Below are 137,334 nucleotides of genomic sequence, written 5' to 3'. Positions count from 1 at the left end.
CAGATCTGCACGAGCATAGATCGCACGAGCAAGCGCGACACGAGCACGTTGGCCACCACTGAGCTGAGAGATCATTTGCCTTTGGCTGATATGTTACTATCCCGAAGTACTTACAGTAATGCCTATAGAACGGACCCCATGAACATTGATTGGCTCGCCAAAGAGATGGTCAGAAACATACCCTTTTCGCCAACCTCCGTCAGATCACCCTGTGGGAGAAGCTCTAAGTCGGTCTTCAAAGCACAAGCTGTAGATAAAGGTCAGTCCAATCTCATACAATTAGTCATGTACATACCTTCAATAACAAGGTTATAGAACACCTCATCGTACTCGTGTGAAAAAAGGATGTTATCTCTAACCGACGCAGAAAGAATCCTATTCGCTTGTGAGTGAACATGCTAGAAAATGCCGCATATGCGACGCACCAAGGATTCTGAGCGGCATAAGCTACATTGCCGAACAAAGCCACATCACCCTCTGTCTTTCGCATGTCCCCGATAATCGCTGACAACAAGCTACTCTTCCCGCTGCCCACACGACCAAGTACACCCACTAGTTCCCCCTTATGTACCGTCAAGTTTATATCTTCCAGAGCAGCTGAAATATCTTGTTTGTTCCACTGGAACTCGCCACCTTTGATTGAAAGCACCTGTTACAAATGTGAAAACGATCATAAGCAGTTAGAGAGTTGCCGACCTCGTCACCAAGGCTCAGACTGCTTTTCTGCACCTTCACGAGGGCATTTTGTTGCAACTCCTCAGCGTGCAGGAAACCTGACAGACGTTTGACGGAAACTAGTGCCTCGATGATGTTCGACGTGACTTGACTAAACTGCGACACAGTCGAACGATTGTTGAAGTTGCAATGCAACTATCACTCACCATAGCAAGTGGGAACTGGAGAAGCATAAACAGTGAGATCGCAGGGAAGATGACGTCGGCCGTGAGTGGTCGCGACGAGAACACAGATGCGGTGGCAAAAGAACTAAACGCCACGATTACTGAGAGATTTGTTTGTTAGTTGTGAGCAACGAGTCAAAGGCAGGGGACACACAAGGAATGCCTCCCCAAAGCGTCGCATTGAGAGCCTGATAGTTGCGCAAGGATGAATACGGGCTACTCTGTCTTGAAATCAATGCGTACCGTTACGATACCAATTTTCTTCAACATCTTCAGTTCCAAATCATTGCGCACATGCAGAACGCGGCGGATGAATGCATATTCCCATGCATAAAGCTTGATGCTGCACGAATAACGATCGTTAATGAAATTCTCTGCGTACACGAGGCTGACGTACCTTTTAATATTGGCCAGAAGCTCACTCATTAGCCTCGTCCGGCGATCACGGTTCTTCATTTGTTGCTCCTGCATCTTCTTTAGCATCCGTGCAATTGCCGTATTGAGCGGAATAGAGATGATCATGATCGCAACTCCGACAAAAGCCGACCATCCGAGAAGGTTGTACAATGATACGAAAGCCAGTGTAATCTGACGATAGTGTGAGCCTGATTATTATAGAGAGTAATCCTGCCTTACCTGGAATGGTCCAGAGATCGCAATCAGACCATAGGTGCATAGGTCCTGCAGTCTACTCGCATCGACGGACATCAAGTTGACAATATCTCCAGATGCCCGACTCCCTCGCTCATCGCTAGAAAGCACGAGAGACTTTTTGTAGATGGCAGTCACCAAGCCAGCGCGGACACGCATACCTGTCTCGAAACAGATTTGGAAGTACTGTTTGTATTGTGGTCAGTGTCGTGAACACGATCACATTGGCCGGGTTACCTGGTGGAGAACAACGCTCTGCGCCATAGATGCCACAAACATGATGATAGCAACGACATATCCCTCGAATGGGCTCGGACCAACAAGGAGGTTAGACGCGCCTTTGGTGCTCTGATAGTTCGAGATGTATGCCAGGAGCCATCGGAGAAGTTGAGGTTGCAGGAATGCAAGAATATCCTGCAAGATTTTCAAGGCTGCAGCACCCGCATACGGGCCACCATAAGATAGGAACAATGCGAGCCATACGGACGAGCTACAACTTGGTCGGACAAAGAAAATCTTCTTTTATCAAAATTGTACTCACTGTTTTTCCAGAGCACTCTCTAGATCATTTCCGAGATTCTCTGACTCGTCACGGGGAAGCAAAGCAGGCAAGTCATTTTCCGTGATGAACTCTTTCGAACCTCTCTGCATCAATGGCGTCAACCACGCAAATGACCAGATGCTATATACATTTGCCGTGACTATTGGGCTCTCTGTATTATCCTGGACCGAATCATCAGGGGAGACGCACTCCAGCACGTATGCCGGGAGAGAGAAAAGTTCGACAGCCCATTTTGAAAGAACCACGAAAAGTCCCTTGGAAACTTCGCCCTGCACGAAAGATCTAGTCCATATTGCGAGGCTGACGGTGTAACAAGGCCAAAATAGTAGGAGGATGGTTGATGATGACCGTGTCCGGCGATGGTTCAGTCGGGTGAGTACCCAAGACGCAAGCAGCGCGAGTGGTTCGAGGATGTAAGGCCACACGACCGATACTGTTCTCTTGAATGACAAGACGATGAAGAGGTTGAAGCAGGATGCAACAATGGCCAGTCCCAACAAAATCTGCCCACCAAGTTGGTTCGAGGTAGACACATATGTAAAGCTATTGGAACGCACCAGTTTCGCCCATAATATCCATCGACTCTTCCGCGAGATATCACGAGACGGAAGATATCTCAAGGCCCAAATTCTGCATGTTGCCGACAGTAGCAGTAAAGCCAAAAGAGATGTTAAAATGACGCCTTCCTCAAAGCAAAGAGTGAAATCGAGTTCACGAAGGTTTGATACGATGCACCATCCTTCAACGTCCCGACAAGACGCCATAAGGTGCGACAAGGACTATCGATGGCGGAGCTGACTGGTATAAATAATGGGCTATATACGGACCCGGAGGTAAGTCACATCAAAATTGTTGACACGATCGCTGTCCGATTACAAATTTACATAAAACGTACGTATACTATGATTTTGTACATTCCTCCGAGTCAAAAACCACAAGTACTTTGTCTGGAATGCCCTACCAGCTTGGATGAATGCCGACTGACAAGAAATCAATGAGATAGTTTCAAGGCCGCGACAAAAGCTTCGCATGCTCACACCACAAAGTTTGAAGCTTTGAAGCCGGAGATTAGGGGTTTGTAGCGGACTGGGAAATCGGCTGATGCGGTACGAACTGGTCGTCCTCGTGATTTGGCTGATGTGAGCATAGATGGCCAAATATAAAATTCAATTCAATTCAGTGCTGGCTTACTGAGCTTATGTGAACGTAGTGTAAGCTCGCTCCCATAATCAGCATAAACAATACTGTCCGCGATAATTAAAGCACATCACTGCCTTTTGGCCTAGTAACGGTCGAGGGACGACAGTCTCGACTACTTACTACACGTAGACGGTCAAATAAAAATTCATTCATTCATTCAACTTGCAGGTTCATTCGCAGATAAGCTCACATGCATGGCATATAATATTTACACAGAGACTACGGCGTGACAGGAACCTGGAACAGCATCTTCCGAGTCCGGGCCGAGGTTCACGAACAGTGTGAACGAGGTGGGTGCTGCCTCATGAAGACTGTGACGACTCGACTTCTGGTTTCGATAACGTGTCTTCGGCTGTAGAGAACGGGTCCGGGATGGCGAACGGTCGGGCAGAGGAGATGCAGGCGCCTTTCTCGCAATAGCAGCGGAAGCAAGGTTCTTGATCGATAGATTCTCTCCAAGGGCCAAACGCATGCGACGCTCCAAACGGATTTCCTTCGGAGTGTGGGGTGCTTCTTTGACCTTGATCACGAGTGACTCCCTCTTCAACGCGCTAGCTCCTAGTGTCTTCACAAGAGCTTTGCGGAGGTCGTGTGCTTTCTGGCTATTCAAACTTGGGACCGGATGATATGGCGGACTGATGCTACCGTGGCGTACTTGCGAGTCTTTCACTTTGCGCCTGATGATACTTTTTGCAAGGACCTCGACATACTCTCTTCTCCTTATGGTGTCTTTGCATGCGCTCGAAATATTCTCAAGATGGCAAGAGCTCCAGGGCAGCTGGGAAGCCAAGCGTGGAAACAAAGGTGCATATTTGATTAGCCTCATTCCGGGCACTCTTGGTGGATAACGCGGCTGCTCATAGATCGTGATAGTGCGCCAAGGAACATAATGACGTGAGCATACCAAGCCGAGAACACCAATAATTTTCCCAAAGAATCTCAGGCTCTTCGACACAGTATAGATCAACGCAATGAGATTCACTTGCCTAAAAGTAGATCTCAGAAACGTGCAGCGAAAGACAAAAGGTTCAGCGACATACCGGGAAGACTGTCAGAAACCCTGTATATCGCCCTTTTTGGTACACATGCCATTTCGATGAGTGGTAAAATACGATCCTCTCGTAAAATTCCCCTTGGCTGATGAGATTGCCGAACTGTTCGAGGAATGGTCAAAGTTTAATACAAGTGTAGTAGTTCATAAATATCACTGGCCTTGTACTGTGTTTCTTTACAAATCGTCAAGGACTTGACCCCGATAGCGTTCCCAGGGCTGACGTCCCGCCTCCACTGGCGCTCGACGGCGTGACTGAGGATTTTGGATGTCATAAACACAATAAGACTGATCACTGTGAGGATAAGACGGTGGGCAACGTCCGTTATAGACATGACACTAGATGATCGACTGGGGGATGGTGAAAGGAGGTAGACTACTCACCATTGAGAATTAAATACAGAACATGGATCCGTTTCAGACCAAGTCAGCCTCCGACGAAATTCAAGATTGAAGTCTCCGAACTCAATATTTGTAGCTGGGCAAGGGTGGTCAATCACTTATCGCTTTTAGCCCGAGTATAGTCCTGCGTGAGCTGACAAACATGTTGAAGATATTGTACATACTGGTGACTTGCAGTACGAAAGCATTTTCATACACCAGGCCATCGGTCCCCCCTTGCGCAGGGTACGGCGTGTTCGCTTCGCAGTCTATGTATGGACTGGAACTAAGTTTCGTTTGACTAAGGCTGTGCACCTAAAGCGCCCTGAGCCCTTGAATTGCAAATTTTGTGGCGCACGCCGCTGCCAAGACTCAATTGAGTCACGCCTGTTTTTATTACTCAGCCCAAAATACAACTCGAACATTCGTCTAGTGCGTAAGACGACATCCTTTCTCACTACATGGCCGCCGCGGCAGAACCCAGAATGCATTTCAATCACTGATGGGACAGACATCGTTCAAGGACTGTGGATGATAAATCTTCATTCACTAAGTATCAGGGAGTCATTCCAGTGTTCCCCGTGACATCCAAAAAATTGATATCACAGCCTGAGGGCGGTACAGCCATTTTCATATCGATGTAGCGAGGATGGAACGTTTGATCTCGCGGAAGCAATTCGCGTGACACTCCTGTTTGCGCTCCACCTGGACCAAACCTGGACTCCCAATCGGCCAAGCGCTGTGCGCTCGACGATAAGTTCCACTTGTGATCGCTCATTTTTCTCTTAACCTGTCCTTTCAACGCTAGCCCTAGCCTCGAAGACCTACTTCATGCATGCTTGCGAACCTCTGTGGAACAAGCGCAATGTATCTCTAAATTGTGCAACACTGTATCACTCTAACTTGCTCTTCATCCATACAAGTGTGCGTGCGACAATCTCTTGCGGGTCTGAGCTCGCACATGGTCAGCTTTAAACGGCACCATCGAGAGTGCGATGTTGGCGAGCCATTCGAGCATTCACGGTTTGCAATAGATGATGAGGAAAAAACGACCGCGAACATAGTGTACTTATTGTAATTCACGAGACAATACGCCCCGCCCCCGAAGGTAAACGGAACATCAACAAGAAAGAAAGCAGAGAAATATCTACATCCATGGTCTAAAATACAACATATCCTGCCAAGGAAAATAATAACGAGGTAGTATCCAAATAATTTACTCTAGAATCCTCGGTCTCGGCCCCTCGAAGGGTTCTGGTAACCTCCTCCATTGTAGCCACCTCCATAGCCACCACGGCCTGTCCGCCATTCTGGTTTCCATAACCCATGTGACTGCCACTGTTGTCTTGTCCTCCTGAACCACCATAGCCATCTCAGCTTGTCTGGTCACCGTAGCCCTCGTAACCACTGTTCGCCCGTCCACCATACCCTCCACTGCTGCCACCATACCCACCAGAGTAGCCTCCACGGCCATACGGTTGATGAGCGGTTTAATCATAGGACGTAGAACCTCCATACCCGGAACTACCGTCACGAGGAGGGCCGTCACGAGGAGGGCCGTCACGGGGAGGACCACCGCGGTTTGATAACATTCCACGCGAGGGAGGGGCACCTCCTCGAGAGGGTGGACCACCACGCGACTGACCAGAATAATTATCACCATAGTTTTGAATTAGTGGCTGTCCATTGGAGCCATAGCCTCCGAATCCTTGCTGGGGCCCTTGAGCGTACGGTGTTCGAGACTGAGTGGTGGTGTACGAGGAGACATATGACGTCGGAGTTTGTGATTGGCCATGGGTGCTGCCATACCCATGTCCGTTGTTGTAAGAGCCGTTCTGATAGCCACCTCGTCCGCGACCGCCGCGATCCATACCGCCCCCTCGGCCATGTCCTCGGCCCCTCCGAGCTAGATCCTCACCAGTAAGCTGTCTCGCAGGTTTTATAACCCCTGGAAGAAACATCGATCGATGGGGAGAGAGTTGCTTTGGGAAGAAGTATAACGCGGAGAGACAACGATCATTTTTAATATCTTGCAGATTCATGGAACTCAAGGGGGCACAATACGTCGAGCCAGGTAAACAATCGGGGTTTGGTAGAACACTGCCGCTAATGCCCTTGGACAGGTTAGTAGGCATGGGTTGGGGCTGGGTAATTGTAGTCAGTAACAAAACCGGTTCTGGTCGAATTGATGGCATACCTCTTTCTCCTTGCGCTTACCATACAATCCCTCGAAGAATGGATATAGTGAATGTTCATCAGCGACAAATATGACAGTTTGACCCCAGCTATTTCTTCGGGCTTCATCCTCAGTGAGCTTAGGGTAGTGCTCGGCCATGGCATCTAATAACCTTTTCTCGTCTATGAAAGGTAAGAGAGCAACACCTTGCCACGACATTTTCTTCCCATTCATATCGATCTGGAAAGTCGATGGGTAGAAATCATGAATCGGAGATTCTTCGTTTGTCATGAGGTCGTGGAAGACTTCAGGTATGTGCTTGCGACTGACGATACTGGTGAGCTACGTATCAAAATTATTACATAATGTGGACGTACCTAGCAGGGGGGAAAACACCCATGAGTTGCTCGTACGGTTTGAATGGCTGTCCGAGAGTAAAGTCGAGTTGCATGTTTTCCAAACCTTCGAAGTCCGACGCGAAAGGTGCAAAATGATATGGATAATACCATTGCCATGAGGGGTTCTACTACCGAGTCAGCAAATAAAGGCAAATCGGTGGACGGAGCTCACCCCTTGATAGTAGTAATGCAGAACCCACGCAATACCTTCTACATAGTGTTTTGTTAGCCTTTGCACAGCAGAGTCAGCCAGGTTTGTGCAGAAATCGATAACAAAAGTGCCCACTTTCTACGAAAATCACTATCATTTTCTGATATGCCAAACTTTTGCTGATAGTATCGCTTCTTATACCCGGGTTCATACAATCTGAGGAAATGTTATTCACAGCATTGAATGATTTCATAGCTTTTTCATACCTCACGTTATCGGCCTGCTCAACTGAGCCATCGGCCCTGACTACCAGGGCGTAAGACGCATCTTCGTTATCTTCAGACGACTCCTCATCAATGCCAGCCACTTCATCGGTATCCTCTCCCTCGATATCTTCAAGCTTCCGCTTGACACCAGCGACAGGTGTTACAGGCTCATCAGCTGGAATATTTAGTACAGGATCATTGGGCTCGACATCCATGTCACCAGCCCCATCATCAACAAATTCAAGTACTGATGAAGCATTCCCAAAACCCGGAATATCTCCGTCATCCATAAGCTCAACGTCTGTTTTGGGTGGAGGAGTAGGAACAACCGGCTCAGGTTTAGGAGCAGAAGCACTTTGTTTCACAGGAATGAGTCCAGATAGCTCAGCCTTGAGCATCTCTGCAGCACTCATGTTCGCCATCCGTATAGCAGCTCGATTGGCAACTACATCGCGATTCGAACCAGCCAGTGCTTGCGCTGCAACTGGAACGACTTCAAGAGACTGAGCATCACGCGGCGCTCCGAGACCAATAGAGTCGGCCTTGGCAGCAAAAGCATTATCTGCACGTTGAGGAAGAGATGATAATGATGTAGTGGATGCAGTCAGACCAAGTTTCACAGACGGAACGGCGAACTGAATATCGCCTGTGGCGTTCTCTCCAGGCTCAGACTTTTCAATCTTATGACGTTTCGCCTCCTGGTCTTGGCGTTGCTCAGCTGAGATATGGTAAGTCTCCAAGGCGTTGACGGATCACATCATAGATACTCACTCTCTTGTCGCTTACGGAAGATCTCATCTTCTCGTCGTGCCAGTCCCTCTAATATGATCTGCGCACGACTAAGCACTAGTTGACCATGGTTCGTCAGATATCCACCCATTCTGGGCAACTCCATCTTCCAGATCCTCAAGAGAGTATCAATCGCTCCTTCGCGAATCTCAAGTGACGGCAAATGCGGTAAGAAATCGTTGCCGACAAAGAATATGAGTAACACCCAGTCATCAATAGCCTGTTCCAAATCGAAAGGGAAAGGCGTATTGTTCACATTCAACTCGGATTCCAGATATTCGCGCAGAATGGCGATATCGAGGAAAATGAACGGTTTTTTTCCCGGTGGAGGAGGCTTTTTAATTTCTGATTTCAGTGCTTTACATTGAGCGGCATAGTGACCTTCTTGTCCACACATTCGGCACCCAGAACCTTTGTTCTGCGCAAACACATCTTCCCGAAGTACTCGGAAATATGGTTCATGCGTCGCGAGGGCGAGCATGATGAAGTCAGCATCCTGAACATGCGGTCAATAACACAGAGCACGATAGCGGGAAATCAACCCACCAAACCGTAAATTACGTGTCGAGTATTAGGCTCATGACCGGGATTTGTGCGTTGTCTGCGTATGAAGTCCATGATCTTATGCTCTCCTTCTCCAGGCACACTTGCATCCGAGATAATAACTTGTAGCTATACCAGAAATGAATCAGAAGGATCCCTAGGAAACGTTCACTACGTACATCTTTCCACCCTGGATCAGTATTCATCTTCTTCACAACCCAGTACCGCAACGACGCTGTTAAAAGGTTCATAAACGGCGTACCGGGTGTGATAGCGTTAGAGTCCCAAGATTCCTTGTTTTTCTCGTCATCAGTAATAATTTTACCCATAGCTGCAATGATGAAATCGGTCAGAAATACAGCATAGATTGGCTCTGAGAACGACGTACCTTCCCACTCAGCGACAGCAAGTTTATGAGCTTCCGCCTTGTCTTTTGCTGCTTGAGCAGTCCTGAACCGCCTACCTCGCTGTTCATTCATCTTGGCACGAGGAGCAACGCCGTCTAATTGCACTCTGCAGTAAGTTCGTGGTATGAGACAAAATAAATGTAAAGCGCACCAATAGCCATAAAAAGAAGTTTGCGCGGTCGCACCATGTTAACCACTCTGTTAGTGTATTTGAAGATTTCAAGCATCATTTCCTCCTCCGTTTCGGGAGCCGGCTGCGGAAGACGAGTCAGGGAGTAAAGCAAATTTATAGAACGAAGTATGCGTACTTTGCCCTCGGGATGAGTACAAGGATGAACCTTTGTGCGTACGGATGGTCAGCACGAAAAATGTATTTACTACTATCACTCACGATACCGTTCATATCCAGGTATAAGTTGTCGAATTCCTCGCCATTGGGGTTAGGTTGTGTGATGTCAACGGGAAGTTTAATAGGATCTCCAGCTGCGTCGATAACTTCCTCCTCCTCAGCTTCAACGACAGATGATACTGGTAGCTGTTAGCCAAGTAGATAGTTAAGCACCGGTTGCTCACCAATTTTCGGATATTTCTTGCTCAACCAACGGAATAGTGCAGGAATGCCCTATAAACAAGGTCAATGAAAGCCCAATTCGTATGTTTTAGAGAACATACCATTGTACCGTAATTCCAATATAAACAAAGATTATAATGTGATCGTTCACGAGCAAGGACTCTAGCGCGCCGACTGCCACTGCGACGATGATGGTCGTGAGAATATAAGCTGATGTAATCAAAGTTTCCACGTTCCCCAGATTGATCAAGCAAAGTTGAATGTGGGGGTGGGTCTGTACTTTGGGTAGCCATACCCTTACCCACACCTGGCAGTGGGTTTGCTGGCCAACGCTGCAAACCAGTTCACACAGTGAATCAACAACTCGGCTCACCAGAATTACCAAACTACCGGCGCATCGGTAAATGCCGAGCCTGAGCACTACTACTAGTCGCGACACTCGAGGCGTACACAGTACTTCAGCCACTGCCAAAGTTCCGACTGCCGCTAGTTCATAACCCAATCCTACAAAGCTGCGCCTCGTTATTGGCGATGCGTCGCATGACGGTTTCTTGTCGCGAGTTCATGAATCGAGGTACAACCATTCCCTATTTGGAGTCATCACATGGTTTTCTATCCTTGAGGAAAGAATCCGCTTTGAATACCGCCCTCGCATTACCTTTTCCTTCAAACAACATAATTACCGTGATACTCTTGGTATACCGTGACTTGCAATAGTGTCCCATTCTGTGTGGCGGTCCGTGCAACACCTTCGGAAATTGTCGTCCCGGCCAATGTTGTCCTTAGGTCTGTGTGAAACAATGCACTGGTTTGTGTTGCGAGCTAATCTAGCCCATAAGTAGGCTACGTTGAATCTGGAAATGGCAATCTTGCCATATAGCCACACGATAAGTATCTCAGGTCTACAACAAGCTAACATGTATTTTAGCTTAGCAATCAGCACTCACCGATGGTTTTAACCGATATACTACACCAAGACGATCTGGGACACACGGCACGTTCTTGATCATTAATGGACGGGGATGAAACTACGAAACAGGCACAACATACTCTGTTCCTGGATCGCCTAGTCACTGCCTGATCAGCGCTTTGACGAGCTACTAGTACATCACTCGTTTTTCTTCTCACAGTGACAGTATGGGTTAGAAGCTAGCATAATATCCCCGCTATGTCACCCGTTCTGTCAAGGTGATCATTACAATTATACACGTTGCCTAACACAGATAACATCAATGGGGCCCATATACACTTTTGATCGGTTTTAAGACACTTGGACAGGTCAGCGCCTACAGCGTATGGCCGCCTGACTAGGGGTCACTAGCCATCGGCATTCCTATACTTGACGAGTTGTCTTGGTTGTAGCAACCTAGCACTCGCACTGCTATGGGATATCTGAGGTCAGTTGGCTGTTCTAACTGAGTTAGTTTATGTTGTGCCATCCGAGTCATGACTTCAGGGTACGCCACCATTCTTCAAGGCGTCGGCAGACAGTTTCTAACCCCACGGGCAGTACACTGTCGGTATTCAGATGTCCAAGGCGCTGAAGATCGCTGAGCAACCATTTCCGGGCATGGAGAATCGATCGAGGCAACAACAGCCTTGAATCGGGAAACACTCAAGTCTATCTACCTCCCTGCGAGATAAAAGCTGCGAGAAGTATGCATCACAATCTTATCCTGCATCCCACTACTCTCCCGGGTGAAGAGAGTGCCACTTATTGTAAATATTCACAATGCTTATTCTTATTTTACTCGTTTCTCTCATTTCATCAATCAACGCTGCATCGATAGTATCTCGTTCGCAGTCCTTCCCATTATCTCAGTCAGCGGTGCTTGGCCCCAAAACTAGAATAACCATAGGTAATAAGGTCATCGCTCCTGATGGCTTCGCACGCTCGTGAGTCTATTGCAATCGCACTCGAAGCTCACTGCTGATCTTAGATAGAGCAACTCTAGTTGACGGTATATTCCCTGGACCCTTGATTACGGCCCAGAAGGTGAACATCCATTGATCTCCTTTCGTGCACCAGTGCTGACCTCACATCAGGGAGATGACTTCGCCATCGAGGTGGTCAACGAGCTCAAAGACGAAACGATGTTCAAGAGTACCAGTGTCGTAAGTATCATTAAATCATCCGCATCGTCGATCGATTAACCTTGTTTACTGCAGCACTGGCACGGTATCTTCCAGAATGGGACGAATTATGCCGATGGGACATCCTTCGTCACACAATGCCCCATTGCGCAAAATCACTCTTTTTTACACTCTTTCTCCGCTCCGAATCAGGCAGGCACCTACTGGTATCATAGTCATTATTCTGTCCAATATGAAAGTATCACTCGAACTTTGCGCATGCAATAGAGGACTGACCTCTTTAACAGTGTGATGGTCTGAGGGGACCCCTGGTAATCTATGATCCTGATGACCCTTTGGCATATATGTACGATGTCGACGATGGTGAGCGAATAACTGTCTCATATCTACCCTCAGCTGACCATCTGTTGTTGCCAGCGAGTACTGTAATCACACTTTCTGACTGGTGAGTGTTATGCATATCGGTGATCTTCCTGCTCAGTATCGTGTCACTAGGTATCACGTTGTGGCTCCCGTCTTGCGCCACATCATAGGCACGACCGCCAACTCCTCGCTCATCAACGGACTCGGTCGATATGCTGGCGGACCCATGTCTGATCTCGCTGTGATCGATGTCGTGCCAGGAAAGCGATATCGCATGCGCCTGGTTTCAATGTCATGCGACCCCAGCTTTCATTTTTCCATCGATGGCCACAACTTGACCGTCATTGAAGCGGATGGACAGCTGACCGAACCCCTGGTAGTAGATGAGCTCCGAATTTTTGCGGGTCAGCGCTACTCTGTGGTTCTGGTAGCTGATAAGCCGGTGGACAACTACTGGATGCGCAGTCTTCCTAATTTGACAAAAGCCTCCTACGAGGGAGGAATGAATTCTGCAATCCTGCGCTATCAAGGCGCCCCAATTGCCGACCCGACCACGGTCTATACGGCATCCAAGAACCAATTGAATGAGACCGATTTGCATGCTCTGATCAATCCCGGCGCCCCGGGCATTCCAGGGTATGGGAAGGCAGACATCAACCTCAACCTCTCGGTCAAGAACTCCAACGGCTCATTCTATGTCAATAATGTCACTTTCCAATCCCCCACCATTCCTGTTCTACTCCAAATTCTCAGTGGAGCTCGAGAACCGTCTGAGCTGCTTCCAGAGGGAAATGTCATCGTTCTAGGGGCTAACAAAGTGGTAGAGTTGACATTGACAACAAGCGGTCCAGGTGGACCTGTACGTGGTTCTTCTTCCTTCAACTCTTATGTGCCTGACATACCTTGTACCAGCATCCCATACACCTTCATGGGGTAAGTTAGCTGTAACTTCGACGGCATGATTTCAGGCTGACTGATGATCATTAGCATTCCTTCGATGTCGTACAGAGCGCAGGGAGCAAAACCTTCAATTATGTGAACCCCGTTCGTCGCGATGTAGTCAGTGCTGGCAGCACCCCTGACCAACAAATGGTGATCCGATGGACGACGGACAATTCCGGCCCCTGGTTCTTGCATTGGTATGCCATCATTTTATCTAGTTGTCAAGAAGGATACTAACCCCGAACCAACAGTCACATTGACTGGCATCTCGATGCGTATGTTTGTCCACGCCCTCGTGAAAGAAAATAGCTAATCCTTAAACCCAGCGGTTTCGCGGTGGTAATGGCCGAAAGTCCCTCCGACACCCGCGCACATTTGAACCTCGTGCCAGGTACGAAATATGCGAGTAAAATGTACTTCCATGGCTGAACTGTTTCACAGATGATTGGCATCAGTTATGTCCGACCTTTGACTCTTTATCACCCTCACAGTTAGGGGGTGGAGGTCGGGAGTCCTATGAAGAAGCATCCAAAATCAGCCCACTTCTCTTCCCGCCATCACCCCTCCCTTAGATACAGTAGTAAACGTCCTAATCATTTTCATCTCTTAGGGGCTTAGGCCCTGGGCATACTGGGGATACCGATCGGACCACAATCTCTACTTAGCAAATTTTTCTCTATTATAGGAGTCACTATAATTACTTTCCGCGGTAATATCCGGTAATATTACTATACCAGGCCGAATTCATACTTAATTGACCTTACTTTGTCATGACAACGGTCAATACACTGCTCAGCGCTCATTTCGTGAAGTAGAAATTCGTATCATTTCTCTCTTGAACAATATCTAAGGACAGGAAAATGGACACCGAGTTGAACCTTACCACATTACTCCAGTGTGCTCTCGATGTTGGAGCATGTCAGGACCCAATTCGCCGACCTAACGCTTTATGAGACACTTTTTCGATCTGGCGGCAGAGGAACGCCAGTGCCACCGCATTGCGACGGTTCATTCCTCTAGGTCAGTTTTCACCTGATATAGTAAAAATAAAGCATATGGCATGGAGAACATAGAAAGGGCTACTGGGACCGGTCACCGCGCTGGTTAGTCGGCATCACATATCCACAAGGATCTAACCACTCTAGGGTTACTCCACGTAGACTCTGGGGCCAAAGTCCACCGTGAGTGCGGCGGTCCTGACTTCCATACTGTCGTGCACAGGTACAGACCTCAACCTTAAACCTATACGCTCCTATACATCCAGAATGCAATACCCAACCAAACCAACCAAAGTCGCCTTGACAAGCCTTCACTGCCAACAGGCCGGTACAGCCCCATCCATTACATCGCAGTTCCTGGTGTCTGATAGTTGTTACTCACAGGAGCTCGCTAGTAGTAGGTGACTACTACATATCGATGATGCGGCCCGCGTTGACTCAGTAAGAGACCAGTTCGAGAAACATGTTGAATAATTTGATCCTCATGCATTGGCGGAGATCAGCTATCCATGATAACAACAAAAAACGCTCTCCGGATTGCTCGCATCCTGGAATCGGATAGAACCCACTCAACGCATTGTGTTTGCCCACTCTGGACCCCCGCTGTGACGGGTTGATCAAACGAGCAAGATCAGTCAAATCACGCCCAAACGAGATGGATTGAAATTCCGCTGCATTTCATGCTGGCGTAAGGTCAGGCACGGAGCCGAGGACACTTGTCAGGGGGATGCTTTTCGGGATTCGTCGGACACGTGGTGCGCACGGTTAGCCTCGAGCGGCCAGGTAGAACAATTGAACTTCGTTTACAGTTTTCTACCGCTGATTTGAATTGATGCATATGAATCCCTACAGGCACCAGAACTGGCTAATCTAAGTCATCATTCAATCTGCCGAATGACGACCATAGATAAATTACGTGCTTCCAAGCCAGACCTTTCCAGCTGAAAGTGGACTCGGCGCCACTTGGCTGATCTTTCCGAACTTCCGTCTCGGCTATCATTACTCCCATATGAGTGCTATGGTCAAACTTGGCATGGCGGGCTATGGGCATGTGCGCCAGAATGCTATCAGTAACTAGTCGGGGCTTGGCATTTCACGACTGTGACCTTTTTACGGTGAAATTTGTCACTCACAGCCGAAGTTGGGATGAAGGCTTCTATAAGAGCAAACCACATTGAGGTGAGTTCTTATGATCGAGTGCTTTCCATCCCTTTGTACTCAATACAATGCTCTTCCTTAATGTCATTTTCATGCTATGGTTTCATCTAGTATCTGCTGCATCCACCGTCTCACGATCCAATCCCTATTCACTCAACTCTCGTTCATATACACTAGGCCCTAAGACCGACTTGGTAATTTCTAATAAAGTCATATCTCCAGACGGGTTCGCGCGCTCGTGAGTTTGTCTTTTGCTGTGTTCCTTGCATCTTAATCATTGATATAGTGCAACGCTCGCCGGAGGAACGTTTCCGGGTCCAATCATCACAGCCAGAAAGGTTTTTTTTTATGCCAATTCGATCGAGCCCTCAGACACTGACTACAGTTGAAGGGAGAACACTTCGATATAAATGTCGTGAACAGACTCACTGACAATGAAATGCTCTTGAGCACCAGTGTGGTGAGTAAACATATGTTTGGTACTCATGCATCAGGCTCATCCGACTCTGTTTAGCATTGGCACGGAATCAGGCAGAATGGGACTAACTATGCGGATGGAGTCTCGTTCGTTACTCAATGCCCTATTGCACAAAATGACTCCTTCCTGCACTCCTTCGAGGCTCGGAATCAGGCTGGCACCTTCTGGTATCATAGCCATTACTCGATCCAACAGTGGTGTGTTGATATGAAATGTTTAACTCCGCGATCAATGATCCGAACCCTTCTAGCGATGGACTCCGTGGAGGTTTTATTATCTATGATCCTGAAGATCCGTTATCCTATTTATACGACGTTGACGACGGTACAGTGACTACTATCTTAGTCATGAATTCGCCCACTTAGAACATTCACAGAGACCACCGTCATCACTCTTGCTGACTGGTACATCTCAGAACTATTCATGACTTGCATTGCGCTCACCAATTGATCATAGGTACCATACAGTTGCCCCTGTTTTAGGCCATATAATTGGCACTAATGCATTTTCCATACTCATTAACGGTCTCGGTAGATATCCAGGGGGACCCCTGAGTGACCTTGCAGTGGTCAGTATCGAGTACGGGAAAAGATATCGCCTACGCCTTATAGCAATGTCTTGCGATCCCACCTTTACGTTCTCCATTGACAACCATAACTTGACGGTAATCGAAGCGGACGGTGAACTGACGCAGCCCCTCCTCGTGGACTCGCTTCCGATACTTGCTGGACAGCGATACTCTGTTGTACTCGTCGCGAACCAACCGGTCGACAACTATTGGATACGGGCGCTCCCAAACACTCCGGGCTTGAACAACTTCAACAACAACCAGAACTCTGCTATCCTGCGATATAACGGTGCACCCGTCGCGGAGCCTACTACAAACCAGACCACCAGTACCAACCCGCTCTCCGAGAGCAACTTGCACGCATTCATCAATCCTGGTGCACCTGGGATTCCAGAGTACGGAAAGGCAGACATCAACTTGCAGTTAGTGGTCGGCCTCAATACCGGGGTATATTCGGTCAACGGCACCCCATACATCCCTCCCACAGTGCCCGTACTGCTTCAGATCCTCAGCGGCGCACGGCATGCAACCGATCTTCTTCCGGCAGGAAGTGTATATGTTCTAGGGGCTAACAAGGTCGTCGAATTGACGATGCCAGCTGTTAGTGCTGCTGGTCCTGTAAGTTTCTCGCACGTTCGCTACGTTACACACATCTCATAGCATCTCCCTAGCATCCGATTCACCTTCACGGTGTAAGTATTTCTGGTTACCAGTTGGCATTTGATTGCTCACTGTAGTAATAGCATAGCTTTGATGTCGTGCAGAGCGCCGGAAGCAGTTCTTTTAACTACGTTAATCCCGTACGCAGGGATGTAGTATCCAACGGGGTCCCAGGCGAACAGATGGTGATTAGATGGGTCACGGATAACTCCGGCCCGTGGTTCCTGCACTGGTAAGCGCACTGCGACATTGATGTATCTCGCACTAGCACTGATCTCATCATTTACCTAGTCACATTGATTGGCATCTTGACGCGTACGTGTCTCGAGCACTGACATTATTGACAGCTGTAATCTGACGTGTTGCCAGTGGTTTCGCTGTCGTCATGGCCGAAAGTCCTTGGGACACTCAGCGGCATCTAGGCCATATACCCCGTAACTATTCGATTGTCCATCTTATGCTCCGCTTTAACTGATAGTGTACACAGATGCATGGGATGAACTTTGCCCGAGATATGACTCGTTAACCCCAGCTCAAATTGGAGCGCAGAATTCGTATCAGGAAGCACAGAATATGAGCACAAGGCTATTTCCCCCTGTCATATAGTGTTCATTGTCGTAGAGTTCTCAGGAATAGCGCCATCGGGACTCTCATAATTGAGATATACACAGTGGCACTATCAATACAATTTATCGTGAGCCATCACATACACATGCTCTCTGCACTTGATGCGGGCTGCTTAGACTACGTTCTAATGAGCAAGCCACTGACATGAATCTATGCCGAATGGATGTTGGTGCCTACCCACTAACCGCAAACACTACTGGAAGCGTGTTAGGCTTCCCTAGGCAGACGTCCAAATATAGTTGTTGCTTTCTTGCCATGTGCTGTATGTCGACTGCTGGCAGAAGGTCGCCCGTACGGAATCTACGCGATTCCGATAACGACTGATATATGATAGGAGGAACCAGTGTGTCAGGCGGTGAGCCGTGTCACGGAGGACATGTAGGAAATGGCTAGTCTGTGCGAAGTCTGCACAGACTGCGTGCCAAAGTCTGGGGACATGTCTGCGTAACTTGGTCAAGACTGTCGCTTAATTATTACACCAAAACGTCTGTGTTTCAGTATAGCGGATAGTATTTATGTAGATGATGGAAACTGCAGTAAGCCAGTGCGCTTACAGTCTGCGGTCGGAAAGATCCGGGCGGTCAAAGGTGTCTGCATGATCGCAACCACCCTGCCGTCTACGTAGCCATCATCACGTATCCCGCCAGCTATGTCAACCGTCATGCTAATCTCGTTATCCTTGTCAGCTTGCTGTCACGGTTCTAGTCATCTTAAGGGAGGACATGGTAGCTACAGACTGAGAGCTGCAGACAACGGCGTGGTGTTGGCAGGCACACAGGAAATAGGCAAACGCAGTAGTAGACAGGACAGGGAAGCGTGAGAGACTCGCAGGGACAAGAAGAGATGACGGTAAAGATCCTGATGGCAGGCAGGCGGGATGATAGTGACGTCGTACGGCAGCCTTGACAGACTTCCCAGCACTTTCTGAATCCGTGCAATTCGCTGACAGCACACGAATATCCACTTTGCACGCAGACCGGCCAAATCCTGCACTCTCTGGTGTCGCGGGTGGACCACTACAGTGGACCAATTAGATCAAAAAAAGTGATGAGAATACGAGGGTCGTTAGGCTGAGTAATCATCTGCATCAAGAGTAACTTTGTTCACATTCTAAAACTGATGCCGCGCGGGGCCGCAACCTGCAGCTGGCATGATGATACGGCGGATCATGATTTGAGTCTAACACCTGACTTCTACTCCCGCCAAGGGACAGACCAATCCGAGTTGAGCCCAGTATTTCCCCGTAGTGAGTGGCTTTAAGATCGGCCAAGAGTAAGTGTGGGACTAGCCTGGGATGGCTTGGTGTGAAGTCGGTGCTCGATTATGGGATTTTGGGAGTCTGCCTAGGAAACAAGGGGGACGGTGGTGCGGCCTGGGAGAAGAATGCAGAACCACGGTCTCCGGGAATCGCATACTTGTTGATCCCGAAGTGAATGTACTTCCAAAACTTGAATGTCGTATGCTGGTTGTATCGAACGTTTTTCCAAGGATTATGCCCTAATTTAGTAAGTATGCACTGGACTGAGTATATGATGTGATATTAGTCACGTGACAAAATGATTTAGTAATGGGTGATATCGGACGAGGGAGAGGCTTATAATCAATCTCAAACTCGTTTCACTACTGCATCGGTAGCTTATAAGGTACCGTTTCGCTCCCATTTTAAAGGCTGTTCTGACGCTCTTTCCACCTTGTTCCGGATCTACCATTATCGCACTCTCTCATCGATCCATCATGGGTGTCCTCGATATCGTTCCCGTTAGTACAGTCAATCATCAGGCAAACTGATCCACTGACGCTCTCGTAGGCTGGTGTCCTAACTGGAGATAATGTTCGCAAGTTGTTCGACTACGCAAAGGAGAACAAGGTACGTCGCTCTCGACTAATTGTATCCTATTATCTTAGTGAGGCGCCTTGCGATTCAACTTCAATAGTTTGCCATTCCTGTGAGTGCCTTCCCTATCGGAGGTAAAGATCCTGCTGAAACGATGATATCTTCACCAGGCTATAGTGAGTGACGAAATCAATCAGAGTCTCCTGGCTTAACTCCGTCAAGAACGTCACTTCCTCATCCACCGCTAACGCGGTCTTGGAAGCCGCAAGGTCAGCAAAAGAGTCTTGGTCATTCACGAAATGCTCATATCCAGCTCCGCAGAGACATCAAGGCTCCAATCATCCTCCAGGTTTCTCAGGGTGGAAGTGCCTACTTCGCCGGGAAAGGTCTTTCAAATGACAACCAACAAGCTTCCATTCTGGGAGCTATCGCTGCTGCTCACCACATTCGCACAGTTGCGAAGGCCTACGGCGTGTGAGTCTTACCTTTGCCTGGGATTTATGTTATTTTGATCCATGATGGATATCAGGCCTGTCGTTCTTCACAGCGACCACTGTGCTCACAAGCTCCTTCAATGGTTTGATGGCATGCTCGCTGCCGATGAGGCTTATTTCAAGGAGCACCAAGAGCCCCTTTTCTCTTCACACATGCTTGACCTATCCGAGGAGCCAAAAGAAGAGAACATCGCAACTTGCGTCAAGTACTTCAAGCGCATGGCACCTATTGGTATTTGGCTAGAGATGGAAATCGGTATCACCGGAGGTGAAGAGGACGGCGTTGATAACACTGGTGTCGACAACGCATCCCTCTACACGCAACCCGAGGACATCTACGATGTCCACGCTGCTTTGAGTGCGATTAGCCCCAACTTCAGCATTGCTGCTGCGTTCGGTAACGTGCACGGCGTCTACAAGCCTGGAAACGTCAAGCTCCAGCCTGAGTTGCTGGGCAAGCACCAAGCTTATAGTAGCCAAAAACTCGGTGGCAAGTTCGAGAAGCCTCTCTACCTTGTGTTCCACGGTGGTTCTGGGTCAACCAAGGAGGAGATCAGGACTGCAGTTGACCATGGTGTCGTCAAAATGAACGTTGATACTGGTGAGTCTGTCAGCCTAGCAATGAATTCAGTCGTTGACGCGGAAACTGTCACTCAGATACCCAGTTTGCTTATCTCGCTGGTATCAGGGTACGATTGTCCATCAGTCCTGGAGATCGCGCGATAGCTGACCGTTATCTCTCAGGACTTTGTTTTCAAGAAAAAAGATTACCTGCTCACTCAAGTTGGTAATCCCGAGGGCGCAGACAAACCTAACAAGAAGGTTCGTTACTAGCTTATCTTTTCTGATATTTCTGTCATTCATGTTTGATTGCAGTTCTATGACCCCCGTGTCTGGGTTCGTGAGGGAGAGAAAACGCTCTCGGCGCGGGTCAAGGAGGCTTGCAGTGACCTCGGCAACGTTAGTGAGTGTCAAATCGAGCTTGATCGTCGATCGGTCATTGACGTGAACATCGCCCGTAGACCGCTTGTAAAGAAAGTGCCTGTGAATGCATGTATAACTTAGAAAAAGAATTTCAAGAGCTGTACTTCTGTAAATGCTCGGATAATCATGATGCCCGAAAGCAGCCTTGTTGCTATTAATTTAAATCGACATAAACATGTTCGAGATGTTCTGCAGAACTGAAAAGAGACCGTCGTGACTCGTGAACGTATGAAGAGCTCCAGGTACTATCTTGGACCTTGGTTGATGGAAGCGTCGGAATTTGACAACTGTGGGTGGCTTCCAATTGGCCGAACTTCTGTTGATTTTTGACAAATTCTTGAACTACTGTTGTAATCCACGAAGTGTACATCACAACTGCACCACTAACATCCATCCCAATCCTGAGGCCTAAGGCATCTTGCCTTGTCTATAGTCTGTAATTCAAAAGTTCCTGCTCGACCGGATCCAGTATTTGTTATTGTAACAACATGACTTCCGCTCTGAACGATTTTGGTACGTGATTGTTAATCTTTACTCCGCTCGACTGCGACTCACACTTACCACGCACAGTCTATGCTTCTTTCCTCCTTCCGATATTCTTCACCATCGAATGCACCAGATGCATTCTCTACGTCTCCGACAGAACGCCTGGCAGCGGTCCATTGCGCTTGGTCGTCTTACTACTCAACATCCTCGCGGTTGGCCCACTCCAAGTGATTTTTGGATGGGTGCTAATGGTCGTATGGTTCCCTGTGCGAGCTCTTCTGTGGTTCATGGGTATAGGAAGGGGTGCGCCGAAGAAGGGTACGTGTGTTTGGTCTCCTTTGCTCGCTGTGCCAGATGGCTGACGATCGATTCATGCGTCGTGTATGTAGGCTCGGCGGCTGCAACAGCACGATTTTATGAACTCAAGAAGAGACGAGCGCAGAACAGGCGAGGAGAAAGTTGATCAGGAGGACTTGAGGTATTATCATATGATTTTCTTGTACCTCTAGAAGTGTATTGTTTCTTGCACTAGTACTGTTGTTTTTTATGATTGCTGTCGTCGGTTTATTATATATTTATGCTCTCCTTCGAAGTGCAGCTCCCATTGCCAATGGTGTAACGCCCTCGCCAAGCTAAACTCCAGATTCAACACTTCACCGCACCAGTACAATCACGTGACCGCGTATTATGCCTCCAAGAAAATTTGAAGAAAATTCAAGAAATGCTTGAAGGAATCGTACGTATGATAGCGAAGAAGTTGGACTGACGCGAAATGCGCCGAACGGGCGGAATAATTCAATTGCACCATGATAATTATACTAACGGTGCACACTGCAAGCACCAGTTCCCGACTCCGATATTCAGCAAATCCCTTTTCGATTCGTTTGACTGACAATTCAATATTGATTTCGTTCATGTCTTGATACTCCCCACTTCCGCACAAGCACTCCCCTGTGACTCCAGGACTCTAACACAACATGCAAGCACCATCATAATTAGACTAACAGTTGTTGACTAAGCTCTCCAGCATGTTCCTCGCTGTATTCCTCAACTTCTTCACCGCAATGGTGACCGCCCCTTCTTCCTCTAGATCTTGCATATTCAGTTCCATCTCCGGCTCCATATTGTCGAGAACATCATCCACTTTTCCGATGAGATTCTGGAGATCAGATATCGAAGCGATCTGCATATACTTCTTTGTGCGTTCCACAAAGACAAGGAGCTCTAGATCGTGTGTCTGCGAATGGTATAGGGAAGATAATACCACGCGCATCTCATCACGTCCCACCACTGCTGCTCTGTGACAGAATCGAGCGATGTATCCGATGACTGTTCAGGTGCAATTTGGAGGAGAATACCAGCAATGTAAAAGGCATGCTGGCTGTAGTATTCGGAATTGCAGTACTTCGGAATCATGCTAATGCACCGATCGATATGGCGATCCTGAGATAAATGGGGGTGCCAGATGGAATTCCTCGCGAGGGCAAATATTATTTCCAGATAGCACAAGTCGCGGTGATAATCGAAAAAGCGGTCAGAACCATCATTGGCGGGCATTGGACTTGGGTGCAGACAAACCACGGACATGATAGCGGGGGAGAGATTGGTTAAAACCATCTCTCGTAGCCTCGCATCATCAATGGTATCGATCGAGGCGATTTCTTCCCGGGCACTGTGAGCAGCGCGAAGAGCGGCATGGCGTAAATGGAAAGGTATGTTACTGTCCATGCAGGCGATAAGTCTCTCAATAAACAGATGTTGTTTAGCAGGGCTGCAGCTCCCTTTTATGGTACCTAGTAGCAAAAGGATGTCGTATGCCGCTTCGTGGTCGTCGGAATAAATGTCATTGAGGTAGTCCACCATCCAGTCGAAGTCTTCTGGTGAGTGGGAATTGCCTGGCCAAACCGGGCTGGCATACCACAACTCAGCAGAATCACGAGATACGTTAGCAGCAGCGAACGTGAAGTGCAATACGTTTCGCAGAGCTACCAAAGAAACCGAGGCATCGTTTTGTTCGGATGACCTTATTCGTGAATAAATCCTCCTGCACGCTTCCAGGTTCCGCATGGTGTGATATGAAGGATCGTGATATCCTGCAAGCTCGAGGATGCGACAGATAACATCGAGGAGGTTCCATGCCCGACGCACGACTCCTGCGCTATCTTCGTTGAGTTCGCCTCCATCCCATGCCCAGAGAGCCTTTTGGAACTGCGCCAGAAGGAAGTCACTGAGTTGAGGCAAAACAGAACTAAACAATCACTTTGTTAATCATGGCATAAAAACTATCAAATGAGTCGATGGTACCTTTTATCAATCCGAACGATGTCATTCTTATCAATCTGAGTCCCGACCATGACGCAAGCAAGAAGTGTGCAATTGGCTATGATTTGAGTCGACGGAGGGGATGGAGAGGATAGCAATTTTGATATCACCGTTATCGCGAGCTCTTCTATGTCTGTATTCGCTCGTCCAGTAACAAAGTGATAAGGTAGAAGATGCGACAGCCGCTCAAGGACGGAGTCAGGGCAATCCTCTGACAAAAAAGGAGCCCACGGAACATTTTCTGGACGACAAAGATTTATAGTCGTGTGAAGAACCGTGCGGTCTGTTGTACAGATGCCTCCACGGAAGATCTCCCAAAACACGTCAACGTCTCCTCTCTCGCGAGCAATAAAATCGCCACAGTCAGGATGTGCCTGAAGAACACGTCCATAGTATAGATGTGTCAGAGCCGTTGTACATGCCGAGGCCTTCTCCTCCAACGATGGTACGATGTTCCCCTGAACATCGACGCAACTCGTAAAAATATCAGACAGCTGATGCAGCATGTCTGAAATGTCAAGATCCAAGGGCCATTCGACCTGCGGAACAAGTTTGGCAGTAGCGAGAACTACTTCAAGATCCGTGGATGTCTCAAGCAGCCACTTGATACTAGGTGCTTCGAGATCGCTGGTGGGTATGTCTCGGAGGTCGAGGATAAGGATGGATTTCTCCTCCACCGAAACGTCTAAATCCTGGTCTAGCTGTTGTGCCTCTGAGTCTCTAACCTTTGTCGAAGAACACGGAGCCAAAGAACGCAGCATTCTGCGAAGCACGGCGAATAATAGCCGAAGAGGTCGTCGTACGAATGCACAAGTAGCACACACAGTGCCTGGGGAGTGAAATGAGCACTAAATGTCTTGTGTAAGAGTAGAGAAGAACTTCACCTGCCAGTGCTTCGGAAAATCGAGCCCAACTTGGTCCGAGGGTACCAAGCATTCCTAGCAACATGCCTGTTAAGAAACGGTCAAAATATGAGAATACGTAATAAATATGGCTCACCATGCGCTGACGTTTTCAGCTGCCGGAAACACCTGAAGACTCGTTTGAACGCTGGGCGTAGAACCCCTGCAATGTTGATTCAGACAGAGAACGACCACGAGAATTTACGAAATGATCTTACTATCGATGTGCAACATGCGTAAGATTGTCGACATCGGCGTTTGAAATGGACAAGAAGGAGATATTAAACATGCCATCACTGTTAGCAAATAGAACAAAAATCCAGAGACCGTGGTGGCAATAATCACCCAAGCGATGCTGGGCTGTTCGTACCATATACGAGCGCCGAGGGCAATCTCAAAGAGAAGAACGGAGATCTGAAGCAAGACGGGAAAGGACTGTACAACAGCATCGAAATACCATGTGGCCAGGCTGTCAAACATCTCTTGTCTGCGCTTTCCTCGGTTCTCCAGCGAGCCGCGACCATATCTGTAGAACTTGTAATACCCGAGCCATTGCCTGCCTAGGACGGCCCCGAACGCTGCCAACAAGCTCATGGACAAGCTTGCGTATGCGATCATTTGGATCCTCACAACCGACGGAGACGGCGACCACGTGGATGCTGGGTCTACAGGCGTGGAGCCCGCTGCAGCGAGGTTGCCGAGTCCGATCTGCACGAGTTGCGTGAGAAGGGCATTCGTGGTGTCGCTGGGGTCAGGACTGAGATCGGACTCCATGGCGACAATGAAAGACGAGCTGACAGTGGAGAAAAGACCAGACTGATCAAACATTAGTCTCAAAACGGATCAAAGATAGACATGCGAAACCTACGAAGAGCAGGATACTCTCCATGTCGTTGGTGTATCGGTCGAGAAACTTCTGGTCGTGTTCCCCTGCGACTTGTCCGTACAGCCCCCAGAAACGATACCGATTGTCCTGGCCACTTATCGACGCAATCGTCGAGTTCTGGAGAACATCCAGCACTTTCTCCATGACATGTGCTCTGCACGTAGAATCTCGTCAGCTGTGATTGCTTGCCTAATTTGTCGCTCACAATTCGCTTAGAGTCGGCTGCTCCTTCTCCGCCACGACCTTTTCCACCTGACTGAGATAATTTATGAGTTTTATTTAAAATTGCTATTGGTGAACTCACGAAGCTAAATCACCGTCCTGTGCGACTCTGGAAGCACTTTCCTGTTCGTGACGTTCTGATGACTGGGAACGCCCAGTTTTCGAGCTACAGTTCTCGTGAGGAAATATACAGAAGTATCAGAACAAAACTAATTACCTCCCTGATGATGGCTTCACCACTGAAGGTCCATCATTTTCCTTCTCCCTATCTTCCTGTTATACGGGTGACAGATCTCAGGAATCGGTTACTTACTCTGAATCCTCCGGGGGTCCTAGTGTCTGTTCTGGAACAGGCTGCTTGTCGGCATGGACGCGCTGGTCCTCAGCGCCGTCAGTGCTAGATGCTAAATTTGACATGAGCAAGTGAGAGCTATAGATATTTGGATCCAAAATACAAGGCAGTGGAATTGCGAAGAGTCTGAGCGCACAAATATAAGCAGTGGTGGTACACAGCAAGTTGGTTGAGCGCATGCAACCATCACGAACACGTCTTTCTTGACGCCGAGGGTGTTCGCGAACGTTGCCATCTTGGTGTAAATTCGTAAGTCGTGGATATAAGCCAAGCGGCTGCCAAGCCAAGCGACCTATCCTTTTGCCTAGATTTGAAATTCGACACGTTCTGGATTTGTGGTCGAGTAGGTACCGGTGTCGCAGTATAAGCCGTAGGGCCAGCTATGTCAAGTGGCAAAGCCCGCTAGTACCTGCTGCGGCCATCGGCATGCGAAAGCGGAATGCCGAACGTCGAAAAGCCTTCCTATTATTATTCGTTGCTTATCACCCTAGGACGCCTAATAATCTCCATTAAGGACTGCCCTAGGTTAGAAGTAGACATAGGGCGCCCCGTTTTGTAGCAGGCTGCTCGTTGGTACGGACGTACTGCTCCTCGGTGCCGTCAGTATTCGATGCTTTTGACATGAATACTAAGTGAGAGCTATAGGTATTCGGATCCAAAACAAAAGCCAGTGATGAAGAGTCTGAGCGCAAAGAGATAGGCACGGGCGGCTTGAGCGCCTGCAACGGCATCACATGTCTTTGTTGACGCTGGGGGTGATCCCGATGATCTAAGTAGGCTAGGTGATGTATTATAGCTCAGCGCTCCGTGCTTGTAACGGAATCAGAAAAGACGGCGTTACGAAATATTATAACTGGTATAACAGATCGTACAACTCCAATACGTGGGCTGAGCGCTGAATGAGGGAGAAGGATTTAACAAGACTGTAGCGCCGCCTCGTTAATCATTGGGAATCACAGGAGCTTGCCGATGGGGGTAAGGCCATCAAAGCCAGTTCTGCGCCCTATCGTAGGCCACGGGTGACACGCCTCGAGACGCATTGCAATCTTTCTCGTGCGCATCTCATCCCGGGAAGAATGTCGACGAGAGCCCGCATCTATACCTGTTGTACCTTGCAATTCCTGCATGATCTGGGGAGACTCTTCGTGGTTTGGAGAATGGTCATCCAGATGTAAGGTCCAATCATTCTGGTAGAAGAGAACGACCTTGGGAGCCAGAAATTTGGGAATAGTCCATCCGAGCGTGTTCCAAGTGCTTTTTGCCAGCGCGCCAGATTTCGATGAAGGCGCTCTCCGACCTCGCTTACTGCGATTGGCAAAGACGGCATAGGTTGCAAAATCCATGTCGATCGCGGCCGAGTAAATCCCGATAGCCCTGTCGTACTCGCCCGCAGTAACGGCAGCGTCTCCGCTCACAGCGAGGTCTGCAACTCCGTTAGCAGTATAGAGCACGCTGCATTCTTGCTTGAAAGCTGCGTCACGGCGTGAAACGCAAGTGAGTATTGTAGCCTGTAGACGTTCCGGAAGACTTACCAGTACACCCAACCAAGGCAGCTGGCCTTCGTAGCGTCATCGCTCATATCCATCATACATCGGTATGATTTGAGGGGATCTCCAGGTCTACCCGCATGGAGGAGTGCATGACACCGTTTCTTGTTTGCAATTTGCCGCAAGGAGCCGAAGTCCCACCCGAACAGCTGGGCTTTGGGCATGAGAAGCACGTTTGGTTATCAACGTACCATGGCAAAGTCTCCGTATCTGGAATGAATGGCCGATTCAGGTAAGAACGTGCTGATATTGATAGCGGTAGTGAAGTGGTCAGCAGTTTCATCGTAACGCGCGCTATCCAAGACGTCGATTCCAATTTGAACATGCAGATATGCCTGATGTGTGAAATTTATAAATATCCGTCAAACGATATATATGGACTGGATATATTGTTTGAAAATGAGGACGCGAGGTCGAATGCTTTCATCGCATCTTGAGGTTCATTGTTCCACAGAGAGCAATGCCTTTGGAGATGCAACCTGTCGAGGAGGACTGAATGCTGATAGGCTATTAGTCAATATGGAAGCAAACGAAGTGGCGCGAGATGCAACGTCAACTTACGTTGTTACTGTTCGCTTGAAGACTTCAACAACAACACGTCCTTGGAACGAGATTGAGATAACGGAGGTAGTGACTCCACAGTAGATGAATAGGAACGTACTTCTATGACCCGTTCCTGGGGAGAGTCCTCTAGCAAAGCGATACCAGGTACTACCCATTGTGAGACCTTATTGGCACTCCCGCTGATGATATACTTGCCGTTCATTGAGAATGCGACACAATACACATTATCGGAGGACTTGAATATGGCAATGGTTTGTCGACTAGAGGGTTGCTAGAGGCGGACGTGTTTACCATCGGATGCAGAGACGACAAGTATGCCAGCAGAGTTCACGGAAATGGCATTCACCTGATAAGTATGGCCTGTCCAGGGATCACCGACCTGCTACCAGGTTGATGAATCGAGTCAAACCCATATCAAGAATGATGCTCACTGAGAGAAGCCGTGAACCATCGGGCATCCATGCGAGTGATAAGTTGAACACAGTGTTCGGAGCCGTGAGGTATGCGATGCATTCCTTCGTGCCCGTAATCGAAATCTGGACATTCGTGAATGTCGCAATAGCAAGGTATTCTCCTGATCACGGTGCATACTGAATGCAGTAGACTGCCGCATGACAGTCATTTAGTAGATTTTCTTGCAGATGCCAGGTTGTGGTGTTTGAATTTCCAGAGCTTCACGGCGCCATCCAATGAACTGGTTGCTAGCAGTGCACCATCTGCAGAAACGTCCAACGACTCGGAGTGGATCGACTCGAAGTGAGATTTTGGGATAAAAATTGTGGACGACTTGATACCTTACCGCAGTGGATAACAGAGGCTCGATATGCACCGTACCCGGTCGATTTGTTTCACATTGGCCCCCTGCTCGCTTCTTCACCCACAAACGGTTAGACCGGTTGTGCTGATACATTTTGTGATAGACATTGAAGTTGCCCTTGTTTCAAATATCTCAATTGGGCGGGTATCTCTCCGTCCCCGCAACAACCCTACCCTTAAGGAAGCGGACGTACGTGGCAGCCTTGATTCTCTATTATCACACTGACTCGTGGCTGAAAATAGCAACATATTGTAATCACACGCATGGAGATTACAACAGATTAATCTGTGGTGAGTGCTCGACCAACAATATTGATGTCTATAATTGCAACTAGAGCACAGGCCTCCGCGGCGTGACTGTCGACTGCTGGGGTCCGCCCACCTGTCTCGGATGCTGAAACGTTGACTTTATTCTAAGTCCTAGCACTGGATCATACAGCCTGAGATGACAGGACCCATGACGTCAGTGAATAGTACCCAAGGATGCATTTTGAGACCTTAATACGGGTTGCTACCTCTTTGAGCTGGCCTTGTCTTCCACCTTTTCGCCATGGTATTATGGTGGGGGACCTGCTCATTTCCAGCCTGTTCTGAGTCTTCTGAGAGTATGTTTATCCTTGGTACATTATACTGCTTCTGCCCATCTGCTCGAGGTGGACAGTGCCGATCCGGAGTGCAGTCTTGCCAGTGTAGAGTTCATGCCTTAGTGGTGCCTGAAGTGCTCTGAACGTGACGACGCTACTGATGGGCGTTCTGCGGCACCATTACATAATGCTACTGATTAGTATAATACGACTTATATTGGGACCTACTCGGGCTTCTGGCAGGTTGCCCTGTTTTATGGCACCGTGTACAGAATTTACATCAGCCCGTCGTGATTTTCCCCCAGCCAAGAGCTTCGCCTTAGGCGTCTGATAAGAACTGAGCTGGGAATAGAAATGCTTGTTCTGTATAACGTGGAGTAAGTCCCCACAACATTCACTGCTCACAGCAAGCCCACCTCAATCGTGCTAAACACTATCAACATCCTTCTGAATGGCACAGTCAGCATACCCCTTCCTTCTGATCACCACACCTGTGGGAGCTTTCGAAGCTCGTGCATGCGCCGTATCTGCAACCGCAGTCCCTGATGCTCGTGAATGTGCCGTATCTGTAGCTGCAGTCTTCCCCGATAGACGACACATGGTGACCGGCTTGGGAGATCGTACACTTTGCCTGTGGGACTTGGAGACAGGTCTTGTGTTGAAGGAAATGAAGGGACATCGCACCTGGGTGGGGGCAGTGGCAGTATCAGGAGATGGGCAGTTGATAGCAAGCGGTGATGCTAACGGAGAGCTCATTGCGTGGGACGGTCACTCCGGTGAATCTCTCACTCAACCCATCAAAATTCACTCCAAACGGATCGTGTCGCTGGACTTTTCTCCAATCGGCGCAGTATTGGCGAGTGGTTCATGGGACACCACAACAGAGCTCTGGAGCACAGGGACATGGCAGATGGAAGGGAATGTCATCGATTGTAGTGATTATGTTCATTGTGTTCGGCATTCCCCGACTGGCGAATATCTCGCCATCGCAACATCGAAGGATATTCAGATATGGACTACAGGCAACAGGCAATGCATCGCACGTTGTCAGAGTTACGCTGCGCCCCATCCAGCCTGGAATTATTCACTTGCATGGACGCCTGATGGTACACGGTTATTTTCAGGCTCCAATCCAGATCCTACCATACAGGAGTGGAATACATCAACGTGGGAGCAAGTCGATGATCCCTGGAGAGGTCATACTGTGGCCAACGCTATTACTGGGGACTCCACAGCTAGCTTCGTAGCCTCCGCATCCACGGACCACCCTCGACTCCGGCGGTTGTTGGATCGACGAACCATCGCCATTTTCAAACACTCTGATGGCGTGTACTCTAACACTTACTCCACGTATGGCAAGCATATTCGTGGTGAAGGTAAATATAGGAAGTTGTTGGATCGGCATTGGCCAATGCTGGAAGACTCTTTGGTCGATTCCAAGGTATGTTTTTACCATCGGCTCTTATAAATGTGAACATGCTTCACGCAGATCCTCATTATGAACACGGCAATCCGCAATGCATGCATAACTGGGGATTTGCACACTGCTGAAGCGCTGCTAACACGACAGATTTACGTTGACCACAACGACCACAATGCCTATGCCAATCGCTCATTTGTGAGGGCGCGAAAAGCCGACTGGGACCGCGCGCTTGAAGATGCACTCGAGGTGGGGTACACTGTCCCATCATGACTCTGAAAGGCTAACTTACTTTGATGGTGACAGTCCATCAGTATTCAATATTCCTTGACAGGTTGGATCTCCAAGGGCATCGCCCTCTGCGGAAAGATGCAGGTCGAGGACGGGATGGAGGCCTTTGACCTCGCGTCCATGTTTACGAACGAATACTCAAAGACTACCCATATTCTCCTCCTGATTAAGGCACGTCAATATTTTCTCGTGTTTCACTTTGCTTCACTAAGCTCAGGCCATTTCTTATTTCAATGCAAATCAACACGAGCACGCCATCATGCGCATCCAAAGGTTGGCTAATGTTTGTCTTAAGGCAGATATTCCTGTCTGTCATATCGTGGAAGTGAGTGCCGTGCACTCTCAGACTCACGGTCGTTGATACTGAACTTTCGGAATTTCTAATATCAGGCGTACCTACGTCTCCAACTGGGGATAAACGCCTTTGATGGTACCTATGAAAACGAAGCTGATGAACACTTCGCTGTCATTATCAGTACCATCGCTTCCACCTCTCAGTCAGCCATTCATTCTACATATGAGGATTTTGTCGTGGTATGTTGATACAATGCAACCGAAAAACTTGATGTTCAACTCCGCGATTTGTCTAGCTCTTTGGATGGAACCTCAAGGAACTATGGCAAATTGCAAGCCAGAGACGGTGCGATGCACTCCTCCGCGCAGGTATGCTTCGAGAAGCCCATGAATCGTATCGATATATGATGGATATGAGCGACGAAGCGACCAAGGCTAGCTGCCTTGATTGGTCCACTGGCAAGTCTTCAGTCGTATCACCAGACTACAGATCTTACTCGCATTTGGCATAGTTTTCAAGCAAAGATGCAGTGCGCTCTATACTGTCGACGGAGATGCCCTTCCGGCGAGCGGAGATGCTGCATTGGATGCACACGATTTCGATAAAGCTATTGATCTATACTCGGCGGCGATCGACTTGGATTTTGCAACCGAGGCTATCTTTGCAAACCGCAGTAAGGCTAGGTTAGAAGAAATGCTATGGGACGATGCACTCTTCGATGCGGAAAAGGTAGGATTGTGTCTATTGCTTCATATCTTATGCTGATTTTGCTAATTTCTAGGTCATCGAACTCAACCCTTCCTCTTATCTTGGATACGAGTTGAAACATGCGGCGATGCATGGCGCACGACACTATGATGAAGCCATCGAAGCTTTCCAAGTTATGCTATCCAAGTTGGACAATTCTGCCGACACTCAGTTACAAGGTAAGCCCCGAAAACACATACATACCTCCAGATGGTTGAATATATCCCCAGAGCTGCGCCGACGATATCTCAGTCCATCCGAAGCAGAGGCTGTGATTGAAAGGACCATTTATTTCGAACTTGAATGCGCCCCGCTTCGTCTACTTAACATACCCGCTGGTCGTTTATACGATCGAAAGGCACAGATACATGCCTTCAGGACGAGCGTGGAGTACAAGGAGCTTCTGTCATCCACAACGAAGCATGCAGATCTCCGCACAGAGCGCATCGAAGAAGTGGTGGGGAAGTACTTTGGTTACGTCATGCTATCACATAGGTGGGAGAGGCATGAGCCATTACTATTCGACATCCAGGACAAAGTGGTGTACGAGTTGGAATCCGTTGGGGGCGTCGCGAAGTTGCAGTCATTCTGCAGAACTGCTCGTACGGCTGGGTACCAATGGGGATGGATTGATACATGCTGCATCGACAAAAGTAATAATGCCGAGTTCCAAGAATCGATCAACTCCATGTTTGCCTGGTATCGCCATTCAGCGCTTACGATTGTCTATCTCTCGGATGTTCTGCCTTCGTCCAAATCTGGCGCAATGGCAAAGAGCGCTTGGAACACTCGAGGATGGACATTACCGGAATTACTTGCCCCCAAAATCATCCGCTTTTACCAAAGTGATTGGACTTTGTATCTCGGCGACCACTCTCCCAACCACAAGCAATCTGTCGCGATCATGCGGGAGTTGGAGTATACAACGGGCATAGATGCACGGACTCTTGTTACCTTCCGTCCCAGTATGAGAGATGCCCGAGAGAAACTTCGATGGGCATCGACACGCGTCACCACCGTGCATGAAGACGTCGCATACTCGTTGATGGGTATCTTTAGTATCAACCTACCTGTGATGTATGGCGAGACGAAGCAATATGCGCTCGGGCGTCTCTTGCAGGAGGTTGTGACTCAGTCAGGTGACCTCACTGCTCTCGACTGGATCGGGAAACCATCCAAATTCAACAGCTGTCTTCCTGCGGACATCACTTCATATGCAACCCCACCGTACACGCTACCATCTATATCTGAAGATGAGATGGAGAGATCGGTCTCATCACTGAAGAACACTGTGGTTATCGAGTTGGCTTTGAAATTGTACAGAAGACTGGACTGCTTGAGCGATCCACAATTTTCTCACAGCCGGCTTCATCTGCCATGCATCACATTCCCTGTCACGGCAGTCAGACGGAGACTCGTTGAACACGAGGAGACCCATTTGACGTATGAAGTCAAGACAGACGGGCTTCATGACGTGAAGATTACCACGGAAGAGAAGTTACCTCAGTTCTCACGAGGAAGACCCACTCGACAGTCATTCTTACTCGTCCGTCCCTGGGATCCTCGTCTCCTTGGGCTACCCGACTTTTTAGACGACGTGCAGAGCGTAGATGATTGGAGCGAGCTGGAATCACCATCATCATGTTCGTCCCCTGAAGAACAGTGGTCGGTCCGCTCGGAATCTCACTCACAAGCGTTACGATTACTGTTTCGCCTTGGACAGCCTTTCACCGCATTTTTGCTAGCACAGCAACGCGGTGGAGAATACAAGAGAATCGCGTCAGATCGTCATATTATTGCACAAGTCCCAGACGTGGCTTCCGTTCACCACATGATGGACGTCAGGATGTTGGAGATATTGTAACTCTTAGAGCATGATATATACCCAGAATATAGTCCAGACGCATATAATGTAGAACCCATATTTTTAATGTTTTTATGGACGTTAGGATATATTAGAGATCTTGTAACTGTACGAGCATGATATTTACCCGCAGAATATATTTCAGGATAAACCAGACATATATATAGAACCAATGTTTTTTATGTTATATATGCACATTTACCTATCTACTGCATGCGACACTGCCGTGGAAGAAGTCTGTGCACATAGGCCAAATGAAATTCTCTTGACCCTGGTTTCTGCGCCTTCAAGGTCAGCCCTGCCATTCGTAAATGTAACGGGAATGATGTCGGAATCGCGTCACTGAACAATCGGTCCGCAATCTAATTGGCAATGAACAAACAGCAACTTGAAGCTCTGTTGGAGTTGCCGACATAGGAAGCGAGGTTCTTCGGCTGCAATGTGTATCTGTTACACGTACTATGAGAATTTGTATGACTTGGTGTCCTATGAAGGAGATATTACAAGACTTGAGCTGAGCAATTTTCACAGACCTGATATGCAAAGGGGTGTGAATACGTGTCTGTTTCCTGAACAAGGTGAGTAGGGAGGAATAACACGCTCCAAATGTGCCCGAATATATGCAGAACAACCATGATGGCCCGGGTGTTTAGCGCGGTGTGTTTGGCCCAATATGAAAAGCTGCAGCAATGAGCCTGGGCCCTGCTGCAAGTTTGGACCAAAGGCATAGCCTCATAGTAATGGCGTCTGATAAGACATGGCGATCATGTGTAATAGGCACCTGTTAAGGTACCAAGTACTATTAGTACGCACTCCCTCTGATGCCATTGGTAGCACATGTATAGCGGTGCAGAATGTCCTATTGGGAGTATTTTAGCTATGAATGATATGTATATGCAAGCACGGGAAGGAGCAAGGTGAGGCTTGTGCTGGCTTCGGGAGGTCTTCTTATTACGTTCTTACGTTGCACTGCTGGCACCTATTACTAGTTTCGCCACAGTTAAGACACCCGAACGGTGGCAGAGTAGTGACAGGGCACTGCACACCACAAATTAGCGCTGTGAAATATTATAAAAACGGGAACTGTTGTTCAGCATAAAGCTTCACAAGGCATGAAAAGTCCCTACAGCAAGTCCACCGACGCTTAACCGCTCTCACCATCAACCTAGAACTGAATGGTGAATGTAGCTCAACCCATCGTCCAAATGACCACGCCAGTTCGAGTGGCTGCAGCTCACGAACACACTATATATGCAGTTGCAGTCTTTCCCGATGAACGACGAGTGGTAACGGCCTTGGGAGATAATACACTTCGTGTGTGGGACTTGAAAGGCGATGGTGCGGTGAAGAAAATGGAAGGTCATCGCGGCTGGGTGTGGGCAGTTGCGGTATCTCGAGATGAGAGATTCATAGCAAGCGGTGATCACAACGGAGAACTTATTATCTGGAACGTCGACACTGGAGAATCACTCACCCAAATCATCAAAGCCCATTCCGCAGCAATCTACTCGCTGGACTTTTCTCGAGATGGAGAAGTGCTGGCAACTGGTTCAGTGGACAAAACTACGAAGTTGTGGAGTACAAAATCGTGGAAGCAGCAAGGAAAACCAATCGATTGCGGTGATTATGTCCAATGCATTCGGTATTCCCCGTCCAGCGAACATCTTGCCATCGCAACATCCAGGGAGATCCAAATATGGAATCCAAATAGCAAGGAACAACTCAAAACCTTCCAGGCCCACGCTGCGTTCAATTCAGCATGGAATTACTCGCTTTCATGGGCGTCTGATGGCAGACGGTTGCTCACAGCGGGCTCCTATCTAGATCCCACTATACGGGAGTGGGATACATCAACGTGGGAACAGGTCGGCCATGCCTACAATAATACTAGTCCTAGTAAGGGCATCAATACCCTGGTCGTGAACCCTACTGGCACCCTTGTCGCCTCCACATCTTATGATCACTATGTCCGCCTCTGGCGGCTGTCGGATCGACGAATCATCGCCTCGTTCAAGCACTCTCATACAGTGTGCTGTGTCACCTTCTCCGCCGATGGCAAGTACATCCTCAGCGGAGGTCTTGACAAGAATATCTCTCAGTGGGCAGTGCCATCGTTTGATTCCAAGGCATGTTTTAATTCTTCACTCTCGGCAATGCAAAAACCATATTTTCCGCAGATCCTCGACATGGACTCGACAACCCGCGATGCATGCATAAACGGGGACTTAGATACTGCTGAAGCACTGCTAACACAACAGATTGATGCTGACAATAACGACCACAACGCGTATGCCAATCGCTCATTTGTTAGGGCGCGAAAAGCAGACTGGGACCGCGCCCTCGATGATGCACTCAAGGTGAGATACGCTATTGGACACCGCTATAACATAGGCTGAACTATGGTAACTTAGTCCGTTGTGATGCCCTCCTTGACAGGGTATCTCTCCAGCGGCATCGCATATTGCGGAAAACAGGAGTTCCAGGATGCAACGGAAGGGTTTAACCTTGCGACCATGTTCACGGATGGACATTCGAAGACCATCCTTCTTTTAATAAAGGCAGGTCAAATTTTTCTCCCATATTCCTGATTCATCATGGTTTTCAGGCCATTGCACTATTCAACGCAAAGCAGCATCGCGAAGTAATACCCCGCATTCAACAGCCTCCAGACGCTTCTCCTAATGCTGATAGTCTTGCTTGCAGTATCGTGGAAGTAAGTATTGCCGACTCAATCCAGTTCTCGAATGATATTTATCAAAACTTTACATAAGGTTTATCTAGATAACTTGAGTGGCGCGGGTCGTAACGGAGATGCGAGAGACTTCGCTGTCAACACCGTCGCTGGCTCATCTGAATCCGCCATTTGGTCTACCATTTGTTCTGAATATGAGGACCTTACTGTGGTGCGTAAATATGATGCAAGTGGAAATCCTGTCATTGCCTAATTCCGTGATCTATCCAGCTCTTCGGATGGGACCTCAAGTCAGTGTGGCAAATTGCAAACCAGAGACGGTGCGATGCACTCCTGCAGGCAGGTGGAATTAGAGAAGCCCTCGAATCGTACCGATATATGATGGATATGAGTGATGAAGCTACAAAGGCTAGCTGCCTTGCTTGGTCCACTGGCAAGTCTTCATCAATGAATGTCATCGGGCCCATATCTCACCTGCATTTTCACTCAGCATTCAAGCAAGCCTGCAGAGAGCGTTATGCTGCCAAAGGATTTACTGACATCGTTGCAAGTGGAGATGCCGCCTTCGAGGCGAACAATTATGACGAGGCTATTGAGCTATACTCGGCGGCAATCGACCTGGATTTAGCCAGCGATGCCATCTTCACAAACCGCAGTAAGGTAAAGTTGAAACAAAGGCTATGGGAGGATGCACTTCTCGATGCACAAGAGGTACGATGGCATCTATCATTTCGTAGTCAACGCTCATCTTGGTGATAGGTCATTAAACTGAGTCCCTCTAATGGATACCGAGTGAAGCATGCAGTGCTTCATGCCGCACAACACTATGATGAAGCTATCGAAGCCTTCCAAGTCACACTCACCGAGTTGGACAATCCTCCCGACGCGCGACAACAAGGTAAGCTTTGAACAACACATCCTCATACTCAAGATGCTTGACCCTTTCTTCAGAGCTGCGTCAGCAGTATGTCTCTCGATCTGACGTAGAATCGAATATTCAAAAGGTCATTCGTGCTCGCATGGAACACACCCCGATTCGTGTACTTGACACTTCCACCGGTCGCTTATGCGAACGAAAGGCACAAATAGAGGCCTTCGAGAGGAGCACGGAGTACAAGGAACTCCTATCATCAATAACGAAGCGCGCGGACCTTCGAATGGAGCGCATCGAAGAGGTGGTGAAGAAGTACTTTGATTATGTCATGTTGTCACATAGGTGGGAAGGGACGGAGCCGCTACTGTGTGACATCCGGGGCAACAGCGTGTACGAGTTGGAGTCGGTCGGCAGTGTCAAGAAGTTGCAGCGGTTCTGCGAAACTGCTCGTGATGCTGGCTGCCGCTGGGCGTGGAGCGATACATGCTGCATAAACAAGGAAGACACCGTGGAGCTCCCAGAATCCATCACCTCCATGTTTCGCTGGTACCATCACTCAGCCCTCACAATCGTCTACCTATCTGACGTCTCGCCTTCGTCGGGATTTGGCGCACTCCTCCGCAGTGTCTGGATCACCCGAGGATGGACACTCCAAGAATTCCTGGCTCCCAACATAATTCTCTTCTACCGAAATAATTGGACCCCGTATCTTGATGATCACTCTAACAACCACAAAGAGTTTATCATGCAAGAGTTGGAGAATGTTACGGGAATTGATTCACGGTTTCACGTCACCTTCCGTCCTGGAATGAGGGATCCCCGCGAGAAACTCGTATGGGCATCGAAGCGCTTCACAGAGAAGCCAGAAGACGTTGCATACTCATTATTTGGTATCTTCGGCGTTCACTTACCCGTAATCTATGGCGAGACCAAACAGAAGGCGCTCGGTCGGCTCTTGGAGAAGATTGTTGCCCAGTCGCGTGACATCAGCGTCCTGGACTGGGTTGGCAAATCATCCGAATTCAATAGCTGTCTGCCAGCCGATATCACGTCGTACGGATCGACAGTCGTGTTGCCATGCCCGTCTGAAGATGAGATTCAGGCATCTATTGTGTCGCTGCAAGTCGCTGTGGACGGAACGGTGGCTTTAGAATTGCATGACAAGCTTAACGGCACAAACCACCCCGGTTTCTCAAACCAGAGGTTACATCTGCCTTGTATCGTGTTCCGTGTCACTCAAATCAAGGGGAGGCGCCATCAACTTGAAGATGGAGAGATATATTTCACGTATGACGTGAAGGCAAATGGGCTTCGTGACCTGCCCACCATCACCACAAGCAAAAGGCTGCCGTTCTTGCAAGCAAGACCCGCTGCACAGAAATTCTTACTCGTCCGTCCCTGGGACCGTCGTCTCCTCGAACTACCTGACTTTTCGGACGATGCCGAAAGCATGGACGATTTATCCCCTTCTCCATCCCCGTCAGATTCGCATGGCGGGTTCTTTGAAGAGCACGAGTCGCTTGATTCTGGACGAACGTTACGATTGATTGCTCGCCTCAAACGGCCTTTCAGGGCATTCTTGCTAGCGCAGCAATACGGCGAACAATACACGAGAATCATATCAGAACATGATATTATTGCAGAAATCCAAGAAACGACTTCCGAGTCTATTCGCGACATCATAGACTGCGTCAAGACAGTAGAGGTGGTGTAACTTTAAAGAATAAAGGAATTTTCAGATGTCCTTTCCTTGAACATTTCGGACGTTTCAAATTACTTATACATATTTATATGTACATTCATATACCCCTTATCTACCTTATGATGACCTTGGAGCGGCGATCTAACATCGTGATTCGCGCGAATGGATTGAACGTGATCACCAGTTTCTATGATAGCGAGTGAACATACCGGATCCCCTGCGCTGCGCATCATGTTCCCATATTGAGCTGACATCCATATCAATGGCACCATGCCAGATAACATGTCGTAGGAGTGTCCATGCATCATTGGCCTGTGCTGGTGAGATGGAGTAGCAAGCTGCGGCGAAGAAGGTATTGAATACATGAGACAACACAGGCGACGGCGAAGAAGTTTGAGCTTCAGCAGGTTGTGATATGAGGATGACATCGTCCTTGAGACTAGTTGCAAGATTAATGAGGCGAGAAAGAGCGGTAAGGGAGACATATTCACCTGAAGAGATGAATGGGGTCCATGTCTTACTAGGGTGTCTAAGGAAACACAAGGCAAGTCAATGGGGTGAAGCAATATAGAAACGCACGATATACGCACCTCTGCAGCTCAAAGAAAGACAGCCACAATCCCTCCAAAGTCTACCTTGACCGTGCTCTACATCTTCAGCATCCAGCAAGATATCGAAGCTCGTTTCCAGCACCGCACGTTGTTGAAGATCATGAGAGCGGCGCAACCGCAGTCGCAGATTTTCCCGATAGCCAACGTATGATGACAAGCTCGTATGACAAGACGCTTGAGTTGTTTGTGGGACTTGAAGACAGGTGTTTTGTGGAGGGGCATCCGAGCAGTGAGATGCGGCCATTAGCAGTGTGGTGATGGTGACGAGATTCCGAGGCTGTACCACGAAATTTGGTTGCATCTTATGCACACAATGATCTGGGAGTCTGTTGGATGGAGAAGTCATATTGCAGTAAGCTATATACATGCGTTCGAAGGAGTAACGCGGTGATAAGCTGGAGTAGCTGCTAGATACGAAAAACAACCGTATCCATGCAGGATAGACAGTCAGATTCGAGCGCTGGAAAGCACGGACTGCTGGACTTGATGTGATGGGATACATTCTGAAAGCTGCGAAGACAAGAGTCGGACGCATGTATGCACCGCAGATGTGCATAGTACTGTCGAGGACAGCGGGTATGACAACAGGGTGGGTGCATTACGTTGATGGAGGCGTGGGCACAAACAGCCTTACTAGATGTCCTAGGCGTCTATTGAAATGAGACAAGCTATGAAGCACCATAAAACGCACCATACACCCTCTGCAGCTTAGAGAAAGACATAATCCCTCCAAAGTTTAGCCTCGTCCGTATTCCATACCATCAATATCGAGTAAAATGTCGGAGCTCATTACAATCACCACTTCCCTGCGATGGTTCAAAGGCCATGAAAAATGCATAAATGCAGTCGCAGATAAACGTCGGATGGTTACGGGCTCGGACGACAAGACGCTTCGTCTGTGGGACCTCAAGACAGCTGTTTCGTTGAAGAAGATGGAAGGGCATCGCAATCCGGTGTGGAGATTGGCGGTATCACGAGATGGGCAATTGATAGCAAGCAGTGATAATGCTCATTATGGTGGAGAGGTCATCGTCTGGCACGGAGAAACTGGCGAATTACTCACCAAAATAAAAGCACACTCCAATTATACCTCCTCGCTGGATTTTTCTCCCGATGGAACAGTGCTGGCCACTGGTTCATTGTTCGATGAAATGACGAAACTGTGGAATACCAAAACCTGGCAGCTGCAAGGAAATCCAATCGAGTGTCAATTTGTCAACTGTGTACGGCATTCACCGTCAGGAGAACTTCTTGTCATCACAACAAATGAGGATATTCAAATTTACAATTCAGGCACAAGGAAGCTCGTCACATCATTCAAGGGTCACAAATCATTCAACTCGTCACTCGCGTGGACGCCCGATGGCACACGCCTTCTCACAGGTGGCAATAGTGAAGATCCTACTGTACGCGAATGGGATACGACAACCTGGAAGCAGGTCGGTGATCCCTGGACGGGCCACACCAATGAAATCAATTCCATTGCCGTTCATCCTGCTGGCACACTCGTTGCATCTACATCTAGTGACAGCCACACCCGTCTCTGGCAGCTCTCCGACCGACAAACCATTGCTGTCTTCAAGCGCTCGTTCGCCACGAATTGCGTCACTTTCTCTGTGGACGGCAATCACATCTTCAGTGGAGGTTACCATAGGATGATCTCAGAGTGGACAGTACCTCAGGGTATACATCCAAAGGCATGTTTCCGTCTCTGACTCATATACCAAAAATCGAGCATGCTTCTTGCAGACTATGGCCACCACAACAGTCCGCGATGCATGCATAGATGGTGACTTATCTACTGACGAAGAACTACTCGTGCAAGATATCAATGCCGATGCGAACAACCGTCCTCCCTACGTCCATCGCTCAAAGGCATGTTTCCGTTCTTGACTCATATATGCCACAATTAGAGCATGTTTCGTGCAGGTCCTAGCCATCACGACCTCCCGTATTGCATGTCTAAATGGAGACTTATCTACCGCCGAAAAACTACTCACTCAAGACATCAACACCAGTCAGAACAACCATACTTCCTACGCCCATCGGTCATTCGTCATGGCACGAAAATACGACTGGGACCGTGCCCTTCTGGACGCGATCAAGGTGAGAATCATCGCCGCCTTATACAGGGCTAACTCGACGGTGACATAGTCCATCAGCATTCAGCCCTCATTGACGGGGTATATCTCCAAGGGCATTGCCCTCTGTGGAAAAGGCCTCGTGCTGGACGCGAGGGCAGCATTTGATGTTGCATCCATGTACACGGACCAGGATTCGGAAATTACTCATTTTCTGCTATTGATCAAGGTATGGTACATTTGCCTCGCATACTCTTCCCTTCATCACGTATTTCAGGCCATCGCGCTCTTCAATGCAGATCAACATGACGAGGCAAACCTGCTCCTCACAGAGCTCGCTACCGGTTGTCCGAATACCGATGCTCTCGTACATGATATCGTGCAAGTAAGTGTCATCCATGCTTGGTCATATGCATCAACCCTCATCTTTACAACTCGCACATTAGGCATATCTACACGTTCAACTCGGGATCAAAGCCTTGGATGGCGCACGCTACGACGAAGCCACCGACTATATCACTGCCGCTCTCGACTCTCGCAATTCATCATCGAAATCGGACATTCATGAAGTATATGAAGATTTGGTGGTGGTACGTCAAGATGATGCCTATATGACGCTTTTCATAACTGAATCTTTTGTTCAGCTCTTTGGCTGGGACCTGAAGTCGTTGTGGCAAACAGCACACCATAGACTCTGTGATGCACTCCTTCGGGCGGGTAAACTTCAAGACGCCGTGAAATCATACCAACACATAATGACTTCAAGTGACGAAATGATCAAAGCCGACTGCCTTGATTGGTCCAACGGCGAGTCTAGAACCCGTAATGTCGTGCAGGCGACAATCCTCACCTGTATTCTTCTCAGATTTCAAACAGCAATGTAGCGCACTCTGCGCTGCCAACGGAAATACTGCCTTCGCTGCAAGCGATTACGACAAGGCTATTGATCTATACTTGATGGCGATCGACCTGGATTATGCATCCGATGTCGTCTTTGCAAATCGCAGCGAGGCAAAGTTAAGTAAAATGCTGTGGGAAGATGCGCTCCTCGACGCGCGAAATGTGCGATGGCATCCACGTTTTCTCAGCCCATGTTGACTTCGGCGATGCATAGGTCACTGAACTCAATCCTTCGTCTCATATTGGGCACCAGTTGTCACACTTAGCGCTGCGTGGCGCGCATCGTCACGATGAAGCCATCGAGGCCTTCACAATCATGTTGTCCAAGTTGGACGATGCTCCCGAAGCTCAGATACGAGGTAAGCCATGGAACATTGCTACCTCCTCTCGAAATGCCTATTTTGTTCTGCAGATCTGCATCAGCAGTACGTCTGTCCATCGGAAGCAGAAGATACTATTCGAAGAGCGGTTTGGATTGAACTCAGCAATGCCCCCCTTCGTCTGCTCAACACCTCTACGGGGATTCTGTGCGACCGAGAAGCACAACTGAACTCCTTCAAAACAAGTCCAGAATACAAGGAGCTTTTGTCATCCATCACGAAGCGTTCGGATCTCCAGATGGAATGCATCAAGGAGGTGGTGGCGATGCACTTCCGGAGCGTTTTGCTATCGCATAGGTGGGAAGAGACGGAGGCGCTGCTGCACCACATCCAGGACAAAGTGGTGTACGAGCTGGATGGACTTAATGGCACCGCGAAACTGCAGTCGTTCTGCAAAATCGCTCGTGATGCGGGATATTTCTGGGCGTGGATGGACACATGCTGCATCGATAAAAGCAACAACGTCGAGCTTCAAGAATCGGTCAATTCCATGTTCGTCTGGTACAGCCACTCAGCGCTCACCATAGTCTACCTATCCGATGTCCTTACTTCATCCCAGTCCGGCACACTGGCGAGTAGTGTTTGGAACGAGCGAGGATGGACCTTTCAAGAACTTGTCGCTCCGAAAGTCGTTATATTTTATCAGAAGGACTGGTCATTATATCAGGACGATCGCTCTCCCAACCACAAAGAGTCCCCAGCAATCATGAAGGAGTTGGAGGGTGCGACGGGAATAGATGCACAGGCCCTGATCTCCTTCCGTCCAGGGATGAGAGACGCTCGAGAGAAACTGCGATGGGCATCAAAACGTGTCACCACAATGCAGGAAGACATTGCGTACTCGTTGTTTGGTATCTTCGGCGTCCACCTGCCTGTAATCTATGGCGAGAAGAAGCAAAATGCGCTCGGGAGGCTCCTGCAAGAGATCGTGGCTAGATCGGGCGACATCACTTCGCTGGACTGGGTCGGACAATCGTCCGAGTTCAATAGTTGCCTTCCGGCCGACATCATCTCATATGCGGCCCCGCCATGCTCCCTACCATCATTGTCTGAAGATGAGATTCAGACAGCGGTCTCTTCGTTGCGAAACATTGTGCCTGTGGATTCAGCTTCGAAGTTGTATAACATGCTCGAGAACATGAATGCTCCCCTCTTCGCCAACTGCAGACTCCGTCTGCCTTGCATCGCATTCCGTGTCACGGAAGTCAAACGAAGGCGGGGTCCCACTGCTCATTCCACGTATGGAGTGAAAGCAGATGGGCTTCAAGACTTGCTGATCATCACAGACGAGACCCTAATTCAATTCTCGCGCGCAAGGCCCACTCAGCAGACGTTCTTTCTTGTCCGTCCATGGGACCGTCGTCTCCTCGGGCTGCCTGATTTTTCAGAGCAGCTCACCTTTGCAGACGAAGGGGAGAGCGTAGGGGATTGGTCCGAGTCCCAGTCTGAATTGGACGGCGCTGACGAGTCGTCCATCAACTCACATGGAGAAGAGGAGTTGTCAGTTGACTCGGATGTTCACTCACGATCATTGCGTTTGATAGTTCACCTTGGGCAGGCTTTCCGCGCACTTTTGGTAGCGCAGCAACACGTTGGAGAATACAAGAGGGTCGCGTCGGACCAATATATCATTGCGCAGGTGAAAAACCCGGCTTCGATTGACATCATGAACATCAGGACCCTAGACATATTGTAGCTGAATGGTTTTTATAACACGCTGACGATCACATTATCATAGCCTCGTATATCATATATACCCTGGAAATGACACTCGCAGATACAAGATTTCAAAATTTGACATGCAGAGGACGATATCGTGTGTCTACATTAGAGCCAACATGTGCGCTTGGACCGCGTTGAGTAACACATCCGGTTGTTTAGATTCGTGGCTATTGCGAAACCGCGTCCTGAAAGCAACTAAGTACATAGTTCGTTTGCAATAGAGCATACACGATTATTCGTATGCAGTGGCAGGCTGTAATCTAGTGTAGTTGTAATCCGGCGTATTCTCTGGTGCATAGATCAGGCTTGGGTTATCAATTGAATATTACTGTCTGGACGCAAGACTCTGCCATCTACTGAAACGAGGGAGGTTGACACAGTGAGACACCATAGAATGCACAATACACACACCGAGAAAATAGAAACAACTGGCCAGCCTGTGACAGCGTACATAGGTATGCAAAAAAGATCTAGCAAATATGTCATGAATAAACAGACGGACTTTGAAAAATACCCACGGAAACTGAACCGTCACCAATCATCGATGTCATCCATCATACTTAACTTCTCGTACACCGGAGCGATGCACCTCCATTATCTTCAATACAACACCATCTTCTAAGTCCCACAGATGAAGCGTCTGTTGTACGAGGCCGTCGCCATACAGCGTCCATCGCAGCTGCACAGATACTATTTTCATGTCCTTCAAAGTTCAAATGTTTGATCGGGGGTGGTGATTCGAATGGCAAGTTGTTCTATTAAGTCCGTCATTCTGCTCGAGGTGGATGTTGTTGAGCACGACTTGCCGGGGAGCTTGTGGGTGTCTTGATCCAAGTTTTAGAGGTGCGTATACCTGGCCTTTTTGTGCTTCTTCACAGCCTCAACCTGCATCATTAGACGCCCAGGACACGAGGCACTCAGACGCTGCAAAGCTCGAGTACCTCTATCATTCTCATGGTTACAATACCAAGGTTTTAGACCAATCATTTTGTTCCTGACTTGTTTTCTCCAAAAACTGGTCCCTGCCTTCGATTTTCGGATGAAAGTGCGTGCTCTATGAGAGTCCAGGAATTTTGGCCTCCCATGGGGCACGCCGTTTCTGGCAGGAGCCCCTTCTTTTCGCTGCAGGACAGTGCCCCATGAAAAATTGTGTCCTGGTGGACTCATGGCAGTGCGATTTTAGTTGTTTTCACGATGACGGCACACGTTTCACGCTTACCCAATTCGATAGTATATTGCTCGGATGTCTAATCCAGCTACCCCACGCGCTCATCTCCGTTCACGCCGGGTTCCTCGCTCCCCATAGACCTCCGCACATCGCCGACCACGACGAGCGCGCCCTCTGGAGTCAGTGCCAAGCCTGCGTGCCCCGGGGCACGCGCTTAATCGTCCTCCCTGCCATGCCCCCGTGCCCCACGACAACGAAGCAATTGAATGTGTGAAATTCCATAATTCATTTCCTGGGGAGTCGGGGACTGGCGTGACCGAGTGGCGGTAGTAAGCTAAGTAGTCAGATTACCGCGTGCGTGCTTATCAAACAGCGTAGTAAGCCAAGTAGTCAGCCCATACGCTATCGGCCTCTTATTTGTGAAGACTGGCCTCGTTATTTGAAACCATGTCACTATAAATCCAGGGTCAGACTCGCTCTATTCATCCAGCTACCCCACCATGTCCATCCCTGCATTCGATTCCACCACCTACTCCATCTACACCCAATCCCCCAATCCATCCTGGACGTATGGTCAGAGAGTCGACATCACTCCTGCTGGTAAAGACTGGATTGCAGGCGAATCTGCAGGGTGGAAAGTTTATAACACGTCAGAAACGGACAAGATGTACGTACCCTCGACCTGCTGTTCAGCCGCAATCGTGACCGCGATCGACAGTGAGTTGTACAAGCTCTTGCTTTCAGGTGTCGTACCATGCCCCATCGCATGCGTGTCCACAATCAGCGAGGATGGCATCGAGAACCTGGCACCGTTCAGGTAAGACACGCTTCCAGTTTGTAACGTGTTTCATATGCTTACATGGGTTGCGTCTACCAGTTGGTTTAACACAGTGAGCAATACAACAAACAAGATGATGTCTCTTTACATAATGATTCAATAACCTCTTGCAATAGGTCACGAACTACCCGCCTGTCATCTCATTCGCAATCAACAACAACCCTGCGGCGGGCCGCCTTAAAGACACGGTCACGAACGTGAAGAACGGCCAAGGATTCACCGTGAACATCATCAGCGAGGCATTCGTCGAGAATGCAAATGCAACTGCTATAAACACTCCTCCCGGCTTCGACGAGTGGACTCTCAGTGGTCTGACAAAGGAGAAATGCGTACGCGTGCACGTTCATGATACGATACATGCGCTGACGACGTGCTCAGGTGCAAATAAAAGCCTCCCGCATCAAGGAAAGCGCTTTTAGCATGGAATGCGAGGTAATTTCATTTCATGCCAAGCCCGCTCGTTCGCTGACAACGTCGCCTCCCAACAGCTCTACCAATCAATAGATATCACTCACCCAGTCACAGGCGAGCACACCGGCACGCTCATCCTCGCGCACGTCAAGTACATCCACGCCCGCAAAGATGTGCTCACAGACAAAGGCGTCATCGACCTCGCAAAGTTCAGACCCGTCGCGTGTTTGGGAGACATCTCATATGCCCGGGTTGGAGATGCATACAGGATCGCCCGTCCATCATGGACGCAGGAGGAGGCGAAGATACAGGAAGCATTGATGACTCCTGCGTCCCTGTGAAATAGAATGAAGGAGCCATGTTTTGGTAAGATATACTATAGATTATTGGTGCAATAGTATAGTAGTAATAGATAATTAGTGCGTAATCGAGGGTTTCCTATCCCTGAACTGGTAGACCTTCCTTACGGCGCCGTTCGACTTTCAAAACAGACAACAAGTATAAGGAATTAGGATGCTGACGATACGGCGCACCCATCATTGCACCTGATTCGTAGTAGCATGATATTATCAGTGCGAGATGATTTATACGGACCGTCTTGGTCTAGGAAGGGGAGCCAGCACATCTTGCTCTGAAAGGTCGTGGATACAGCGGGACATATCCGAGTGCGAATGAAGTGTAATCTGCCGTAGACTCACACTGACAAGCATCATGATGTCCAAGATGGAAAGATACCCCATGACTAGTACGAGCCATACGTCGACCACGAACTCGGAGGGGAGTCCCATGTTGGCTGGCTGGTACCACAAACATGGGTATCCGAGTCATTGGTGAGTAAGGAACTCGGTCCTGCTGAACAATTTCAGCAATTGGCAGACCCTTGTTGAATGTCAAACGGTGACGAAATGATACCCGGCATCGCGGCACGCCTTCCTTCGATCTATTTTCACATCGGGGTGAACGATATTTAAAAGAGGTTTATATGTTGTACAAAATGTGAAGACAATATTTAATATTTAAACTAACATAAAGATGGGTGCACGACTTCAAATTTTGGTGGTGTTTTGTGTGTAATCCAAAATATCAAATATTCACAACCATATTCCCACAGACAATATGTCAACAAACATAAGAAATATAGTCAGATTTTTCATGTCTGCTTCAACTTAAAGTTCAATTTCCATGTAAAACTTTGGAGAAAACTTGAAGTTTTACAGATGACATGACATTAAAACTCGATTTAAATGTCAAGCTTTGGCAAAACTTCAAGTTTTCTCCAAAGTTTTATGTAAGAATCAAACTTTAAATTGAAGCAGACATGGAAAATCTGATTATATTTATTATATTTGTTGACATATTGTCTGTGGGAATATGGTTGTGAATATTTGATATTTTGGATGACACACAAAACACCACCAAAATTTGAAGTCGTGCACCCATCTTTATGTCAGTTTAAATATTAAATATTGTCTTCACATTTTGTACAACATATAAACCTCTTTTAAATATCGTTCACCCCGATGTGTTTGGAATGATCACCCTTGAGCGTCTGATAAGACACGGGAATTACTACGGACGAGAATGATTGTGTGTAACGTGGAGCAAGACATCCACTTGCTCACAGCAAGCCTACTTCAACGGTGCTCAACACCATCAATATCCGACTGAATGGCAGAAGGAGTACAGCCGTTCGTTCTGATTACCATACCTGTGGGAGCTTTCGAAGCTCGTGAATGCGCCGTATCTGCAACCGCAGTCCCCGATACTCGCGAATGTGCTGTATCTGTAGCTGCAGTCTTCCCCGATAGACGACGTATGGTGACTGGCTTGGGAGATCGTACGCTTTGTTTGTGGGACTTGAAGACTGGTGTTATGTTGAAGAAAATGGAGGGGCATCGTGCCTTGGTGGGGGCAGTGGCAGTATCGGGAGATGGGCAGTTGATAGCAAGCGGTGATACTAACGGAGAGCTCATTGCGTGGGACGGCAATACCGGTGAATCTCTCACTCAACCTCTCAAATTCCACTCCAAACAAATCGTGTCGCTGGACTTTTCTCCAACCGGCCCAGTACTAGCGAGTGGTTCATGGGACACCACGACAGGGCTCTGGAGCACAGAAACATGGCAGATGCAAGGGAATGCAATCGATTGTAGTGATTGTGTTCATTGTGTTCGGCATTCCCCGTCTGGAGAATATCTCGCCATCGCAACATCCTGGGATGTTCAAATATGGACTACAGGCAAGAGGGAATGCATCTCACAGTTAGAGAGTGACGCTGTGTCCAATCCAACCTGGAATTATTCACTTGCGTGGACACCTGATGGTACACGGTTGCTCTCAGGCTCTAATCCAGATCCCACCATACAGGAGTGGGATACATCAACGTGGGAGCAAGTCGGTGATCCCTTGAAGGGCCATACTGTGATCAACGCTATTACTGGGGACCCCACAGATAGCTTCGGAGCCTCTGCGTCCACGGACCACCCCCGACTCCAGCGCTTGCTGGATCGACGAACCATCGCCATTTTCAAGCACTCTGATGGCGTGTACTCTGACACTTACTCCACGTATGGCAAGCATATCCATGGTGAAGGTAAAGATAGGAAGTTATTGGATCGGCATTCGCCAATGTTGGAAGACTCTTTGGTCGATTCCAAGGTATGTTTTTACTATCGGCTTTTATCGTGGAATGTAAACATGGTTTACACAGATCCTCGTTATGAACACAGCAACCCGCAATGCATGTATAACTGGGGACTTGCACGCTGCTGAAGCGCTGCTAACGCAACGGATTGACGCTGACTGCAATGATCATCACGCCTATGCCAATCGCTCATTTGTTAGGGCGCGAAAAGCCGACTGGGACCATGCGCTTGATGATGCACTCAAGGTGATATACACTCTCCCATCACGATCCCTTAAGGCTAACTCACTTTGATGGTGGCATAGTCCATCGGCATTCAGGATTCCTTGTCAGGCTATATTTCCAAGGGTATCGCCCTCTGCGCAAAAATGCAAGCCCAGGACGCGATGGATGCATTTGACCTCGCGTCCATGTTTACGAACGAATATTCAAAGGCTACTCATATCCTCCTCCTGCTGATCAAGGCGCGTCGATATTTTCCCATGTTTCACCTTGCTTCATTAAGTTCAGGCAATTGCTTATTTCAATGCAAATCAACACGAGCACGCCATCATGCACATCCAAAGGTTGGCTAATGTTTGTCCCAAGGCAGACATTCCTGTCTGTAATATCGTGGAAGTGAGTGTCGTGCACTCTCAGACTCACGGTCGTTGCCACTGAACTTTTTGAACTTTCAATATCAGGCATACCTATGTCTCCAACTGGGGATAAATGCCTTTGATGGTGCCTATGAAAACGAAGCTGATGAACACTTCGCTATCATTATCAATACCATCGCTTCCACCCCTCAGTCAGCTATTCATTCTACATATGAGGACTTTGTCGTGGTATGTTGATACAATGCAACCGAAAAACTTGATGTTCAACTCCGCGATCTGTCTAGCTCTTTGGATGGAACCTCAAGGAACTGTGGCAAATTGCAAGCCAGAGACGGTGCGATGCGCTCCTCCGGGCAGGTATGCCTCGAGAAGCCCATGAATCGTATCGATATATGATGGATATGAGCGACGAAGCGACCAAGGCTAGCTGCCTTGATTGGTCCACTGGCAAGTATTCAGTCATATCACTAGACTACAGTTCTTACCTGCATTTAACATAGTTTTCAAGCAAAAATGTAGTGCACTCTATGCTGTCGACAGAGATGCTGCCCTTATAGCACGCGCAGATGATGCACTTGAAGCGAAGAATTACGACGAAGCTATTGAGGTATACTCGGCCGCAATCGACTTGGATTTTTCAACCGAGGCTATCGTTGCACACCGTAGTAAGGCCAGGTTGGAAGACGAGCTATGGGAGGATGCACTCCTCGATGCGCAAAAGGTACTATCGTATCTGTTACTCTATAGCTTATGTTCATTTACCTAGGTTATCGAACTCAACCCTTCCTCTTATCTCGGATATCAGTTAAAGCATGCGGCGATGCATGGTGCACAACACTATGATGAAGCCATCGAAGCTTTCCAAGTCATGCTATCCAAGTTGGACAATTCTGCCGACACTCAGTTACAAGGTAAGCCACGAAAAACACATATACCTCCAGACGGTTGAACGTTTCCACAGAGCTGCGCGAACAATATGTCAGTCCATCAGAGGTCAAGAATATGATTAGGATGGCCATTTTTGTAGAACTTGAAGACGCCCCACTTCGTCTACTTGACACATCCACTGGTCGTTTATGCGATCGAAATGCACAGATAAATGCCTTCCAGACAAGCGTGGAGTGCAAGGAGCTTCTGTCGTCCACAACGAAGCATACAGAATTCCACGCAGTGCGCATCCGAGGAGTGGTGGCGGTGTACTTCCGCTATGTCATGCTATCACATAGGTGGGAAGAGGAGGAGGCGTTGCTGCACGACATCCAGGACAAGGTTGTGTACAAGTTGACTCCCGTTTTCGGCGTCGCGAAGTTGCAGTCATTCTGTAAAACTGCTCGTACTGCGGGATACCGATGGGGGTGGATTGATACATGCTGTATCGACAAACGAAGCAATACCGAGATCCAAGAATCGGTCAACAGCATGTTTGTCTGGTATCGCCATTCAGCACTTACAATTGTTTATCTCTCGGATGTTCCGCCTTCGTCAAAACCGGGCGCACTGGCAAAGAGTGAATGGAACATGCGAGGATGGACCCTACCGGAATTCTTCGCCCCGAAAGTCATTCACTTCTACCAAAGTGATTGGACCCCGTATCTCAACGACCGCTCTCCCAACCACAAGGAGTCTCCCGCGATCATGCGGGAGTTGGAGAATGCGACAGGCATAGATGCACGAGACCTCATCACATTCCGTCCGGGGATGAGCAATGTCCGGGAGACACTCCAATGGGCGTCGGCGCGTGTCACCACGCTTCAGGAAGATGTCGCATACTCACTGTTTGGTATCTTCGGCGTCCATCTACCTGTCATTTATGGGGAGAAGAAGCAAAATGCACTTGGGAGACTCTTGCAGGAGATCGTGGCTCAGTCGGGCGACATCAGTGCCCTGGACTGGGTCGGACGACCATCCGAGTTCAATAGCTGTCTGCCGGCTGACCTCACTTCATACGAAGCTCCGCCATGCACCCTGCCATCTCTGTCCGAGGATGAAATTCAAACATCGATCTCCTCACTCCGACACATTGGGGCTGAGCATTTGGCATTGCAAATTTACGACCAACTTTACAACATGAGCTCGCCTCGTTTCGCGTACCGCAGACTGTATCTGCCATGCATCACATTCCGTGTCACAGAACTCAGACGGAGAGTCGGTATACACGAGGAGACCATCAGCTATGGGGTCAAGGCAGACGGACTTTGTGACCTGATGATCACCACGGAGGATAGGTTGACTCAGTTCTCACGAAGCAGACCCACTCGACAATCCTTCTTACTCGTCCGTCCCTGGTATCGTTATCTCCTCGAGCTGCCTGACCTTCCAGACGAGATGCAGAGCGTGGATAAATGGTGTGACTCTGAATCACAGTCATCACATTCATCACATTCATCCCATGGAGAACAGTGGTCGGATCGTCCGGAGTCTGACTCGCGTGCGTTACGATTACTGTTTCGTCTTGGACAACCTTTTGCCGCATTTTTGCTAGCGCAGCAACGCGGTGAAGAATACAAGAGAATTGCGTCAGACTGTGACATTATTGCACAAGTCAAAGACGTCACTTCTGTTCACGGTATGGACGTTAAGACGTTAGAGATACTGTAACTGTGCAGACATGTAAAGAGTTTCAAGTTTGCGGTAATTACCTGCAGAATATGATGTTTCAGGTCATGTACAGTTCAAGTGTAACTATATGCGGAACCAATGTTTTTTCTATGTAAAACAACGGAAATTTTGCGACACTGCTACTGAAGTCTGTGCACATGGGCCAAATGAAATTTATGGCGCTGGATTCGTTCAACTATTCAAACACATGAAATACACATACAGACACACGTCACACGCACACACAGTCATGCATTCACATACTAGGGGCCGGCGTTGCCGACTGATAACCTTGCTCCGGTTGTTCCCGCGAACGTATGGAAAGCGGGAGTGATCAGCTTCGTAACAGCTTCGCTAAGCGTGTTTGTTTGGCTTTTACCTGTCAGACCCCCAACCACTGCTTGAGAGAGACTTAATATTAATGTTTCTAGTGATATATTCAAGATGTATTGCTTGTCAAATTATGAGTCCTCCAATGGTTACAGATAGTAAATCAGGTGCTGATCGTACCTTAATGCAATGACAGCGCAATCTGTGACGGAATTCAAAACAACTCGAACGTTCAAGTTGACGAGTGCAGGATTGTGCTCCCAACATTATGACTGATCGTTCTCGGCGCACCAACCAGCATAAGCCATGTCGTGAGTGTTAAGCCTGAATCACTGCCAGTTTCACTTATTTTTGAGCGAGCATAGCTCCTGCCAGGGAAATACAAGATCTGGCTCAGTTTTATTTCAAGCTCAACATGAGTGATGTTGACATCGTGCACCACCTCAAAGACCACTATGACCAGGAGGAATATGGACTCAGGTTCGTGTCTTACATATGTCCAGTGCAACTACTTCAACTAATTTATCATGCTAGCGTTGTCAGCTTTCGTCGGATGCGAAATAGCTGGGGCTGGAAACGGACCAGGCAACAACAACATACTCTCGAGTCCATTGAACAGCATGTCCGGGAGATTCGACAACGATTTCCCCACCGAGGTGCCGAGGCCATCAGACGAGACCTGCGCCAGCAGTTCAGCTTTCACGTACCCCGGTGAGTTGCTGTCTACTTGCTAGTACTGTTCACTATAAATTAATGTTTGAACAGCGAACTGATTGCCAAGCTTCTCAAGATCACAGAGCCAACTGCTGTGGAAGCTAGGCGTCGTGGACGTCTCAAACGGAGGCGTTTTTGGTGTGCGGGGGTTAATGATGTCTGGCCCCAAGACCAGCATGACAAATGGCTGCGCTTTGGGCTATGGCTGCATATCAGCCTCGATCCATTCACCGGCTGGATTAATTGGCTGAAAGTTTGGTGGACCAACAAGAATCCACGCCTTATTGCTAAATACTACCTTGACTGTTGCCGAAAACTTGGAGGTATGTCACCAAGCCCCTCACATTGATCGGACATTGATCATGTCTTTTTTTTTGTGATCTCAGCTGTACCTTTGATCACTCAGAGCGATCCAGGCTCCGAAAATTTTGCTGTTGCCAATGCACAAACAATGATTCGGCACCGCCTAGATCCAGCACTCAACGGAACACTTCAGCACCACTGGATGCGAAAGCACCAGAACATCAAGCCCGAAATCATGTGGTCTGTGCTTCGCAGGGACTTTGCTCCAGGTTTCGAGAATATCCTGGAGGAAGGTGTCACTAGGGGACTATATGACATTCACAACACTCTGCAAAAGTATGCATCACTTCCTTGCATATGTATTCACTGACAATCTCCATCTACTATCTAGCTACGTGTTCCGCTGGCTTGCAATTCCATGGCTCCAGGCTGAGCTTGATGCATGGGCTCATCGTAGAAACCATAACGCTCCCCGCAGGGACAAAAATAAGATTCTTCCTCACGGCATTCCAGCAATCATTCGTGCGAAACCTCACGAATTCAATTCACTTGACTTCAAAGTATGTCGTCCATGACTGCAGCTCAACACTACTTACTCTTCTCAAGGTTCCAGTGCCAAGTGCGCTCTTTGATGAGGTCGAAGCAATTTATGCTCCCTCTGATCATCCTGTCTTCGATCTTGTCCCACCTTCATTTGAGCAACGCGCACAATATCTCTATACCTCACTCGGCAAACCGCAAGTATCGCCGGATTCGTTCTGGAATGTATATCAGATGTTACTGGCGCAGTTCCTTGCAATTGAAGGTGAAGATGACCTGACAGTCCTGCTTTCACAGGGAGTTACGGAACCTGAAGATGATGATGTTCTATTGCTTCCGAGCTTGCAGGACCTCCCTCAAAATGCTGGCTTAGTAGGACCGGCTGGCTATCAGTATATGGGAGGCATGGTGAACCCGCCAACACAAGCACTTCACGGTGTTCAGGACTGGGGATCACAAGGGGAGGATCAGGATGATGAAGATCAACCAGAGTTCGCAGAGTTCACGGATTCTGAGTCTGAGTCTGACAGCAGAAGAGACTGTAGCAGAAATGCCTAGATATACTTTTAGTAATACATTAAGGTTGTCAGCATCTCTCCACTGTAGTGCTGCCGCTGTCGAGGTGAGTCCAGCTCAAGCTAAATCTCCCACGGAAGCTTTAAACTCCGCTGGGACTGGCGAAAAGACTTAGTACCATCTATGTACATGTATGAATGTACGACTTGTTCAGCTCCGAACTGGAGGCGATACATACAGTGCGGCTTGGAAGCTGGCACGGACGCCAATGGTTCGGGAGTAGCAAGTTGTACTAGTACTGTGAGACGTACAAGTTCTCCAACTTGCCCCCCCAAAATTCGTGCAGGTGCAAACTCCCAACCCTAACCCTAAGCTTGATGGCCCGGTTGAATCATTGGTAAGTCCATCACGCTCTTGTTCCTTCGTTCACTCCTTTTCGTCAGCACACGCGCCACCCATCTTGACGCCATCAGACACGCTAACGCGTGTCCTCAGCCGGCACCCATCACCACCACCATGCGAACCACCAAACGCCACGTCACTGGCACCTTCTGTCGCGCCCTCGCCATTCGAACCACCATCGCCGGTACTATGCGCGAACGCCCAGCACACGTCAGCGAATGCTGACGTGGCTCGAATGGACGCGGACAACGAACGGACGCAAGAGGAACGAGTACGGCAAGGAGATGAAGAGAAGGGAGGAGGAGAAAGGAGGAATGAGGAGAGAAGAGGAAAATGAGCAGCGGGAGGAAGTGGAAGCAAGACGATTCGTTGAGGAGGTAAGCAGCCTCATACCGGGCCTCGCCATAGAACGGCCCAGCGCGTCACCACCACTTGCAAGCGCCACGTCACCCGCGCCCATACTGCGCCCACTACTTCGCCAGCGCCAACGCCTACACCACCGGCTTCTACCAGCGTCAGGTCACACTTCCTGTCCTTGTCCCTGCTCCTTGCGCCATAGACAGTCTCCAGTCTGAGGACGCAACTCGTCATTCCGCGCAGGAGGCCTTCCTGTCCTTGTCCCTGCTCCTTGCGCCATAGACAGTCCTGCCGCTTCAACGCCATTCCTTTGGGCACTCCTCTACCCTGTCATCAATCGCTCGCACGAATCAATTCCAGCAAAGACCGAGTCGACAGCAATATCACTCCACTCTTCTCTGAAAGACTTCGCCTTGTCAGTATTCAACCCAGACCCCACATCGGTTTCTATCTTTCAGGAGACCTCTACATCTGGGTTCCGCAGCACATCTTCCTTTTCGGAGAAGCTAAAGCTTTCCAAGGATGTCATCCTTCGTCCGACTTCTTCCCTTATGTCTCTTGAAGGAAGCACCAATTCACTATCTGTCGTTCCTAGTATGACATCCTCAAAGGCCCATGTGGCAGAGGCAGTGCCAACTCTGTCTTCGTCCGCACTCACGTCATCTACTCTTGGCCTGAGTTTCTTGCAGGACTATCTTCCCAAATTTGTGGACACGCATGCACCTGCTGTCCTAGCTGCTGTAGGACATGGAGCAGATCTGGGCTGAGTCGAGAGTAGGGGGGGTCGTTCAAAGAAGTAGTTTGCCGACCGTGTGTCTACGACAGGAATGCCAAAGTAACTAGTCTTTTGAAATATCATCGCGAGTTCCCAGAACCATGCTCTTTTCACCAAAGTCATCACTTTCGTCATCAGACTCTGAGTCTCTCTCGCTGTCAGCAACTTCTTCTGGTGTCTTATGGAACAATGGGGGTATTGGACGAGACCAGTCCCATGGCAATTTGAAAAATTCGCAAAACATGTTGCACTGATGTTTCTCCGCAAAAGATGAAAATGCAGATGCCAAGTTGCCATCTGCGAACAGGTGTCCGGAAAGATCACTGATAATTGCTGTCAGCCGCTCATTGAAAAGGATAGTAGTAGGGATGTCGATTTACGGAGAAGTCATAATTTGAGGATCAGTTAAAAGATTCCTTCCACCTGTCGAGAACGAATAAGCTATGTGTAGATATCCAAAATAAAGACGAGCCTTGAAAATCTGCAACGTAAGCAAGTTTCTTGGTCTTGATGTATTGGACGTGTTGTGCAAATGACAGGTACTGGGCAATTTCACTTGAATTGGCATCAAGGTGTGGCAGTGGGGAAGGCGAGTCATTGGATATATACTTTGTGAATTTCCCTTGCGTGGACTCGTCAATGAACTCTTCAATTAGATATGTTTTTGTAACACCAGCGTCCTCGATAGTGGCAAGAGCAATATGCACGAAGCGGATATTTGGAATCTTGAAGGGAGGTGTGCTGCGAGTCACTAGTTCTGTGGCAATATATTGCTGAACCCGGTCCATGAGTGCTCCTGCCCATATGCTGCATCTAATCTCTGGCTGCAGCAGCTGTAGTTGCCGAGAATCGGGATAAGGAAACCGCTTGGATTTGTCGGTCTGGTAGTAGCACTGCTTTAAGCAGATGCGAGTTGAATCAGATCCAGACGGTCCAAGGATAGCTTTGTCTAGAAAGCCGAATTGTGCTGCTTTGAATGCTCCATACTTCGGTTTGCTTCGTGGATCGAAAAAAAGAGTAGCCTGCATCGGGGGGGCAGTAGTATTTGTTACTATGTCAGAAGTGGTTGGATCAGTAATCAGAGCAGAGAGTGATATTGGGGGGATTATCCGCAGTAGTGCCTTGAACGTGCGAAGAGTGAGAAAGGGTAAGTTTGGTTGGGATATGGGAATAGCTTGCGCTTGAAGTGCACGGCGAAGTGCGCTAACATCCGGAGATACTGCAGCATCCAAGGTCCGAGGCTTTCGAGGGGGCGTGGATGGGACAGGAGGCTGTGTGCGATGCTAATGAGCATAAGGCTGGTACTAGAGTTCGAAAGAATGACTGACCGATGATAATTTGCGCTTGACAGGGTGAGGCGAACATTGGACGCCATTTTGCAAATTTTTTGATGGGGACACCGCAGATAGTACTAATGCAGGACTTGAAAGATGTTGGATGTCAGATGAACTTGCTGCTGTTGCGCGAGGTGTATCCTGGTTGATGTATGCTGTCAGTCATGCAAGGTACCAATAGTCCATGTTGAAAACGAACATCGCGAGACTTGGACTCAGCTACTTCCTCACCATTTCGCCTTTGCTCAGCGGCAAGGAACTTTGTATGTGGAATAATGAGGTGAAGTTCGATCCCCTTGCCAGCGTTGAACTGCTGCTTCGTGTTCCTGGTCTTGAGGAAGTGGGATGCTATGGCATTGATGTCTTCTCCAGATGGACGGGGAAGAATCTCCTCGAAACTACTAACAAGACGCAAACGTGCCTCTTCAAACGTAAAAGTAAGACCCATGGACCACTTGATGAACATGGGAAGTAGGGTGAGATACACCGAAGTTTTAAGGTCATTGGCACCAATACGGTAAGGGATATTGCTGATCGACTCGACTATATCCTATAGAAGATTCAGCAAAGTTGGTGAAGTTGAATTTGGAATTGTAGAGAGCAACACTTACAGATATTAGAGTTGGTTTTTTAGCCCGTGGAATCATCACTGCAAGGTATGCCTTGACACATACCACTTCGGGAACACTCAAAGCATAGGCCTGTCGAGCAAGCCGGTCTCGCATCTCTTCATAAATTTTATGCGCATCTTGATAACCAGGCCTGAGTGGCAGAGTTCGAAGAAGGTCTGAGTACACAATAAACTGAGTGTCCCGGCCATAAATAGATATGTTGGGCCCTAATGGATTTGCATGGCGGATGTCTGAGGGGCCAGGAGCTGCAGGCCAGTTGGGTAAAGGAACAAATTGATGATTTGCTGAGGCGCGCCTCGGGTGAACGGGACCTGGGATGAATGCAGGTGGAGGCATCCCACATGATACACTAAGCCCCACTGCACGAACAGGAAGTTGGGATTCTACAAAAATAACTGAAGGTTTGTATTCAATATAAAATGCAACTGTACTGGGCAACTCACTTCCACGCTGCGCCTCTGCAGTCTGCTTGTGAACTGCAGCACCATCATATTCAGACTGGCTGAAACCATGCTTCGAGGTATTTGGAATTACTAAAGAAAATTATTGTCAGACTGTAATGTGACAAAGTCTGCACGCCAAGCAATTATTTTACCTGCATCACTTATTTTCTTGGTAGTGAACTTGGAGCGCTGGTATCGGCTGCATTTTTCACAAAGCCATTTACCGGGCTTGCTCGGATCTTTGTGCTCAATATAGGTGATAGCAAGTACAGTGCCAGGATGACCACTAAAACAGTTGGCATACTCGCAATAGTGCTGGTCAGCATTTGTGGTGAACTCTGCAGCATACATGATGATGGTGGATTTTTTGGGGGGTTTGGATTTAAATTTCTGAACCGTCAGATTCAAATATTAGTGCTACTAGAGGCTCGTCGGAACAAGCAAGGGCCTTTGATATCACCATTTGATGCAAGTCTATGTGCGAGTGATGGATTTCTCATGTCAAATTTGCAAGGCAAGAAATCTTAGGCACCACGTCAATACAATGTCTTAACCTCATTCTGTACGCACAGCCACATTTATGAGTGTAGTCGGTAAATCCTTCATCGCGTTCAGTGGGTGATTGGGGGTCTGGCAGGAGAAGAGCCAAACAAATGCCTTTTTAGTCTAGCTGATCACTCTCGCCGAAGCTGATCACTCCCGCTTTCCATATGAACGAATCTAACTTTCGAACTTCTGCATAAGTGGTCATTACTGGTACGTCGTCCTTTCTGTTTGGTTTGCTTCAACCCCCCTCCCTATGATGCCCGGTGTAGGGATTCATTTCTGGTTGGGCTTGTAGAGACTGTTTTTACCTTACCTTATGTTGGCACTTTTGTAGCTTACATAATCAATCAATCTTTTCACCAGTTACCAGTATGAGTCTGAGTGCTCAGTAGTTTTCTATGATATTCCCTCTCCTCTGAGCCTTGAGCCTGGTCCAGAAACCCTTTAGGGTCGAATAGCAGCTAGGTTCTGCAAGACCCAACACATTGTTCAGACTCACCATCTGAATTGTTGTACCTTCAACTGGAGCCCACCGCGAGGGTTTCTTGTGTTTCTAGGCTCTTCCAGCTCTCCAATCATCCCCCAAATTCGCCTATTATCCCACCACAGTCATTCATTACCAGCTTCTCCCACAATTCCCACTTTTCAGCATCTTCTCCTCCTCCCCAGCGCATTGATAAGCGTTTTTCCCACGCGTTTTTCGAGCGGATCTCTCGCAAACTTAGGGTCGTATTCCCCTCGTCCGTCCGGTCATTTTGAGCTCTGGCTCATCGAAATTGGAGCAGTAGTTGTGGAGATATCGAGTTTTTGGTGTTTTTGAGAAGTTGAGGGGAGATAAGGGTTTTCTGGGTGCTCTAAGGCCTGTCTCATTTAGCTCTTTTGGCAATTTACCATCCACCAGTGGCTCTGTCCATTGCCACAATCAGCTTCTTGATAGGACCAGTCCTTGTTGCCCTGCACCATACCCCTTCCTCCTCCTCCCTCTTACACCTCCGCACTTTTCGCACTTTCACCAGCCCATTTCGTCTCAGAACCCCATCGACCCTATATCCGTTTTGAAGCCCTCGTTCATGGCTTTCATTCGCGCATATCCGCGCCTTCGCGCGCTCAGCCATTCGCTCGCTATTCGCATTTGCGCGTTCCCCCCTATTTTTTCGCTCCATTTTTGCGCTTTCTTTATATCTCGTCGCCCCGTGAGCGCGCGCCCATCGCCTTAGGCGCGTTCTGACCGCATTTTTCCGCGCTTTCCATCCATCCGATCAGATTTCCGATACGCCCGCCCGCGCCCTCGCTACTCGCTGTTTTCGCTATTTTCGCGCGTTGTCACCATTTCCTTCATATCTCCCTCAGTTCTTCACCAAACCTAGTCAACCCTATACTCATTTCGAAGCCCTCGTTCGCCTCTTTCTATCCGTCTACTCCCCATTGTCATCCATGCAACCATCATCGCGCATTTCTCACTTTAGCATCGCTGCTCCTCCAGTACTAAAAGCAAAGTCTGGGGATTATCGTTTTATTGCATTGCCTGACCCTCACTCACTGGCGCAGTTTACCTGGCATACGCGTCAAGGAAACAAAAGGTGTTTGAGGACCCCCAGGTTAGTTCTCTTAAGTTTAGCTTAGCTTTGGTTTGCATAGGTAGATGACTGGGGACAGTCATGATTTAAAGTTCCCATGAGATGTAGGGATTCATTTCTGGTTGGGCTTGTAGAGACTGTTTTTACCTTACCTTATGTTGGCACTTTTGTAGCTTACATAATCAATCAATCTTTTCACCAGTTACCAGTATGAGTCTGAGTGCTCAGTAGTTTTCTATGATATTTCCTCTCCTCTGAGCCTTGAGCCTGGTCCAGAAACCCTTTAGGGTCGAATAGCAGCTAGGTTCTGCAAGACCCAACATTGTTCAGACTCACCATCTGAATTGTTGTACCTTCACCGGTATGGCCCGTTACCGCCCTGAGGCTGAGTAGTGGAGTACCACTTCCCCTTCTGTCACATTCATGTTTTTGACGGTTGTTTTTGCTCACTTTCTATCTAGATTATGTAGCCTAGACCCAAATCAATGCTAATTTTTAACAAGTCAATTTTGAACTTCAGAACCCAGTGTGATTTTGAAGCCGTTCGAAGGCCTTGTCGTCATCTCCTACCACCCTCCTGCCTCCGCCGCCATCTTATGTCCACCATCCAGCTTCAATCCAGAGCCCAGTGTGATTTTGAAGCTGTTCGAAGGCCTGTTGTCTTCTCCTACCACCCTCCTGCCTCCGCCGCCATCCTACATCCCCTGTCCAGCCTCGATCCAGAATCCTGTGTGATTTTGAAGCCGTTCGAAGGCCTTTTGTCGTCTCCTACCACCCTCCTGCCTCTACCGCCTGAACTTTCAGGTGGTTTCAGAGCCGTTTGAAGGCCTAATATGCGCAACTTCATGTATTACTAGTATACTTATGACAATGTAAAAAAATGTTCTCTGATCACACCTCTGACATTGCTTTATTTACTTTGCGACTTTTTTCAGGTGAGTAATATGGAGGAGGATTAGATGGAGGAACGAGGAGAATTAAACTGTGGATTAGAGCTAAGTGAAGGGATAGCAAAGGAAATTTTCGAAACCATAGTAGTAGGGCGCCCATTGTAGTCAAGCATAGTAGTGTCCAAGTTGTGGCCAGTGCGAAGTGATTATGATAAAATATTTATCAAAGGAAGCTTCGAATTCTATGGGACAAAATTAAAGCCAAAGTTTAATGGAACCAATGAAGTAGTCAGTTGTCCAAGGGTTGTGGAATGGACGCGACAACGGATCATTAACATCCGGGTGACCACGCAAGATATCATTCCTTGTTGGTTCAACTGAAATGAGAGGGCGGAAGAGTGGTCGATTAGGTATGGACATTGCAGATGAATGATTCCGAGTCTGCAGGCCTGTGAAGACTTCTTGTAAGTCAACTTTCTGTTCTTCATCTTTAATTGAAGGCATCACAGTCAGAGAGCGTGGAGCGCATCTCTGAGTCTGCGGTGAGAGTTACATTCCCTTCAGACTAATGGGCAGCGTGTCAAGACCGTTATCTGAATCGGAATCGGAAGCGAAAACTGTAAAATTTTGAGTGTTAGACGTCCACTGAGCAGATAGAAAAAAGAACTCAAACTTGCGTTTAACGTGACTTGAAGAGCTTTCCTTGTTCTCCGAATTTATTCGAGATGTTGATGCGATGGGCTGACCACGAACTGGTTTATTTTTTTGATACAATGTAAGCGGTTTGTTCATGTAGCAAAATTACAAGATAGTACTTACTTCCGCGCAGTCTCTTTCGAGCTGGTTCTTCGTGTTCGGTGTACCGGATTGAGTGTTTTGGACGCGCTGAAGTGAAAAACGATTCAGTGACCGTGATGGTGCACGTGAGCACTTTCAAGTCCACCAACCAGTCTTTGGAGCATCTGAATCCTCAGGCTCATCATTTCGATCTTCTCCTGCCTCGGAATCTATATCAATGATGATCACGTCTGGGTCCCATTGTGCGCAAATGTGCTCAGGTATGTACTTCCGGTTAGCTGTTGCATGTAGGTCGGTTAGAAAATCTCATCCATGATGAGCCATTGATGGCAGGCTCACCGATAAAAATATTAGTCGCTGCAAGAGGTGCGTTATTTCTGCCTCTGTACCGCTCAAGATGTTTACCGTTCGGCAGTGGCTCAGGTGCAACACTCAGCCAGCGGTTTTCTTTCGAAATCAATGCCCACGATGCTCCGTTATCGACAGCCTTCCCCTTTACATCATCATTCTTTACGGAGTCCAGGTACTCAAAGACTTTTGGAAAAAGTCTCCGAAAATATTCTTCGACTTCTTCAAATGTCCAGTCCGGGCAAAAGCTGAAATCCACTTTATTGTCCTCAGGCTCGTCTTCGTCAAAGTGAGCACATCCCCTTCGCTTGAGTTTTGACATCTCTGTCTTCACAGGTGGGACCCTGCGCACCAATTGTCCTTTGTCCTTTCAGTTGCTGAGTAAGCTTCGAGTCGTAGCATCAGCTTGTTCAGGTCAACGTACATCGAGGTAATTGATCAAGACAGTGACAGTGCCAACTCTAATCTGGACCTGTTGTTGCTTCAATGAGCTGCTGGCCGTGGCCCATCTTGAAGATACAACCCTGCTCCCCTAAATGAAAGCTGAGTATGCTCGAGGTAACAAACATTAGGCGATTTTGCTCACTGTGACTTTCTGCTTTATAGTTGGGTGGAATCCTGCCATAACTTCACTTCTCGTGGCTGTGACTGTCTTCCGACTGTCAGTCGACACCTCACATTTGAGTTCTGAGCCTTGCCTAGCACGTTGGGCAAGTGATTGCTTGTATATCACCGTCACTCCAGATCGTTCCTTTGCTGTGGCAGCTGCTGGTTTGGATGGCTTCAGAGCACCTGGATTCAGTGCGGGAGGCACCAATGGCTCGGCCACTGATGCAGGCTGTTGAGGTCGAGGATGTTTGCTCTTCCCATGCAAACATTCGGTGCAAAGCTCTCTTTGGCCAACAGGAACATTGGTGGGTGCAGAGTACTCTTCGCAATAGCACATTTCTGGTTCGAGATGATTACCTTTGCAATACACCAGATCTGACATTGCGAGTCAGACAGAAGAGAGAACCGGATCAAAAACGGGTCGGTCAAGTGCGGGATTTATACACAGTGGGTTCCTGGCCATTGTAGTACTCCGACCATGATCCATTAATATATTGAATTAGAAAAATACATCTGCTTCAAAATGCTCTAGCACACTAACTGCCTGAGCCCATAGCATTGAATGAGTCCTCCAGATAGGGTCTGCCAAAGATACTTCAACATATATCTCCCTCCATCTACCGACTTGTAGATGTTCTGTTGTGTTTTCGTCATAGTCATCCTCACCCTCCTGCAAATTATATCCCACTGGTATGGTACCCTCAGTAATAACCTCGTCGAGTATCTCGAAGAATATATTTTCATCATCTTCATTCAGAAAAGGGGTATTACCATCAGGAACCTCAATGGCATCATGTTGGACATTGTTTGCTTGATCCTGCTCAATACGATGAATAACACCATCTTCCTCGTTCTCTAACTCATCATTTGGGTGGCCAGCACCTGTCTGATTGAGATGGCGGATTGTCTCTCTGCCATGAATACCATAATAGCGCTGCAGAGTTGCAGGATGGATCCCCTCGAACTCATCTTCATAGATGCCTAACAATGCCTGTCCTAGAAGATGCATATCCTTCATAGTTGTCAGATAGCAATTATGCCACTGCACCAGTAGTTGCTGAGTAAATACTGACCTGAGGGCTTCAATTATTGGTCTCAGAACCACGAATCGGATGGGAATTCCATTCTTGTTGAAATTGTTGGCAATCGTCATTGAGTGCACTTGAGAAGAGCACACTAAGCAACCAGATGTGCCCAGGTTTGTCAATGTCGAGCTTATGAAGTCGTTCGAGCCTGGTAAAAAATCCACGCCATCAGCGTGCAAACTGTGTGCCCACTTCAACCCACAGCCATTCAATGCGAGAATTTCGTGTTGATCTAGTATCATGTATTGTTAGTCACAGAATTTTTCAAGAGGCTACACTTACGATCCCCATAAAAATGAGCCACGATTGTGGCCATTTGTTGCAACTAAATGTGTAGCGACCTGAAGGTTCTCCCCTCCACGATCTCCACGAACACGAGACGGCATACCATATTCATCTCTTGCGTGCATGAACAGTTCCAATACAGTTGATGCACGATTGTTTGTGCTGGCCCGTAGCGCTGTTATCTGTTGAAATATCAGTGAGTTACTATGCTTTCCTTATCATTAACAATAAATTCACAGTGCGACAATACCCATCAATAAATCCATGGACAACAAAACCCCACCAAATGAGCTTGTGATGACCATCTACATGCCAAAGCGCATTTGGTCGAGCAACTCGGTATTTTCGTCATCTGGTAACATGTCGTTCTCTCAGCCTTTGTCCTAATCTATCAACTCGGCACAAGGACTGCCAAACACGGTGCTGCTGGACTCTAACTCCTTGGTGCCGAAGGAAGCCAACAAGGTAACGGAATCCTGATTCTGGTTTGCGTTCCTTGAAAACCTTCACAAGTTGATCGAGATCAGCATCACTAATTGTTGTGAAGCATTTTTCAAGACCATGTCGGCGAACAAATTTCCACACAGTCGTGCGAGACACTTGGAGGAGTCGGGCAAGCTCTGTGAGTGTGATGTGGCGCTGGTTAGACAGGGCTTCACGGACAAATTCAAGGTTGATATCTTTTCTTGGATGCCCTCGACGTCCATGACCTCGGTCCTCAGTCACAAGCTGTGGGATGATAATGTTCGACTGTTCAACATTTTCCCTACATAGACCAAAGTGACAGTATTGTCAGGTCAGCGGATCTAAATGAGTACCATGAGTATCACTCACACATGGGTGTTTTGGCTGATCTCCTCGAGCATTCCAGCTGCTTTGCCCACAAGACTAGCACATGCTAGTAGCCACTCATGAAGAAGCTGGTGATCAGCATCACTCGAATCACTTTCAATGGCCTCGAGTAAGGGTAGGGCCTCTGAAGACAGTGTATCGTAATGATATGCAACTCTGGTTGGTTCTGCATCATTTGACCGAAGCATTCTGATTGCACCATTGTAGATATTACGAACAATACCATCCGCAGTATGGATATTGTGTGGCCATGGATGTTCACGTTCCGGTAAAGCTGGAAGGTCCATACTAGTCCGCCAGCAGTTGCATTCTAGACGTGATGAAGCGAAAAAGAAGCAGCGAACCCTTGTGTGGTAAGCGTGACTTGTCTACCGCACCTCCCACTAGCTCATACTACATTTACATTCTTCAAGTTTGTGCTCTGAACTAAAGCCTCATAATATTCCCATCTCACAGATAATCAGCCAAGACATGTTTGAGGCTCGAACAGCCACATTACTAGCTCCAAGCCTCCTGAAGTTTCGACATCGTCGTTTTTATATATACGATGGTACTCACATTTTCCTGGTGCGGATTGTTCACATATATATGCACTCAGTGATTCCCCATGACAATACTAATAACTAAATGCAGGTCAAAAACACATTATTCAAAGTCCACGCGACTCAGTTATCGCGCACATCAATCACATTTGAGGAGATGTTTGCTGTCAGGGGGCAATCACGACCAACAGAGGGCACAGACGGCTCGAGCGACGATCACCCAATTATAATTCCTGAACTCAGCATGAACATGTTCGAGCTCTACCTTTCAGTTGCATATAACAGGTAAGATAAATTTTCATGTTAGTACACTGTCTTCTAATGCAGAATTGCACAGTTGGAAACCAGAAGGTCCTACCCATAGTGATGTTATTGACCTCCTACGGTTCAGCAACAAGTTCATGAGTCAAAAAACTCGTGATGTTGCCATTCATCACCTTCATGAACAACGATTTCGACACAAACCATATGACCTTCTCGCACTCTGTCTCGAATTCTCAATTATGAAGTTCTTTGTTCCCGCGTTTCAACGTCTCATTGAATTTCGCATCCGAGACATTCCAGGACCAATGTGAAAGAAGCTCGGGTTTGAAGTGTGGAATGCCCTTGTCGATGTGAAAGAGCTTCGCATTGTTGCCTGCGAGGAGCTGCCTCTTATTGAGCACACTGCGTGCTGCACCGACAACACTGCATGTTCCATTGACTGGCGACAACTCTGGTGGAACTCAATGGCCCGTTTCCTTCTTGATGGTCGCAACCCGCAAGCCTTCCATGAGGCCGTTGATCGTTTCCAGGAGCTGGGTTCTGAAATTGGGAGGGTGAACCCGGAGTGTTGGAAAATGCTGCTTCAAACAGTGAAGAAAGGAACAGCATTTCATCTCGCTTATGATCTCGTTGAGGAGACGGCTCAGCAGCTGTCGGCAGCTCTGATCACGGAGCCTGACCAAATGCTGACATGCGCAGAATTAGATGCTTTTTCATCAAATTAGTAGTCTTGTCGTGGAGAAACTTATAGATGACTACATAGTAGGCTATATAGCCCTGTACTACCTAAGTACTATGTGCATCATGTTGTCTTCAAATGTTGTGTGTATGTGTCGGTGCGTTGTCAGTGAGTGACTGTGTGTGCGTGTATCGTGTGTCTGTATGTGTATTTTATGTGTTGAATAGTTGAACGAATCCAGCGCCATAGAAATTTGAGGTCATACCGTCATATTTATCAATACAATGCCAGGGATCATAGAAAGCCATCTGTGCATACTCCTAGTTGAGGATCCGTGTTCCCACAGTTGTATCTGTACAGGCCCTTCTCTGTATCTTAATAGTAAATACAAGCGGAACCACGATGTCGAGGCTTCCTTTGATGTATGCACATAACCTTCGGCATTTCTTTCCATACATATATATCAGGATATCAGCCACTTCATCAGGAAAACATCGAGTTCCTTTTTGTCCCTTAACTTCCTTAAAAAATTGATCAAGGAGAATAAGGAGAATAAGGACTATTAAGGAGTGATTTCGTACTTAATTATACTTATTCTAAGGCACATGGTGGCTGCAAGTCAGCCTAAGGAGAATTAAGGAGAATTAAGGAGATTACTTGTGTGCCTGAACTTTCTTGAACACACCACTTTCTAGTATTTTGCTTATAACTCACTAGGATGTTAACCAAAAAATGTCATGAGACTATGGATAGACTACCCTTGACAAGGGTTACAACTTTGATTTTCTTCGAAAAAGTTCACATGGTCTACCATCGTCACTTATCAAAATCCTAATGGTAGACTTGTATTTTATTCTAAGTCCAATGGATATGGTATATATATCAATTGCTGCCTGCATATGTACAAGGTATTGTAGTCTACTGGTAAAGCTCCTTGACAGTCTGAGAATTGATCATGTGATCTCAGCTGGGTCAGCTGGATTGTTGAGAGTTCAAACCAGCTCTGTGGTAGAAAATAAAGTGCTCTTTTTGACATCACTTTGACTGCCTTAATTTCCTTATTCTAAGGAAGTTTCCTTAATTTAAGGAGAGGGACCTACTTATTCTCCTTATTTTAAGTGTGAAAAAACAGCCTTAATATTCCTTATTATGTGAATTAAGGCATATAAGGACAAATAAGGAGCAAATAAGGAACTCGACGTTTTCCTGATGTTACTACTAGGCTCACGGCTTGAAGCTTGAGGCCGGGCCGCGCACTCCAGATGTAGCCCAATTAATATAAGCAGGACGACAAAATTCAGCACGATGTGTACATTGGCCCAATCTGAAAAGCTGCAGTAGCTTGGCAGTGAGCCCGTTGCAAGTGTGTGCCAAAGGCATAATAATGTCGGAAAAAAGTTAGGTACCATTATAATACTGCTGGATTACAAGTTCAGCTCGGCACCTTGAGAGGGCCTTACAAGACATTTTAACAGGCCGTTCTGAGGCACGGCGAGGTAAAATTCAATGTAAGGTCATCAAAAGGGCCCTTATAAGTGCCTTTTAATGAGCATTAAAATATTATCTTACCCATTTACAGCTGTTTTAATATATGATGGCAGTGACATCATTTTTTTTGTCAACTACACGAATTAGGACTTAGAACAAATTTGACTGATCATATCAGTGCTTGACTCATACCCAATGCACAAATGTCTCATGCTCGCGACACAGAACAGTTTCGACAGTCTCGATGATGATACCAATAGCGACTTGCAAATGACACACCATCGCAATACTATTCTTGATGCTCTCGATGAGCTAGAACTCATGGAAGTCGACAATGATCCCAATGCTGATCAAACAGATACCGACGATGACAAATCACAAGAACTCGAAATACTAGACTCTGCTACAGGCCCTGTTGTACCACCAAAGATTCCTACCCCCCCTCCGACAGTGTCAAAGAAATGAAAATGAGGTAAGTCGACGCATATAGTCAGTGTTTTGTGCTGACTCGGATCCCTAACAGATAAGAATGACGAACCTACTACTCCTGTCACAAGGGATATCTCATACATGGTCTCTATCCTCTCGGCTAGTGAAATGAAGAAGGCCAAGAGCAAACGAGAGCCAGTCAACACATCCATCGACCTTCGCACTGATGAACCATGGGACACTCTCAAAGCACAGATTCTTGTGAAGATCTCAACAGCAATCAATCCCCGCATGCTCCATTTTGACGACTACTCACTTACCTATCACATCTCTTGGGTTCTACCTAAACCTGGCCTATCTCTCTTGACTGAGGCTGACTACAATGGTATGATGAAACAGGTCGACGGAATGGCTGCGAAGGCTCCAACTGTCAACATCAATGTTATCCAAACACAGCCAGCTAGCAACAACAATGAAAACCAGGGCGAGGATGAATCAGAGCTTGCAAAGTCCAAGATGAAGAAACAAGTATGTATTCAATAACCTTATAGATAATTATTTCACGATTTTTGCACAGAAAGAGTCAGCTGCGATTCTTCCAGGAAACAAAAAGAAAGTAGCAAACATTCAGCTTTTACAAGATCACTGGATCTGCAAAAAGACTGATTCTGCCTGTGCATCAACCCATTGTTATGTGATTCCTGGATCTGAAGAACACTTTCCGCTCGGACATCAGCAGCTCGACTGCTGGGCTTCTGCAATGGTTGATATTTCCTCTCTGGTGTTTCATGTGTAGTTGTGATACTGATTTTGAGCAGTGTAAGGAGGCGAGCAATGCAACAATTAATAAGCCCCCAAACTACTGACTCTTCAATCCGAAGGCCATCAGCCCAGTCTTACAGTGCCGACTCGATGCACAGGCCAAGACAGTGACAGAACCCACATCTTCAACTCCTGTTGTCAACATCACATTCGGCAATGAGTTTGCAAGTCTTTTCAAGTCGAGCCACACAGCTCTGAACACAACAACCTCAGGAATTGGGCCAGTGCCAATCTCCACATCTTCGCTCATTCCCCCATTGCGCAAGCCTGGCAATGACATGTCCATTGTGGCCTTCTGTGCCCTGTACCAGCTTGACGACAGCATCACTACAAAATTTGCTTCTCATTCATTCAAGGAAGCGCACTTACTCCGTTATGTGACCTTTTCAGACCTCAAGGAGATGGAGTTCAAGTTTGGTGAGATAGCTGCATTACGTGATGCTGTTGAGAGGTGGTCTATTCCTACTAGTATGGCATGATTGGACATTATATTGTATGATAAGAACTGTTACTCGAGTTGCTTTCAATGCTGCAAGTCGTTGTTCTGTAACCTAGCATCAAAAGTATCCAGCATGTACAAAATAACCATGGGCATCATCCAGTGTAATGATATCAGCAATCTCGTACATATCATAAAGGATTCCATCATCTGTGGTTGTACTATAGTATTCGTGGTGACGACGAAGGAAATGCTTGATCTTCGAAAATGCTTCTTCAATGGGATTGAGATCGGGGGAGTATGGCGAAAGGAATTCAATGCGAACACCTGGTATATGCATCCCATCATGATAATCATTGTAGGAACGAGAGGAAATCACAAATAGACTGACCAAAACGGTCTGCAAGTTCAAGAACATCGGCACCATGGTGAATTGAAGCATTGTCCATCACAAGGACACTCAACGGGCCTGGATATGCAGAGCACTTCGGTAACTAGAAGGTTATCAGACTCGTCAGATGTCCAAGAATGTAGCTTGATAACTCACAACAGTAAATTCCAGCCACTCGAGAAAGAGCTCTTTCATCATAGAACCCTCGACAGCAGTGCATGCGACAATGCCATCAAGAGTCAACAGTGCTTCCAAGCTGACACGATGCCCACGGACAAAGGGTTGATGTACATGTGCCCGTTTTCCTCTCGATGAGTGCCCATAATGCCGTCCGAGTGTCTGCTCGTCTTTTGAGACTTTGTCAATGAACCCTATTTCTGTAGCATCATATTGAGACATGCGAGCTACAAATGCAGCACGGAGTTCTTCATTGCGTTCCGAAGCGATACATTTGAGTTTCTTTCGGCTCATACCAGCACGTTCGAGTTCATTGAAGACAGTGGTGAAATGAATAGATATGAAGCGGTTGGTTCTCGTGAGGCTGACGAGCTCATCAAGGAAGTAGTCGGGGTTGTCATGAACAAGTTCTAGGAGATATTCAATGTCTTTGCATTCCAGACGACGCACGCGGCCATGAACTCCTCTCGGGTGATTGGTGACATCACCAGTGTCTCTCCACAGCCTCAAGACATGGTACCACGTCCGTTGTGAGAACCCGCAGCAGTCAAGAATGTCCTGGAGGTTCAGTAGGTTGTGTTCATAAAGACAGATGGCTGCTCGTTTGACATCTTCACTGATCTTGCAGAATGCCATGATGTGGCAGAGGCTATTCACTACTAAATCATATTTTGTGTAATTTACAAAAAAAATGACGCCACTGCCATCATATATTAAAACAGCTGTAAAAGCCCTTATAAGGACACCCACCAAATAGAGCATTAAAATGTCTTGCAAGGCCTTAAAACCCTGGGAACTTTTTTCCGACAATTATAGTGTCATAATGACATGAGCGCCTGATAAGACAAAGTGTGCCCTGTTTTGTACTTAATTTGTACCCCGGCTGAATTGTGTCGGAGACTCGGAGTAGTAACAGGGCACCGCACACACGACAAATTAGCGCTGTGAAATATAATAAAAACGGGAGCTGTGTAGCGTAAAGCTCCACAAGGCCCATCAAAAAGTACCTACAGAAAGTCCACCCCGGCGCTTAGTCGTGCTCACCATTAACCTTGAACTAAATGGTGGATATAGCTCAATCCATCATCCAAATGACCACGCCAGTTCGAGTGGCTGCAGCTCACGAACACACTATATATGCAATTGCAGTCTTTCCCGATGGGCGACGTGTAGTAACAGCCTTGGGAGATAATACACTTCGTCTGTGGGACCTGAAAGACGATGGTGTGGTGAAGAAAATGGAAGGTCATCGCGGCTGGGTGTGGGCAGTTGCGGTATCACGAGACGAAAGATTTGTAGCAAGCGGTGATCACAACGGAGAACTCATTATCTGGAACGTCGACACTGGTGAATCACTCACCCAAATCATCAAAGCCCATTCCGCAGCAATCTACTCGCTGGACTTTTCTCAAGATGGAAACGCACTGGCAACTGGTTCAGTAGACAAAATTACAAAGGTGTGGAGTACCAAATCGTGGAAGCAGCAAGGAAATCCAATCGATTGCGGTGATTATGTCCAATGTATTCGGTATTCGCCGTCTGGAGAACATCTTGCCATTGCAACATCTGGGGATGTCCAAATATGGAATCCGAACAGCAAGGAACAACTCAAAACCTTCAAGGCTCACACTGCGTTCAATTCAGCATGGAATTACTCGCTTTCATGGGCGCCTGATGGCAGACGGTTGCTCACAGCGGGCTCCTATCTAGATCCCACTATACGGGAGTGGAATACGTCAACGTGGGAAGAGGTTGGTCATCCATGCAGGCCCGGCAATAGTACTAAGGGCATCAATACCCTTGCTGTGAACCCCACTGGCACCCTTGTCGCCTCCACGTCTTATGATTGCCATGTCCACCTCTGGCGACTGTCGGATCGGCGAATTATCGCCTCATTCAAGCACTCTCACACAGTATGCTGTGTCACCTTCTCCACCGATGGCAAGTACATCCTCAGTGGAGGTTTTGATAAAAAGATTTCACAGTGGGCAGTGCCCTCGTATGATTCCAAGGCATGTTTTGATTCTTCACTCTTGATAACGTAAAAACCATATTTTCTGCAGATCCTCGATATGGACCCAATAACCCGCAATGCATGCATAACTGGGGACTTGGATACTGCTGAAGCACGGCTAACACGACGGATTGATGATGACAATAGCGACCACAACGCGTATGCCAATCGCTCATTTGTTAGGGCGCGAAAAGATGACTGGGACGGTGCACTCCATGATGCACTGAAGGTGAGATACGTTGTTGGACGCCCACCATTAAATTGACTAAACTATGGTAATTTAGTCCATTGCGATGCCCTCCTTGACAGGCTATCTCTCCAGCGCTATCGCACTTTGCGGAAATCAGCGGATTCAGGATGCAATGAAAGAATTTAACCTTGCGACCATGTTCACGGATGGACATTCGAAGACCATTCTTCTCTTGATAAAGGCAGGCCAAATCTTTCTCCCACATTCCTGATTCATCACGGTTTTCAGGCCATTGCACTGTTCAACACAAAGCAGCAGCATTGCGAAGCAATACCCCACATTCAACGGCCTTCGGACGCTTCTCCGAATACTGATAGTCTTGTTTGCAGTATTGTGGAAGTAAGTATCACCAACTCACTTCTGGGTTGATACTCATTACAACTTTACATAAGGTTTATCTAGACAACTTGGGTGGCATGTGTTGTAACGGACTTGGAGGTGCGGGGGACTTCACTGCCGCTGTCAACACCATTGCTGGATCATCCGAATCCGCCATTTGTTCTGAATATGAGGATTTTAATGTGGTGCGAGATGTGATGCAAAAATACTGTCATCGCCTAACTTCATGATCTATGTAGCTCTTCGGATGCGATCTCAAGTTAATGTGGCAAAATGCAAGCCAGATACGATGCGATGCATTCCTCCAGGCAGGTGGGATTAGAGAAGCCCTCGAATCATACCGACATATGATGGATATGAGTGGTGAAGCTACGAAGGCTAACTGCCTTGCTTGGTCCACTAGCAAGTCTTTATCAATGTCATCGGGCCCAACTCTCACCTGAATTTTCACTCAGCATTCAAGCAAGCCTGCAGAGAGCATTATACTGCCAAAGGATTTACTGACATAGTCGCAAGTGGAGATGCCGCATTGAAGGCGGGTAATTATGAAGAGGCTATCGAGCTATATTCAGCGGCAATCAACCTGGGTTCAGCCAGTGACACCATCTTCGCAAACCGAAGTAAGGCAAAGTTGGAACAAAGGCTATGGGAAGATGCACTTCTCGATGCACAACAGGTACAATGGCATCTATTATTCCGTAATTGACGTTTTCATTTTGGTGATAGGTCATTAAACTTAGCCCTTACAATTATCTCGGATACGAAATGAAGCATGCAGTGCTTCGTGCCGCACAGTACTACGATGACGCTATCGAAGCCTTCCAAGTGATGCTCTCGATGTTGGATGTTTCTCTCGACAAACGACAAGAAGGTAAGCCATGAACAACACATCCTAAAGATGCTTGACCCTGTGTTCAGATTTGTCTCTGGAGTATGCCTCTCGATCCCGCATAGAAGTAGAAATCCAAAAAATTATTTCTGATCGCATGCAACACATCCCGATTCGCATACTTGACACTTCCACCGGTCGCTTATATGATCAAAAGACACGACAGGAGGCCTTCAAGACGAGTGTGGAGTACAAGGAACTTTTATCATCAATAACGAAGCTCACAGACCTCCAAACGGAGCGCATCGAAGAGGTGGTGGTGAAGTACTTTGGTTATGTCATGTTATCACATAAGTGGGAAGGGAAGGAGCCGCTACTGTGCGACATCCAGGGCAAGAGTGTGTACGAGTTGGAGTCAGTCGGCAGCGTCAGGAAGTTGCAGCGGTTCTGCGAAACTGCTCGTGATGCTGGCTACCGCTGGGCATGGAGCGATACATGCTGCATAAACAAGGTAGACAATGATGAGCTCCCAGAATCCATCACATCCATGTTTCGCTGGTACCATCACTCAGCCCTCACAATTGTCTACCTATCTGACGTCTCACCTTCATCGGGATCTGGCGCACTCGTCAACAGCATTTGGATCACCCGAGGATGGACACTCCAAGAATTCCTGGCTCCCAACATCATTCTCTTCTACCGAAATGATTGGACCCCGTATCTTGATAATCCTTCTGACAACCACAAGGAGTTTATCATGCAAGAGTTGAAAGATGATATGGGCATAGATTCGCGGATTCATGCCACCTTCTCTCCTGGGACAGATGATCCCCGCGAGAAACTCGTATGGGCATCAAAGCACGTCACCGAGAAGCCGGAAGACATTGCATATTCGTTATTTGGCGTCTTTGGCGTCTACTCAAGCATAATGTATGGCGAGGGCAAACAGAGTGCGCTCGGGCGGCTCTTGGGGGGGATTGTTGCCAAGTCACGTGACATCGGCGTCCTGGACTGGGTTGGCAAATCATCCGAATTCAATAGCTGTCTCCCAGCCGATATTACGTCGTATGGATTGACATCCTTGTTGCCATGCTCATCCAAAGATGACATCCGGGCATCGATCTCGTCGCTACAAGTTGCTGAGGAAGAGGGGATGGCTTTAAACTTATATAACAAACTTCATGAGGCAGACCCCGTCGACTTCTCAAACCAGCGGTTATATCTGCCTTGCATCAAGTTCCGTCTCACCAATATCCAGCGGAGGCACGATCAAGATGAAGAAAGATATTTCACATATGACTTGAGGGCAAAGGGGCTTCGTGACTTGCTCATCATCACAGACAAAGAACTCATGTACTCGCAAAAAACTAAATTCTTCCTCGTCCGTCCCTGGGACTGTCGTCTCCTCGAACTGCTTGACCATTCGAGCGATACGGAGAGCATCGACAATCTATCCTGTTCCCCATCCCCATCAGATTCACATGGCGGGTTCCCTGGAGATGACGAGTCGCTTGGTTCGGAATCGGGCGAACAAGCGTTACAATTGATTGCTCACCTCAAACAGCCTTTCAGGGCATTTTTGCTAATGCACAAACGCGCCAAAGAATACACGAGAATCGTACCAGAATATGATATCATTGCACAAGTCGAAGAAACGACTTCTATCCAAAACATGACGAAATGGGTCAAGAGAGTAGAAGTGGTGTAGCTTTGAAGAGTAGAGGAATTTTCAGATACCCTTTCCATGCTGCTATAGACGCTCCTCCCGGCTTTGACGAGTGAACTCTCAGCAGTCTGACAAAGGAGAAATGCGTATGCATGCACGTTCATGATACGATACATGCGCTAACGATGTGCTCAGGTGCAAATAAAAGCCTCCCGCATCAAGGAAATCACTTTTAGCATGGAATGCGAGATAACTTTATTTCACGCCGAGCCCGCTCGTTCGCTGACAACGTCGCCTCACAACAGCTCTACAAATTTATAGATATTACCCACCCAGTCACAGGCAAGCACAACAGCACACTCATCCTGGCGCACGTCAAGTACTTCCACGTGCGCAAGTGCAGGAGGCGGCGAAGATACAGGAGGCATTGACGACTCACGCACCACCATGAAGTAGAACGAAGGAGTCATTTTTTAGTAACACATACCATAGATAATATCGATCATAGATAAGACGGGGCAATCAATATTAGCATCTACGCGCGATCGACGGTTTCCTGTCCCCGAAATGTAGACCTTCCTTACACGTCGTTCGGCTTCAAGAATAGACAAACAATTAGGACCCTGACAATATGTGGCACCTGTCATTGCACTTGATTTGTAGTAGCCATGAGATTATTACCACGAGACGATTTATACGGATCATCTTAGTCGAGGGAGGGGAGCCAGTACATCTCGCTCTGAAAGGTCGTGGATGCAGCGTAAAATACAGCTCCCGTGCTTGATTTTATAAAGCACAAGTTGGGTGTGGAGGGTTGAGATTCCATAGTGGAAGAGCGACACTAGTCAATGTTGAGTATGACTTGCAGGGGAGCTTGTGGGTATCTTGATTCAAGTTTCAGAGGTGCGTGTACCGGGCCTTTTTATGCCGCTCCACAGCCTCAACCTGGTATTTTCGTAAACCGAGACGACGACTTAAGCTTGGAACTATGACATAGTAGATTGTCGAGCGCATGTGGTGCTTGACCGATTTGGAGTCCGAGTGGAGCACAAACAGGATGACAGCTACATAGGTGCACTGCCCGTGACAGCGCCTACTAGACACTTGTCCAAAAAAAGTACTTCCTGTCGTTTATCGCAGCAAGCAATGTCCAGCTAGAGGTCGTCGAGCATTCCGACTGTTAGTAGGAATGGTACCATCTTGCGCGTGCTTATCAGATAGCGTAGTAAGCGAAGCAGTCAATGTCATCCCGATCCATCTGTTATCAGCCTCGTATGTGTGAAGACAAATGATGAGAAATAACGACGGACTTGATCCCGCCTGGATGCCTACCGCCGGAAGTTGCCGAAATAACACTCATCACAACCGCCACCTCAGTTCACCAGCGCCAACAACCACCAAGTCCCCGTCGTCCAATACACTCGTTCGCGGCCCTATGCTCGTCATCGTCACCCTACTCGCAACCGAGCCATCGGAAATTGTCAAAACATAGACGGCCTCTCGTTATCCTGTCAAAACCATACCCATTCATACCTCCAGCTCGCTCATCTTTCGTATTCCTTCGCTCTATCTCTACTCTACCTTCTCGGACGCGACGCTCCTTCCTTCAGCATCCGTTCTTCGCATTACTTTCTGCCTAGCCATCAAAAAGGACCCTTACAGTCTCCAGTAGTAGCCATGTGCAGTCTCTACCAAGAATCAATAATACCAGTATCCTAGTCCCGTTCTCGCCTCCGATATCGGCAGTATCTCATTATTTGACCTATCTTTCAGAACTGCCTTCCTTGTCATACTACTCTCCTTCGCGACTCTCTGACCTTGTAGCGCAAATCTCTCACAAGCGATCTACACGCTCCTTCGCACTCAGTCCTTTGCAGGTTCTTACAATGCTGATCTCTATATGGTCTATGGTATATGCCACCAAGCCACCCTCCGTTCTATTTTATGGTGGTGCGAGAGTCTTCGCTTCCTCCTGCGCCCATGATGAAACCGATTCTGTATGTACCTCCAACCCGAGAATACGAGATGTCGCCCACACGCGAGAGGCTTGAACTTTGTGAGGTCGATGGCACCTGCCTGTGAGCAAGGACATTCCATGGGGATTGCTCGTCTCGTATGTCAGATTCACACTTGAATTTTTTATTGATATAAATATAATAGCACCCAAAATGCATGCCGCTACAGTATCTCTAGCGTCTTGATCATGTCCGGAATAGAAGAAAGATCTTTGACTTGTGCAATAATATCATGATCTGACGCGATCCTCTTGTATTCTCCGCCGCGCTGATGCGCTAGTAAAAACGCGCTAAAAGGCTGTTTGAGATGAACAATCAATCGCAAGGCTCGATCGCTAAGTTCCGAATCGACCGACTCCTCTGCTTCAGGGAACTCGCTGGACGAATTCTGTAATGGAGAGCCGGGCGCAGACGAATACTCTTCTTCGCTGTCCGTGTCGTCAGCAACGTCAGGAAGCCCTGCCAAGCCCGATGGCTCTGCGAACTCAGGAAGCTCGAGCAGATAACGATTCCATGGACGAACAAGCAAGAATGTCTGCATAGTGGGTCGTGGTGATGAGAATTGATTCAACTTGTCCTTCGTGGTGATCAGTAGGTCATCAAGCCCGTCGGCCTTGACTTCATATATCTCTTGGTCTTCGGTGTGACTCCGTTTGACTGCTGTGACCCGAAATGCGATGCAAGGCAGATGCAGTCTGCAGTTCCCGAAACGAGGCGCGTTCAGGTCGTCAAGCAGGGTGTAAATGTTTAGAGCCAAATCTACAGCCATGACTTGTCGGAGAGAGGAGATTGATCTCTGAATCTCGTCTTCAGACAGACATGGCAGGGTGTACGGTGGTGCTTTGTATGAAGTTATGTCGGCCGGCAGACAGCTATTGAATTCGGATGATTGCCCCACCCAGTCCAGGGCACTGATGTCGCCCGACTGAGCTACGACCTCCTGCAAGAGCCTCCCTAGCGCCTTTTGTTTCTTCTCCCCATAAATGACAGCCAGGTTGACGCCAAAGATACCAAACAATGAGTATGCGATATCTTCTGGCCACGTGGTGACACGCGTTGACACCCATTGGAGTTTCTCCCGGGCGTCTCTCATCCCCGGACGGAAGGCGACAAGGGCTTGTGCATTGATGCCCGTCGCATTTCCCATCTCTTGCATGATTGCAAGGGAATCCTTGTGGTTGGGAGAACGATCACCGAGATATAAGGACCAATCCTTCTGATAGAATAAGATAAATATTGGGGACAAGAATTCTTGAACAGTCCATCCTCGCGTGTTCCAAACACTACTTGCGAGTACTCCAGGCTGCGATGAAGGTGCAACATCCGACAGGTAGACGATGGTGAGTGCTGAGTGGCGATACCAGACAAACATGGAGTTGACCGATTGTTGGACCTCGACGTTGTTAGTCTGGTCAATGCAACAGGTATCGATCCAGGCCCAGCGATACCCTTTATCACGAGCAGTTTTGCAGAAAGACTGCAACTTCGCGATGCCGCCAACTGGATCTAAGTCGTACACCACCTTGTCCTGGATGTCATGCAGCGACGGCTCCTTCCCTTCCCACCTGTGCGAGAGCATGACATAACGAAAGTATACCGCCACCACGTCTTGGATGCGCTGTATTGGAAGATCTACATACTTCATGGTGGATGACAAAAGCTCCTTGTACTCCGTGCTCGCTTTGAAGGCATTGATCTGTGTCTCTCTATTGCATAAGCGCCCTGTGGAGGTGTCGATTAGACGATGCGGGGTATCGTCGAGCTGAGCGTTAATGCTCTCTTCAATAGCACGTTCTGCTTCGGATGGAATACCATACTGATGTCGCAAGTCTGGACAAGGAGTCAACAATATTTAGAGGATGTGCTATTTGAGGCGTACCTTGGGTTTGCGTGTCGGAAGCATTTTCCAACTTGGATATCATGATTTTGAACGCCTCGATGGCTTCATCATATCTGTGTGCGCCATGAAGTACCGAATGCTTCAGCTGATATCCGGAGTAAGATGAGGGGTTGAGTTCGATGACCTGCATACCACTAAAATGAGTATCGAATACGAAAACAGTAACTGTTATCGCACCTTGTTCGCATCGAGAAGTGCGTCCTCCCACAACATTTTTCCCGACCTTGCCTTACCGCGGTTCGCAAAGGTTGTATCTGTTGCCAGACCGAGGTCGATCGCTGCAGAGTAAAGCTCGATGGCCCTATCGTAATTACCCACAGCGAGGGCAACATCCCCGCTCTCAATGATATCAGGCACTCCGGCGGCAGCATAGAGCACGCTGCAATCCTGCTTGAAAGCTAAGTGAAATAAGGATCAGAATTATTCCTGGTTTACATCAAGAAGACTCGCCAGTGGACCAATCAAGGTAGCTTGCTTTCATAGCCTCATCAGCCCTATCCATTATGTACCGGTATGCTTTGATGGCTTCTGGAAGTCTACCTGTCCGAAGGAGCGCATCACACCAATTCTGGTGTGCAGTTCGCCACAAAGATTGGAGGTCCCATCCGAATAACTAGAAAAAGCAATGGGGCGTTAAAAATTCCCAGTTGAATTGTAATCAACCCACCACCAGGAAGACATCATATCTAGAGTGGATGACCGACATAGACGAGAAATCGATAGCGTCGACGGCAGCAGTAAAGTGGTCAGCTGATTCGTTGTGACGTGTGTCGTCTAATGCATTCATTCCCAGTCGGACGTGTAGATAAGCCTGGAGTGCGAGGTTTGCGAAATCAGCACTGATGCATGAATATGGAGTCAACTTCGTCAGTAGCACTCACTTCTACGATACCGCAGGCAAGAGAATTTGGATTGGGACGAGTCTTAGCTAGCTCTTGAACGCGCAGAATCGCCTCGTCGTATTGATTTGCATTGAAAAGAGCGATGGCCTGACGGTTATCGTGTGAGTAGCGAATACACGAGACACGATTGACATACCTTGATCAAGAGTAGAAGACGAGTTTTATTCAAGTCTGCATCCACGTACATGAACGCGATGTCAAATGCTTTCATCGCGTCTTGAAACTGGTTTTTTCCACAGTGGGCGATGCCCTTGGATATACATCCCATCAAGGATGGCTTAATACTGATGCTCTGTATCACCATAAAAGTTAGTCTGTGTTAAAAAGGTCAGGATGAAATGGTGTATCTCACTTTGAGTGCGTCATCAAGTGCGTTGTCCCAGTCTGAATTTCTTGCCTTGACAAACGAACGATTCGCATGAGATTTGTAGTCGGTGCCATCGGCGGCAATATCTTGTGTTAATAACCTGTCGGCAGTAGGCAAGTCCCCAGCTATGCACGCATCGCGGGCTATCGTGCTGATAGTGAGGATCTGCATGATGCATGGTCAGATTAAGTGGTAGGCGTAAAAGCTAGAAATATACCTCGCATTCAGGCTGTTGAGCATTGGCCTCACGATTGAGGATCAATAACCAAGGAGACGAGGAAAGAACGAGAACTCACATTATCCGCCCCTTGTTCCCTCGGCGGGGCATCCTCCCGTAACATATCCTTGAAGAAAATGAGATGAAGAGGGGACAGAGAATGAACAAAACTTACATCTGATGACTTGTCCTTAGAAATGTCCTCCAGGAAAGGTACTTTCCACTTTGAAATCACAGTGTCTCTACCTCCGCTGAGAATGTGCTTGCCATCCGCGGAGAACGTGGCACAATACAACTGATCGGGGTGCTTGAATATGGCGATGGGCGATCGATCCGAAAGCCGCCAAAGGCGAACCTGTTGGTCTTCAGATGCAGACGCGATAAGGGTGCCAGTAGGGTTGAAGGCAATCGTGTAGACAGTGTCAGTATGGCCCTTGCAGGGTTGACCAACTTGCTTCCAGGTCGATGTATCCCACTCCCTTATGGTGGGATCTAGAATGGAGCCCGATGAGAATAGCCGCATGCCATCAGACGTCCATGCGACTGAGTAATTCCATGCTCCATTAAACGCAGAATGACCCTGGAACTTTGCGACTCGTTCTCTCTTGCGTGCATTCCATATTTGGATGTCCTTTTTGGTTCCGATGGCAAGATATTCCCCGGACGGCGAATACCGAACGCAGCGGACTTCAGTCCCACAATTGATTGGATTCCCTTCCACCCGCCATGTTTTTGTGTTCCAGAGCTCCACTGTGTTGTCCATCGAGCCACTTGCCAGAAATGTGCTGTCTGGAGAAAAATCGAGCGAGAAAATCTTGTTGGAGTGGACTTTGACTCGGATGGGCTGGGTGAGAGGTTCGCCGTCCCTGTTCCAGGCTATGAGCTCCCCGCCAAAATCACCGCTTGCTATGAATTGCCCGTCTCTTGATACTGCAGCTACTCGTATGCCCCAGTGATGTCCCTCCATTATCTTTAATACGACGCCGTTTTCTAAGTCCCATAGACGAAGGGTCTTGTCGTACGAGGCCGTCACCATACGGCGTCCATCGGGGAATTCTGCAACTGCAAATACACTATGTCTATGGCCTTTAAATATTTGACTAGTCGTGGTGATTCGGATGGCAGGATGTTCTTCTTGCATTATTCTGCTCGAGGTGGACGATGTGGAACACGATTTGCTGGAGAGCTCGTGAGTGTCTTGATCCAAGAGGTGCCGGGCCTTGTTGCTTCTTCACAGCCTCAATCTGCATATTAGACGCCCAGGGCACCAGGCACTCGGACCGCTGCAAAGTGCAGGCATCCCTAGTAAGTATCATTTCTATGGTTGCTTGTTCACTGGATCGAAGTACGAAGCTGTGGAGTAAAGGAGACATGGCTACGCCACTACTACGCTCGAACGAATTTCCGTGGCAAGGAAATCCAATAGTGATGCCCGCTGCGTTGAAGTGCGTTCGATGTTCCGAACGTTCGCTATCTGGTGAGCGTCCTGCGATTGCAGCAGAGTCCAGACAGCAATATCTAATTGATAACACAAGCCTGATCTATGCACCAGAGAATGCGCCAGGTTACTACACTAGATTACAGCCTGCCACTGCATACGAATAATCGTGTATGTTCCATTGCAAATGAACTATGTCTTTCAGGATGTGGTTTCGCAATAGCCACGAATCCAAACAACCCGGATGTGTTGCTTAACACAGTCCAAGTGCACATGTTGACTCTAATGCGGACACACGATATCGTCCTCTGCAACCACCTCCAGAGCAGATGGTGCCTCCGCATGTCAAATTTTGAAATCTTGTACTTGCGAGGGTCATTTGCAAGGTACGTATGATATATGAGGCTATGATAATGTGATCGTCGACGTGTTGTAAAAAAGCCATTCAGCTACAATATGTCTAGGGTCCTGATGTTCATATATATAATCTAAGAAGTAAAGTACGACGGTTTTCGGAAACGTTCGCGCGCTCGCGTGGCTTTCGCGTATTTCGCGTATTTCGCTTACCTCGCTTAAACCTGTTTTTGGAAATCTCGCGTGGTTTTCTCGCGTGGCTTTCGAGCGCCGACTCACTTGCCCATTAGAGCAGCGCACTACGCAATACAAGTATTTTCCTTATTGTAATGTAATTGTTGATGTTACATGCATACAGTAAATAATAAAATTGAAAATGGAACAACATGATATAATTTTGCAGACAGGGGGACAACAAATATATGTGGTGACAGGAAATGAATGAGAAAAGGTTGTGAAAAAATAAATAAAAAATAGAGAAAGTAGAGACTTGACAACTGGAGAACAGGAGATAGTGAGGAGACAGGAAAATTGGGAATGGGAAACAGGGAGAATGGGAGGAGATAGGAGAACAGAAGATGGGGAGGATGGGAAAATGGGAAACAGGGAAACAGGGAGATCGGGAGGATGGGAGATGGGAAACAGAGAGATCAGGAGGTCGGGAGATGGGAAACAGAGAGATTGGGAAGATGGGAGATGGGAGATGGGAGACGGGAGACAGGAGACAGGAGACGGGAGACAGGAGACGGGAGACGGGAGAAGGGAGACGGGAGACGGGAGAAGGGAGACGGGAGACGGGAGACGGGAGACGGGAGACGGGAGACGGGAGACGGGAGACGGGAGACGGGAGACGGGAGACGGGAGACGGGAGACGGGAGACGGGAGACGGGAGACGGGAGACGGGAGACGGGAGACGGGAGACGGGAGACGGGAGACGGGAGACGGGAGACGGGAGACGGGAGACGGGAGACGGGAGACGGGAGACGGGAGACGGGAGACGGGAGACGGGAGACGGGAGATGGGAGACGGGAGATGGGAGATGGGAGACGGGAAACGGGAGGACATGGGGCACAGTGGGACATGGGGCACAGTGGGAGATGGGAGGCAGGGAAAAATGGGAAAATAAATACATTCAATGATACTGTTACATATTTTGTATTTTTACATTTGTCAAAATCCTGCTCAAAGAACATAGGGAACAGACTGATCTTATGTACTACAAGAGTACCAATCACCTTCAAACATTGTGTGTCTGTATACTATGTTTGCCATAGTCTTCTCCTCGGCCTCTGTAGGAAATAGTGCCTGAATGTCTCTTTGACATTGCACACTCAATAGTGCAGTGTAAAGCTGACTGTGTGTGAACAAATCTGTATGAAGGCCCAGCACAGGCAGGAAAGTCATGCAAATTGGTTCCACAGGATCAAATGTTTCATCCTTACATATTGTAAATGTACTTTTATGTGGTGTGATAGATTGTACTTTGAGTTTTTTCAAAAAAGCTACTCATAAATGTATTTCAAAAGTGTCCAAAATGTACAATTTATTAGGATGCAGCCTGAAGTCAAAAGAGGGTGCAACCCTCCTTGGCTTCCTGTGACGAAGGAACAATGCTCATCAGGAGCCTTCTGAATTATTGGGATGAAGCTGAGGCCAGGGAGCTTAAAAAGAGCGTGAAGCGCTCTTTTTTTGCGACCTGTGCCGAAGGCAGAACGGGTGTGGACTAGTCTTAAGAAGAAAGGGAGAAAGGTTTTTGGGAGGAGTTGTGCGCTCGCGTGGTTTGCGCTTGCGCCGCGTAGGGCCATGTGGTTTTCGCTTACATCGCTTACCTCACTTAAACATCTTTTTGGAAATCTCGCGTGCGCTCGCTAAGACTAAGACTAAGACTAACATTAAGACTAATTTAAGACTAAGTAAGAAGAGTGTAAACGAACAAATTGTGTGAAAGTCCGAAAATACTGCCAAACGCGATATAGTGGACAGTGATCCTCACGCTTACTGCGCTGCGTGTACAACACGGACAAACAACTGACTTTTCCTCTCATGGGGGAAAGGCATCGAGAATAACAAAAGCAATAATAGAAATTTGATTACACTTTTGGTTACACAAATCATTACACAACTTGGCTGCTGCTTTTGAATAGCGTTCTCGAGCTAAATTGCCTTCCCCTGCAGCCAAGTTTAATCAAGTGTGATATATACACTTTTTGTGGGTTTCATTTCTTATCAATGATGATAGAAATGACTTATTGATGAATTCAGGCAAAATTTGCATTTGATAAACAACCGTTTGAATTTAACAACCATGGATGGATATATACCTATTCTGTGAGTTGCTGAGATATTGCTATGCATAAGGTGCATGATGCTAATGTCTGCACGTACTATTTAGCAATCAAGATCAAATAACCCCCGAACGCGACTGTCACTCACAACGTGAACGCGACAGACTCAATCGACTTCAGATGACATCTCCTACAAGGCGCAATCGTCGCCATGCTGCCCATGATAATCAAAATAGGCCTCCGCATCCTGTACCCCAGCCTAATTTTGTGCCGGCTAATGAGCCCCAAGCAGGGCCTGTTCCACAACCTTTTGTGGAGCAACCTCCTCCCTACTTTCGATATCAACCACTACCAGTCGAGCAGTATCCTGGCTTGCCACGAAATGCAATTGCGCATGTGGAGCGTGCTCATCGACATCCTCCAGTGGATTATAATGCACGCTTGAATGAGCAAATGAATGCAGCTCATAATGATAGACGCCGTCGACGTAATATTCATCGGCAACAGGACAGAGAGGAGATAAGACAGCAGGCACAGGCAGAACTCATGCAGCCTCCACAGATGCTTCCGATTCCTAACCAGCACATTCAGCCTGCTCCTCCTGCTCCTCCTGCATATGGCCCTATTCATTATGAGGGCGCTGTTGGTCCTCACAACTTTGATGATCCACTCCGCTACTTTGTGCCTAATCATGCTCCACCTAGACCTGCATTACCTGAACCTGATTATCATCAGTTCAATATTCAGTTTCAAGATCATATTAATGCAGAGCAAAGGGAACATGAGCGCATTAGAAATGACTTGCTTCAAAGGCAAGCACAGGAGGAATTCCGTCGAAATCAAGTGCAGCTGCAATTACAGCAACAAGAAGCTGAGAGGATTCAGAGATTGCAGCAACAAGAAGTTGAGAGAATCCAGAGACAGGCTCAATTGCAGCAGCAGGAGGAGGAGCTTCACAACAGACAGGATCAGGATTGTCTCCGAGCAGCTCAACAACAAGAGGACCAGCACAATAGAGAACTGCAGGATGCTCAGCGAGTACATCAGGAGGAAGAGGAGGCTCAACGCCGGCGGGAACAAAGGATACGTGAACAGGATGAGCGTCTTGAAGAGGCTTTCCGTGAATATGATGATCTAGCATCTCAGGAGCAGCATGTTGACGATGAAGAAAGAATAAGAACCCAGCAGCAGGAACGCCGCCAGCAGCGTGAGGCAGAGGATGACCAGCATGTCAATCAGGTGGTTCATATTCCTGATGGAGCCCGACCTTACAGTGAACCAATTGACCGCAACACTCTTGGTCCTCTTAATGTAGAGTGTCGTAACTGTCATGCCAAGCACTTTGCATCCGAAAGGCTCTCCAACTCCTCTCTACGTAATCCACGCTTTGGTATGTGCTGCTTGCAGGGCCAAGTCAGCCTTCCGCCCTTTCCAGAATGGCCACCTGAGCTGCTGGAGGCATATACAGACCGAAGATTTGTCTCCAAGATCAGACAGTACAACAGTTCTCTTGCATTTACATCTGTTGGTGTTGACATCGAGGACCGAACTCTTCAAGGGTCTGGCCCTAATGCCTTTCGTATTCATGGTGCTCTTCACCATCTCATGGGCAGTCTCATGGCTCCAGAAGGTCTTCAGCCTTCTTACGCTCAACTTTATATATACGACACTGAAGAAGCCACCGATTTTCGCACCAACCGTCCTGGAAATGAAAATCTTGATCGCAACCGTCTCAGAGTCCTTCATGACATGCTGTTCAGACACCACCCTTATGCCCCCCTTTACAAGCAAGCCTATCAAGTCATGCATGAAAAGCCGCCAGAGCAGCACACAGAAGTTCAAGTACGGATTCACTTCCAGCAGGGCACAGATGGTCGAAGGTACAACCTGCCCACCGCCAATGAAATTGCTGCAATTCTTCCTGGAGATGGATCTGAGGAGGTGACTGATGCACGTGATATCATCTTACATCTTCAAGGCGGTGGACTCCGACGCATCAGCCAGCTCAGTCATGCATATGCATGTCTCCATTATGTTCTTCTGTTTCCTAAAGGTGAAGAGGGTTGGCATCTTGACATCCCTATGAACATCAATGAGGGTGGGCGGGCCCGTGCGAAAAAAGTCACTCAGCTCCTGTATTATGCCTATCGAATACATATCCGCCCGAATCACATCGATCCCAGCAATATCTTGCGTGCTGGAAGGCTATTCCAGCAGTACGTGGTGGATGCTTGGGCATCCATCGAGCAGAGTAGACTGAACTGGGTCAGAAATAATCAAAAGCAGCTCAGGGCTGACTGCTACCGAGGGCTGACAGACAACATTCTCAATGATGGTGTGGGCAATTTGGCTCAGACAGGTCGTGCCATCATCCTTCCCTCCTCTCATACTGGAGGTCCTCGGTACATGCACCAGCTGCTGCAAGACTCATTAGCAATTTGCCGTGCCTGCAAAAAGCCTGATCTCTTTCTGACCATGACTGCAAATGGGAGTTGGCCTGAGATTACCGAGAATCTCCTCCCAGGTAAGAAATTCATGTTTTTCACTGATTGTTTGTGGCTTGATCGCTGACCATTGCTTATGCAGGTCAAGCCGCTGTGGACCGTCCAGACTTAGTGGCTCGCGTATTCTATCAAAAGCAGCAGGCCCTCCTGAAGAAGGTTCGCAAAGGCTACTATGGGAAGGTCGCAGGATTGGTGTACACCATCGAATATCAAAAACGCGGTCTCCCCCACATGCATCTTCTCATCTTCCTGGAACCAGATCACAAGATACGCTGTAGAGACTCGTGCATCTCATAGTGTGATATGGCGCTTTACACTAGGGAGTATACAGCACCAACTCGCAGCATCACTCTGTGTACCATCCACAGTGATTCCTATATGATGCGCAGCTTTCCCACGCAACGCGCGCCATGCGCGCACCATTCCCGCGCTTCACGATGTATACGCGCGCGCGCGTTCCCGCGCTTGCGCGCCCTATAGCGCCAGCCATCCAGATGCATCCATCCACTGTCCACCAAGCTCCCTAGTGCGTATATTTCCATTTCCTTTATTAGCATAGTTCCACCTTTATTTTTATCATAGTTTCTCACTCATATATATTTTTACATACCTACTCGGTAGTGCTTCGGCTCCGCATGAGTGCGCTTAGGCGCGCTATATAAGTGCCAGCAGTACATACTATTATTTACCTTACTTTTCACCCAACTTTACCTAGTACTTACTACTTAGAAAGTCGCAGTAGAAATCTATTCATTAGCACAACACATCTCACATCCTTTATCTTGCTTATATCTTCACATAAGTTTAGTCTCTCTTATTTCCGCTTACACGCGCGCGCTTTCCCGCGCTTCGCGCTAATACGCGCGCGCGTTCCCGCGCCTTCGTACCTTGCGCGCACCTGCGCTTTCTCGCGCTTCGCTGAAGCGCGTACCTCTAGATCTCCGCTGCACCTGCTTCCCCTTTAGGGTCGAATGCACTTGCCATCTCAAGTATCGCAGACTAGGCAATGCACGACCTACAACTTTTTAGATACAGTCAGGAGCATTTCTTTGTTCCTCTCAGTATTGTTGTTTCTACAACGCACCGTAGAGCAGGTCAATTCCTTCATCTCCGCCCAGATCCCTGACAGAAATGTCCATCCACAACTCTATGAGGCTGTGGAAAAATATATGCTCCATGGCCCCTGCTCTCCGCAGCGTTGCTTGGAGAATGGACAGTGCAAGAAACATTATCCAAAGTCTTTCTGTGAAGAGACTGTGATGAAGGAGGATGGCTATCCCGAGTATGCCAGACCCGACAATGGTCGCACCATCCAGAAGAATGATGTCGTCTTCACCAACAAAGATGTGGTTCCCCACCCTCCCCAACTGCTGGTGGAATTCAACTGCCACATAAATCTGGAAGTCTGCGCTTCTATCAACTCTGTCAAGTACATCCATAAGTATATCTACAAAGGAAATGACCGTGCTACTTTGGAGATGGGAGAACCGGTGGATGAGGTCAAATCATACCTTGACTCCAGGTATATTAGCTCAATTGAGGCTGTATGGCGCATCTTAGAAAACGAGATGCATCTCGAGTGGCCCTCTGTTTACCGCTTGCCGGTCCACCTCCCAGACGAACATATGGTGTTCTATGACCCTGATGATGATGCCCAGGATGTTCTTGAGCGCGCAGCTGCTAAAGAGACTCACCTCACTGGATGATTCAAAGCCAATGCCAACGCAAACTTGGTGGCAGCTGGAGCCCATGACTACCTCTATCAGGATTTTCCCTCAAAATTTGTGTGGAAGAAGACAGCATGGAAGATACGCGAACGTGGAATGGCGATTGGAAGGATGTACTCTGCTGCCCCTGGCTCTGGAGAGCGCTTCTACCTGAGATTGCTTTTGACTGTAGTAAAAGGTGAGACATCTATGACAATTGTTATCAATAAAACTCACCATATTTATTTTTCAAGGAGCCACCTCCTATGAGCACCTACGGACATTTCAAGGGGTTGTGTGCGAGACTTTCAAGGAAGCATGTCGGCGCAGGGGTCTGCTTGAAGACGATAATGAATGGATCCAGTGTTTGCAGGATGCCTCTCATATGAGCACTGGACATGGCATGCGAAATCTCTTTTCCATCATCCTCATACACTGCAATCCTACAAGCCCTGATGACCTTTGGAACCGCTTCAAGAATAATCTGTGCGATGATCTGCGCTACCATCTCTCTCGACCACCATTCAACATAGCAGACCCTGCAGAAGAAGAGGTCCACAACTATGGTCTCTATCTCATCGATGGCATCCTTCGCAAAAATGGAAAGTCTTTGCAAGCGATCCCTCAAATGCCCGTGTCTCAAATGGCAGCAAGATGGGGTGTAATGGAGGGCAACCAGCTCATTTATGAGCAGCTTCAGTATGACCGGGAGCAGCTTCAGCAGATGGTAGAACCAGGAGTTAATTCTCTCAATGCCGAGCAGAGGGCGGTCTTTGATGCGGTAGTCGATGATGCAATGCAACATAATGATCAAAGACCTGGACACGCATACTTTGTCCACAGCGCAGGTGGATGTGGAAAGACATATCTCTGCAAGCTCATCGCTTCAAAAATCCGCGCTGAAGGCAAGATCGTCCTATGCGTGGCTTCCTCTGGAATCGCCTCTCTCCTCCTGCCAGGTGGACGCACAGCTCATTCACGATTCAAAATTCCTATTCCCATTAATGAGGACAGCTCCTGCAACATCAAGAAAGGAGATGTCGTCCATGAGCTTCTCAAAGCCACCTCTCTCATCATCTGCGATGAAATCCCCATGCTTCATCGTCATATTTTGGAATGCCTCGACCGCACGTTGCGTGACCTTCTGGACGTAGATGCTGATTTTGGAGGAATAACGATACTCTTTGGAGGAGACTTCAGACAAACCCTGCCGGTGGTGCCTCATGGATCCAGGGAGCAGATAGTGGGTGCTACCTTTTGCAGATCTCGCATATGGCCAAAGCTTCGCATCGTCCACCTCAAGACAAATATGCGGCTTGGTCAAGATCCCGCCTCTGATGAATTTGCAAAGTGGCTCCTTGAGATTGGTGCTGGCAAGGGCACAGATAGGGATGGAACCGTGACCCTCCCAATCCAAATGCGATGCACCAACAATGATGTCCAGTCTCTCATCAATGCCCTATACTCTCGAGTTCTGCTCCCTGGGCATCCTCCCCCAGATGATACCTTCTTCCTGGAACGTACCATCCTCTCTGCAAAGAATACAGATGTGGATGAAATCAATACGACTATTCTTGAATCATTCCCCGGAGATAAAGCAGTCTTCACCAGCGCAGACTCAGTTGCTGAGAGGGAATACGACTACATTCCCACAGAGTTCCTTCACACTCTCACCCCATCAGGCTTCCCTTTGCACAAATTGGAGGTCAAAGCAGGTGTCCCTCTCATGCTTCTGCGCAATTTAAACCCCACTGAAGGCCTCTATAATGGAACTCGCATGATTCTCCTGTCTTGGACCACTCATGTCCTCAGGTGTCGTATTCTTAGAGATGGAGTTGATGCAGCCCACCAAGAGAATCAGAATACAGTCCTCATCCCCCGCATGACCCTGGATGCCACTTCTGAAGACAACCCCATTCCCCTCAAGCGTCGCCAATTCCCTGTTCGTCTCGCATTTGCCATGACAATCAACAAGGCACAAGGTCAAAGTGTCAAGTGGGTTGGCCTTAATTTGCGGACTCTGGTCTTCAGTCATGGACAGCTGTATGTGGCTTTGTCTCGCTGCACTCACCCAGACAGAGTGTATGCAATATTTCCGGAGCATGAAGAAGGCTCAAACACAACCAATGTAGTATATACAGAAGTGCTTAGAGGACTCACAGATCGTATGAATGATTGATGTACTTATATATATATAGAGAACCGACTGATCTTATGTACTATGTACTTTTAGTTTTTTTGCAATGCTGCTCAGAAATGTACCTCTTCTTCGAAATCCACTATGATTGAGGTGTGATCTTATTCAAAATGCACAATTTATTAGGATGCAGCCTTCAGAAGTATTATTAGGATGAAGCTGAGGCCAGGGAGCTTAAAAAGAGCGCGAAGCGCTCTTTTTTTGCGACCTGTGCCGAAGGCAGAACGGGTGTGGACTAGTCTAAGAAGTAAAGTAGAACGGTTTCGGGAACTTTCGCGCGCTCGCGTGGTTTGCGCGTATTTCGTGTATTTCGCCAAAGGCCATGTGGTTTTCGCTTACCTCGCTTAACCTCGATTTGGAAACTCGCGTGGTTTTCATGTATATTTCGAGCGGCGACTCAAACAACGTCACCCATTGGGAATGTTGCGCAACAACATTGGTAACTGTATGTGTACATGGCATTAAATAATGTGTTTGAGCAGGGGGACAACAGGATTTGAGTGTTTTGCCTACTGCAATTATTAGTAGTGACTGTATATGTACATAAATGGAACAACATATGATACAATTACAGACAGGGAGATAACAAATGTGGTGACAGGAGATAAGATTCAAATAAAAAAAGGAGACAAAGACAATGTAGACTCAAAAACCAGAGAATGTGATGACAGGAAAATGGGGAAATGGGAGAACAGGAGACAGGAGATGGGAGACTGAGAGAACAGAGATGGGAGACGGGAGACAGGAGACGGGAGACGGGAGACGGGAGACAGGAGTAGGAAGTAGGGAGTAGGGAGTAGGGAGTAGGGAGTAGGGATTAGCATGGGTATACCCCATGGTAACACTTTTTCCAATCACATATATTACCATTTGAAGGCAAATGTACAACTTCAAAATTTTATACTTATCCATCACTCCTATGGTAATCAATTTGGGGATATATTCCCAGGGGTACAGGGGTCTTTAGATCCAAACCCCTACCCCTACCCTCAAGTTTCCCATACCCCTGCTGATCCCTAGATGGGAGGCAGGGAAAAATGGGAAAACAAATACATTCAATGATACTGTTACATATTTTGTATTTTTTACATTGGTCAAAATCCTGCTCAAAGAACATAGCACTGACTGATCTTATGTACTATTGTACTTTTGAGTTCTTTGAAAAGCTGCTCATAAATATATTTCAAAATCATTCAAAATGCACAATTTATTAGGATGCAGCCTGAGGCCAGGAAGCCAAAGGAGGGCGTAGCCCTCCTTGGCTTCCTGTGACGAAGGAACAACACTCATTTTTCTCCCCTGAAGGAGCGCGTAGCGCTCCTTCGATTTGTGCCGAAGGCACAACGGGCGTGAGCTCGTGTCAATCGAAGCCGGGTCTTTCACCTGCGCAATGATATATTGGTCCGACGCGACCCTCTTGTATTCTCCAACGCGTTGCTGCGCTACCAAAAGTGCGCCGAAAGCCTGCCCAAGGTGAACCATCAAACGCAATGATCGTGAGTGAGCGTCCGAGTCAACCGACAATTCCCCTCCTCCAGGTGAATCGCTGGACCTGACGTCTAATCCAGACTGGGACTCGGACCAATACCCTACGCTCTCCCCTTTGTCTGCAAAGGTGAACTGCTCTGAAAAATCAGGCAGCCCGAGGAGACGGCGGTCCCATGGACGGACAAGAAAGAATGCCTGCTGAGTGGGCCTTGTGCGCGAGAATTGAATTAGGGTCTCGTCCGTGGTGATCAGCAAGTCTTGAAGCCCATCTGCTTTCACTCCATACGTGGAATGGGCAGTATGACCCCGCTTGCGTTTGACTTCCATGACCCGGAATGCGATGCAAGGCAGACGGAGTCTGCAGTTGGCGAAGACGGGAACATTCATGTTCTCGAGTATGTTATACAACTTTGAAGCTGAATCCACAGCCACAATGCTTCGCAACGAGGAGACTGCTGTCTGAATCTCATCTTCAGACAATGATGGTAGGGAGCATGGCGGCGCCGCATATGAGATGATGTCGGCTGGAAGGCAGCTATTGAACTCGGACGATCGTCCGACCCAGTCCAGGGAAGTGATGTCGCCCGATCTAGCCACGATCTCCTGCAGGAGCCGTCCGAGGGCATTTTGCTTCTTCTCGCCATAGATTACAGGCAGGTGGACGCCAAAGATACCAAACAACGAGTACGCGATGTCTTCCTGCATCGTGGTGACACGTTTTGATGCCCATCGCAGCTTGTCTCGAGCGTCTCTCATCCCTGGACGAAAGGAGGTCAGGGCCTGTGCATCTATTCCCGTCGCATCCTCCAACTCCTTCATGATTCCTGGGGACTCTTTGTGGTTGGGAGAGCGATCGTCCAGATACAACGACCAATCCTTCTGATAAAATATAACGACTTTCGGAGCGACGAATTCTTGAAATGTCCATCCTCATTTGTTCCAAACACTACTCGCCAGTGCACCGGGCTTGGATGAAGGAGGAACATCGGATAGGTAGACTATGGTGAGCGCTGAGTGGCGGTACCAGACGAACATGGAATTGACCGATTCTTGAAGCTCGACGTTATTGCTCTTATCAATGCAGCATGTATCCATCCATGCCCAAAAATACCCCGCATCACGAGCGACTTTGCAAAACGACTGCAGTTTCGCGGTGCCACCGAGTCCATCCAGCTCGTACACCACTTTGTCCTGGATGTGGTGCAGCAGCGCCTCCGTCTCTTCCCACCTATGTGATAGCAAAACACAACGGAAGTGCGTCGCCACCACCCCCTTGATGCGTTCCATTTCGAGATCCGAACGCTTCGCTATGGATGACAAAAGCTCCTTGTATTCTGGACTTGTTTTGAAGAAGTTCAGCTGTGCTGCTCGGTCACACAAAAGACCCGTAGAGGTGTTGAGCAGACGAAGGGGGGCGTTGCTGAGTTCAATCCAAACCGCTCCTCGAATAGCGTCTTCTGCTTCCGATGGACGGACGTACTGCCGACGCAGATCTGCAGAACAAGATAGGCATTTCGAGACGAGGTAGTAATGTTCCATGGCTTACCTCGTATCTGCACTTCTGGAGCGTCGTCCAACTTGGACCACATGATTGTGAAGGCCTCGATGGCTTCTTCGTATCGTTGCGCGCCACGCAGCGCTGAGTGTGACAACTGGTACCCGACATGAGACGAAGGATTGAGTTCGGTGACCTATGCATCGCCAAAGTCAACATGGGCTACTAGAATGTGGATGCCATCGCACCTTTCGCGCGTCGAGGAGCGCATCCTCCTACAGCATTTTACTTAACTTTGCCTGGCTGCGACTTGCAAAGAAGATATCGGATGCAGAATCCAGGTCGATCGCCATTGAATATATGTCAATAGCCTTGTCGTAATCGCTTGCAGCGAAGGCAGCCTCTCCATTGGCAGCGCAGAGTGCGCTGCATTGCTGTTTGAAATCTGAGAGGAATACAGGTGAGGATTGTCTCTTGCGCAATATTAGGGGTTCTAGACTCGCCATTGGACCAATCAAGCCAGTCGCCTTTGGTGATTTCGTCACTCGAAGTCATCATGTGTTGGTATAATTTCACGGCATCTTGAAGTTTACCCGCCCGAAGGAGTGCATCACACCGTTTATGGGGTGCCTTTCGCCACAACAACTTCAGGTCCCAGCCAAAGAGCTAGACAAGATATCCAGTTGTGAAAAGCGTTATACATGCATCATCTTGACGTACCACCACCAAATCCTCATAGATTTCATGAATGTTCGATTTCGATGATGAATTGCGAGAGTCGAGAGCGGCAGTGATATAGTCAGTAGCTTCGTCGTAGCGTGCGCCATCCAAGGCTTTGATTCTGGGTTGAACATGTAGATATGCCTAATGTGCGAGTTGTAAAGATGAGTGTTGATGACCAAGCATGCATGATACTTACTTGCACAATATCACATGCGAGAGTGTCGGCATTTGGACAACCAGCAGCGAGCTCTTTGAGGAGCAGGATTGCCTCGTCATGTTGATCTGCATTGAAAAGCGCGATGGCCTGAAATACGCGATGAGGGAAAGAGTATGCGAGGTAAATGTGTCATACTTTGATCAATAGCAGAAAATGTGTGATTTCTGAATCCTGGTCCGTGTACATGGATGCAACATCAAATGCTGCCCTCGCATCCAGGACGCGGCCTTTTCCACAGAGGGCAATGCCCTTGGAGATATAGCCCGTCAATGAGGGCTGAATCCTGATGGACTATGTCACTGTCGAGTTAGCCCTGTATAAGGCGGTGATGATTCTCACCCTGATTGCATCCAGAAGGGCGCGGTCCCAGTCGTATTTTCGTGCCATGACGAATGACCGATGGGCGTAGGAAGTATGGTCGTTTGGATTGATGTTGATATCTTGAGTGAGTAGTTCTTCGGCGGTAGATAAGTCTCCATCTAGACATGCAATACGGGAGGTCGTGATGGCTAGGATCTGCACGACATGCTCTAATTGTGGTATATATGAGTCAAGAACGGAAACATACCTTTGAGCGATGGACGTAGGGAGTGTGGTCGTTCGCATCGGTATTGATATCTTGCACGAGTAGTTCTTCGTCAGTAGATAAGTCACCATCTATGCATGCATCGCGGACTGTTGTGGTGGCAATAGTCTGCAAGAAGCATGCTCGATTTGTGGCATATGAGCCAGAGACGGAAACATGCCTTTGGATGTATACCCTGAGGTACTGCCCACTCTGAGATCATCTCATCGTAACCTCCACTGAAGACGTGATTGCCGTCCACGGAGAAAGTGACGCATAAATTGGCGAGTGAGTGCTTGAAGACAGCAATGGTTTGTCGGTCGGAGAGCTGCCAGAGACGGGTGTGGCTGTCACTAGATGTAGATGCAACGAGTGTGCCAGCAGGATGAACGGCAATGGAATTGATTTCATTGGTGTGGCCCGTCCAGGGATCACCGACCTGCTTCCAGGTTGTCGTATCCCATTCGCGTACAGTAGGATCTTCACTATTGCCACCTGTGAGAAGGCGTGTGCCATCGGGCGTCCACGCGAGTGACGAGTTGAATGATTTGTGACCCTTGAATGATGTGACGAGCTTCCTTGTGCCTGAATTGTAAATTTGAATATCCTCATTTCACATCGGGGTCATCGATATTTAGGAGAGGTTTATATGTTGTGTAAAATGTGAAGAAAATATTTGAAATGTAAACTAACATAAAGATGGAAACATAACTTTAAAATTTGGCGGTGTTTTGTGCAGAATACAAAACATGAAGTATTCACCACCATATCCCCATCGACAATATGTCAGTGACAATAAGAAATATAATCATATTTTATGTGATTGCTTAAATTTGAAGTTTCATTCTCACGTAAAACTCCAGACAAAACTTGAAAATTGGGATATGACCACATGCTTGCTAATATTTCAAAGTTGTGTGCGACAATTGGACGCCCGGGAAATTTGATGATTGCACCAGGGACAAAATGTGAAGACGAAATTTCAAGTTTTGTGGACAGACTAAATGAATCGCCCGCCCATCGCCCATCGCCCACTCATCACCCGCTCATCGCCCGCTATCCATGCTAATTCGCCCGACTGCATCGAGTCCTAATAATCTAGCATCTTGTTTTTTTTTCGTTTTCACTGCGATAAGGAAGCAATTGAATAGGTTGGTCCTTGGCTCATTCAATGTCGTCTTCAGCCTGGTCCTTTATTTGTGAGACACTACAGACTTCAAAGACTGCTACTTATTTTGACCTTAACTGTAAGGCTACCTGTCTCCGTGAAGTCCAATGCTAACAGCTCATTCAGATTTCAATAAGCGCAGGCGGTTGGGTAGCCTATGGCATACTCGGATTGATCGGTGTGCTTTCTCTTCTCGGATGTTGCGAGCCACGGAGAGGTGGTCGCGAACGAAGACACTACAAAGCCACGGAAGGTACGACATTCACCCGTCGCTCGAGACTCTTTCGCTGCACGTGGTTCATCTCCCTATGTGCCACCCAACGCATCTTTCGCGCAGAAAGACAAAGGTTCCAGCTCCTCTCATCATTCTGGTGGGCCCCCGCCATCAGTATTGCGACCTCAGCATGCTTCGCAGCCTTACAGAGAGGACAGCGATGACGATGCAGAAAGTGGTCACATAATGGGCGTGTGGCAGCCATTCCCAGGTCCAGGTCCCTGCAGCTCATACGACCGCACATCCATTAGCACACCTCACCAACACTCCAATTCAGGTTTCTCCCGCATCGGTGGCAGTCGCGCCCACTATGACTCACCATATGCGATTGTCAGCGTCTCAAGATTTGCGCGCTGGAATCTCACAAGGCATGTTCAGCGTGATCAGACAAGTCTTTATCGCGCGAGTCCTCTTACATGATGAATATCTCGCAACGCTCATTCAGCTGTTCGCCTCACTGTAATCGGGCGATCATCTCTACATTTTCGGAACTCATCAGCCAAGTCTTTCTCGTCTAAGTCTGAACATTGGCCCTATGCGCAAATGCCCTTGCTCAACTGTTTTTCTACATTTCATCAGACGGACTTGCTTGTGCAGGTCTGGTCCTTACCAGGTCAGCATCCGCGAATCGATTATAATCATCTATGGAGCCTCTGCTCCATATCTCAAAATCTGTAACCTTATTAGATCTTGTATTATAAGAATAATTTAGAACAATAAGTCAGTTCGATTGATCGTATTATTGAACGACTCATGGAGTCCAAATCACTTTCTCTGAGTCGCCAGAAGACTAGTGCGATGCATACGAAACGGTTCAAGCCATACCATCGACCTTCAAAACATATTAGGGCGTCGGGAAACTCATCCACAGCACCTCTAACGAGGAGAATGGCTCTATATTTTGAGGAGTCCGAGGCCATGCATGTCGTGACTCGTGAGCGATTCAAGTGTGAACAAATCGGACCCGCCAACCTTCTACGAGTGACGAGTCTATAAAGCGTTGGAAAGCTGCCTCGAATGCCGAGTAACCAGGCTCGTCAGAACGGGAGGAAGAATCCTGGTTTGCTATTTTGCCAATTGAGTTCCACAGCGACAAGCGAGCGGGAAGAAATATTCACCTTCATTATAGCCTAGGCCAAGGACGACGTATGTCACCCGCGCTCTCGTGCCCCGGGAAACATCATTGACCATGTCTATGCCGATGAAAGTCCTGATGCGAGAACTCTCATGCTTGGGGAAAAATTAAGGTAAAAGTGTGGTAGATTGCGAGCAAAGCGATCACGATGAGCGAAAACTTTGTGATATGTCGTCAAATTGTCGTATTGGTGCCCAGTTTTCGCTGATGTAATCCATCTAATTCGCCCGCCCGTACTAGTGATGAGAGCAAGACGTACATCTCATTGGTGGGAATGACGGGGCGGTCCGAGTAAATCGCAGAACGTTTGTCCAACAACTCCCGCGCAATCGATTCAGAGTTTATAATGATCATATCGATCCCGAGGATGCGACAGTGAATGATTTTGCCTATGAAAGGGGATAAAATTAAATACAAGCGCTTAAAGAGACCTTGAGACACCCACCATAAATCTTTCCCCAGGCAATATATGTGAGCCAAGGTCCAGTTGCAGTGCATTACCCAGAAATAGGTAAACCGCGAGGGCCAGGCGGCAGAGGCAAAGAGTGGACGCGTCTACGACTCAGACGCAAAGCGGCAATCAGTAAAACAATACACGATGTCGCGACAGAGAACCTGAGCGGAGAACGGGAGGGACAAATTGCTGAGAAGTTCCGAGTCGTTCGCCTTAAGCTTATGACACCAGACTTTAGGGCAACATAATCATGGGGACAGGCTGGAGGAAGGTCAATGAATAAAATAACGGGTCCAGGGGGGCCCGTAGGGTTGTTGTATAACATTGAGGCAGAAGATTTGGCCAGTTCGGCACCTCCGGGCAGAATTTAAACTCCGCTGAATGTTTTGAACGGCCATCTCAATCAATCCCCCCGCCGCCTAACATCTCACTATACTCCGCTTGAGGTGCCGACGGACTTGCCGATGTCCCAGCTTCCCATACTTTGTCTTGCACAGGGCCTGGACTGGGCAAGTTAAATACATTTACTGTTCAATCAATGTCAACAAAGCTTTATACATCGCCCCGGAAAACAAGTATGTTCCAAATCATTAATCAAGCCGCACGCTGATTTTTCCTCATCTTTGGCGACTATGTATAACGACCATGTACCAAATCGCCCGCTCACAATCGAGTCGACTGTTAGAGGTGCTACGATCGTGCTCGTCGTGTCAATCTCATGTTCCCTTAGGCTCGTTTACCCACGTGTATGGGCTGGTTCTACATAATACCTCCCGGTGTTGACACATTTCTAGCTGAACTTTGAGCAGTGAATGCTCGCTCGGTCAGCCGCGACATGTAATCAACCTCGGACTTCGGTACCAGCCACATCGGTAATTGCCCCCTCTACGCAAGAGTCGGATGTCTACTGAATCGAATATGGCGATGGTTTGAGTCGAGCAGGATGAAACCCTTTCTCCCTGCGGCTTTTTCCCTTATTGTAATCGGGCGATCATATCGACATTCTCAAGACTCATCTAAAGTGATCAGGCAAGTCTTTCTTGTGTAAGTCTAAACATTTTTCTTACACGAAACGACACTTTTGAACTTCTGGATATAGCCAAACATCTTCTTTCTCAAGCTGCTATGTTCACAGCCTTTCCTTTCCGTGAGTGCTTCAATGCTATCGACGACGTCTATTTGAACATTTGGCGCATCGGTTACAGTTAAAAAGCTGCCCGTTTGGTCCCTTCGTGGAGCTTATGCCCTGATGGAACACAGTAAAGAATTGTGTCAACAGCTTTTAAACGGGCCCATTAAAGAGGTAAAGGTAAAGATGGTACGTTTGCGCATAGTGCCCCGCCCTTCTACGATTACGGATGTATAACTCTACATACAGTCAAAATGACCATTGGATTGAATCGAGTCTTTGTAAAGGTCTGCCGTGTCGTTCTGCGGAGATTTGCACAACTGGATGATGGATCGAGACGTGCAGGATCATACCACACATCCCCGCGCATCCCGAACGCTCGTTTCATTGGTACGAAGTAAGTGGATTCCTGATCAATTATCGTGTATCTTTCACACACACATTTTAGCTTAAGAGAAAGTTGAATTTCATTCACAATCGGCGCTGTCTTGAACTTAGTGGAAGCAGATACTCGCCGACTCTCAGAAAATATCTTGTTTGTGGAAGTGTCCACAATTTCGCCTTGAATCTCTCGACCATCGTTTAGCTGATTCCCTCACTGTGATCTGGCGAACATCCTGACCTCGTTCAGCGTGATCAGACAAACCTAAACATTCTTCTTACGCGCTGGAATATATCGAAACCCTTCTAGATGGCGCATAGTCTTTTTTCACACAGCGTCGGTGCGCGAAAGAGAGAAGGAGAACAAATTGTGGTAAGTGTCCGTTACACGCTCGCTACTTACGTCGCTTTTCAACGGGCCGAAGCACCAGCGTGACGTTTTTGAAAACGTCATACACACTCAGCTTCCATCCGCTGTCAAGATGAATGTTTTACGCGATATGTCATCATCGCTTGACCGCCTGAACAGCTGTGCTCGGTCGTATTGGCACAAAGTACGAAACCAATGCATTCATGTCGCCAGGAGTGCGAGGTCGATGAGATGTAGGGCGAGTCCGTTTTGATTTACTGACGCTCAACCTTTTTTAATACACTTTTTGCAGCCTTAAGTTCAAACCTCAGATCGGCATATTAGACGCGCTTCACACCACATAGTTTTGAACATTGACTCCAGCTCTATGCCTGCTACCCCGCTGTTTCATAACGCTGTATCTAGTGTTTAGATTTACCATTGCACTGTATGATTACCACACCACTCGCATTTCCCCCCGCTTCTCGTCCATCATATTTTAATCGTGTCGACAGTTGGTATAAACGACGACCTACTCCCCCCTCGATTTCAGAAAGGACAAGATACACGAGTTTACATGTATGCTATGCTTCGTGATCCTTACAAGAGTAACTTTTGAAAATACGCAAGAAACTCACCCTATTTCTCGTCAACGTTCTCGCTCAACGTCTTTCTCGCGCAAATCTGAACAGGCAATCACAAACAATGTAGATATTAACCAAGTCTACGGCTGCCGAGCACTCAGATACAGCAGCTATAGTATGCTGGCATGTTATGGCCACCCTCTTAGTAGGAGTAACAGTTTTGTACCTACAACGGTGACCGCGAGTCGCGGAGGAATCCGGCGTGAGGATTCCTTTTCTCTTTTGCAAAGATCTTCTACTACTGCAAATACATCAGAGCATCAAGTGACATTCGTGCTCGACTCGGTTGGCCATAAATATTCAATAGTAGTCGCAATTAGCGGAATGCATGCACCAAAACTTTGTCTCTATCTGACGCTGGCACTCTGAAAGTTTCTCTCGCAGTCTTTCATACTCGTAATTCTTGACGGGCACCCGGGTACGTCAAATACATTTACTGTTCAATCAATGTATGTCAACCAATATTTTTCTTACCCTAAATGACACTTTTTCTAGCTGTTTTCTTAGCTCTGATCAGACTAACTTTCTAGTGCAAGTGTGCTCCTCCGCGCGCTAAAACAAGCGAACTCTTTTCATTTTGAACAGATGACGTCGGTGCGTGGGCAACAGAAGGAGATCAACTTATGGTAAGTTTCCGTTGTACGCCCGATACGCAGGTCATTTTTTCACAGGAAAAAAACACCAGCGCGACGCTGTTGAGAGCGTCGTGAACACTCAGCTTCCATCTGCTCTCAAGCTGAATGTTTCACGCGATACATCTTCTACGTGTCGCGAACTTGACCGACTGACTCGGAGCAGCCGTGCTCGGCTGTCTGGTCTGGGAATGTCCAGTATTGCGGTCTTGTTTGCGTTTGATGACGAGGACATCACAACACCGCTTTCGTAGCATATGGAGCTCTGCATACCAGGATACAAGCATCAACTTGTCACACATGGGTCAATCAAAACACACTCGATTCTGTGATTGCACCACTGGCCGGATACATCCCTCTGAGTCCAGTGGCTGTATTGTTGGCCCCTTACTGTGCTGAGGCAGTTTCGGTCTTGAAGAACAAACCAACTCGAAGCTATCAATGCCACGCTGAACGGCAAGGACGTCTGACTTCCCTCATCCCTGAGGTCCATGGACGACTCACGAGATGTCATGCGCCGGCCAGCCATGTGCTATATCACTCCCGAAAAGCTACAGGAGAGTGATGCCGTGCAAGACATCTTACTCCATATGCCACAAAACGGTGTCGTGATGTGTCCATGATGGCACTCGCCTCAACCGTGAACAAAGACTGTGATTCGTCAAAATGTATCGCGTGGAACGTTCGCTTTGACAGTAGACTGAGTGTTCATGACGTCCTCAAAAACGTTGCGCTGGTACTTCTTTACTGTGACCTACGTACCGAATGTGTAACGGAAACTTACTACAAGTTGATCTCCTTCTCTCTAATGCCATATATTCAAAATCAATATGATTGTGAGATTTCAGCGTGTAAAAAGAACATCGTTCTGACACAAAACCCACCTGATCACAACGAGGAAAACCACGGAGTCTTATCCAATTCAAATGAACATAATAACAATTGCTTCCTACCAATAGGACAAGCGTACAGACTGCTAAAGAATATTCGTTAACAAGTAGGCTGATGCAGGGAAGGACTATTATCCTGCCCGACTTTATCTTTCATGCAGTTGTGCAATTCCGCAGTTTCGTGCAAAGTGCGCAAGTTTCTGTAGAATGAAGATGCAAATGGTGCGGTTGATGTCCATATAGATTTTCATGAAGGCCACAAGTATGACATTAGTAAATCTACAAGGCATGTCGTAGATTAGTTTTCCTGCAGAGGTGTCAGTCATGATGCTATTGACATAGATTGAAAACTCACCTTAGATGATCACTTTTACTCTTACCCACAGCCATCTCCACAAGTTTCCGCCTGGCACGACCTGACGTGTACTTCAGGCGTGACATGATCATGTCATTCACGGGCCATAGGTTGATGTATTTCTCAAGTTCTGGAAACTCGCTGACAGCCTATTACGCCATGAGATCACGAACCACTGCAATCAAGACTGTTTACCTTGTTCCGTACAACCTTCAAGAGTGCAGGACTTTGGGCAGATGAGCACTTCGCCGTCTCAAGATGGTCGTCAATTAGGTTATGCACATGCTTCTTGGACATTGTGAGTGGGTTTGCAATGTAAGACAGACACTAGAAACCTTGAACTTTGCATATGCCTTCGGACTCCAATTTAATGCCTCGTAGAGCGTGTATCCTCCACGCCCCGGGCGACCAGGTTCGCCAGGAGGTTTGGGGATCTTCAAATCTTCCGGTAATGGCACGACCGGAGTCGAGGAGTCGCCATTTGAAGAAGAATTTGAAGAACCCGGCGAATCTGAGGATATAGGTGTCATGGAACGGGAGCAAGTTCGAGCAACCTCTTTTGAGTACGGAGAGGAACGGTGACCACGCTTGTGTGATCGCTTTGTAAGTTTCAGCTTGGGGGCACATGTGGGCGAGGTCCCCACAGTAGTAATGATAGAACTTGCTTTGGGAGCTAGGATCTCATCGGCAATAAGTGTAGTTGGGCGATGGATCTTACAAAACAGTTCGAGTTGGTCCGTGAGCATTGGGGGGAATGGCGGTGGAGCACCAGGCTCCTGGTCATAGAAGGGAGAAATAGCATTGGAAGTGTTGCGCATGGTGTGAGGTGAGCAGATGAGTTGAGCAATGCTGAGAATTGAAATCATTTATGATCCGAGCTAGACTGGACTGCTATATTGGGCAGAAACAATACCATGTGGTTGCGTACGACGAGCGCTATAAAGTTGTCATGGAATTGAATGGAATGACGTACGTACAGGAGACAGGGACGTGGGGCACTTGCAACAAAAAAAACTTTTGTGGCGATCGATTTGGGGTAATGTCAAAGATTGCTTCTTTGACGGAAGTATATGAGCACTAAGTATTTCGGGTTCACAACAAAGTCCATAATACATACCGTACTTTTGGTGTTGCAATGTTGAGCTTTTCAGCTGGGTGTGATGGTTCTGGAATCCGCGGATGTTAAGAATAATATGAAAACCAAGCCAAAGCCAGCAAAAATAATCGAGACTCCGGTCTGATGTTGTGGGACAAAAATTAGCTTATCAAGTTCTTATGATTAGAAGCTGGGAAACGCGAAAGGTGCGTTACGTGGTCTATTGCCAAAGGCCCCATAACATGACAGTAGAACCCTGGAAGGCTGCATCAGCCAGCATCGGGGAGCATTACAAGGCAGTCGATAGACTTTGCAGTTGGAAACTTTGGTGATGGGTAAACCATGGCCAAACCATGGCCACACAACATGTTTCAAGGAAGCCATGCATTGAGGCACGGAAACGCCTACCTTTCTTACTTTGGTTGGTATTTCTCTGGGCAATCTGTAGATTAATGATCACGGTGGGCACGCTGTTCTAGTCCTCGAACAACGTTTTGAGAAGACGCACCAAACTTTGGTTGAAATTTAACAATCATGGTAAATAGTAGTCCTTCGAGCTTCAAAGCTTCATGGATGAGCTTGATGGACTGCGTGGAGCAAGGTATGATGTTGTCCGCTCATCGGGCAACAGGCATCCAATGCCTGAAAACGTTTGCCGTCAGCAAGTTCCTTTCTATTCTTGTTATCTATCAAATCTACATTGGCGTGGGCAAAATCGCTTACGTTGCATGGCCAACCAATGGCCAACTGCCTCTTCGCCTTCTCCTTGTCTCAGTTGTCTCAGCCTTGGGAAATGGCATCAGTGAGTTCCCAAAGACTTAAATGACTTACTCATCAAGGGAAGTGCAGGATGCCACAGCCACAACTAGTAGCGGGTATGACATTGCACAAGGACAACCAAGCATTTGTTCCCTCATTTCCCCATCTCTCATCCATAACTTTCGCCAGAGAGTAAGTTCCAGCCCATTCCCGCGGACCATTTCACTTCTACACCAAAAAATTGGCAATTGCAGATAGATTCAAGCTGGGGAGTAGACATGAAACACCATTTCAAGCACAGAGATATTGATAGTGCCATGAAGGCAGAGATCGGCTCTCTCTTGATCTGCGACCTTCCCTGGTGCGACAATCGTCTTATTGATGTCGCTGATGAGTTTCTCTCCCCTACACAATGCAATACGATGATTCAACGCTGGGCCAGACCGAATGGTGTACTCACGGAGACCAAAGGAACATATGAATGGACAGCTGCTTCGAAAGCTCCCTTACCATTACAGCGCAAAAATTGGTTGGAGGAAGCTGGCACCCCACTCGATCAGACCTTTGAGAGTTGTCTTACCAACTTCTTCAATGAGGTATGTGATGCCGGCGCTTCTACTTACCAAAACCTTACTGTTGATTTTAGATCACAATTCAAAGCCGCAGGTACAAAAACTATCTCAAGAAAGGTGGCGCCATTCCTGAGGATATTGGATTGCGCGTGTGGAAGGCATTCAACAGGACTGCATTGGAAGCCACTCGCAGTCCCGATATAATCTTGATTTCCCGCAATTCGGAGGAAAGCAAGTGGGCCCACGTCATTTCCATCATGGAGGTGAAGTGGGAAGATAGTCCCAGGCTCTTGATGAGTGCTATTACACAGCTCGCTGACAAGGCTACTTTCGTCTTTCATCACCAGCCTCATCGCCAATGGTTCCCTTGTCTAAGCTTATGCGGAACAGCCCTTCGCCTGTCTGTGTTCACGCGCGGCAGAAGCCTTCACTCCGAAGCGCTCGACATAAGTTCGGATCCCAAATTATTTTCCAAGGTGATGAATTACTTTACGGAGGCAGATTTTTCGTGGCTGGGATACGATGTTCACATTTTCCGTGTTCCTCCCGCCGCAGTCCAGGTTTGGGACGATAAGAGGTATTGGCAGGATGAAGAAGAGAACGGAGCGCCGTGCGATGACTCAGAGTTCCATCTGGTTGGCTACCTTCACCGATCAATAGGTATGCCTTATTTGTATAACCGAATGGTATACTCCTTTGATGAGCGACTAGGTCTCCATGGCAAAGGCACACGTGTTTTCACCGTCGAGGGCGCACACGATAAAAAAAATCTTGTAATCAAGGACTGTTGGGACCCATCAAAGACGGTGAGCGATCACGTAATACACGGGAAACTCCAAGATCCTACACGGGACTCTCTTCTCATTCGCTCGCCCAATGGCGAATGGGTTTTCACCGGAGGGGAAGATTCTGGTGATTGTTTGGATAGAGAGTGCGCTCAGAGGCTGGATGGAATATATTGCTACGTTGGCAGTCGCTGTTGGGATAATGTCAAGTTCCTCCCAGGAATAACTATCATGCAAGACCACATGCACCCTTCCATCGGCCTGTTCTTCGAATCTCCAGTTCCGCAGTCAGTCACTTCCATATGTGCTTCCATGATCCCATCGCAGGTCCTGGCCAAGGTTTTCGACGAATCCCAAGGAAAAATTCAACTCGAGGAAAGACATAGATCCCGTACATCTTTCACTACCTGTGGAGTCGATATCTCGTGGTTCGGAACTGCGCGGTGTAGAGAATCATGCCTCTCATGGCGTGATATGGTAGTTTTCACCAAGGAGTATACAGCACAAACTCATAGCATTACTCTGTGCGCTACCCGCAGCTATCTCTATATGAGGCGCAGCTTTCCCACGCAACGCGCGCCATGCGCGCACCATCCCCGCGCTTCACGATGTATACGCGCGCGCACGTTCCCACGCTTGCGCGCCCTATAGCGCCAGCCATCCAGATGCATCCATCCACTGTCCACCAAGCTCCCTAGTATGTATATTTCCATTTCCTTTATTAGCATAGTTCCACCTTTATTTTTATCCTAGTTTCTCACTCATATATATTTTACATACCTACTCGGTAGCGCTTCGGCTCCGCATGAGCGCGCTTAGGCGCGCTATATAAGCACCAGCAGTACATACTACACGGGACCTACTTTTCCTACTTTTCACTTACTAGTTACTACCCACTTACTACTTAGCAGAATATAGTAGAAAGCTATTCCTTTACATTTTGCACTCTTATATCTCTTATCTTGCTTTATATCACTACTTAAGCTTAGTTTCTCATTTCCGCATACGCGCGCGCGCTTTCCCGCGCTTCGCGCTAATACGCGCGCGCGTTCCCGCGCCTTTGTACCTTGCGCGCACCTGCGCTTTCTTGCGCTTCGCTTAAGCGCACCTGCGCTTTCTTGCGCTTCGCTTAAGCGCACACTTCTAGATCCTTGCTGCACTCACTTCCCCTATAGGGTCGAACGCACTTGCTTCTCAAGTAACGCAGACTAGGCAGCGCGCGACCTTACAACTTTTACAGATACAGTCAGGAGCTTCTTTTGTTCCTCATTGTATTGTTGTTTCTACAACTGGAGCCCACCGCGAGGGGAGCAGTCAGCAAGATCTAGTTCCGCGCATTTCGCGCATACAGGTCAATATCTTTGCATTTCAAAAGCTAATCATTTTCTAGTCACGCATTCTCGTGCCTTGCGCGCGCGCAATATTCCCACGCCTGTGCGCCTCGCGCGCGCACCTTTCTCGCACTTCACACTATTTAACGCATAAAGGTCAATCTCTTTGCAAATTCAGAAGCTAACCATTGTATAGTCACGCACTCTCGCGCCTTGCGCGCACACAATAGTTCCCACGCCTGTGCGCCTTGCGCGCGCACCTTTCATGCGCCTCAATGCCTTATAGAATGCCCATCCGCGGCACAGCAAATGCGCCCAAGTTTGACGGTACTACAGACAACCTCGCTGAATTTATTGACGCATATGAGCAGCTCGCTGATGAAGCAGGACTCCAAGGACTCGACCGCATCAAAGGTATTATCCGCTACCTTGCGCGCGATGATCGAGAACTATGGGGAGGCATGCCAGAAGCGGCAGTAGATGATTACGACGCCTTCTTAGATGAGGTGAAGGTAATGTATCCTGGATGGGATGGTAAAAGACGCTATGCGCTCGCAGACTTGCGCGCCATCGCGCGCGAATACGCTAACAAACCAATGCCTTCTTGCACACAACTCAGCAATTACCTGCATGCATTCAGGAAGGTTATGCAGCCACTCATGGAAGAAGACCACATTGGAAAGGCTGAGCGCGACCGCTTATTTATGGAAGGAATCCCTAGCGATGCTCAGGCGCAAATCCGCTTGCGCCTTATGATCAAGTTCCCCGACCACCATCCATACGACCCCTACCCATTCATGGACGTCTTTGCAGCTGCGCAGTTCCTATTACCTGCGCGCGCTTTTCCCGCGCCAAGCGCGCCAGTTAGCGTGCCCATAGTAGCGCCAATTGTGAACTTAGTCACAGCAACTGCGCCAGTGCAAGCTAAAGTGGCTAAGTGTAAAGATCAATACCACGAGAGTCGCGCAACGCAGGATACGACCATTAGCGCTAATGCAACAGCTGGACTCTTCTATCGCGCACCCTCAAATGTTGTACTTGACAGAAGGCCACCAGTTCCTATTCTTGCGCCTCACGCGCGCGCCTTTCCCGCGCCTTCGCGCGATTCATGCGCACCTCAGCTATCAACTGCGCCAGCATGCAAGGCTATACCAGACTGCATCACTTTAGATCACGAACTCAGGCCCGCGCTCGCAAAGCGCGCTGCAGGCGCCTCTTCACCTTCATCATCAGCACCATCTCCTTCACAATCCGCATCATCATCATCATCATCATCATCATCATCATCATTCACATCGCCAGAAGTCAGGGATGATTCTAAACATCTCTTGCACACTAACGCACCAGTTGAAACACGTGTGCCTATCGCTATCGCGTTGTGTGCGCCTATCGCTATCACCTCGCCAGCAGTCAGGGATGACTCTAAACATCTATTGCACAATAACGCGCCCATTGTGGACGTTATTACGCCATCGCTTGAAATGCACCCGCCTATCGCATCGCTTAAGGAAGAAACCTCGCCAATCGCATCGCGCGCGCCTATCGCCATCACCTCGCCAGCAGTCAGGGATGACTCTAAACATCTATTGCACCTTAGCGCGCCTATAGAGGAGCTTTCTGCCGCATCAGAGGCTCAAGTCGCACCTTGCATCAACCAGAATTTGTCTCTGGTAATTCCATCTGTCGCTAACGATCACGCGCATGTCGCGCTCTTTGCTTCTAGTGACTATCGCGAGCCGGTAAAGCATCCATGCATCACGCCACCTAACCACCAAGCAGAGCATGTCTCAGGCGACCCTGGCGCAACTCAGGCGCACCATATTGCGCCTGAGGACGCGCCATGCGCGCGCCTAGAGGTATTGTATATTTACCCTCATCTCATTTCGCACTTTCTGTCTCTTTCATGTTTAAAGCTCTTAAGGAGCTATATGACGCTTCCAAACACTTTAGGTTCATCTTCGCACCACCCCTTGTTCACGCGCCATGATTACGCGCATCGCGCAATATGCGCACGCGTTCCCGCGCCTTGCGCATTCATAATTCAAGCAGAGTCTTCGCACTATCGCGTTTCTATCACTTCTCCCCTTTTAAATTGCATTTCTTTCATTCAACACAAGGTATATTACAATCAGTCATCCAGGCGCGACTTAGGCGCGCGCCTGACACATACATATGCGCCTAACTCCCCTATCATCACCTTTAACTTCGCACTTCCCACATTTATTTGCATTCTTGGCGCTTTTGCTTACCATGTCAATTTCATTCCTGCGCGCCCTGATGTGCACTATTCTCCTTCACCTATGCGCCTATTGCGCCTTGATATACCACCCTTACAGCCCATTTGCACAACATTTGCGCCTAATTCAACACTATATACATCTCTCGCTAACACATTCACAGAGAAATGGCCGTCCCTCGCGTGTTCGGCCAATATAATCAAATTCACGCGAAATCGCTTCAAGGCGCGCACATCGCGCGCACCCTATCAGCTTGTAGGGCGCCCCTACACCCCTTGCAGCACCTCCCATTGGCGCGCCTTCAACCTGCAGCGCGTTGTGCAGGAATTCATTCTGCCAGTTACAAGCCCCCCCAAGTGCGCCAGCCTCACTCATTTCCAACCCTACCTTGGGTAAAGCGTCAGCTCGCAAGAGACGTGAAGCGCGCTAGTCATGCGCACTCGCATGCACTCAAGGAGGAGGATCAAGCGCCTCAGCTGCGCATCAAAGAACAACATATAACATTATTGTTTCATAGGATACCGTTTGTTTTACCCTGGGTTTTGTCCAGCGCGCTTTCATTTTTGTTTCTCTCATTATAATGCTGTCCAAAGACTAATAACACACTGATATATGCATATAGAAATCACCTAGAAGAACATAGAAGAAAAACAACCATAGATCGTGCCCGCCTAGCTCAATAGTATTATTTTTTCTTCGCACGCATGACGCGGCACCATGCTCTTTTTACCTTAGAATGCACGCATATGTGCGCAATATTCCCGCGCCCATGCGCCTCATGCGCGCGCGTGCGCGCTTCCCGCGCCTCGCTCATAGGAAGGTGTAGATGTCAACAGCCGCACGAAGAAGACAAGTCGGATAGGACATCCGCAAAGTTTACCATTTTTTCCTTCGCATTTTCACATATAGTTTTACTCACACTGTTCAAACCTTACCACCTAATATTTAGCGCGCCTAGCAGGACTTGGTTTGGACTTGGATTGGATCGCTCTTGGACCGCACCACTTCGCATCATACGCACAATACAACACATGCGACACTCACGCGCTTTCTCGCGCCTTGCGCGCGCGCACTTTCTCGCGCTTTATGCCATATGCGCGCCACATCCATATCACTCTCACATCATCGCCTCACACCCAGGGAACACTATTCACACCAGAGTCACCCTTGCAATTCGCCATGCTACGCTTCATTCCCGCGCCTTCACGCATAGCGCGCGCACATTCTCGCGCCTTGCGCGTACCATGCGCGCAACTTCCCACGCTTCACGCACATCCACGCAATAATTCCTGCACTTGCGCATTCATCGCCCAACGACCCAAGCATCATACAGGCATCGCGCACACATACTATCACGCAAAATCCTCACCATGCGCGCGCTGAGTGGGGACACTCAGAATTTAAGTCCCTGGGAGATGTAGAGAATCATGCCTCTCATGGCGTGATATGGTAGTTTTCACCAAGGAGTATACAGCACAAACTCATAGCATTACTCTGTGCGCTACCCGCAGCTATCTCTATATGAGGCGCAGCTTTCCCACGCAACGCGCGCCATGCGCGCACCATCCCCGCGCTTCACGATGTATACGCGCGCGCACGTTCCCACGCTTGCGCGCCCTATAGCGCCAGCCATCCAGATGCATCCATCCACTGTCCACCAAGCTCCCTAGTATGTATATTTCCATTTCCTTTATTAGCATAGTTCCACCTTTATTTTTATCCTAGTTTCTCACTCATATATATTTTACATACCTACTCGGTAGCGCTTCGGCTCCGCATGAGTGCGCTTAGGCGCGCTATATAAGCACCAGCAGTACATACTACACGGGACCTACTTTTCCTACTTTTCACTTACTAGTTACTACCCACTTACTACTTAGCAGAATATAGTAGAAAGCTATTCCTTTACATTTTGCACTCTTATATCTCTTATCTTGCTTTATATCACTACTTAAGCTTAGTTTCTCATTTCCGCATACGCGCGCGCGCTTTCCCGCGCTTCGCGCTAATACGCGCGCGCGTTCCCGCGCCTTTGTACCTTGCGCGCACCTGCGCTTTCTTGCGCTTCGCTTAAGCGCACCTGCGCTTTCTTGCGCTTCGCTTAAGCGCACACTTCTAGATCCTTGCTGCACTCACTTCCCCTATAGGGTCGAACGCACTTGCTTCTCAAGTAACGCAGACTAGGCAGCGCGCGACCTTACAACTTTTACAGATACAGTCAGGAGCTTCTTTTGTTCCTCATTGTATTGTTGTTTCTACAGCGGGAAATGTTCCACGGCATCATAGGCACCGTAGTTGGTGAGATTGAATGTTTGCCTACATACTTATTTCTCTAACGTTTATTTGAGGTCATCATAACGCTTATAAACGTCGCAAGGTGTTGCACCGCGATGTTAGCGATGGAAATACAATATTCCTCGTAGATACGATATCTGCCGAATCCGCTGTCCCTCCGCGTCCTGAAGGGGCAGAAAAGGAGTGGACTCCTATGAGAAACGGCGTGGCATCTGATTGGGGGTCTGCAACAGACTGTTTGGAACCTGGAGGAGAAGCGTCCCTGCCACGTACCGTAAGTTGCTTTCTTGTTTTTGATCCAATATTCAATACTGATATCATGGAAAGGGAACACTTCCCTTCGAGTCTAATGCCTCGATGTTAAACACGGAAGTCGAGTTTTATCACGACCTCGAATCTTATTTTTGGTTGGCCTACCTTATTACCTGCAATTGCGCAGGTCCCTTTAACATGCGTCGTGACTGGGATGGGGAGATCCAGCATTTTACTGCGCACAAAACCATTACACCTTCGCTCATCAATCACTTAGCAAAGGTCAAGACATACGGAAAGGTCTTGGATGTTGACCGTTCTGCTTCTGCTTCCCACCATGCCAACGAACCCTTCTCCCCTCTATATTTATCGTGGGTCCGTCCTGGGGTGCATTCTCTTTCACCATTAGACATCGTCCAGCAGAGGGATAGTGTGTCCGACACCGACTTCGCCAATCTTATGACGCCCTACTTTGTACAGCATGAAATCATACGAGACGGGATGATCGAGTTGCGGAGTCTCTTCTCGGGCCCTGAGACAAAGTGTTCTGACGGCTTTGTACGTCGCGGCACGGCTCCACCAACAACACACGAATGAGTACTTTCTGTACTGCGCCGCATCCGCGACGGCATCAATGGTGCTGAAGATCAATACCCCCCAGATCAGGAGCTTGAATATGCTCGGGCCCGTTATCAACGCTATCTCGACACGGGCAATCGCATGCCTTTAATGGTGGATGATGATGATCCCGAGGGGCGTATTGGGAGCAAGAGAAAGGGTGCTCAGAGCGATGCCCGATTCATTCAAGGCGCCACCAAACGTGCAAGGGGACCAGGCGCCAGTGAAGCAGGCTTTGGTGCGCCAGTTCGTCGCGGTGCAATATGTGGAACACGGATCAGCGGCAAAACCAAAGGTAAAATGAAAGCGATCGCGTAGCTTTTCTATTCATGCTATTTATTTCACTATGGGACTTTTTCATCATTGGACCTGCATTGAATACATTGAAGTACTACTAGCTTGTTTTGTTCGCCTAGCTGTATTGACTCACATCTTTATATCCCTAGCACATTTATATCCTTGATCCCTCTCATTACATGGCAGGTGGGCGACTATGACACACGTTGGCATTAAACTTTGTATCGATTACTGACAACTGCATTTATAATGATATCACCGGTACTGGTACGCTCTTTTCGATGCCAACTACATCTTGTCCTAACCCACCTGCAATAGGTACAGCGCTGGAAATAGTCTTAGCTGATTTCTACAGTTACCGGTAACTCTGCTGAATCGAGTCTTTGTAAAGGTCTGCCGTGTCGTTCTGCGGAGATTTGCACAACTGGATGATGGATCGAGACGTGCAGGATCATACCACACATCCCCGCGCATCCCGAACGCTCGTTTCATTGGTACGAAGTAAGTGGATTCCTGATCAATTATCGTGTATCTTTCACACACACATTTTAGCTTAAGAGAAAGTTGAATTTCATTCACAATCGGCGCTGTCTTGAACTTAGTGGAAGCAGATACTCGCCGACTCTCAGAAAATATCTTGTTTGTGGAAGTGTCCACAATTTCGCCTTGAATCTCTCGACCATCGTTTAGCTGATTCCCTCACTGTGATCTGGCGAACATCCTGACCTCGTTCAGCGTGATCAGACAAACCTAAACATTCTTCTTACGCGCTGGAATATATCGAAACCCTTCTAGATGGCGCATAGTCTTTTTTCACACAGCGTCGGTGCGCGAAAGAGAGAAGGAGAACAAATTGTGGTAAGTGTCCGTTACACGCTCGCTACTTACGTCGCTTTTCAACGGGCCGAAGCACCAGCGTGACGTTTTTGAAAACGTCATACACACTCAGCTTCCATCCGCTGTCAAGATGAATGTTTTACGCGATATGTCATCATCGCTTGACCGCCTGAACAGCTGTGCTCGGTCGTATTGGCACAAAGTACGAAACCAATGCATTCATGTCGCCAGGAGTGCGAGGTCGATGAGATGTAGGGCGAGTCCGTTTTGATTTACTGACGCTCAACCTTTTTTAATACACTTTTTGCAGCCTTAAGTTCAAACCTCAGATCGGCATATTAGACGCGCTTCACACCACATAGTTTTGAACATTGACTCCAGCTCTATGCCTGCTACCCCGCTGTTTCATAACGCTGTATCTAGTGTTTAGATTTACCATTGCACTGTATGATTACCACACCACTCGCATTTCCCCCCGCTTCTCGTCCATCGTATTTTAATCGTGTCGACAGTTGGTATAAACGACGACCTACTCCCCCCTCGATTTCAGAAAGGACAAGATACACGAGTTTACATGTATGCTATGCTTCGTGATCCTTACAAGAGTAACTTTTGAAAATACGCAAGAAAATAATATATTATGCGGACAGAGATGCGACTACCAACGGTACATTACATCGACAAGGCCACAACATTCGCACCGTCATGTAGGACACAAATCAGTTACGCTGCTCAATCCTATTTCACCGTCAGATGACTTCAGATATGAAACGAAAGCAGGGCAATAGGTGAGGCTCCGTTCACGTCGGTATGTGTCCTTGAACAGGATGAGAAAGGACAAGAAGGTGACGACTTCACAGATCAGCAGGAAGTAGAAACTTGCGCGCCAACCAAAAGCATGTGACAATGAGCCAATCGAGTATAGGGCCGATTGCAGGTCCTAAGAGAGGCGCAGCAAAGACCCTCGTTCATGAGTGTCATATATGTCAGCCAGGGTCGCAGCTGAAATAGCCATGATAGCGCATGATCTGCAGAAGGGCGAGTCAATCAATGACTAAGCCTTTTGCCTGAATGCTCACCCCGCAGCCCCGATCATCACATCGATGGTCTAGCAAAGCGCTAACGCAGCACTTCCTACTGTGAATAAAGCTGAAGCCATCAAGTAGACAGGCTGTGATAAACGAAAATCATATTCATTAGGCAGATCAAGGGGGATGTGCCTATCATAGACCGACCTTGCGACCTTTAATCTCACTTGCGGCACTCCATATTAGAGGAAAGTTCCCCTGTATGATTAGGAATGCCGCCAATGTACAGCTAATCCGGCTGCTTGTCGCATTTAGATTTGCTTCTATCAATGAATTCGAGGCTGCAAGACGATATCGATGTCAAACCATTCATTATGAAAAGGCATGCGACGAACAATTTTGAGTGTTAGAAGCTGATGCAAAGACCCGATTCAGAGTAGGCTGAAACAATGACGACTTCAGGTACAGTTGCTGATCATGAGGGTCATGAGCCCACGTCCGCTCGGGGAGGCCGATGATTGCTGAACACCGTCGTTTCCTCAAGCCTATAATAGATGGTACGGATGTCTCGTCAGTGGCTGCGATGATTGTACTGCAAGGTGGCAACTCACCCCTTGGTGTATTGCTCCAACGATATCGTAAATAACATGCTCGTCCATTCTCTTGAGAAACGCTGGGTAATGACAAAAGAAGAGAATGGTAAAAAAAACCCACCACGGCGCACGAAAAGACATCGACTGCGAGATGTACAGGCAAGAAAAAAAAAGTGCATGTCAAGCGTGCATACAACTTTTTTTCGGGAACGGAGCAGGGACATTGCGAATGTAGTCGAAGAGGTGCAAAGTTTGCTGACAATCATGATGAACGTCTCGCGCGCGTTCTCCTGTATGCTGACACAAAGCTGTAAAGCACAGCGTAAACCATGACTGCAACATTGTCTTGACGGAGATGCTTACGGAGCGGACATATTCGGATGATCAAAGACGCCAGGAGTTTGAGCTTTTTGATGTCTGCTAAACGCAGCGCATGTTCAGAACGTGAAACCCTCACGAATAAAAAAGTTGACGTGCTTGAATTGAGTGGGACTTCCTTCAGGAGATTTGGCAACGTCAGAAATCGGACATCCGATTACAGTGAGGACAACGACCGAACAGTCAGTGCGTAAAAAGACTTGGGAAGGAAACACTCGCTTGGTTACGCTGAACAAGCCTGCTAAGGTTCAGAGTGCAACGAACAAAAAAAGGGTTGTGAGATTTCAGCACGTGCAAATGATCAGGCTTGCGAGAGAAAGTTCAGCCAGCTGAACAAGGCTCGATTCAATGACTGTCCGACTCTGCAAGAGTCAGAAACGGACAATAGTAGAAGGGGCGCCTGGGGCTGCCAAATCAGCCACGAAGGAAACCAGATCGTGACTGGCATGCAGAGGCTGCTCAAAGTTCACCTAAAAATGCATGCATCGACAGCTATACAGCAACACGTGAGTAAGCAAGACTGAGGGAACATGACACTGACACGACGAGCATGATCATGGTAGCAAATGCTCGCAGTCGACTTGAATGAGTGGGCGGCCACCACATATAATTGCAAAAAAGGTAAAAAGCTTGTAAAAGCAAAAGGTTTTAGCGTGCAGTTTGATCGATTTTTTGAAACCTTACTTTGAGTGCTATCGATAGTTCAGCGCTAGCTATAACGCTCAGATGCTACGTCACGGTCATCTCAGGTTCTCAGTGACCCGCTATGTAGTACAAGATGAAGTTTGGGCGCAGTAGCTTATGTAAATGAAATCAATCGCAAACAAACTTTGCTTTCAGGCCAGGAACTTCAAGTTACTCTTGAGCTTATTATCGAGAAATGGTCGTCAATTTCGTGGAACCTATGGACTCATATACACGCAAACGAAAGTCCACTTCCCCTTTTGCTCTCAGCCCGTCTGCAAATTTTCTTGTCTGAACGAGCTCCCACTCGGTAATGTCGGTGTGCGGCCACCAGGCTAATCACCGAGGCCCGCATATTGTATTGTTTGGGACGAAGCCTTCATCTGTCCATTCGCGCGTGGTGAGTATCTTAGATTGACTGTGTAAGTCGCGACTGAAATGCAAATATTTCAGTTCCTCCTGCTTCCTTCTCTGGCCATCCAAGTGTACGGTACGTGTTCCGCATCAGGTCCTGGGTTGTACGGGCTATGATTGAGTGATGGGCTGGTAACAAAGTAAGAGGCGGATGCATGCGCGTCGCCAGGAATGTAACGTTGACGAGAAATAGGGTGAGTCTGTTTTGATTTTCTGTTTTGACTTACTGATGTGAAACTTTTCATTGTTCTAGGTTGGTGATTGAATGTGATGCAACGCGCTGTAGTCGCCTGCTCCGAGTCGCGACGTATTCATCGGCCATTTTTATGGTTGTGGTTTTTGTCTTTAGTATGTGCGATCATGGCACGCTTGTTCATTGTCTTTTGAACGCAGCTAGGCAATACCTTCGTTACTATGTGATCGGGGAAATAGAAATAAACGATTCGATTCGGAGCTTGTGTATAATAAGTAGTTATATCGGGTTAGCTTGCCCATGTACGTTAGTCTCGACTAATATGCAACTTTGTCTAATTCACAAAACCGATCCAATCACCTCTTCGAATACAGAATGATTTTACGTAGGAGGCACCAAATGTTCGCTCTACCAGTCAGTTAGAATTAAGCGAGGTCAGCAAGATGGAGGTATCTACTTTCTTCATCTAATGAAACATTTCGTCCCACGACCAACCAGCATCACAGGTCAGCATCCGCGAATCGATTATAATCATCTATGGAGCCTCTGCTCCATATCTCAAAATCTGTAACCTTATTAGATCTTGTATTATAAGAATAATTTAGAACAATAAGTCAGTTCGATTGATCGTATTATTGAACGACTCATGGAGTCCAAATCACTTTCTCTGAGTCGCCAGAAGACTAGTGCGATGCATACGAAACGGTTCAAGCCATACCATCGACCTTCAAAACATATTAGGGCGTCGGGAAACTCGTCCACAGCACCTCTAACGAGGAGAATGGCTCTATATTTTGAGGAGTCCGAGGCCATGCATGTCGTGACTCGTGAGCGATTCAAGTGTGAACAAATCGGACCCGCCAACCTTCTACGAGTGACGAGTCTATAAAGCGTTGGAAAGCTGCCTCGAATGCCGAGTAACCAGGCTCGTCAGAACGGGAGGAAGAATCCTGGTTTGCTATTTTGCCAATTGAGTTCCACAGCGACAAGCGAGCGGGAAGAAATATTCACCTTCATTATAGCCTAGGCCAAGGACGACGTATGTCACCCGCGCTCTCGTGCCCCGGGAAACATCATTGACCATGTCTATGCCGATGAAAGTCCTGATGCGAGAACTCTCATGCTTGGGGAAAACTTAAGGTAAAAGTGTGGTAGATTGTGAGCAAAGCGATCACGATGAGCGAAAACTTTGTGACATTAATATTGTCGTCAAATTGTCGTATTGGGTGCCCAATTTTCGCTTATGTAAGCCATCTAATTCGCCCGCCCGTACTAGTACCTAGTAGTAATCGCTGATCATAAGCAAAACATACTAGTCATCGGGTCTCTGACATACATATGAGCGCTGAACCATCTATAGTGCAGATAGTCGGTTTCAAACCATCACCGTTGATCAAGCCTCGCGCTACTTTTTTTGGCGACTATAGTGGCCATGCTGACCCGGTGACTGGTCGCCCGCTCATAGTAATCGACTGCGAGCCGCATTTGTAGCTCAACGTCTTTCTCGCGCAAATCTGAACAGGCAATCACAAACAATGTAGATATTAACCAAGTCTACGGCTGCCGAGCACTCAGATACAGCAGCTACAGTATGCTGGCATGTTATGGCCACCCTCTTAGTACGAGTAACAGTTTTGTAAGGGTGCGAATGTTGTGGCCTTGTCGATGTAATGTACCGTTGGTAGTCGCATCTCTGTCCGCATAATATATTATTTTCTTGCGTATTTTCAAAAGTTACTCTTGTAAGGATCACGAAGCATAGCATACATGTAAACTCGTGTATCTTGTCCTTTCTGAAATCGAGGGGGGAGTAGGTCGTCGTTTATACCAACTGTCGACACGATTAAAATACGATGGACGAGAAGCGGGGGGAAATGCGAGTGGTGTGGTAATCATACAGTGCAATGGTAAATCTAAACACTAGATACAGCGTTATGAAACAGCGGGGTAGCAGGCATAGAGCTGGAGTCAATGTTCAAAACTATGTGGTGTGAAGCGCGTCTAATATGCCGATCTGAGGTTTGAACTTAAGGCTGCAAAAAGTGTATTAAAAAAGGTTGAGCGTCAGTAAATCAAAACGGACTCGCCCTACATCTCATCGACCTCGCACTCCTGGCGACATGAATGCATTGGTTTCGTACTTTGTGCCAATACGACCGAGCACAGCTGTTCAGGCGGTCAAGCGATGATGACATATCGCGTAAAACATTCATCTTGACAGCGGATGGAAGCTGAGTGTGTATGACGTTTTCAAAAACGTCACGCTGGTGCTTCGGCCCGTTGAAAAGCGACGTAAGTAGCGAGCGTGTAACGGACACTTACCACAATTTGTTCTCCTTCTCTCTTTCGCGCACCGACGCTGTGTGAAAAAAGACTATGCGCCATCTAGAAGGGTTTCGATATATTCCAGCGCGTAAGAAGAATGTTTAGGTTTGTCTGATCACGCTGAACGAGGTCAGGATGTTCGCCAGATCACAGTGAGGGAATCAGCTAAACGATGGTCGAGAGATTCAAGGCGAAATTGTGGACACTTCCACAAACAAGATATTTTCTGAGAGTCGGCGAGTATCTGCTTCCACTAAGTTCAAGACAGCGCCGATTGTGAATGAAATTCAACTTTCTCTTAAGCTAAAATGTGTGTGTGAAAGATACACGATAATTGATCAGGAATCCACTTACTTCGTACCAATGAAACGAGCGTTCGGGATGCGCGGGGATGTGTGGTATGATCCTGCACGTCTCGATCCATCATCCAGTTGTGCAAATCTCCGCAGAACGACACGGCAGACCTTTACAAAGACTCGATTCAATCCAATGGTCATTTTGACTGTATGTAGAGTTATACATCCGTAATCGTAGAAGGGCGGGGCACTATGCGCAAACGTACCATCTGTACCTTTACCTCTTTAATGGGCACTCAGGCGCCGCCAACTAAGAGAGGTAATATCGAGCCAAAGTTAGTTGAGGTAAGAGTTAGCTGATACCGAAAAGTATGATATCATCATAAATGCGGCTGTCAGTAATCAATGCATAGTGTAATGCCAACGCGCGGATAAAAGTTCCGCTTGAGAGCGGATGGAACCTGAGTGTTCATAACGCTCTGAAAAGCGTCACATTGGTGCTTTTTTCCTGTGAGAGTGACCTGCGTATCGGGCGTACAATGGAAACTTACCTGGGGAGAATACTGATGAAGCACCAGGCTCATGATACACGATGTAAATAGATTCTTGAAATGTAGAAGAATGACTTACACTATACCTATGATCTGAGCAGGTGAACGTAGTGCGTTAGTCACTGAACTTCGAACATTTGAACTGCAGCCATATTAGGTGAAAACAATCATTACTTACGTTCGGTACAAGTTCAACATTCCCAAACAGGGTAGCCGCGCTACAAAGAGAAAAATGTCGCCTCTAACGCTGCGGCGCCGGGAAGTCATTCAATTATGACTAGAGGAGTTGTCATGGAATTGCTGAGCAGCGGCATACTACACAAAAAGCCTTGTGAAGACGAATAAAGGAGACACCCGATCTCGTGAAGTCTAACCAAGAATAGTGAGAACGTTTCCAGGAAACCGCATATCAGCCGCTCGGCTCAACTTTGTCGGAGGTTCATTATGTCAGCCATGGCTAAATAGAGAGAGGCAAAAGTGTCCTTTTTCATTCCTGCCTTGTCTGAATCGCAGAGGGAACAGTACAACCCGTTCCTGAAGAATGCCAAGAAAGCAAGATACCTGATTCACAGTATATACCGTCGAGCACATCAATTGTGGAAGACCTGTAGAGCGTAGCAAGAGGGCTTGAAAGCACCACGACGTGGCACGTACTATGTTGCGAACAATTCAAGACATAACGAAACGACCAAAGCTTACCGTGACTTATTAGACCCTTGACGAATTATTCGCTTCATCGTTGATGGGTAATGTAACCCAATCAATATTACCGCCCCGGTTAGTCTTACGACATCGAATTAAAGTATGCTCGTCGCGTTCGAGATCATTAACAACAGTCACAATTACAATTACAATTACCAAGAACACACAAAACAATGAACAAGCACACCGCAATCGCACATGCTGAAAGACAAATAAAAAGAAACAGCCGATAAATACGCTGTGAGCGGGCGACTACAACGCCGCGTCACATCAATTCAACATGTCTTTCTTTGCTAGATGGATCAGGGCAAAGTCCAACCAGCGCTATAAGCTTCTTACTCGTCTGACCGCCCCCAGCGGGTCTGTCCACGCACTCGCAATTTCTAATGACGGGCAATTGCTCGCGTGCGGTGGTAAGCATACACCATGCATCACTCCGGAGGGAGGGGCAGCGCTGACGAATAACCAGGTACTGAGGGTGTTAAACTTTGGGATATCAATTCTCAGAAAGAACTCGCCTGTTCATCTCATCATCACGAATCACAAGGAACCGTAAGCTGTGCGGCCTGGACCTTGACTAGACCAACCGCCGCCGAGACTCTTTGTTACGGAGCTGGGCTGGGCTACGTGGTTTTTTTGCGTCGAAGTCTCATAGACGTAAGTTTAGACGGACTTAGTCGAACCTTCCGTTGACAGCTGGACAGAAAAGATTCCAGGAAATTTGCACGAGGAGGCTCGGATCAGGTTTCGAGATCACATGTTTATCATGGGATTCGACTTCCTCCGAGGCCAATACGCGGATCACAGTCGGAACGAGAGACAAGATAGTCCAAGTTCTCCTGCTCAACGCCAACTCGCAGCTCCAGTCTGTCTTTGCAGTACGACTTGACAATACGGTACCGAAGTCCGTAGCGTTTGCAGAAAACCGCGACATCTACGTTTTTGGCCTCTACGACGGAAATTTGTAAGGCCCCATTACAGCCCTTTCGCATCATACTAAATGTCGCGCAGTATTACATTGGAGGGCACAGATGGTACTGTTGTGAGGGAGTTTAGCTGTCAGTCAGTCATGTAAGGCCATACCCAGGTGCATTCGTTGAGCGCATTGCTAAAATCCGTCAAGTGGGCACGCTGCAGTCAGCCTCAAGAGGGGCTTATTCGTCGTAGATAACGCGACGGACGGGTTTACAATGTATCATCTTGAAAACGAGGGGGAGGAGCCCGTTCGAACATTCACGACTGCTGTTCCGAGCATGTCAGTCCCCAAGCAAGTGGCCTTCGGGGAAGAAGGAAAGGTGATTGCGGGTGGAAGCGACAATGGCCTGGTGTACATATTCGACAGGAAGGCAGGAGAGCTACTTGAGGCTCTCCATCATGCAGATGGTGGCTTGGTACAGACAATAGCAGTAAGTGGCAATAGATAACGACAGAGGATGTCACTGAAAGCAGGTTGTTTCAGACCCGTGATTTTAACGGCCGTTGCACGATTGCCAGCGTTTCACCAGCGCAAGGCCGTAGAAACGCTACAATCAAGCTATGGACGTACGATTATGCGCCTCGAAAGGCGCCCAAGACTCCCTCCAACGATTATTGGTCACTATGGCATATGTGGATGGTCCTGACTCAAGTGCTTATTCTTCTGTCTACGAGCATTTTCCTCATGGCAAGCTATAAAGAGAGGTTCATCGTAAGTTAACCTCAACCATTTTGTTAACGATAGTCAACTAAGCCGCACCTTCAGGACAGAGCGGTAACATGGACAGTCGACCACGTCCATCAGTATATGACTCCGACTCCGATGGCTAATGTCGCTGGTGACTTTTCCCGACGCGCCATCAACGAATACGGATACTTCATAAAGGAACGTCGAAAGGAGAGGCATGGGAAGAATGACATCGACATACTTAGTGAATTAGCAGGCAAGCTCATGGAGCTAGCGATAGAAGCAGGTGGAGACCTCGACGACGAGAAACCTCCCGAGCAATTACAGCAGGATACAAATTGAGGACAGATAGTGTCATGCTCTTGCAAAAATATCAACATGTATATATATGCTGATCGATTGAATTGATGATATGATTACTGGAACATCAAAAGGAATCAGAGGTAGTATCTATCTACATCAGGCATTTGACTACAGAATGGCAAAGCTTTAGCTAACTTTATCTAATGTACAATATAAAAATTAATTATCACAATTACAGATGAAATGATAAAGGAATAGATAGGCAGACTACGCTGGTGAGATCTACCAAAGCTATGATACTGATAGACTTATGGTAGCAAAGTGTGATCTAGTAGCACATATTTGTGTTTTGGCAAAATGTGTCTGGCTTTAGATAGGTAGCCTCCAATGGCAGTTTCCCCCATTGCTGACAGTGTGCCGATGTGCGACACTGAGCTACCATGCCATAGCAAGGTGTTGTGTTTCTGAAAAATGTATCTGGCTTTAGATGGGTAGCCTCCGGTGGCAGTTTCCACCATCGCTGACAGTGTGCCGATGTGCGACACTGAGCTACCATGCCATAGCAAGGTGCTGTGTTTCTGAAAAATGTATCTGGCTTTAGATGGGTAGCCTCCGATGGCAGTTTCCACCATCGCTGACAGTGTGCCGATGTGCGACACTGAGCTACCATGCCATAGCAAGGTGTTGTGTTTCTGAAAAATGTATCTGGCTTTAGATGGGTAGCCTCCGGTGGCAGTTTCCACCATCGCTGACAGTGTGCCGATGTGCGACACTGAGCTACCATGCCATAGCAAGGTGTTGTGTTTCTGAAAAATGTATCTGGCTTTAGATGGGTAGCCTCCGGTGGCAGTTTCCACCATCGCTGACAGTGTGCCGATGTGCGACACTGAGCTACCATGCCATAGCAAGGTGTTGTGTTTCTGAAAAATGTATCTGGCTTTAGATGGGTAGCCTCTGATGGCACTTTCCACCATCACTGACAGTTTGCTTATGTGTGACACTGAACTATCTTGCCATAGCAAGGTGTCAACCATGTGTCAAATCTACATAGTCTTGTATGGATGGCTTATGATGCTGCAACTAATGACAGCATGTCAAGATGAGACACTGGGTTATCTTACTGTAGCAAGCTGCTGATATCTTGTCAAACATACATGCCCTTACAAGGATGGTGTCTGATGGCAGAATGTACCATCAACAACAGTTTTTCAGGGTGCGACACCAAATTATCTCACCATAGCAAGTTGTTGATACCTACAAACTCTAACAGAATAATTTATCATGCTGCATTAGACTTTATAGACAGAGCATTCATCAATAGCATTAGCGATCTATTGACTACGAGGCATACAGAACAATATCAAACATAATAAAACAACAAATTAATTAGTGTTAGCATTGGCCATTGCATGAAGGGCAGCGCGTTTTTCTCGAATTTTGGATAACGCGCTGTTTTTGCTAATGGTTCGTTGTGAAGAGGAAGAGTTCGGAAAAATTCGACTGTTGAGTGTTAATGTAGAGCTCGAAGACAAATAAATATATTGCGAACCATGTCCACCATGTCATCAGGTCAGCTACTTCTTCAATTTCATCCAGATCCTCTAACAGGTCGAGAATGCTGTGATAAAAATTTTCTGAGTCTGTGACCGTGTCCGTGCGAGAAAATACAGAGGAGGAGCTCAATGCAAAGCGAACCTGGAGGAACAATTAGCGGGGGGTACCATAACCAATTTTAACGCACCTGCGTAGCAATATAAGCCAGCGAACCTTTTGTCACGGATTTCATGCCATGGAGGTACGCATTACCAGAACGCGTAGCTTTGGGCTCCTTTTCCACGGAGCTTGGAGATGTAAATACGTGTTTGAAACCCTGTCAAGGGAAACGGCATTAAACAAGAACTTTACCGCTACAATGTAAAACTCACGCAGATGAGAATCTCGCTCTTTAATAAACCCTGCCATGGAAATTCGGGATCATAGACATATCCAGAATATAAAAACATAGGCCACTGGTCACCACGGACCGCCGTTTCACCACTTTTAAGGCTATTTTTGGTTCTGGGGACGGTTATGATAATGAGTTTGCTGAATGGCGGAAAGGCTTACTCTGAATTTGACCAATCAAGGCCTGTGGGGCAGAGCAATGCACCAGTCACTTCATGGTTGAATCCACGGTCGGACTTAATATTTCGGGAGAGGGGCGGGATGAGTGGCTGTCCTTTTGGCATAAGCCATTCGAGTACGGCAGATTTGAGGGTCTTAGTGTCATCGCCTCGCGCACCAGACGCTCCCTTGCCCATCTATAAGAAGGTGACTACGAATACCCTTTAAACACATAAGACTTACCAATTCTCCGATGTGGATGATATCTTCTTCCTCACCGGCCGTCAGACGCTCTAAGAGACCTGGATAGGAGTCTAAAAGCTCCAAGAATACCCTGTGCTCCCGTCGAACACTGGAGTTGAAAGTATAGTTAGACACAATCGACATTAAACCGTCATAATCCCACTTACTCGACAGGATAATCTTCTATGGAAGAGTCTTGTAACTCCTCGAGTCGGAGTATGCCTCCAGTCAGGAGAGAAGGATAATTGCATAATGCAAATACCGTCCGACCAAAGTGCCGACCATGGAGAACGAGGGGATTTGATGAGGCACTAACCAGGAAAAGTCACTAAGGATGCATTTCAGCACATGAAAAGCCACTTACGCCTTTTTACGGGGGCCCATACAAAGTGCTGAACCACTGCGCTTGCGTGAAGATTCGCCAGGAGAGGTATCATTCTCGTCATCGTTCATACTGGATTGGGGGGGAAAGGTAAGTCTGATACAAGCAGCAAATGAGAAGTTTTATACATCCAAGCGCGCCATCAGCATCTAAAAAAGCGAGCCTTTGCGCACTACACCATACATATTATGGATGGCGTATTATGTGTAGGCCATCAGGATCAGAACGAGGTAACGATGGCGTCCTAGACTCATAAATAATTTCGATGGCGCATTATGTCACCCGCCAGTGACTCTGGTTCGCGTGTCATATATATAAGGTATGAGTCGGCACTGTTGTAACAATCAACATCATATTATGCACAGCAACGCACCGGTGACACCTCAGACGTCAAGCTCACCCTCTCAACAGGGTTTGAGACAATGTGTTCTAGTTGGAAGTAACGTCACCTTTAGGTAAGTGGTTCAGTATGGTGCGCGGTACTGTTAAGGTCGTACTCTCGTAAGATCGGATCCGAAGGACTTCGGCCTCAGCTCGTACGCTGTGCCCCTTTCCCAAGTACTGTCCCTTATTTCAAAGTACTAACGATAACGCGTCCGAAGGTCCGGACGGGTCTCGTAGTATATCCGGAAGTCTTCCGGATATCGGAAACGCGTATAAGGCTAATCCGGACGTATCCGAACTAGAAACTAACAGAGTAAAGACTACCCGAAGGTAGAGCCGAGGATATAGACTATCGGAATCTATCCGAAGTCTCGGAGAGTGACAAGAGTAAGGAGAACTCAAGTCCGGAGGACAGAAAGAGGACAAACTAAGATGATATTCGAACTGAGGTACTACAGGACATATACACGAGTTTATATACTATGAGGATAACGGAAGTATCAGTAAGCAAGGGTCCGAGGCTATGTACGAAGCATGTGCAAAGGTTATCAAACGCGAGTCGGAAATGAGACATAGGTTAACGGATCAGTAATCATACCGGTAATAAGCATAACCGAAACACCGGGAAGAGGAAATACCGAATAGGCTGTGTTTAACGTTATATGAAACAGGAAATGAATTAGAAAGCTTATCGTAAATCGGATCGGAAGCGGATCTATACATCGGACCGGACCGGATCTCAGGGTCCGAAGTCCGGAAGAGAAGCGTGAATATATGGGATATGACAGTATCCCCCCCTTAGGGCCGATCCCTAGAGGCACAAGAACCATCGGTCCGGACCGGACGAGATTATCGCGAGATGATGGAGAAGCGTCTGAGTTCGGAATCGGACAGGTATACTCAAGGGCGGACGTCCCAGGATGATTCTTCCTTTCCCACTTTTTACTCTCTATAACGCTCTATCGAAAATGTCTGGCAACACCTCCGGATCTCAGAAGACTGCTAAGCAGAAACTGCTGGAGCTTCAACAGCAACTAGCGGACGCTGAAGCTGCGGCTCGGAAGGAGGAGGAGGAGATTCGGAAGCGTCAGGAGGCGGAGCGGAAGCGTGAAGAGGAACGGAAGATTCAGGAGGATCTTAAGAGGATTCGAGAGTCCGAAATTCGGGTGGAGGCAGAAAACAAACGGCGCAGGGAGATAGTAGAGGAAATGGTGAGTTTCGGATGGTTATGATGGCTTTGCCTGACGGATGAAAAGTCTCGTGCCATTTCCGCTGACAAGGACGGATCCTGCAAGCGTTGCAGCGACAGAGGCCGGACTTGCCTTTGGACGGATGCGGAGAGCAATGCTCTGGTGAGTTAATCCGTGTTTTTTTTTCGGATCCGGGTGTTTTGACGTCCGGATAGGTCAAGTCTTGCGATATCTGCCGGAAGGACAAGGCTACGTGCCCCGGACGACCCGGAACTGTCAAGGTGCCCAAGGGCAAGAAGAGGAAGCATGCTGCCGGATCTCCATCTCCGAAAGGTAAAGGTAAGAAACGTCAGAAGAGTCCGACTCCTGAAGATCCGGAGGAGATGGAGACGGAATACGATGATCAGGCTTGGGTGGCCGCAGCCAACAGTATAGTGGCGGAGCTGGCTAGGACTAACACCCTTTTGGAGAGAAGTATTCAGGCGGCGGAAGGCAGCAGGGCTGCAGCGGACCGGATGAGCTCCGGAATTGAGCTGTTCCTTCAGCAACAGAGGGAATTTCAAGCCATGTTGTTCGGACATATTCGGAAGGGATTTCGGACGTCTCCGGGTCCGGAGGAGGAAGATGAGGTGATGGAAAGGGCGTCCGGAAGTGATGCAGGCGGATCCGGAGAGGCGGATGGGTCTATGGAGATGTAGGAATTTCTGGTCCGTTTATGCTTCTTCTCTAAATGTACTTGTATTTCGTATGCACACTATGTACTTCAAAGTTGAATAGGACCGGGTTTGTTCGGATATGCAGCGTGGAAGTCCGAAACTAGTTCGGATGCGTTACCGAGCTCCGTAGCAAGTAACCATGAAGTCTCCTCGTCCGTTCCTTCATATCCGGACCATCGGACGAGGTATAGGAGTTGACATTGTCTTCTCCGACGGTCTAATTTTGAGTCCAAAACTTCGGATATCTCATATTCGGGTTCTCCGTCGACTTCGACCGGAGGCGGAGGCGATTGGATACGATTAGGAATGGTATTGAGTGTGGCTGGTTCTAATTGCGAGACATGGAAAACTGGGTGTACGGAGCGCATGGAATCCGGAAGTCGGATGGTGAAAGAATGCGTACCCGGACGAGCTATGATTTCGAACGGACCTAAGTTCTTTTCCGAGAGTTTCTTGGACGGACGGGTGGATCGGAAGTATTTTGCTTTGACGAAGACCGGATCTCCGATTTTCATATCCGGAGCAGGTTTCCGTTTGGCGTCTGCAGGTCCTTGATATCTTTCTTGTGCGTGGGCCATTTCTTCTCGGAGGAACTGATGGAGTTCGTCAAGGTCTACTGCATAGTCTCGTGCGCGGGCGGATGAGAGGTCACGTTCCGGATGAACGGATAGGTTCGGATGATATCCCTTATTGGCGAAGAAGGGTGATACTCCGGTAGTAGCACTCGGAGCGTTGTTATAAGCGAATTCTGCCAAGGGAAGTAGTTCCGACCAGTTATCCTGCTGATAGTTGCAGTATATCCGGAGGTATTGTTCAAGGGTTTGGTTCGCTCGTTCGGTTTGTCCGTCTCCTTCCGGATGATATCCGGACGTGAAGTGGAGGACCATATCTAATGCTTTTCCTAAGGACCGGAAGAAATGCGATACGAATTCTGTTCCTCGGTCCGAAGTGACATGGGATGGAACTCCGTGCTTGGAAAACACGTGGAGGACGAATAGACGAGCGAGATCCGGAGAGGTAATGGTGTCGTGGGTAGGGATGAATATAGCTTGTTTGGATAGACGGTCGATTACGACGAGGATGGCTGTAAAGCCGGATGAGTCCGGAAGGTGCTCGATGAAATCCATGGATATAGAATTCCAAGGCTTTTCCGGTATGGGTAACTGCTTGAGCAATCCGTAAGGTTTGTGTCTCGGAACCTTAGCTCGGCCGCAGGAAGTACAAGACTTGACGTAGTCTTTGACATAGGTACGGATTCCTGGCCAAGTGTACTCGCGTCGGATGATATCTAGCGTCCGGTTCTGTCCGAAGTGTCCGGACAACGGATGATCATGAGTATTCTGGAGGACGCGAAGACGGAGATTATTAGATTCCGGAACATATATACGGTTGTCGCAGCGGAGGAAACCACTATCGTCCACCGTCCATCTCGGATCCGAAGGTTCCGGAAGATGTTCGGATGCGATAGGGTCATTAGGAAGTGCGGTCAGGATGTCTTTCCGGAGCTGGTCGATATCAATCAGAACGGCTGCCCTAAGAACCGGAGTTACTAGAGTTGAGGCTCGGAGGGACGAAGCTAACTGTTCCGAAGTGAATACCGGACGGAAATTGTGAGGGTTAACTCGAGCGTAGTCCTTATCCCCCTCTTTGGGATAGACGTCCCAGCGTCTAGTAAGGGAATCCGGTTTAGCTCCGAGTTTTCCGGGACGGAAACGGATGACTAGGTTAAACTGATGGAGGAATTCCGACCAGCGGGCCTGACGGCGAGAGAGGAGTTTTGTGGTAGAGAAATACTCAAGGTTCTTATGGTCCGTGACAACGTCTATCGGCTCGGCAGAGCCTTCAAGGTAATGTCGCCACGTCCGAAAAGCTTCATGGATGGCTAGAAGTTCCTTATCGTGAGTGTCGTAGTTGAGTTCCGGAGCGGTAAGCGTCCGAGAATAAAATGCCACCGGACGAAGCTCTGAGTCCGGACATACTATGGAAAGTATTCCGGCTATAGCGTAGTCAGAGGCGTCGGTTTCTACGACTATCGGAACATTCGGAATCCAGTGCGTAAGCACCGGAGCGGACGTGAAAGCTTTCTTGAGTGTTTCAAAAGACTTCCGACAATCATCGGAAAAATCCCAAGTAACCCCCTTGCGGGTAAGACGGGTGAGCGGAACTACGATGTCCGAGTAATTGAAAATGAATCGACGATAGAAATTTGCGAATCCGAGGAAGGATTGAATATCCTTAACTTTCCGAGGTTCCGGCCAGTCAACGATGGACTGGATCTTCTCGGACGACATGGTCAAGCCGTCCGGAGATAGGATGTAACCAAGGTATTCAACGGATGTGGTATGGAACGCGCATTTTTCGGGTTTAGCATAGAGTCGATGTTTTCGGAGACGGAGAAGGACTTCTCGGACATGTTCCTTATGGGATGCAAGGTCTTGGGAATAGATGAGGATGTCGTCCAGATATACGATAACGCATACATCCAGCATATCAGCAAACACGCTATTGACAAAGCGTTGGAATGCAGCCGGAGCGTTAGTGAGACCTTCCGGCATTACCAACCATTCATATGAGCCATAACGCGTTCGGAACGCGGTCTTCCATTCGTCTCCGTCCGCTATCCGGACGAGATGATAAGCGGATCGGAGGTCGATTTTGGTATAGACTTTAGCGCGGCTCGGAGAGTCTAGGAGGTCGGTAATGAGAGGTAACGGATATCGGTCTTTCTTGGTAATCTGGTTAAGTCCACGGAAATCTACACAGAGGCGAAGGGAGCCATCCTTTTTCTTGACAAACAGGACAGGAGCTCCGTGAGAAGAGGATGAGGAACGGAGGAGTCCGGAGGAAATATTTTCATCAAGAAACTTCCGGAGGGCTGCAAGCTCAACTGCAGATAGAGAATAAATGGTTCCGAGGGGCGGACTAGTTCCTTCCTCTAACTCGATTTTGAGATCATAGGGACGATGAGGAGGAAGTTGGCTAGCTTTGCCCTTATCGAACACATCCGAGAATTCGTGATATTCCGGAGGAATTCCGGACAGGTCCGGAGGATCGGATGAAAGGGAAGCGGACCGGAGGTCTACACCGGTCGGACGAAGGTAGATGCTGAACTGTTCCGATCCTTCCAATTTGCAGGCCCGGCAAAAGGCAACCGCATTGATCAAGGAAATGTTGGGGATGGTTTTATCAGCGGAGGTTCCGGATGTAGTCGGAGGAGGTAAATCTTCCATCGGAGGATGCGGATCCGGAGACGGAAGCGACGTCGGAGGTGTCGAAGGCATTCCATGAGAAGTCGTTCGGAAATCGATGCTGCCCGAAACCCAGTCAATCAACGGATTGTGTAGGGTGAGCCAGCTATATCCAAGAACGATAAAACAAGAAGAATCCAACGGAGTAACGTAAAACGTATCGGAGGTAACTACACCGGACGGAAAACAGATAGGCAAATCTATAGCTTCGGAAATCATATTATTACAAGTACCATCAAACAAACGGAGAGAAAGCGGAGATATCGGATATGTAGGAATTTTATTTTTTCGGACGAAATCAGAGTCTATAAAACAGTGAGAGGAACCACAATCAATTAGTGAAGGAAAATCAGAAATATCAGGAAAAGTAGGAATAGAAACGTATGGACAAAGAGAGTTCGGATCGGAAAGAGAAACAGCATTGAGACGTAGCTCCGTTGCACGGGTAGAGTCAACGCAACCCTCATCCCATGCGGAGTCGGGAGGGTTGCGGACTATTTTTTTGCTTCATCCGAAGCCTCCGGTTTGTCTTCCGGAGTTACTACTGCAGCGCGGCCTTTGGCAGCGCGCGAAGTAGACTTGGTGCATTCCCGAGCCGAATGGCCGGGTCCACCGCAGAATAGACAGAGTTTGTTATCCATCCGTCTCTTACGTTCTTCGGACGTGAGCTTCCCGTCCTTTCCTAACTTGGAGGTAAGGTCCGGAGGTTTAGAAACGGAGGATGATGCGGAAGTAGCGGGTTTGTCGGATTTGTACCTCGAAGGTCCGGACGAGTTGGAATTCGTCCGATCGGACGTGGTTTGCTTAGGAGGAATGGAGGTGGTGGGTTTAGTTTCGCGGGCGACTTCTCCCTTCCGTTCCCAGTATCGAGCGTCGATAGTCTGGGCAAGGATCTTGTATTCGGAAAGGGTGGAAGGTTTACCCATGCGACTGATTTCGTCTTTGATACGAGCCGGAAGTCCGTTATAGAATTGGCGTCTTAGGGCACCGTCACCCCAGCCACGGACTTGTGAAGCAAGACGCTGAAATTCAACAACATATTTATTAATGCGTTGTCCGTCACGCATATGAAGTTGCTCCAATTGCATTTCCGCATCTCCGGACGGATCGTGCGGTCCGAAATTGGTTTGGAGTTCAAGCATGAACGCGGAGTAATCATCCATCCAATCCGGACGATCATCGTCCTCGTCGGCTAGGAGATCCGGTTCGAACCACTCGAGTGCCATACCCTTAAGGTAGGATTGGGCGAAGTTGACTTTTGCCCGTCCGGAACGGAAGGCTTTGGGTTTGCTTTGGAAGTGGAGCTCGCATTGGACGAAGAATGCACGAAGCTTCCGAGGCTCAGTGCCATCGAAAGTATCGGGCTCACGGATCTTGACTTTAGAATCTTCGGACGAGGTCGGACGACGATTGTTGCGTGCGAGATTGTCGATGGCTTGAGAAAGCCGAAGCATGACACGGTCTTGTGGGTTTAACCCGTCAAATTCATCATCGTTGTCATCCGGTTCATCATCCGGATCACCTCCGAAGTCATCCGGAGGGTTTCCACCAGGAGTATCTTCATCGTCCGGAGGTCCTTCGTCATCCGGATCACCTCCAGCAGGAGTGCGCGTAGGGGTTTCCGGATGCGGACGATTCATGAGTTGCGAAATACTTTGAGCAGGACCGCGTGATACACGGCGCTGAGAGAAACTGGTGAAGGCGTTAACTACGGATGTCGGATCGCGTCGGGTGGACGAAAGTCCGACAGCGTGCAAAGCGGCTTGGTTTACTTTAGTAGGAGCCATGATATGAGTAAGTGTACTTGGAAAGGTGTGAGTTCGAATATACTGTTAAGGTCGTACTCTCGTAAGATCGGATCCGAAGGACTTCGGCCTCAGCTCGTACGCTGTGCCCCTTTCCCAAGTACTGTCCCTTATTTCAAAGTACTAACGATAACGCGTCCGAAGGTCCGGACGGGTCTCGTAGTATATCCGGAAGTCTTCCGGATATCGGAAACGCGTATAAGGCTAATCCGGACGTATCCGAACTAGAAACTAACAGAGTAAAGACTACCCGAAGGTAGAGCCGAGGATATAGACTATCGGAATCTATCCGAAGTCTCGGAGAGTGACAAGAGTAAGGAGAACTCAAGTCCGGAGGACAGAAAGAGGACAAACTAAGATGATATTCGAACTGAGGTACTACAGGACATATACACGAGTTTATATACTATGAGGATAACGGAAGTATCAGTAAGCAAGGGTCCGAGGCTATGTACGAAGCATGTGCAAAGGTTATCAAACGCGAGTCGGAAATGAGACATAGGTTAACGGATCAGTAATCATACCGGTAATAAGCATAACCGAAACACCGGGAAGAGGAAATACCGAATAGGCTGTGTTTAACGTTATATGAAACAGGAAATGAATTAGAAAGCTTATCGTAAATCGGATCGGAAGCGGATCTATACATCGGACCGGACCGGATCTCAGGGTCCGAAGTCCGGAAGAGAAGCGTGAATATATGGGATATGACAGGTACAAAACTCATGGAAGGTTCACCTAAAGCTTCCAAATTTCCCCGGTGCACATACCGAGTAGCTCTGATGTTGGCACTGACTTCAAGTGAGTAATGCAGTTACAGAAAAAATTGCAACAAGACCCACCGCGTGCAGGGAATCCCATCAAAATAACGGATTTATTCATAGAGGAACGCAGACTATGAGTGAGGTTTTGAAATTTAGATCTGCGCAGCGTCTAACGAAAGGCTCACTTAGGCAATAGCGAACAATTTATACATGAAGGATCCGAGTTACATCGAGTCAAGGAACAGCTAACAAAGGCAGAAAAGAGTATCGCAGACCTCTCGGATAAGGTGATCATGTACAGGTATAGATGGCTGGAAGAGTATTATCGTGCCGACAACCTTGAACGCCATATGCCCAGTGACATCCTGGTACCTGACCTCGCTCAGATACCCCAAGGTGCTTCTTCTCCTGGGTTCTCTCCGGAGTTCTTGGCCTGGGAAAGCATGTGAGAAGTTCGGCACGGGGAGGGCATACCAGGAAGACTCGGAAAGAGTGCCAGGCACCTGTGCGAGAATGTATTGTACGCTGGAAAAATAGATTCATGACTGCTCGAGTAAGTATAATATGTACTCTATCTTATCATGTTTGTGCCTTTTCCACAAGACATATCTGATCGAAACGTAGAGTGATATTAGTCGTAAGTGAGATGGCAACCTCAACAGTGTTCTTCTTCACATTACACTTCATGACAGAAAAGATACGACCACAAGAATCACCTTCTAAAACAAAGACGAGTTGGTTTTTTTTACGTGGAGGAGCTGGAGATAGATCCCTGGCGGGGATATGATAATGTTGAAGCGCGGCACCTGCATTACTGGATGTGCAGAATACAGCGACGCAATCCTCGGGTGCAGGTCCATTCGCACCGCAAAAGGGGTCGGGACAAGCCATTGACACAAACCGTTTGTGTAACCTGCCTCCCATGAAGCCCGCTGAGACTTTCAACACGGCGTGATGCAGGAGAAACGTCGAAGAATACTCCTTGCCCATTAACCAAGGTAGAGGGCCTGTCATACAATCAGCAAAACATCTGATTCCTCCAAAGAAAACCCACCATTTTCTCGGAGTTTCTCCGCTC

The 137,334-nt window shown here is 47.9% G+C and overlaps 30 protein-coding genes across 30 annotated transcripts in view; 16 read left to right on the top strand and 14 right to left on the bottom strand.

The window, feature by feature from the left end:
* F5891DRAFT_676928 (P-loop containing nucleoside triphosphate hydrolase protein) overlaps nt 1-2,950 on the bottom strand; it is a 6,188-nt gene extending 3,238 nt beyond the window's left edge. Inside the window, exons 1-14 of the mRNA XM_041372754.1 lie at nt 2,670-2,950; nt 2,092-2,615; nt 1,788-2,040; nt 1,536-1,736; nt 1,297-1,487; nt 1,143-1,242; nt 1,054-1,087; nt 882-1,000; nt 697-831; nt 426-649; nt 296-375; nt 182-247; nt 115-122; nt 2-63 (exon numbers count right to left, since the gene is read on the bottom strand). Of these exons, the coding sequence (XP_041220814.1) occupies nt 2-63; nt 115-122; nt 182-247; nt 296-375; nt 426-649; nt 697-831; nt 882-1,000; nt 1,054-1,087; nt 1,143-1,242; nt 1,297-1,487; nt 1,536-1,736; nt 1,788-2,040; nt 2,092-2,615; nt 2,670-2,876 (2,204 nt within the window). The 5' untranslated portion in view covers nt 2,877-2,950. The remainder of the gene's footprint in view (nt 1; nt 64-114; nt 123-181; nt 248-295; nt 376-425; nt 650-696; nt 832-881; nt 1,001-1,053; nt 1,088-1,142; nt 1,243-1,296; nt 1,488-1,535; nt 1,737-1,787; nt 2,041-2,091; nt 2,616-2,669) is intronic.
* Nucleotides 2,951-3,493: 543 nt separating this feature from the next.
* On the bottom strand, nt 3,494-5,040 carry F5891DRAFT_1059829 (uncharacterized protein). The gene is made up of 4 exons (XM_041362847.1): nt 4,930-5,040; nt 4,748-4,869; nt 4,496-4,702; nt 3,494-4,310 (listed from the first exon to the last, which is right to left on the bottom strand). Exons 3-4 carry the CDS (start codon nt 4,696-4,698, stop codon nt 3,521-3,523), a joined length of 993 nt encoding a protein of 330 aa, XP_041220813.1. The 5' UTR covers nt 4,699-4,702; nt 4,748-4,869; nt 4,930-5,040; the 3' UTR covers nt 3,494-3,520.
* A 1,194-nt stretch (nt 5,041-6,234) lies between these two features.
* On the bottom strand, nt 6,235-10,338 carry F5891DRAFT_1194452 (exoribonuclease 2; the record flags this gene model as incomplete). The annotated part of the gene is made up of 15 exons (XM_041367931.1): nt 6,235-6,888; nt 6,942-7,245; nt 7,298-7,443; nt 7,491-7,548; nt 7,605-7,685; nt 7,736-8,453; nt 8,507-9,020; nt 9,071-9,196; nt 9,247-9,398; nt 9,456-9,569; nt 9,626-9,728; nt 9,783-9,812; nt 9,866-10,002; nt 10,048-10,096; nt 10,147-10,338. 15 exons carry the CDS (start codon nt 10,336-10,338, stop codon nt 6,235-6,237), a joined length of 3,378 nt encoding a protein of 1,125 aa, XP_041220812.1.
* Nucleotides 10,339-11,777: 1,439 nt separating this feature from the next.
* Nucleotides 11,778-14,327, top strand: F5891DRAFT_1175751 (laccase; the record flags this gene model as incomplete). Its single annotated transcript, XM_041365733.1, has 12 exons — nt 11,778-11,941; nt 11,990-12,041; nt 12,092-12,160; nt 12,215-12,373; nt 12,427-12,502; nt 12,557-12,584; nt 12,635-13,361; nt 13,415-13,435; nt 13,490-13,641; nt 13,696-13,719; nt 13,771-13,835; nt 13,886-14,327. The coding sequence occupies 12 exons, from the start codon at nt 11,778-11,780 to the stop codon at nt 14,014-14,016; spliced, it is 1,668 nt and encodes a 555-aa protein (XP_041220811.1). The 3' UTR covers nt 14,017-14,327.
* A 1,304-nt stretch (nt 14,328-15,631) lies between these two features.
* F5891DRAFT_1059809 (laccase) lies at nt 15,632-17,538 on the top strand. Its single transcript, XM_041362846.1, has 8 exons — nt 15,632-15,838; nt 15,887-15,938; nt 15,992-16,060; nt 16,115-16,275; nt 16,329-16,402; nt 16,455-16,482; nt 16,535-17,264; nt 17,318-17,538. The coding sequence occupies exons 1-8, from the start codon at nt 15,669-15,671 to the stop codon at nt 17,381-17,383; spliced, it is 1,350 nt and encodes a 449-aa protein (XP_041220810.1). The 5' UTR covers nt 15,632-15,668; the 3' UTR covers nt 17,384-17,538.
* Nucleotides 17,539-19,581: 2,043 nt separating this feature from the next.
* On the top strand, nt 19,582-21,308 carry F5891DRAFT_675933 (uncharacterized protein). Its single transcript, XM_041372753.1, has 11 exons — nt 19,582-19,691; nt 19,741-19,800; nt 19,868-19,879; nt 19,938-19,943; nt 19,990-20,036; nt 20,089-20,241; nt 20,297-20,862; nt 20,919-20,950; nt 21,006-21,083; nt 21,138-21,225; nt 21,284-21,308. Exons 1-11 carry the CDS (start codon nt 19,668-19,670, stop codon nt 21,292-21,294), a joined length of 1,077 nt encoding a protein of 358 aa, XP_041220809.1. The 5' UTR covers nt 19,582-19,667; the 3' UTR covers nt 21,295-21,308.
* Nucleotides 21,309-21,511: 203 nt separating this feature from the next.
* F5891DRAFT_1059786 (uncharacterized protein) lies at nt 21,512-22,322 on the top strand. The gene is made up of 3 exons (XM_041362845.1): nt 21,512-21,758; nt 21,816-22,049; nt 22,121-22,322. The coding sequence occupies exons 1-3, from the start codon at nt 21,734-21,736 to the stop codon at nt 22,192-22,194; spliced, it is 333 nt and encodes a 110-aa protein (XP_041220808.1). The 5' UTR covers nt 21,512-21,733; the 3' UTR covers nt 22,195-22,322.
* A 298-nt stretch (nt 22,323-22,620) lies between these two features.
* F5891DRAFT_1059783 (uncharacterized protein) lies at nt 22,621-23,617 on the bottom strand. The gene is made up of 2 exons (XM_041362844.1): nt 23,013-23,617; nt 22,621-22,968 (listed from the first exon to the last, which is right to left on the bottom strand). Exons 1-2 carry the CDS (start codon nt 23,592-23,594, stop codon nt 22,732-22,734), a joined length of 819 nt encoding a protein of 272 aa, XP_041220807.1. The 5' UTR covers nt 23,595-23,617; the 3' UTR covers nt 22,621-22,731.
* A 1,887-nt stretch (nt 23,618-25,504) lies between these two features.
* On the bottom strand, nt 25,505-25,931 carry F5891DRAFT_916032 (uncharacterized protein; the record flags this gene model as incomplete). The annotated part of the gene is made up of 2 exons (XM_041373705.1): nt 25,505-25,771; nt 25,824-25,931. Coding segments are annotated over 2 exons (375 nt in total), but the record flags the coding sequence as incomplete, so codon positions are not given.
* A 12,982-nt stretch (nt 25,932-38,913) lies between these two features.
* F5891DRAFT_1059739 (uncharacterized protein) lies at nt 38,914-39,943 on the top strand. Its single transcript, XM_041362843.1, has one exon. The coding sequence runs from the start codon at nt 38,918-38,920 to the stop codon at nt 39,821-39,823; it is 906 nt and encodes a 301-aa protein (XP_041220805.1). The 5' UTR covers nt 38,914-38,917; the 3' UTR covers nt 39,824-39,943.
* F5891DRAFT_1194443 (uncharacterized protein) lies at nt 39,924-40,666 on the bottom strand (the record flags this gene model as incomplete). The annotated part of the gene is made up of 3 exons (XM_041367930.1): nt 39,924-39,952; nt 40,021-40,340; nt 40,398-40,666. 3 exons carry the CDS (start codon nt 40,664-40,666, stop codon nt 39,924-39,926), a joined length of 618 nt encoding a protein of 205 aa, XP_041220804.1.
* A 4,057-nt stretch (nt 40,667-44,723) lies between these two features.
* On the top strand, nt 44,724-45,492 carry F5891DRAFT_1059684 (uncharacterized protein). Its single transcript, XM_041362842.1, has one exon. It carries the CDS (start codon nt 44,910-44,912, stop codon nt 45,477-45,479), a length of 570 nt encoding a protein of 189 aa, XP_041220803.1. The 5' UTR covers nt 44,724-44,909; the 3' UTR covers nt 45,480-45,492.
* A 1,429-nt stretch (nt 45,493-46,921) lies between these two features.
* F5891DRAFT_1151755 (uncharacterized protein) lies at nt 46,922-48,263 on the top strand (the record flags this gene model as incomplete). The annotated part of the gene is made up of 6 exons (XM_041365157.1): nt 46,922-47,340; nt 47,392-47,490; nt 47,551-47,563; nt 47,628-47,840; nt 47,890-47,943; nt 48,000-48,263. Exons 1-6 carry the CDS (start codon nt 47,174-47,176, stop codon nt 48,261-48,263), a joined length of 810 nt encoding a protein of 269 aa, XP_041220802.1. The 5' UTR covers nt 46,922-47,173.
* A 4,665-nt stretch (nt 48,264-52,928) lies between these two features.
* F5891DRAFT_1059653 (uncharacterized protein) lies at nt 52,929-53,906 on the top strand. Its single transcript, XM_041362841.1, has one exon. The coding sequence runs from the start codon at nt 53,233-53,235 to the stop codon at nt 53,761-53,763; it is 531 nt and encodes a 176-aa protein (XP_041220801.1). The 5' UTR covers nt 52,929-53,232; the 3' UTR covers nt 53,764-53,906.
* A 2,776-nt stretch (nt 53,907-56,682) lies between these two features.
* On the top strand, nt 56,683-57,692 carry F5891DRAFT_1252525 (uncharacterized protein; the record flags this gene model as incomplete). Its single annotated transcript, XM_041369915.1, has 4 exons — nt 56,683-56,778; nt 56,832-56,945; nt 56,977-57,154; nt 57,208-57,692. 4 exons carry the CDS (start codon nt 56,683-56,685, stop codon nt 57,690-57,692), a joined length of 873 nt encoding a protein of 290 aa, XP_041220800.1.
* A 72-nt stretch (nt 57,693-57,764) lies between these two features.
* On the bottom strand, nt 57,765-60,460 carry F5891DRAFT_1194437 (uncharacterized protein; the record flags this gene model as incomplete). The annotated part of the gene is made up of 7 exons (XM_041367929.1): nt 57,765-58,023; nt 58,124-58,971; nt 59,029-59,175; nt 59,234-59,584; nt 59,646-60,061; nt 60,110-60,199; nt 60,262-60,460. 7 exons carry the CDS (start codon nt 60,458-60,460, stop codon nt 57,765-57,767), a joined length of 2,310 nt encoding a protein of 769 aa, XP_041220799.1.
* A 3,211-nt stretch (nt 60,461-63,671) lies between these two features.
* Nucleotides 63,672-65,259, bottom strand: F5891DRAFT_1194435 (uncharacterized protein; the record flags this gene model as incomplete). Its single annotated transcript, XM_041367928.1, has 6 exons — nt 63,672-63,874; nt 63,942-64,007; nt 64,070-64,198; nt 64,260-64,635; nt 64,693-64,800; nt 64,855-65,259. 6 exons carry the CDS (start codon nt 65,257-65,259, stop codon nt 63,672-63,674), a joined length of 1,287 nt encoding a protein of 428 aa, XP_041220798.1.
* Nucleotides 65,260-65,376: 117 nt separating this feature from the next.
* On the bottom strand, nt 65,377-65,886 carry F5891DRAFT_960496 (uncharacterized protein; the record flags this gene model as incomplete). The annotated part of the gene is made up of 1 exon (XM_041375737.1): nt 65,377-65,886. The coding sequence occupies one exon, from the start codon at nt 65,884-65,886 to the stop codon at nt 65,377-65,379; it is 510 nt and encodes a 169-aa protein (XP_041220797.1).
* A 1,840-nt stretch (nt 65,887-67,726) lies between these two features.
* F5891DRAFT_984426 (uncharacterized protein) lies at nt 67,727-68,630 on the top strand (the record flags this gene model as incomplete). The annotated part of the gene is made up of 3 exons (XM_041377434.1): nt 67,727-67,926; nt 67,979-68,156; nt 68,220-68,630. 3 exons carry the CDS (start codon nt 67,727-67,729, stop codon nt 68,628-68,630), a joined length of 789 nt encoding a protein of 262 aa, XP_041220796.1.
* A 1,637-nt stretch (nt 68,631-70,267) lies between these two features.
* On the top strand, nt 70,268-71,802 carry F5891DRAFT_984425 (uncharacterized protein; the record flags this gene model as incomplete). Its single annotated transcript, XM_041377433.1, has 4 exons — nt 70,268-70,524; nt 70,630-71,029; nt 71,079-71,282; nt 71,383-71,802. The coding sequence occupies 4 exons, from the start codon at nt 70,268-70,270 to the stop codon at nt 71,800-71,802; spliced, it is 1,281 nt and encodes a 426-aa protein (XP_041220795.1).
* Nucleotides 71,803-76,813: 5,011 nt separating this feature from the next.
* Nucleotides 76,814-77,530, top strand: F5891DRAFT_1059646 (uncharacterized protein). Its single transcript, XM_041362840.1, has one exon. The coding sequence runs from the start codon at nt 76,916-76,918 to the stop codon at nt 77,468-77,470; it is 555 nt and encodes a 184-aa protein (XP_041220794.1). The 5' UTR covers nt 76,814-76,915; the 3' UTR covers nt 77,471-77,530.
* A 2,074-nt stretch (nt 77,531-79,604) lies between these two features.
* On the bottom strand, nt 79,605-80,071 carry F5891DRAFT_1059642 (uncharacterized protein; the record flags this gene model as incomplete). Its single annotated transcript, XM_041362839.1, has 1 exon — nt 79,605-80,071. Exon 1 carries the CDS (start codon nt 79,982-79,984, stop codon nt 79,607-79,609), a length of 378 nt encoding a protein of 125 aa, XP_041220793.1. The 5' UTR covers nt 79,985-80,071.
* A 6,855-nt stretch (nt 80,072-86,926) lies between these two features.
* Nucleotides 86,927-87,691, top strand: F5891DRAFT_984423 (uncharacterized protein; the record flags this gene model as incomplete). Its single annotated transcript, XM_041377432.1, has 3 exons — nt 86,927-86,949; nt 87,014-87,640; nt 87,676-87,691. The coding sequence occupies 3 exons, from the start codon at nt 86,927-86,929 to the stop codon at nt 87,689-87,691; spliced, it is 666 nt and encodes a 221-aa protein (XP_041220792.1).
* A 12,945-nt stretch (nt 87,692-100,636) lies between these two features.
* On the bottom strand, nt 100,637-100,860 carry F5891DRAFT_934618 (uncharacterized protein; the record flags this gene model as incomplete). The annotated part of the gene is made up of 2 exons (XM_041374023.1): nt 100,637-100,767; nt 100,824-100,860. Coding segments are annotated over 2 exons (168 nt in total), but the record flags the coding sequence as incomplete, so codon positions are not given.
* A 4,276-nt stretch (nt 100,861-105,136) lies between these two features.
* Nucleotides 105,137-106,030, bottom strand: F5891DRAFT_1194422 (uncharacterized protein; the record flags this gene model as incomplete). Its single annotated transcript, XM_041367927.1, has 4 exons — nt 105,137-105,164; nt 105,213-105,361; nt 105,408-105,500; nt 105,548-106,030. 4 exons carry the CDS (start codon nt 106,028-106,030, stop codon nt 105,137-105,139), a joined length of 753 nt encoding a protein of 250 aa, XP_041220790.1.
* An 812-nt stretch (nt 106,031-106,842) lies between these two features.
* On the top strand, nt 106,843-109,122 carry F5891DRAFT_1194421 (uncharacterized protein; the record flags this gene model as incomplete). Its single annotated transcript, XM_041367926.1, has 7 exons — nt 106,843-106,909; nt 106,940-107,110; nt 107,153-107,259; nt 107,322-107,663; nt 107,714-108,299; nt 108,351-108,901; nt 108,964-109,122. 7 exons carry the CDS (start codon nt 106,843-106,845, stop codon nt 109,120-109,122), a joined length of 1,983 nt encoding a protein of 660 aa, XP_041220789.1.
* A 5,137-nt stretch (nt 109,123-114,259) lies between these two features.
* On the top strand, nt 114,260-115,475 carry F5891DRAFT_1194419 (uncharacterized protein; the record flags this gene model as incomplete). The annotated part of the gene is made up of 4 exons (XM_041367925.1): nt 114,260-114,290; nt 114,341-114,561; nt 114,615-115,097; nt 115,206-115,475. 4 exons carry the CDS (start codon nt 114,260-114,262, stop codon nt 115,473-115,475), a joined length of 1,005 nt encoding a protein of 334 aa, XP_041220788.1.
* Nucleotides 115,476-123,735: 8,260 nt separating this feature from the next.
* F5891DRAFT_960541 (WD40-repeat-containing domain protein) lies at nt 123,736-124,879 on the top strand (the record flags this gene model as incomplete). The annotated part of the gene is made up of 5 exons (XM_041375741.1): nt 123,736-123,868; nt 123,925-124,085; nt 124,133-124,419; nt 124,467-124,526; nt 124,579-124,879. 5 exons carry the CDS (start codon nt 123,736-123,738, stop codon nt 124,877-124,879), a joined length of 942 nt encoding a protein of 313 aa, XP_041220787.1.
* Nucleotides 124,880-126,803: 1,924 nt separating this feature from the next.
* On the bottom strand, nt 126,804-128,220 carry F5891DRAFT_984417 (uncharacterized protein; the record flags this gene model as incomplete). The annotated part of the gene is made up of 8 exons (XM_041377431.1): nt 126,804-126,921; nt 126,971-127,116; nt 127,163-127,291; nt 127,347-127,479; nt 127,528-127,721; nt 127,768-127,876; nt 127,935-128,078; nt 128,132-128,220. 8 exons carry the CDS (start codon nt 128,218-128,220, stop codon nt 126,804-126,806), a joined length of 1,062 nt encoding a protein of 353 aa, XP_041220786.1.
* An 8,418-nt stretch (nt 128,221-136,638) lies between these two features.
* The window catches only part of F5891DRAFT_984416 (uncharacterized protein), a gene marked incomplete at both ends in the record, with an annotated part of 3,688 nt that continues 2,992 nt past the window's right edge, over nt 136,639-137,334 (bottom strand). The window contains 4 exons of the mRNA XM_041377430.1: nt 136,639-136,689; nt 136,731-136,759; nt 136,973-137,263; nt 137,311-137,334. The exon at nt 137,311-137,334 is cut by the window's right edge and continues 296 nt beyond it. Coding sequence (XP_041220785.1) covers nt 136,639-136,689; nt 136,731-136,759; nt 136,973-137,263; nt 137,311-137,334 — 395 coding nt within the window. The remainder of the gene's footprint in view (nt 136,690-136,730; nt 136,760-136,972; nt 137,264-137,310) is intronic.

This window comes from Suillus fuscotomentosus (genome assembly GCF_016647785.1).
Source record: "Suillus fuscotomentosus strain FC203 chromosome Unknown F5891scaffold_69, whole genome shotgun sequence".
Lineage (NCBI taxonomy): Eukaryota > Fungi > Basidiomycota > Agaricomycetes > Boletales > Suillaceae > Suillus > Suillus fuscotomentosus.
Note: the sequence above shows the minus strand (reverse complement) of the source record. Positions and strands in the feature narration are given on the sequence as shown.

Coding starts and splice junctions, on each gene's coding strand:
- F5891DRAFT_1059829 (XM_041362847.1), bottom strand. CDS start 4,698: ATGTCTATAACGGACGTTGCCCACCGTCTTATCCTCACAGTGATCAGT. Junction 4,311..4,495: donor ATTTATGAACTACTACACTT/GTATTAAACTTT, acceptor CACGTTTCTGAG/ATCTACTTTTAGGCAAGTGA.
- F5891DRAFT_1059809 (XM_041362846.1), top strand. CDS start 15,669: ATGCTCTTCCTTAATGTCATTTTCATGCTATGGTTTCATCTAGTATCT. Junction 15,839..15,886: donor CCAGACGGGTTCGCGCGCTC/GTGAGTTTGTCT, acceptor TCATTGATATAG/TGCAACGCTCGCCGGAGGAA. Junction 16,483..16,534: donor GTCATCACTCTTGCTGACTG/GTACATCTCAGA, acceptor AATTGATCATAG/GTACCATACAGTTGCCCCTG.
- F5891DRAFT_675933 (XM_041372753.1), top strand. CDS start 19,668: ATGGGTGTCCTCGATATCGTTCCC. Junction 20,951..21,005: donor CTTATCTCGCTGGTATCAGG/GTACGATTGTCC, acceptor GTTATCTCTCAG/GACTTTGTTTTCAAGAAAAA. Junction 21,084..21,137: donor CAGACAAACCTAACAAGAAG/GTTCGTTACTAG, acceptor GTTTGATTGCAG/TTCTATGACCCCCGTGTCTG.
- F5891DRAFT_1059786 (XM_041362845.1), top strand. CDS start 21,734: ATGACTTCCGCTCTGAACGATTTTG. Junction 21,759..21,815: donor TTCCGCTCTGAACGATTTTG/GTACGTGATTGT, acceptor TACCACGCACAG/TCTATGCTTCTTTCCTCCTT. Junction 22,050..22,120: donor AAGGGGTGCGCCGAAGAAGG/GTACGTGTGTTT, acceptor TCGTGTATGTAG/GCTCGGCGGCTGCAACAGCA.
- F5891DRAFT_1059783 (XM_041362844.1), bottom strand. CDS start 23,594: ATGGTGGACTACCTCAATGACATTTATTCCGACGACCACGAAGCGGCA. Junction 22,969..23,012: donor CAGAGCAGCAGTGGTGGGAC/GTGATGAGATGC, acceptor TACCATTCGCAG/ACACACGATCTAGAGCTCCT.
- F5891DRAFT_1059739 (XM_041362843.1), top strand. CDS start 38,918: ATGAGGGATCCCCGCGAGAAACTCGTATGGGCATCGAAGCGCTTCACA.
- F5891DRAFT_1059684 (XM_041362842.1), top strand. CDS start 44,910: ATGCTCGAGAACATGAATGCTCCCCTCTTCGCCAACTGCAGACTCCGT.
- F5891DRAFT_1059653 (XM_041362841.1), top strand. CDS start 53,233: ATGAGCTCGCCTCGTTTCGCGTACCGCAGACTGTATCTGCCATGCATC.
- F5891DRAFT_1059646 (XM_041362840.1), top strand. CDS start 76,916: ATGGCTTTAAACTTATATAACAAACTTCATGAGGCAGACCCCGTCGAC.